At 55.9% G+C, this 130,919-nt stretch overlaps 14 protein-coding genes, 1 long non-coding RNA gene and 1 other non-coding gene across 40 annotated transcripts; 7 read left to right on the top strand and 9 right to left on the bottom strand.

The window, feature by feature from the left end:
* Positions 1–13,865: 13,865 nt before the first annotated feature.
* EFNA1 (ephrin A1) lies at positions 13,866–19,126 on the top strand. 2 transcript variants are annotated; one of them, XM_038543145.1, is made up of 5 exons: positions 13,866–14,062; positions 17,093–17,388; positions 18,476–18,541; positions 18,679–18,729; positions 18,890–19,126. In XM_038543145.1, the coding sequence occupies exons 1-5, from the start codon at positions 13,971–13,973 to the stop codon at positions 19,000–19,002; spliced, it is 618 nt and encodes a 205-aa protein (XP_038399073.1). In that variant the 5' UTR covers positions 13,866–13,970; the 3' UTR covers positions 19,003–19,126. The 2 variants fall into 2 exon arrangements, with proteins under 2 accessions (XP_038399073.1, XP_038399072.1); XM_038543144.1 differs by lacking the exon at positions 13,866–14,062 and adding an exon at positions 15,885–16,147.
* Positions 19,127–20,530: 1,404 nt separating this feature from the next.
* Positions 20,531–22,891, top strand: SLC50A1 (solute carrier family 50 member 1). Of its 6 annotated transcripts, none has more exons than XM_038543142.1 (6): positions 20,533–20,702; positions 20,980–21,057; positions 21,172–21,295; positions 21,907–22,039; positions 22,300–22,419; positions 22,513–22,740. In XM_038543142.1, exons 1-6 carry the CDS (start codon positions 20,623–20,625, stop codon positions 22,596–22,598), a joined length of 621 nt encoding a protein of 206 aa, XP_038399070.1. In that variant the 5' UTR covers positions 20,533–20,622; the 3' UTR covers positions 22,599–22,740. The 6 variants fall into 6 exon arrangements, with proteins under 6 accessions (XP_038399067.1, XP_038399070.1, XP_038399066.1 ...); XM_038543138.1 differs by having other exon boundaries at positions 20,537–20,702; positions 21,907–22,068; positions 22,513–22,891; XM_038543141.1 differs by having other exon boundaries at positions 20,540–20,702; positions 22,497–22,765.
* A 344-nt stretch (positions 22,892–23,235) lies between these two features.
* DPM3 (dolichyl-phosphate mannosyltransferase subunit 3, regulatory) lies at positions 23,236–23,918 on the bottom strand. The gene is made up of 2 exons (XM_038543147.1): positions 23,759–23,918; positions 23,236–23,587 (listed from the first exon to the last, which is right to left on the bottom strand). Exon 2 carries the CDS (start codon positions 23,580–23,582, stop codon positions 23,304–23,306), a length of 279 nt encoding a protein of 92 aa, XP_038399075.1. The 5' UTR covers positions 23,583–23,587; positions 23,759–23,918; the 3' UTR covers positions 23,236–23,303.
* Positions 23,919–35,106: 11,188 nt separating this feature from the next.
* KRTCAP2 (keratinocyte associated protein 2) lies at positions 35,107–37,465 on the bottom strand. The gene is made up of 5 exons (NM_001160122.1): positions 37,414–37,465; positions 37,030–37,184; positions 36,875–36,938; positions 35,475–35,541; positions 35,107–35,258 (listed from the first exon to the last, which is right to left on the bottom strand). Exons 1-5 carry the CDS (start codon positions 37,415–37,417, stop codon positions 35,138–35,140), a joined length of 411 nt encoding a protein of 136 aa, NP_001153594.1. The 5' UTR covers positions 37,418–37,465; the 3' UTR covers positions 35,107–35,137.
* A 583-nt stretch (positions 37,466–38,048) lies between these two features.
* TRIM46 (tripartite motif containing 46) lies at positions 38,049–47,197 on the top strand. Of its 4 annotated transcripts, none has more exons than XM_038543134.1 (10): positions 38,049–38,208; positions 39,604–39,865; positions 40,091–40,434; positions 41,086–41,229; positions 41,350–41,445; positions 42,102–42,355; positions 42,623–42,744; positions 43,751–44,053; positions 44,781–45,078; positions 46,057–47,197. In XM_038543134.1, the coding sequence occupies exons 1-10, from the start codon at positions 38,146–38,148 to the stop codon at positions 46,448–46,450; spliced, it is 2,280 nt and encodes a 759-aa protein (XP_038399062.1). In that variant the 5' UTR covers positions 38,049–38,145; the 3' UTR covers positions 46,451–47,197. The 4 variants fall into 4 exon arrangements, with proteins under 4 accessions (XP_038399062.1, XP_038399064.1, XP_038399061.1 ...); XM_038543133.1 differs by lacking the exon at positions 38,049–38,208 and adding an exon at positions 38,255–38,824; XM_038543136.1 differs by lacking the exon at positions 39,604–39,865 and having other exon boundaries at positions 38,083–38,208.
* An 815-nt stretch (positions 47,198–48,012) lies between these two features.
* On the bottom strand, positions 48,013–52,328 carry MUC1 (mucin 1, cell surface associated). Its single transcript, NM_001194977.1, has 8 exons — positions 52,232–52,328; positions 51,083–51,878; positions 50,227–50,449; positions 50,065–50,120; positions 49,818–49,948; positions 49,538–49,659; positions 49,303–49,452; positions 48,013–48,379 (listed from the first exon to the last, which is right to left on the bottom strand). Exons 1-8 carry the CDS (start codon positions 52,290–52,292, stop codon positions 48,305–48,307), a joined length of 1,614 nt encoding a protein of 537 aa, NP_001181906.1. The 5' UTR covers positions 52,293–52,328; the 3' UTR covers positions 48,013–48,304.
* A 1,832-nt stretch (positions 52,329–54,160) lies between these two features.
* On the top strand, positions 54,161–54,223 carry MIR92B (microRNA mir-92b). The gene has a single exon (NR_049345.1). It is a non-coding gene; the product is annotated as a microRNA mir-92b (primary transcript).
* A 302-nt stretch (positions 54,224–54,525) lies between these two features.
* Positions 54,526–64,162, bottom strand: THBS3 (thrombospondin 3). Of its 4 annotated transcripts, none has more exons than XM_038543125.1 (23): positions 63,995–64,162; positions 62,777–62,983; positions 61,974–62,230; positions 61,767–61,869; positions 61,016–61,042; positions 60,754–60,836; positions 60,615–60,666; positions 60,336–60,484; positions 59,898–60,038; positions 59,656–59,733; positions 59,145–59,297; positions 58,852–58,962; positions 58,655–58,762; positions 58,261–58,420; positions 57,857–57,975; positions 57,690–57,742; positions 57,220–57,413; positions 56,877–57,055; positions 56,718–56,766; positions 56,353–56,549; positions 55,956–56,128; positions 54,929–55,068; positions 54,526–54,839 (listed from the first exon to the last, which is right to left on the bottom strand). In XM_038543125.1, the coding sequence occupies exons 1-23, from the start codon at positions 64,071–64,073 to the stop codon at positions 54,781–54,783; spliced, it is 2,871 nt and encodes a 956-aa protein (XP_038399053.1). In that variant the 5' UTR covers positions 64,074–64,162; the 3' UTR covers positions 54,526–54,780. The 4 variants fall into 4 exon arrangements, with proteins under 4 accessions (XP_038399053.1, XP_038399054.1, XP_038399056.1 ...); XM_038543126.1 differs by lacking the exon at positions 63,995–64,162 and adding an exon at positions 63,104–63,214; XM_038543128.1 differs by lacking the exon at positions 57,857–57,975 and having other exon boundaries at positions 57,690–57,738.
* Positions 64,163–64,967: 805 nt separating this feature from the next.
* MTX1 (metaxin 1) lies at positions 64,968–69,952 on the top strand. Of its 2 annotated transcripts, none has more exons than XM_038543132.1 (8): positions 64,968–65,498; positions 66,494–66,563; positions 66,683–66,762; positions 68,346–68,438; positions 68,575–68,757; positions 68,884–68,960; positions 69,352–69,506; positions 69,608–69,952. In XM_038543132.1, exons 1-8 carry the CDS (start codon positions 64,983–64,985, stop codon positions 69,820–69,822), a joined length of 1,389 nt encoding a protein of 462 aa, XP_038399060.1. In that variant the 5' UTR covers positions 64,968–64,982; the 3' UTR covers positions 69,823–69,952. The 2 variants fall into 2 exon arrangements, with proteins under 2 accessions (XP_038399060.1, XP_038399059.1); XM_038543131.1 differs by having other exon boundaries at positions 68,331–68,438.
* Positions 69,953–70,421: 469 nt separating this feature from the next.
* GBA (glucosylceramidase beta) lies at positions 70,422–75,006 on the bottom strand. Its single transcript, XM_038543130.1, has 11 exons — positions 74,822–75,006; positions 74,437–74,524; positions 74,022–74,213; positions 73,753–73,899; positions 73,310–73,443; positions 72,915–73,087; positions 72,445–72,682; positions 71,897–72,121; positions 71,115–71,278; positions 70,681–70,797; positions 70,422–70,591 (listed from the first exon to the last, which is right to left on the bottom strand). The coding sequence occupies exons 1-11, from the start codon at positions 74,846–74,848 to the stop codon at positions 70,486–70,488; spliced, it is 1,611 nt and encodes a 536-aa protein (XP_038399058.1). The 5' UTR covers positions 74,849–75,006; the 3' UTR covers positions 70,422–70,485.
* A 10,403-nt stretch (positions 75,007–85,409) lies between these two features.
* Positions 85,410–92,669, top strand: LOC119872567. Its single transcript, XR_005362374.1, has 3 exons — positions 85,410–85,539; positions 88,947–89,598; positions 89,738–92,669. It is a non-coding gene; the product is annotated as an uncharacterized LOC119872567 (long non-coding RNA).
* FAM189B (family with sequence similarity 189 member B) lies at positions 87,203–92,821 on the bottom strand. Of its 4 annotated transcripts, none has more exons than XM_038543114.1 (12): positions 92,075–92,821; positions 91,819–91,956; positions 91,577–91,687; positions 91,352–91,471; positions 91,086–91,193; positions 90,390–90,565; positions 90,162–90,261; positions 89,778–89,847; positions 89,042–89,596; positions 88,391–88,459; positions 88,052–88,305; positions 87,203–87,960 (listed from the first exon to the last, which is right to left on the bottom strand). In XM_038543114.1, exons 1-12 carry the CDS (start codon positions 92,297–92,299, stop codon positions 87,787–87,789), a joined length of 2,100 nt encoding a protein of 699 aa, XP_038399042.1. In that variant the 5' UTR covers positions 92,300–92,821; the 3' UTR covers positions 87,203–87,786. The 4 variants fall into 4 exon arrangements, with proteins under 4 accessions (XP_038399042.1, XP_038399043.1, XP_038399044.1 ...); XM_038543115.1 differs by having other exon boundaries at positions 90,390–90,562; XM_038543116.1 differs by having other exon boundaries at positions 91,819–91,875.
* Positions 92,822–93,359: 538 nt separating this feature from the next.
* Positions 93,360–97,703, bottom strand: SCAMP3 (secretory carrier membrane protein 3). Of its 2 annotated transcripts, none has more exons than XM_038543124.1 (9): positions 97,458–97,703; positions 97,051–97,128; positions 96,335–96,391; positions 96,128–96,248; positions 95,570–95,698; positions 94,970–95,129; positions 94,769–94,870; positions 94,083–94,200; positions 93,360–93,821 (listed from the first exon to the last, which is right to left on the bottom strand). In XM_038543124.1, exons 1-9 carry the CDS (start codon positions 97,521–97,523, stop codon positions 93,675–93,677), a joined length of 978 nt encoding a protein of 325 aa, XP_038399052.1. In that variant the 5' UTR covers positions 97,524–97,703; the 3' UTR covers positions 93,360–93,674. The 2 variants fall into 2 exon arrangements, with proteins under 2 accessions (XP_038399052.1, XP_038399051.1); XM_038543123.1 differs by having other exon boundaries at positions 96,335–96,457; positions 97,458–97,701.
* A 312-nt stretch (positions 97,704–98,015) lies between these two features.
* Positions 98,016–107,679, bottom strand: CLK2 (CDC like kinase 2). 4 transcript variants are annotated; one of them, XM_038543119.1, is made up of 13 exons: positions 107,521–107,679; positions 105,800–105,969; positions 104,424–104,652; positions 103,648–103,735; positions 103,230–103,296; positions 102,940–103,056; positions 101,966–102,132; positions 100,642–100,736; positions 99,818–99,947; positions 99,628–99,710; positions 99,389–99,468; positions 99,115–99,205; positions 98,016–98,553 (listed from the first exon to the last, which is right to left on the bottom strand). In XM_038543119.1, exons 2-13 carry the CDS (start codon positions 105,967–105,969, stop codon positions 98,368–98,370), a joined length of 1,503 nt encoding a protein of 500 aa, XP_038399047.1. In that variant the 5' UTR covers positions 107,521–107,679; the 3' UTR covers positions 98,016–98,367. The 4 variants fall into 4 exon arrangements, with proteins under 4 accessions (XP_038399047.1, XP_038399048.1, XP_038399049.1 ...); XM_038543120.1 differs by having other exon boundaries at positions 103,648–103,732; XM_038543121.1 differs by having other exon boundaries at positions 104,424–104,649.
* Positions 107,680–109,761: 2,082 nt separating this feature from the next.
* Positions 109,762–125,476, top strand: HCN3 (hyperpolarization activated cyclic nucleotide gated potassium channel 3). Of its 4 annotated transcripts, none has more exons than XM_038543113.1 (10): positions 109,762–110,159; positions 113,517–113,946; positions 114,825–114,986; positions 115,408–115,545; positions 115,910–116,056; positions 116,488–116,728; positions 117,585–117,749; positions 118,189–119,888; positions 122,595–123,968; positions 124,262–125,476. In XM_038543113.1, the coding sequence occupies exons 1-8, from the start codon at positions 109,876–109,878 to the stop codon at positions 118,887–118,889; spliced, it is 2,268 nt and encodes a 755-aa protein (XP_038399041.1). In that variant the 5' UTR covers positions 109,762–109,875; the 3' UTR covers positions 118,890–119,888; positions 122,595–123,968; positions 124,262–125,476. The 4 variants fall into 4 exon arrangements, with proteins under 4 accessions (XP_038399041.1, XP_038399040.1, XP_038399039.1 ...); XM_038543112.1 differs by having other exon boundaries at positions 115,405–115,545; XM_038543111.1 differs by having other exon boundaries at positions 109,763–110,159; positions 115,327–115,545; positions 122,688–123,968.
* Positions 120,568–128,514, bottom strand: PKLR (pyruvate kinase L/R). Of its 2 annotated transcripts, none has more exon segments than NM_001256018.1 (11): positions 120,568–120,979; positions 121,595–121,776; positions 122,700–122,866; positions 122,961–123,113; positions 123,413–123,563; positions 123,664–123,934; positions 124,243–124,429; positions 124,563–124,694; positions 124,799–124,890; positions 127,369–127,551; positions 128,007–128,062. In NM_001256018.1, coding segments are annotated over 11 exon segments (1,632 nt in total). In that variant the 5' UTR covers positions 128,014–128,062; the 3' UTR covers positions 120,568–120,872.
* Between the last annotated feature and the right edge of the window lie 2,405 nt (positions 128,515–130,919).

Raw genomic sequence — 130,919 nt, 5'->3', positions numbered from 1 at the left:
TGAGGCCCTGCACACACATTCCAATGCTAGGAACACACACCCCGGCCAACAAGGGGCTCCTTCTCTGCCCCTGGTCCCCGCCAGCCCCTCTGCATTGCAGCCTCCAAGCTCCCTCATTAACCCGTACTCCAGGCCACACATGCACATGAGTTACCCACTGCCCGTTCACAGTGCCAGACAGGAAACACATTTGGAGCATTTTAAACAAATTTAAAAGGTGCCTTCAAATTTTACAACTTGCTTTACTTGCCCGAGGGAAGAACCAAGCCCCTTATATAAATATCACCCAAACAGGCCTGCTCTACAATCCCACCCAGCTTGGGGCTCTTGGCTTTTCTGTGTGAGGCTTGGGGTGAGTTTAGGGGGTTTTGTTTATTTTTATTTATTTATTTTTTCATTTCATCTGTGTCTTCCGTGGTCACTGGCCTTCTCAGTCATGTTTATTTTACAGGTGCTCCAGTAGCCAGGGGAGCAGGATTGCCAGCCACACAAGCAGCTCAGGATGGACCCATGTGGCAGGCGGACCCATGTGGGAGCACCTGAAGCCAGGAGCCTCCTGGTCAGAGGTAGGTGGTCTAGAGGCGGGGCAGAGCAAAGGCCCCTCTCCCCCTCCCAGAGACTGGAAGCACCCGGCCGAGGAGGAGCCAGCCTCTCAGGGCCCAGCCTCCTGCCCAGTGCCCTCATCCCCCCACCCCCTCACCTTCTCAACCCCTCATCCCTTCACCTCTCATCTCCTCACCACCCCCCCCAGGGCTCTGTGGCAAAGCCCCCACCCTGAGAGAGGACTGGGAATCCCTGTGGGACAGCCAGGTGGCAAACCTGCAAATCCACCCTGTCCAGCCCTGGCACAGCTATAAAGGACACCTGGAGCGCTGACACACCAAAGCAGAACACGGAGGACCCCCGACAGGGGCGCCATAAGGGTATGATCCCGGGGTCCTGGAATCGAGTCCCGCGTCAGGCTCCCTGCATGGAGCCTGCTTCTCCCTCTGCTTGTGTCTCTACTTCTCTCTCTCTCTCTGTCTCCCATGAATAAATAAATAAAATCAGAAAGAAAGAAAGAAAGAAAGAAAGAAAGAGAAAGAAAGAAAAAGAGAAAGAAGAAAGAAAGAAAGAAAGAAAGAAAGAAAGAAAGAAAGAAAGAAGAAAGAAAGAAAGAAAGAAAGAAAGAAAGAAAGAAAGAAAGAAAGAAAGAAAGGGGGCAGCATGGGTGGCTCAGCGGTTTAGCACCGCCTTCAGCCCAGGGCCTGATCCTGGAGACCCAGGTGTGAGAAGTTCCTGTGACATGCCAGCTGGAACTGTCACGGGGGACTTTGCAGGGAGAATGAGGTCCCAGCTCAGGAGGCAGGAGCCGGAGTCCTGGGACTGGAATCCATGACGGTTACTGTCCAGTAAAAGTCATAATTCCCACCATAATAGCTAATCCCAAGGTCTTTTCATACAGTGGACATGCCCGCTTTCTAAGTACTGAGTCTCCATTATCTCATTCCCTCCTCACCATGATCCTTTTGGTTATTTCCTAAGTGAGGAGACTGAGGCCGGGATGTGCTTTGCCCAGGGTTGCATCCCCATGAGTGACCCAATGAAGCCAGAGAGCTGGCATCTGAAGGCCCGTAGTCTGTCTCCAAAGCCCAAGCTCCAGCCTGGGGGAGGCCTGGGAGCAGGTGACCTGGGAGCAGGTGACCTGGGAGCAGGGCCTTCCTGCCAATCCCTCCTGCTCTCGGCCCACCCCCACCTCCCCTCTGAAGCACAAGGGTGCCCCTCACTCGCATGGACTCCCACTCTCTGCCCTGCAACCCACCCCATCCCCATGTGTCCCTCCTGAGGCCCGCTTCTCAGTCTCCCCATGTATCCCCAGGCTCCCTATACCAACTCTCTCCTCTTTATCTACAAACGGACACACATCTCTCCGTCTGGATTTCTTCCCAATTTCCTCCTGGCTCCTCACAGGCACTAGTTGCAAGCCAGCTCTCCACCTTCTCTTATATGGGTTCCAGGGCCTCAAACCACTTTCCCTGCTCCATCTCCATGTTGCTAGCTCAGAGCTCAGTCCCAGGCCCAGCTCCAAATATGCAACACCCCAACCCATTCACCAAGCACTTCACAGCTAATCTGCTCAAGGGGAGCTCCTGCCCCTCCTCAGGGGCAAGTCTGCAATGGACCCTTCCAGCTTCCCAGGCCCAGACCTTGCCACCATCAGTGACCCCTCTGCCGGCCAGCCTCTGGCTTCCAGTAATGGAAACTGACTCTGGGCCACTTAAAACAAAAAAGGGCTTATTGGAAGGAAATTCAGTACTTTATACAATAGATGGGGGCAGCCCCAGTGGCGCAGCGGTTTAGTGCTGCCTGCAGCCCGGGGTGTGATCCTGGAGATCTGGGATCGAGTCCCACGTCGGGCTTCCTGCTTGGAACCTGCTTCTCCCTCTGCCTGTGTCTCTGCCTCTCTCTCGCTCTCTCTGAATAAATAAATAAATAAATAAATAAATAAATAAATAAATAAATCTTTAAAAAAAAAAAAACAACAATAGATGGAAAAAGGCTGGGAAGCTGTCCTAGGTGACAGGCAGGGACCAGGGTGCATGGGGCAGCCAGAGCTACAGCCAAGACCACAGGAACAGCCTGGTAGGAGATGAACTTTCCAGTCCCCACATCTCCTAGTCCTTCCTCTGCTTTAGGAGCCCAGGTGGAGCCCCTGACTAGTTGAGACTCAGGAGGAAAGGCGTGCGGGGAGGGAGTATTTGATCTGCAGGCTCCTGAGGCTGACTGGACAGCCCTCCCTTCCCGCCACACCAGAACAGCTGCCGTTGTGGAGGCCGAGAAAAATTAAGGCTATCCCACCTAAAGTTTAGCATTAGCACAAGTACAGCCATCTTAGGCCCCTGTGAATAAGAGCTGAACTTTATGGGAAAAACTGCAGAATGTCCTCAATGTCCTCAGCAGGTAATCCCATATCAGAAAGACAACAGAGCTCAGAATTGCCCTCAGCAGGGATCCCTGGGTGGCGCAGCGGTTTGGCGCCAGCCTTTGGCCCAGGACACGATCCTGGAGACCCGGGCTCCCGGTGCATGGAGCCTGCTTCTCCCTCTGCCTGTGTCTCTGCCTCTCTCTCTCTCTCACTGTGTGCCTATCATAAATAAATAAATAAATAAATAAATAAATAAATATTAAAAAAAAAAAAAAAAAGAATTGCCCTCAGCAGAGAATCCCATATCAGAAAGACAACAGAGCCCACACCCATGGTAGAAAGTCTCATATTAGAATGAGAACAGAGCTCAATGCCCTTGAAAGCCCCACATCAGAATGTAAACAGAACTTGGAGAAATTCTTCCACCCCGAAAATCCCCTAGACCAGCCTATAAAAAACCCAGCTGTAACCCACTTCGAGGTCCAAGTCCCTGCTCCACTGTGTCGGGTATACTTGGACCCAAGCTCGAGCTGGCTAATAAACCCTCATGCGCTTGCATCGGTGTCGGCTCCTTGGTGGTTTCCCAGATTCGCAATCTTGGGCACAACACCGTATCATGTAGAGACCATTTCCAGAATGGTCTTACACATCTGCGTCCCCAGTGGCCTGCACCGAGGCCAGCACTCGTTGTCCCTTTCTAGGAACACCGGGCAGAACAGTTGAATGGTGGCGGTACAGCACTCAGGTCAGGACATAGCCACACTGCCTCGTTTCTGACTCTGGCTTCACCACGTACTGGCTGTGTGACCTCAGGGAACTTATTAACGTCTCTGCACTTTCAGTTTGCCCATCTGTAAGGTGAGGGTGCTAAAACCACCTGTCTCGTATGGTGGTTATGAAGACGGAGTGCGCTAATGTATGCAAAGTGCTTCACAGCCAGCGGGGGCCAGGAGTGGAGAGGATTCTATAACGTGAGGTGGTATTATTCCCAGGGCACCTGCCTACTGTCCACATTGGAGTCTCCAAACCTCTCGCTCTCTGCCTTCCTCTGGTCTGTGGTTTCCCTGTGAAATACAAGCCACTTACCTCATCTCAGAGGCCCAATCTGAACGACCTTGGCCCACTTGACACCAGTCTCCCAGTAAGCCACAGGATGTCCATACCTCCTGGCTCGGGGACTCATGCCCAGAGAGAAGCTTCTCCTGCTGGGACCCACAGCACTTAGCACACCTGCCTGGCACCCCAGCTTTCTGTAGGCTGCTGCCCCTCCTGCACCCCAGAGCCACAGCTGCATGCCCTTCCCTACCTCCTCTTCACTATTCCCCTCTTCAGTCAGGACCCTGCTGTGAATGAGATGATGCCAGGACCATGGTTGGGGGAGTGCTGGGGGGTGTTAGGACCCTAGAAGGAAGAATGGGCTCTGAGGGACAGACTCCCCCAGACTCCTTCCTGGCACACCTGTGGGTCCGGGCAGGGTGGCCTGTCCCATCGCTCTGGGTTCGGAAGGCACCTGCTCCCCACTCTTACCCGGGGACCCCCCTATCTCCACCCCACTGAACCTCGGGGCTCTGGGTTGCCATGTTCCCGGTGTTTCCCCAGCATGTTTACTACAGGCTCAGAGAGGTTAAGCAACTTTCTTGAGTTCCCACAGCTGAGACTCAACCCCAGCTACCTTTTTCTCCATCCTTCCTCACAGGTCTTTTTTTTTTTAATTTTAATTTTTATTTATTTATGATAGTCACAGAGAGAGAGAGAGAGAGAGAGGCAGAGACACAGGCAGAGGGAGAAGCAGGCTCCATGCACCGGGAGCCCGACATGGGGTTTGATCCCTCGTCTCCAGGATCGAGCCCTGGGCCAAAGGCAGGCGCCAAACCGCTGCGCCACCCAGGGATCCCCCTCACAGGTCATCTTATCTGGCTTCCCAGGCAGTGTCCAACAGAGTGTGGGATACACATACTCACCTCCAGAAATATCCACGGGACAGGCCAGGGCAGCGGGGTGGGGGGCTGAGGCCGAGGCCCTGGAGGCCTGCACCTCATCAGCCTCCCACACATACCCCCTCGGGCCCCTCCTAGGACTTCCCAGCTCACTGTCCCTCTGGTCCCCTTCCTTCCATGTCCCTACAGACACTCCCTCCCCCTCCTTCGCCCAAAGCACACCAGCACTTTAGGCCCAGACCTCCGCTGTCCACCCTGGACAGAAAGGCAGCAAGGAGGACTCCTGGGTGGCCCCACGGTTGAGCATCTGCCTTTGGCTAAGGGTATGATCCCGGGGTCCTGGACTCGAGTCCCGCGTCAGGCTCCCTGCATGGAGCCTGCTTCTCCCTCTGCTTGTGTCTCTACTTCTCTCTCTCTCTCTGTCTCCCATGAATAAATAAATAAAATCAGAAAGAAAGAAAGAAAGAGAGAGAGAGAGAGAGAGAGAAAGAAAGAAAGAGAAAGAAGAAAAAGAAGAAGAAAGAAAGAAAGAAAGAAAGAAAGAAAGAAAGAAAGAAAGAAAGAAAGAAAGAGGGCAGCATGGGTGGCTCAGCGGTTTAGCATCGCCTTCAGCCCAGGGCCTGATCCTGGAGACCCGGGATTGAGTCCGACGTTGGGCTCCCTGCATGGAGCCTGCTTCTGCCTCTGCCTGTGTCTCTGTCTCTCTCTCTCTCTGTTTCTCTCATGAATAAATAAACTAACAGTCCTGAACGAAAGAAGAAAGGAAAGCAAGACATAAAGAAAGAAAGAAAGGAAGGAAGGAAGGAAGGAAGGAAGGAAGAAGGAAGGAAGAGATAACGACAAACCCTAAAAAAAATCCCCCCGCCTCACTCCACTCACCCCTTCTTCCTGTCCTTCCTTCTTCCTTCCTTCCTTCCGTCTTCTTCCTTCATCCCCTCCCTCCCTCCTCCCTCCCTCCCTCCCTCCCCCCTCCCCCTCCCTCCTCCCTCCCTTCCTTCCTTCCGCCTTCCTTCCTTCCTCTCCTTCCTTCCTCCTTCCTCCCTCCTCTCCCTCCCTCCCTCCCTCCCCTCCCCCCTCCCTCCCTCCTCCCTCCCCCTCCCCCCCCCTTCCTTCCTTCCTTCCTTCCTCCTCCCCCCTCCCTCCCTCCTCCCTCCCTCCCTGCCTTCCTTCCTTCCTTCCTTCCTTCCTTCCTTCCTCCCATCCTCTCCCTCCCTCCCTCCCTCCCTCCTCCCTCCCTCCCCCTTCCTTCCTTCCTTCCTTCCTTCCTTGCCTTCCTTCCTTCCTTCCTTCCTCCCTCCTCCCTCCCTCCCTCCCTCCCTCCCTGCCCTCCCTCCCTCCCTCCCTCCCTCCTCCCTTCCTTCCTTCCTTCCTTCCTTCCTTCCTTCCGTCCTCCCTCCCTCACTCCCCTCCCTCCCTCCCTCCCTCCCTCCCTCCCTCCCTCCCTCCCTCCCCTCCCTCCCTCCCCCTTCCTTCCTTCCTTCCTTCCTCCCTCCCTCCCTCCCTCCCTCCCTCCCTCCTCCCTCCCTCCCTACCTCCCTCCCTCCCTCCCCACTTCCTTCCTTCCTTCCTCCCTCCCTCCCTCCCTCCCTCCCTCCCTCCCTCCCTCCCCTCCCCCTTCCTTCCTTCCTCCCTCCTCCCTCCCTCCCTCCTCCCTCCTCCTCTCCCTCCCCTCCCTCCCTCCCTCCCTCCCTACCCTCCAAAAAGAAGAGAAAAGGCAGCTAGGTATGGAAGCAGGAGCGAGCTTAGCTGTCTGAATTCCCAGTACCACCACCCTCCAGCCTTGATGTCCTGGCCTAGTCAATGGAGGCTCACTATGCCTTTGCCTACCCTGCAATGTGTAGGAGTCTATAAAGATGAAATAGTACATGATAAAATACGCAGCTGAAAACACTGGAAGATCGTAAAATGTTACACAAACGTAAGGAGTTCCGAGCTGGCCGTAACACAGGCATTAAACCACAGCTTCGCCAAGACATTCACCATAAAACTTACAGAGCCCTGGGGAAGGGATGGGGGGCTGCAGGCTCCTGAGATTTCTGCCGCTTCTGTGAGTCACCTTCTCTCCCTCATCTGTGCTTCTCCGGGTTTTCTGCACTGATCATATCTTCCTCTGTAATCAGAAAAAAAAAATGTTTTATGAAAGAAATACTTTGGAAATAAAGTATCTAGACTCCTGCTCTTATACTAACTATGTCATAGTGAAAGATCTTAGCCAGGGCTGGAAAAGAGGCCTCTCAGCAGCGCCGAGCGTGAATGTCCTCCTGCCTACCTTACAGGCTTTTCCACCCTGAGAGACCCAAAGCTGGGAGTTGGTAAGGAATGGGATTGCCCCCTCTCCCTCTCCCATCCAGAGCACAGGGAAGATGATGCAGGCTGACTGGGTCTGAGGACACAAGGGGGAGTCCCACAGGACCTGCCAAGAGGCTCCTTGGCTTCATGCAGGAGAGAAATCAGACTGAAGCCTAGAGGAGTGCGAGCAGAGTCCATCAAAGATGAAGAGAGCATCTGGGAGACAGATATGCAGAAAGGAAAGGAGGGGGCATCTCATCTTTGCCAAGCACACATCTTCTCAGTAATCCAAGAACAAAGACAAGTGTTTAGCTGTCCTCCATAAGTCATTGATACCCTGGAGCCCGGGGTCGTGATGAGTGGGTGGTCTTGAAAAACTTCATGATGATCCCGCCCTGGTGCTCCTTAGTTATCTGTTGTGCTGAAAGATTCCAAAGAGGTCACTAAGTCCTTGACCTTCACAAGGAGAATGACCCTACCAGTCTGTCAGGTATATGTAAGGTGGGGGTGTAGCAGGTTTTCATGGGGTCTCTTTAGTTTCCCCATCTCAAAGGGATCCCCAGCCCTATATCCAGCCCGCTCTTCTTCCCTGCTGCCTAGAGAGCCAAGATTCACCATGACACCCCAAAGTGACAAGTACCCTGAGCTCCAGACTCCCATCTCCAGCTGTCCCCTGAGCCCCTTCCCCTGGACGTCCCACTGGCCCTTTAAATACCACCTGCCTGCAGTGTGGACACTGCTCAGTGCCCACCCCTCTTCCAGGGTAACGGCAGATCTTGGCTGGCGGAGGCAGGCCCCAGGCCCGGTCACAGCAGCCCCTGCTCCTTCGAAGATGCAGCTGTAGCCATGGACACTGACTAGTTCTTTCCCCTGAGAGTAAATTGCCTAGGAAGCTGTTAGAAAAAGATTTCCTTACCAGATGAAAAGAAATCTTTACAAGAAGACCTTCCACTCCACCCCTTCCTCCTGTGGCCCGGCTGGAATGCATCTCCTTGGCTCAGGCCACCATCTTGAGACCACAGTAGTGAGGGCAGCAAGGCAGAGGGAACTGGGGACTGGCTCCTCAAGGATGCTAATGAGTGGCTGTCCTGTTTCAAGAGTGCTTCCTCACGGGGAAACATAAAAGCTCTTGTTTTTGTTTTGTTTTGTTTTAATTTTATTTATTTATTCATGAGAGACGCAGACCTAAACCTCTTGTTTTTAAACCGGTTAGCCTTGGGTTATCCAGCCAGGTCTGTTCTCTCCAGCACTCCCTACCTGGAAGTGGTGCTTCTGCCCCCCCAGGCCATCCAAGACTCCTGTCGGAGGCCTATGGTGGAGCTTCCACTCCACTGTTTAGCCTGTCCTCTGGCCCTCCACACCCCACCAGAACTAACCAGCCCCCTAGCCTCTGGGCTCCCTCCTTCACCCACATTCTGTTACCCTAATGATTTATCTAAAATACAAATCTGGGATCCCTGGGTGGCGCAGCAGTTTGGTGCCTGCCTTTGGCCCAGGGCTCAATCGTGGAGACCCGGGATCGAATCCCACGTCGGACTCCCGGTGCATGGAGCCTGCTTCTCCCTCTGCCTGTGTCTCTGCCTCTCTCTCTCTCTCTCTCTCTCTCTCTGTGTGACTATCATAAATTAAAAAACAAAACAAAACAAAACAAAAACAGGGATCCCTGGGTGGCACAGCGGTTTGGCGCCTGCCTTTGGCCCAGGGCGCGATCCTGGAGACCCGGGATCGAATCCCACGTCGGGCTCCCGGTGCATGGAGCCTGCTTCTCCCTCTGCCTGTGTCTCTGCCTCTCTCTCTCTCACTGTGTGCCTATCATAAATAAATAAAAATTAAAAAAAAAATCTGCTGTTTCCTCCTCAAGTATCTATGAGCTACAGAACAATGTTCGAGATCCTGAGCATGGATTTGAGACCTTCGGTACGTGGCCTGCAAACCACCTTCTGCTCTCCCCACCGGGGCTGCCACTCCCACAGGCCCAGTCTGTACCTGTAGCTACCCCAGAGTGTTCCCTGCACAGACTGCCACCCCTGAGACTTATGTTCTTTGTTCCCCTCATCTCTGAATATGAATGCCTACTTATCCTCCAAAACCCATTCCAAATATCCCCTCCTCTGTGAAGCCCTCCTCACCCAAATAAACATTCCTCCCCCACCCCAGCCCACAGCCTGTTGTATCACTTATGACTCTATTATAATTCTCAACCTATATTCTAATTATATATTTGCCAGCAGGCTAAATTACTTTAGGGTAAACATATACTTCAGAGTCCCCAGTGTTTCCCCATACATTGTTTGACATGAGTGATTAGTTAATTTTTGGTGGAAGAGGCAGTAGTACAAAACACCTTCTGGTGCTTTTTGTGCAGAAACCACAGTCATGTCCATCCTCCTTAGCACTGCCTGTTCCATCTCCCTCCCACTCCCCATCCTGTCCAGCCTCCTCTTCCCAGCAGTGGGCTCCCAGGGGAAGAATGCCACCCTCCCAAATCTGGAGTTGGATATGCAATATGCAGGAAGGACAGATCCATTAGGTTCTGGTCACCTTATCCCTCAGTAAGAGAATTGGACCAGTAGTCAAAAGAATTTGGCTTCGGGATCCCTGGGTGGCACAGCGGTTTAGCGCCTGCCTTTGGCCCAGGGCGCGATCCTGGAGACCCGGGATCGAATCCCACGTTGGACTCCCGGTGCATGGAGCCTGCTTCTCCCTCTGCCTGTGTCTCTGCCTCTCTCTCTCTCTCTCTCACTGTGTGCCTATCATAAATAAATAAAATTCAAAAAAAAAATTAAAAAAAAACAAAAGAATTTGGCTTCCATTTGGCAATATCAAAAGCATTTTCTCACATCTGTAAAATTCTCCAAAATCTAAGAAAGCAGATGTCCAGATTTCATCTAAAATGTAAACTCCACAAGAGCAGGGCCCTCACCTACTGTCCTCTGTTAAGCCCTCAGCCCCAATCCAGAGCCTGATCAGAGTGGGTGCACCATAAATACCCAGTGAATGGAATTCAACCTCAGGATCACCTGTAAGTTCAAAGAAGCAATCAACTCTGCTCAGCTACTGAGGAGTGCTTGAGTGAGTGTGCGGACACTCTAATTTATTTCTATGTGTCCTCATGACACTGGCAGACGGAAAACACTCACTCACCTAATGAAACATTATGCTGCCATGAAAAATGTCTGGGATGCCTGGGTGGCTCAGGGTGTAATCCTGGAGTCCCGGGATAGAGTCCCACATCGGACTTCCTACATGGAGCCTGCTTCTTCCTCTGCCTATATCTCTGCCTCTCTCTCTCTCTCTCTCTGTCTCTTTCTCTGTCTTTCATGAATAAATAAATACAATGGATAAATAAAATCTTTTTTAAAATGTTGTTTACAGGGAGTTTATAACACTGAAAAATGTCTTCTGTTGCAAAGCTAAAAGGGAAAAAAAGATATAACAATAGACATGAGTCATTTATCACACTATCTAAAAGCAAACAAACTCAAGCAAAAGCTGGCAGGGAAGGGACAAAGATGCTAAGAGTGGAGGCTGTGTCCCCCCCCACCCTATTCTACTGTCCTCTATTTTCCAACTTTTGAAAAATATACACACATTACTAGTAAAGTGGGAAAATATCCTTTATTTTTCAAATGACACGGACAGAGCGGAGCAGAGGCCACTCCAGGCTCAGGATCTACCCTGGCAGTCCCCTTCCCGCCTTACCCTATGGCCCAGAGATGCCCTGGAGCTGTGCCAGGTTAGACAGTGCCCAGGGGCACTGTGGCCCTGGCCTTCCCCACCTCAAACCACAGGGCACTCAGCAAGGGAGTGGCAGCCTGTTCCAGCCTGGAAAAAGCGCCTCCAGGAAGGTAGTGCGCCGACCCGCAGGTGGACAGCATCTCTCTCTGGGGGTGGGCCTCCCCTGGGGCCTCAGAGGGCTAATCCTGCACCTCAGGAATTTCCAGAAAGGACTCACTAGGGGAATTTCCCAGACAGGCAGACAGGCAGACAGGCAGCCACCTCAGCTCTCACCACTGAGCACAGATGTTTGCCTGGGGGTGGCAGTAGCAGGAGCCAACAGAAGCACACAACTGGCTGCCAGAGGTAGTCCAAGGCCAGAGCCAGACACCAGCTGCCTGGGCAGGCTGGGTGCGGGGTGGGCAGGGAGGGGGCAGGAGGAGCCGCATCTGGGAGTGGAAGTCCTGGCCCTGTCTCCTCCTGGGTGGCAGAGTACCTGCAGCCCTCCTCTGGGTCTGGCAGGTCATGGTGCAGCTCTAAGGGGCTACCAGGGAGCAGGGTGGCCAGTGGACAGCAGCCTGGGCTGCAGCACCTGGCCAGTATGTTGTATAAAGTGTGACTTGTCTAATAGTTCCCCTACTGGTCTAGGGGCTTCCCAAGGGCAGGGATTTTATCTCAGACCCACCCTTACCCTCGGTAACAACACACCTGAGGTGCCCTCCCAAGTCTGACAAATGACGCCCCACGCACAAATACATGGATGGAAGAGTGAGGGGATCAAAGCCTGAAGTGAGAGTACTGGGAAGAGCTCTAAGTCAGGGAGGGCCCCCACCTCTTCCCCATCCGGCTCGCCCCAGCCCTGCCCCAGACCCAGACACAGGCAGAGTGGAACGGACGTGGCCCCGCCGGGCTGGGCCCAGCGCGCCAGAACCTGCCCGACCAAATGGCGCAGCCCTGGGACTCCACACGTTCCCGCCCCCAGGCCGGGCGCTCGAGAAACGGGGGATGTGCTCCCGATCCGCAACGCAAGGCCACCCTCCCCGGAGAGCTACCAGCACCCTCCCCTACAAAGCCCTCTTCGAGCAGTAAGTCTCCAGAAGCTCGGCCCCTTCACTCGACAGTGACTTCACTCCCTCCACCAGCACGTATTGACCATCTGCCGCGCGCCCTCGGTGCCGGGCTAGTCCAGCGGAGCCGCCGTGGGCTCAGACCCTGTGCCGGCCGAGCCGCGATTCTCCGGGACACACGCGCGCGGATCGGGTGATCTCTCCAGGGGCACGTAGGAGGCCCACACCCAGGTGTCCTCCCAGGTGAGCTAAGCGCGCGTGAGGCGTCGCCCCGGGGCTGGGGGGCCGCTGGACTTCGGACCCGCGGGAGCCGGCGGGCTGCAAGTCTGCAACCGCGGGGCTGGGCGCGCCGCCTGGGGCGGAGGCGCGGGGGAGGGGGAACCCAGACATCGGCTTAGGCTCGGGAGGTGTTTACAGTCCGCGGGGTGGCTCTCTCCTACCGCAGCCCGCGGCCCTCGGAGGCCAGCCCCGGCCTTCCCGCCCCAGGCTCCTCCCCCGCAGGACCTCTGCGCCCGACTGGCAGTGGCGTCGCGGCCGCGTGTAATTACAGGCGCTGTCGTCAGGCCCGGCCGTAAAAGAAGAGGATGAAACGTCCTGGGAAGCAGGGAGCTGGGCCTGAGCCGGCCAGGAGCCCCGGGTCTGCGGCTTCCCGCGATGCGCAGCGGCGGGGAAGAGCCGGCCGGGGAGGCGCACACATTCTCGAGGCCAGCCGGGCGCGCACACAGCCACGCAGTGACACGCAGACACACAGCATCGGGCCTCCCTCCCCAGACGCGCACACTGGCCTCGGCAAACACCTGTCCTCCCTCGCGCCAACCTTTCTCCAGAGGGCTGCAGATCCCGGCGGGGGAGCCCCGGGAGGCCGAGCCCTGGGGGCTCGAGTGCCCGGCGAGGGGGAGGGGCCGCCAGCCCGGAGCCGCCGCCGCCCGGCGGTCCCCGCCATGCACACTCCCGCCCCTCCGCACACGCCCCGCTCGCCTGTGCACCTTTCCCCTCTTTACACGCCGTTCACTAACATTAGCACGCGTACGCCAGAGCTGCACACGCTTCCCCACACGCGGCTGTGAAGCTACACACACATGCCTTCACGCTCGCGTGCCAGCACACGTATTTACACATGCCAGATGCACATGTGTGGTTACAGTTTGTCACCCTGGGTGAATGCCCAGATTCTCACAGTCCAGATTAAAAACCCTTTCGCGCGGTGCACACGTGTGTTGGCACACAAGCGCGCACACAAATACACGCGTCATTAGCATTAGAAACGGGAGAGACTTTTCTCGGACCCGGGAGCCCGAGTGTCCCTCCCTCTCGCAGGCGATAATGGGCAGAGGCGCCCTTCGCCCCAGCCGCACACGTTTCACACCTGATCACACAGGGTCGCACTTTATTCCCGGCATCGAGACGATGACACAATCTTCCGAACAAAGACAACATTGACAATCTCAACGAAAACAAACAGCCGCGTGTGTGGGGAGGGGCAGCCGAGCGCAGAGTCCGGGAAAGGCGGGTGGGAGGAGGGCGGGAAGGCGGGCGCCGGAGCCCGGGTGTGCGGGGCTGGGGAAAGGTGTGGGCCGGGTAGAGGACCTTGCACCCCGCGCAACCCGCGCGCGGAGCGGCACAACAGGATCCCGCACCGAGAGCGTTCGCAGATCTGCACGTGCAGCTGGCTCCCTTGTCCCGCACGCCCCCGAGCCAGGGGCCGCAGAGCCAGCGCCCCGCACCGGCCCACAGGGCCTCGCGCAGACCGACGGGCAAGCCAACTCGCCGCGCAGGGCACCTCTGTCACCGCAGACACTCCCGTCCGGCTCCTCCTCTCCCTCCTCCCCCCTCCTCTCCCTCCCAGCCCCCAAGCGCCGGGGCCGCCGCGCTCCTGGCTGGGCGGTTCTGGGGGCGGGTCCGGGGGCGGGCCGGGCGGCGCTGGCCCCAAAGGCGAAGTCGCCGGGAGGAGGGGCCAGAGCAGTGCGCTGTGCTGCCTGCGCCGCCGAGACAGCCCGCGGGAACCCGACCCCGAGAAGCCCCTCGTCCTCGCCCGGCCCGGCCAGGCTCTGCGCTATGGAGTTCCTCTGGGCCCCGCTCTTGGGTCTGTGCTGCAGTCTGGCCGCTGCTGACCGCCACACCGTCTTCTGGAACAGTTCAAACCCCAAGTAAGCCCCGAGTCTCCTGCGCGCAGCCCGGGCGCCCGGTTGGCACTGCCCACGCTCCGGCCCCCTGCCTCGGTAACTGTGCTGGCCAGCCCCTGACCCGAGTCTTGTGGCAGTGACCAGAGGCGGGAGGGATTCCTAAGGCTTTTTCCTCCTTTTCTCCCCATAACTGGGAGTACTCCGCCCCTGGGTAGGAACCTGCCCGGGACTACTTGCACAGGGTTATTTCTGCCGCTCCTTCCCATCCCTCTGTTACCCTGAAGTGCGGGACTCTTGCTGAACACTTCAGGGCTCTTGTTCTAGGTCCTTCTACCACAAAACCCTCTGTGCCTCTTCTTGTGGGTCACCTGGACTTCTGCCCACACGGACAGGTACCCTAATGTGACATCAGGAGTAAGCAGAATGCTCATATTGTAACCCTGGAAGGACCCCCTCAGGAGGGACCTGGCCTTCCGGCTTTAAGCCTATGCACTCTGTGTTTGAGATGACCCTGGAAAGCTCCTCTCCACACACAAGAGATCTTTTGAGGTGGCAGGAGGGAGGTACCTGCTGTGTATAGGTAGGCTGAGGGAGGCACCCGGTTTTGAGATGGGGGGCGCACCTGGGAAAAGTTCAGAAAGAGTGGAAAGGATTAAAAGGGCCACAGAGGGCTCTGGGCAGGAAGGAGTTAACGTCTCCTGGGCAGGTTTAGGGCTGGGAGGCAAATGGTCCTGGGAGGAAGAAGCCCATCGGACCCTTTGTTCTTGCCCTTGAGTTTTCAGAAGTTAAGGGAACAATATTTGTGGGAAAATGGGAGAAGGGTGTGTAGGGGGTGGTAGGGCGGGGCAGGGAGAGAAGGGCTGGGCAGTGGGGTCAGGAAAAACACTTCACTCCGCTTGGCCACCCTCAGCCCAGAACGCCTGACCCCCCTCCCCTTGAGGAATTCCTTGAACCAGCTTCCTCTGACCCAGTGGCAACACGGCCGGTGAGGGTCTGGGCTGGGGCTGGGAGAGAGGGAGCAGCCAGCTGCTAACCCCGGAGGGCAATGCCCTCTTGCCCCCTGGCCACGGGGGCAGCCCGGGCAGCACCCCCTCCCTCCTTACTTCCCGCTCCAACCTCCTAGTGGGAGAGAGCGAAGTCCTGTTATTGCCCATGCCAGGTGCTGGGGGGGGGGGGGCAGGAAGCCCTGAGGAGGGAGGGGGGGAGCCCTTTCCGTTCCCAAGCTCCCAGATTTCCTCTCTTTCAGGAAGGAGCCTCTTCCTTGCTCCCCCTCCCCGCCTTCCCTGACGCCGCCGCTGCCCCCTTTTCCCAGACGGAGGGCCAGAGTCAAAGGAGCGCTAAGTGGAACAGATTGTCCTGGGGGGGTGGGGCCAGGTCAATGGGTGCCCCCACCCAGCACAAATTCTGCCTTGTCCATCTGGCTGCACGTGCGCACCCCCCTCCCCCCACCCAGAACGGGAGAGAAGCCGGCCAGAGGGCAGTGTACAGGCGGCCAGGCCGGGCCAGCTTGCAGGCTCCGAAGAGGCGGTGATGAGCTGGGTAGGGGTGAGGCCGGCCAGGGTGACTCAGGCCGTGGGCCCCGGCGCGGATCTCCAGCCCGGGGCGGGGGGCTGCCGGGAGGTGGGCGCTGGCCTCCACGCCCCGCCCCATCCCCGCCGCCCGCGCTGACCTGCGGGAGCCCCAGGCCTGAGGACAGTGCCCGGGGCAAGTCCTGGCCCCGGGGGCCCCGGGACCCCTCCACAGTGGACCGAGCTCTCCGGAGCGCCGGGGCGGGCGGCAGAGGTGGGTGAGGAATGAGTCAGTGCCCGTCACGGGAACCGGGGAAAGACGCCAGGCCCAGAGCTGAAATACCTGTTCTGAAATGGCTTCTATGTTTATCTCTCCAGAGAGGAATTTTAAAAGCCTCTCCCTCGGTCGCGCGCTCCTCCCCCCACTCCTCCTCCCCCGCCCGGTGGGGGAGGGGGAGGGGGAGGGGTGGCTTGCCGCGCGCTGGCACGCGGCCCCGGAGCCTGGCCGCTGGGGGCCGGAGGTGCCCACCCTGGAGGCCTCCCGTCCGAACTCCTGCCCTCCCCCCGCCCGTGCCCTTGCTCGTGCTCCGGTTGGCAGCAGGTTGGCAGCCGACCCTGCAGAGTCTCGCGGGCGGAGCTGGGAGAATTCAGAGAAGCAGGGCAGCCGAGCAGCGGGGAGGGAGGCACCTCCCCTGCCAGGACCCCGCCGCGCCCGGCTGGAGCCAGGTGTCGGGGCCGCCGGGCTGGAGCCCTAGGGGCCCCGGGGGCAGGGCTGAGGGAGAGAGCCGGCTGCCCGGGGCGGCGGGGCTGAGAGGCAGCCTCCCAGAGAAGCCGGGCGGTGCTGGAGCTCCGCGCTTGGAGGGGAAAGTGTGGCTTGGGAAGCGAAGGGGCTGGGAGTTTTGGGGTGCTTTGAGAGGCGGACACAGGTGTGAGCTACAACTGCAGAAGCTTGGCGGGGGGGGGGGGGGGGGTAGATTTGCTGTAAGTGGGCCGAAAGTGTCTGTAGGCCTGGTGTGCTGGGGGCGGGAGTGAAGCTGACTGGTGGACTGCGCTCGGGTCTCCCCGGGCGAGGCCAAGAGGAGTGAGGGACGGGGAGCCGCAGGTGTGCTGGGCGCTGAGCGCAGAGAGAAGGGTTTCCTCAGCCCTGATGGGAGGGTCTCAGCCCCAGGGCTAACAGCATTTAAGGGAGCACCTGTGAGAACAGATTTGGGGAGATACTTCCTGTAGAAGAGCAGGATGAGTGAGCTACGACAGTCATTTGCCCTTCCTTGGGTAAATATCTGGGAAGTGCTTTGGTACCTGAAGGATCCTAAAGTGGATGCTATGTAGAGGATGAACAAGAGGTAGTGATGGTAGGAAGTGTGTTTGATGATGGTGTAAAGATATCGAAGAGGTCAAGAGCAGTAAACATTGGGAGTTGGGCTTCTTGAAAAATCTTTGTAGGGTTCCCATGTGAAATGTGAGGGGCCAGCTAAACATTTGGAGGCTTACAGCCCTGGCCTGGCTTCCAAATGACCACTTGCTTTCTCCTGCTCTTCGTGCACAGGTTCCGGAATGAGGACTACACGGTACACGTGCGGCTGAATGACTACCTGGACATCATCTGTCCACATTACGAGGATGATGCTGTGGCGGATACTGCCATGGAGCGGTACACCCTATACCTGGTGGAGCATGAGCAGTACCAGCTGTGCCAACCCCAATCCAAGGACCAAGTCCGCTGGCAATGCAACCAGCCCAGTGCCAGGCATGGCCCGGAGAAGCTATCTGAGAAATTCCAGCGCTTCACCCCCTTCACCCTGGGCAAGGAGTTCAAAGAGGGACACAGCTACTACTATATCTGTGAGTCCTCAGGGCACGCACACAGGCCATAGAGGGACACGGCCAGTATGATGCCTGCGCTCAGAGCTGCACACAGCCCCTTCCAATCCTGAATTGTTTTCATTCATTCACAGTACAGGCATGGAGTCAGCTGCTGCTGCGTACTGGGGACTCTGCTTGGCAGAACAGGCACAGAGATAAACAAACATGATAGCGTTCCTATCCCCCAGGAAGCTGCAAAGTGACATACAGAGGAGACTGACCATTAGAACAGTTGTGATATGAAGATGTGGACCGAGGGGCCTTGGGAAAATGACTTGGGTACCTGCCAGGCTCCAGAGGCTCAGAGAAGCATTCCTGGGGAATATGGCCCAAGAGCTTAGGACAAGCAGAAGGGTTGGCCAGGCAGAAGGAGACATATGCAAAGGGGAGCATGATATCTTCAGGGAACTCCATATGGATTCAAACTATGGCAGGAGTGACGCTGGAAGTGGGGAGAGGTAGACTTTCATGGGGGCCTAGAAAGTGCTAAGGAGTTAGGACTTTGTCCCGAGGGCACTGCGGAGGCACTGGTGGCTTCATGGGTTGGAAAATCAGCTTGTCAGTGGAGCCTAGGCAGGGGGAGCAGAGTAGGAAGGCCCCAGCCTACTTCAGGCTGTGAGGAGGAAAGGACGGACTGTAGCAAGAGGACATGGTCTGTGTGTTTCTTAGTGCTATCTCCAAAGCCAAGGGTCATGGCAAAGAATGAAAGGTTGAGCATGAGGCAGAGAGCCGGCCAACAGGGACACCTGGGTGGCTCAGTAGAGCGTCTGTCTGCCTTTGGCTCAGGGTTGTGATCCCAGAGTCCCAGGATCGAGTCCTGTGTCAGGCTTCCTGCATGGAGCCTGCTTCTCCCTCTGCCTGTGTCTCTGCCTCTCTGTATCTCTGAGTAAATAAGTAAAATATTTTAAAAAATAAAAAGAAAGCAGGCCATCAACAAGGAAGGTGAGAATCACAGATGAGTGGGAAGAGAGTGCCTCAAATGAACAAGGCCTGAAAAAGGAGAGCAGGAGGTGTTTGCCACCTGTATTTTCTTCCTCCCTTGACACTCTGCGGGTTTATCTTACAGCCAAACCCATCCACCATCAGGAAGACCGATGCTTGAAGTTGAAGGTGACAGTCAGTGGCAAAATCAGTGAGTGTCAGAGTCTTGTGGGCCTCCCTCCTCCATCTCGCTGCTGGGCCTGTGCAAGTGATTTTGGGTGGCAGGGAGGTCCTGCCCATCTGCCTCCCCAGTACTGTACCTGATCTGCTACCACTCTTGCCTTTCAGCTCACAGTCCTCAGGCCCATGCCAATCCACAAGAGAAGAGACTTCTGGCAGGTAGGTAGCCTGAGCAAATTGGGCCTGAAGTCTGCTTAAAGAGGTTGGGTACAGAAGGTGGCTTCTGCACAGGCAGGGGCTGGGGAGACCTCATAGAGCTGAGGGCCAGTGCCAGCAGTAGGGCCACTCACCTTGGGGGCTTTGCCCTCTCATCTTGCAGATGACCCAGAGATACAGGTTCTACATAGCATCGGTCACAGTGCTGCCCCCCGCCTCTTCCCCCTCGCCTGGGTGGTGCTGCTCCTGCCATTCCTGCTGCTGCAGACTCCATGAAGGCAGAGGCCACATCTAGCCTATGGATTGGAATGGGGCTGAGGAGCCCTGGCAGAGGCATCCTCACCTGTCCTGGGAATCATTCCCACCACATGCACAAGCTGCCATTCAGCAGCCTCAAAATGGGTCAGTATTAAGGGTTTCAACCCAAAGGAGGTCAACGAGCCTGGCAGTGCCAACCCTGCCTCCACCCTGAGGGACGGACAAAGAAGTGGAGACCGTCCTTTCCCTACCATTCCTGCCCTTAAGCCAAAGAAACAAGCTGTGCAGACGTGGCCTCTTAAGACCAGCACTGTGGGAATCAAGCTAGAAGGGGCCTGGGGTCATGCAGATGGACACTGAGTTTGGCAAAGATGCCCCTCCAAAGAGAGGCAGGATGCCCAGATGAACTGACCGAAAGAAAAGCATGAGACGGTTTCATGCTTGGGAGGCAGAGACAGGAGAGGCAGCATGCTTGGGCTGATCCAGCATCTCTCCCAAGGCTTCTAGAAGTCTTTGGAGCTGCCATGGAGAGGTTTGTAACCAGGCACTGCATCCTGTCCCATCTGGGGACTGCACTACCCAGAGCTGTGCCAGCAGGGGGGCTGTGCCACCCTGTGCCTAGAGTGTAGCTGTCAGGGCAGGGCCCACGTGTACAGGATCTGTATATAAACTTGATGTGTGTCTGTGCTGATTTCTACAACTGGAGTTTTTTTATACAAAATAAATAAATAAATAAATAAAGCCATGTGTTTCTTTATTTGGACCTGCTTGTCTGCCCTCACCCCACCTCCACCCTCACTTATGACCACTGAGTCCTTGCCATGTGCTAGGCTCTGGAGGACACCAGGTAACAACTGGGTTTAAATTTTGTTCCTTCCCTCTGAAAAGAATACATGCCCCTCCCCAGCGCCAAAGGGCAGGGTGTTTCCTCCTCTGGCGCCAGGCAGCAGTCTTGGGGGCTCTAGGCTGCAGCCCACCCTGGAAGCCCTTCCTGTGAAACCTCTACCCCCACACCCCTCCCGCACTGGGCTCCTGCTGTTGGAGGGGTCCGGGGAACAGCAGCTGAGGCGCGGCCTGCTCCCACAGCCCCAGCCACCGGGGCAGTGGGCTGCCGCAGGGGAAGTTCCCAGCAGCCTAGTCGGGCAGACTAGGGGTCAGAGGCTGGCGCTCCAGCAGACTGGCCAAGGCACACAGCAGCATGGCTGAAAGCCCGGCAAGAGGCTTCAGACCGGGGAGCCTCAAAGCCTGGGCCGGGGAGCCGTGGTCCGGGGCTCCTGGCCGCAAAGGTTCAGCAAGCTTTGCTTTGTGGGCGGCCACGTCGGTCACGGGCAAGACTGGAGGCTGGGGTCCGAGTGAGCCAAGGGGTAAGCAGAGCGTTGAGGGGCGGCGGGGACCAGGCAGGTCCGCGGAGCCGGGACGAGGTAGCAGCTGGGACCCGGAAGGAAACATCCGACCCGGGCTTCAGCGCGCGTGAGCACCTGCAGGGGCGGGGCATGGTTCCGGCTGGACGTCCGTGTGGGCGGGGCTGCGGGCCCATTTCCGGCGGACGGCGGCGCGCGGGGGCGGAGCTCCGTCGGGGCGGGCTCCGGGCCAGCTAGTTGACGCCGGCGGGCAGCTCGGGATCCGACCCCGGGGGAGATGGAGCCGGGCGGCGTGGCTGACTCACTCCTTTCCGGGGCTTGCGTGCTCTTCACCCTCGCCATGTACTCCACCGGCCTGTGAGAATGCGGCTGGGCTAGGCGGGGGCAGGCGCTGGAAGTCAGGAAGGGAGAGGGGACATGGACGTGGGCGCAGCCCCAGGCTGCGTCCGAAACCTGGGTCAAAGTGGATTCGGGTCGAGGGAGCCGGGGCACCTGAAGGAGAGGCCAGAGAGACGGGGCGGGGCCGAGACCTGCAGTTGTCCGGGGACGACCACAGGTGTCGGGGATTTCGACTCCCCAGCAGCCCGCTTCTCTCTTCCCATCTCTCACCTCTACTTTCGGGGCTCCATTACAGCTCGGACCTCAGGCACATGCGGATGACCCGTAGCGTGGACAATGTCCAGTTCCTGCCCTTTCTCACTACGGACATCAAGTGAGACGGGCGTCTGCGGCGGGAGAAGTTGAGGGAGGTGGGGATTGGGGGGAGGAGGAACGCCGGGTCCCCCTCCCATCCCCTTCCCGAATGACCGTCTTGTCCACTCTGCAGCAACCTGAGTTGGCTGAGTTACGGGGCCTTGAAGGGTGACGGGATCCTGATCTTCGTGAACGCCACGGGTGCTGTGCTTCAGACCCTGTATATCTTGGTGTATGTGCACTACTGCCCTCGGAAGGTAGCGGCCCTCCCTGGGACCCACCTCTGTGCTGCACACCCTCCCTGCCTTGCTGGCAGAGTAAACACTGCTTCCTAGAAGATGACAGGCTGGCACTGCCACCCTTTCCTGGAAGGGCCCTCCAGTCTGCGGTCTTGCAGTCGTCCTTCCTCCATGAAGCCAGCCTCTGGGACTCACACACTGAGCAATCCCCCACCCTCGCTATCTCTGGCAAGCTGGTAGTTCTGCTCAGCCCCATGGTGCCTTGTTGCCCAACAAACTGAGGGGAGCGGGCTTTTGTCTCTGAGAGTTCCTTCAGAGTCAGGACTGGGAAAAAAGTTGATTAGCTCTGCTTCCCCAATCACACCAGCATTTATTAGGTTCCTACTGTGTATACCAAGTTCACACCAATACAAGCCTTCTCTTCTAGAAACCTCCAGTGCTGTGGGGGGGGATCAGACATGGGTTTGTTACTGGTGGGGAGGAGGCTGCAGCAAGAGCTATACTGGAGGCTTAGCGAAGGTTACCTCCCCCACTGGAGCAGGAGAGAGGGCAGGATGAACTAATTCCAGCCGGGCCATCAGAGAGGACTCCTGGGACACCTAAAAGAAAGGTTCCTCTCTCCCCTGCAGCGGCCGGTGCTCCTTCAGACTGCAACCCTGGTGGGGGTCCTTCTCCTAGGCTTTGGCTACTTTTGGCTCCTGGTGCCCAACCTGGAGACCCAGCTTCAGCAGCTGGGCCTCTTCTGCAGTGGCTTCACCATCAGTATGTACCTCTCACCACTGGCTGACTTGGTGAGTGGGGGCTGTGCAGGGAAGTGGGGGAGATAAGAAGGGTCAGGATCCCATAGCCTGAGACTGTAGCCTACATTCCAAAGGAAGGAAGATCCTGGAAGACAGGCAGTAGAAGTAGGTGACTGGGAGACAAGAGGGAGAGGATGTTTGATCTTTTTTCTGAGGAAATTCTCAGACAAATGGGAGCTTTATGATGTGTCTGGGATAGCGGTCTTTCATCCTTTTCCCTAGGCCAAGATCATTCAGATGAAATCAACCCAGCGTCTCTCATTCCCACTCACCATTGCCACCCTCCTCACCTCTGCCTCCTGGACCCTCTATGGGTTTCAGCTGGGCGATCCCTACATCATGGTAAGCTGAGCAGAAGGATGGGCAATAGGTATAAAAGGTGGAAAATCCTCTCCTCATAGCAGCCCTTGTGACTTCAGGTGCCCAACCTACCAGGGATCCTCACCAGCCTTGTTCGCCTCTGGCTTTTCTGGAAGTACTCGCAGGGGCCAGACAGGAACTATCAGCTCCTGCAAACCTGAGACAGTTCACCTGACCACTGCTCATCTTCATGCCAACCTGCTACCAAAGAGAGCTCTGTGTCTCAGCAGTCTGCTGACCAGCTCCATGAGTGCAGTGGGTTGTGGGAAAGAAAAACTAACAACTAACACTGAGACTCGAGGGACCAAAGAAAGTGTTTTGCTTGGAAGATTGGCTGAGACTTGGGAAATGAATCACTTATTTTTTATAGATTATATTTTTTAATTGTGGAGGTTGGGGTGAAATCTTCAGAGTGTGCCTTAAAATAAATTGTTGCCTACCCCTGCCCATCAAAGCTCAATCTCTTTTTGGTGATTCTCAACCTGCCTGGTTTGGTGAAGGGCAGAGGCCCACGGTCCCACCCACAGCTGGTCTTGGCCTGCTAGGTTGGCTCCTAAGAGGTATCTGAAGGAACCACGAACTCGGTGGAGGCCTTAGAACAGAGCCTGGGTGTTGGGAAGAAGAGAAGCTGAGAAGTACTTCCAGACACGGTTAACAGGACCAAGAAAGGGAAATGACACTTCTATCAGAGATCTTAAGAAGGGGTCTTTGCCTCCTTTGGAGCAAAGAGGAGGAGGGACCCACAGCTGGTACACGGAACCCCCAAGTCCCCGTTGTCTATGCTCCAACTAAACAATGTTAGAAAATAAACTTCTCTTTAATGGGCCGCGGGAGGAAGGGCTGTCGGGTAGGAATGGGCTGGGGTGTCAGAAGCGCATCCCCCTGCGGGCTAAGTCGGCGCGGGCCTCCTGGATCTGGCTCTGCAGCTCGCGGGCGGCGTCCTCACAGTCGTGAAAAGTGGCCACGCGGTACCCCACCGTGCCCAGGGCATAGCAGCCGGCGGACACTAGCAAGTAGGCCGGGAGTGGCCACAGTACCTCCCGGCATGGCGAGGGCAGCTCCAGGCCCAGGGCCCCCGTGGTCAGGGCCGCCCAGGTGGAGCCCAGGAGCGCCAGTCCCCAAAGCCACTGCGCTAACTTCGTCATGAGCACTGCGGGGAGAGGAAGCAGAGCTCGCGGTCCCGTCCGTCCCGCGGCCCCCCCACCTGTCCCCGTCACCCACCCTCCGAATCACCTGCCCGCGGGGCCGCTCCGCCGCGGTTCTCGCCCAGGTCGCCCCCACCCCACCCTACCCCCGCTATGGACCCTCAAGCCGCACTCACCTTCGCCCGCGTCTCCCTAGCCCGGCGCGGCTCCTACGTCAGCGTCCGGAAGGCCTCTCGGCTCGCGCAGCCTTCTGTGAGTTGTAGTTCTCGCGGCGTCGCCTCTCGCTAGGCCTCTGCGCGGCATTCTGGGAGTTGTAGTCCTTTCGGCGCTCTGCCTCTGCCTGGCCTTTTGGAAGTTGTAGTCCTCGCGGTGGTCCTCTGGGAATTGGGGGCCTCTGACGGCCGCCTGAGTCCCCAGGGGCTTCGGTGCCGCTTCTGTCCCTCAGGACCCCACTCCACGGTGGCTGACGTCCTTCTGAGAACACTGTCAAACTTTGCAAGAAGATGGGAATGTCACTAGTTCTCCCTAAACTTGACTCACGTATTCCTCGGGAGCTGTTCCATCCGAGGTAGTAGGTTGTCTTTAATACTTAGACGCAGGAGTTCACTGCCCTGGCGCCCTGAGGAACAGGGGCTCTAGCAGGAGGTCTTGGAGGAAAGAAAAGTGTGGAGCCCGAGAATTACCTGATGGGTTCGAGCTATTGAGAGGTTTAGGGACGAATTCATGTCAGGTACATAGGAAAGAAACTACGTGAAAGAGAAGGCCAGGGCACAGGTGCAGGCAGGTGAGGCTTACAGGCCTCAGGGGACAGGTGCAGGTGGGGCGTACACGCCGCGGAGTCTTGACAGGTTCAAGCCAAGCACAGGTGTAAGGGCAGACATCAGCAAGCCTGGGCTGAGAAGGGGACTGGGGTCCACTTTGTAACCACAACATTAGGATAATTAATTTTAGGGAATTATGTAATAGATAACTACATAATTAAGATACAGGTAGAGTGCTGTGTCCAGATGCCCCCTTTTGAAGCTTTGCAGGGAGGTTGGAATTTGAGGCTGCCTCTCTGTGTGGACATAATGCACCTGGTTCAGATCTCTAGGCCACAGTGGGACGTCCCATTCTCACCCATTAGTTTCAAATCGCAAAGTCAGTACCTACAGGATATTAGAGAGTGAAGTTTCTCAGTCTCATGTCCTTGATGTTAATTAACAAAAGCAATTTTTATAGATTCACAGAGTCTTAGTAGGGACATGACATAACTCAGCTCTGAAGATTATTTTCACAGCCTTAGTAATGTAGGCACTGAGTATGGAGTTAAGTAAACATTATGATGTACTTGAATGCATGGCGGGGGGGAGGACACGAGGAGGGTCATGAATTGAAAGAACCATATCCTCATCTTCTAAAATGGAAGAAAAGAAAAAAAATAAAAATAAAATGGAAGAAAAGAAACAATAGGACTATGTTACTAAGAAATACGAGGTGTCCCAAAGAAAGCCAAGAAGCCCAGGAGTGCCATCTAGAGCAGCACGTATGGAGGTAGGAGAACTAGAACAGGGGACTGGTATTTTTCATAAAGTGCCTTATAAAACTAATTGGCTTTTTAAACTATGCAAATTCCTTTGTTAAGGTAAAAATTAAGACAAAATAAAAACATTTTTATTTTTTTAAGATTTTATTTATTTATTCATGAGAGACACAGAGAGAGAGAGGCAGAGGGAGAAGCAGGCTCCATGTAGGGAGCCCAATGTGGTGGGACTCCATCCCAGGACTCCAGGACCACACCCTGGGCTGAAGGCAGGCGCTAATCCCCTGAGCCACCCAGGCATCCCTAAAGACATGTTTAGAAATTTGCTCTATGAGGGGCACCTGGGTGGCTCACTTGGTTGAGCATCCAACTTTTTTTTTTTTTAAGATTTTATTTATTTATTCACAAGAGACACGGAGACATAGGCAGAGGGAGGAGAAGCAGGCTCCATGCAGAGAGCCCAATGTGGGACTCAATCCCAAGATTCTAGGATCACACCCCGAGACAAAGGCAGACGCTCAACCACTGAGCCACCCAGCCGTCCTGAGCATCCAGCTCCATCTTAGCTCAGGTCTTGATTTCAGGATCATGAGTTGAAGCCCCACATTGGCATGGAGACTAGTTTTTTTAAATTTGCTATGTGAACTTCAAAGCCCCACTCCACTCACTTCCCCATTCTGTCTAAAACCCTATTGGTTGCTCATGCAAGACCTCACTGGTCACAGTGACTTCCAGCACAGTTCAGGGGTTCAGTATCAGCTTTGTAGATCCAGAAATTCTATTTGTTCACCCAAAGAAGACCAGGCCCTGAAAGATTGCCACTCCCCAGAACAGTTTTGGGGGAAGAAGATGAGAAGGGGCTTGCCCTACAACACATAATATAATAAATTATATATTTATTTTTACTTTCCCTACAGCTCATAATATAATAAATTATGTATTTATTATATCTTATGTGCCCCATAATACATAATATAATAAATTATGTATTTATTGTTATTATTATATATCTTATGTGTCCTACAACACATAAGATAATAAATTATAACATAATAATAATCAGCCCTTCATTGAAGGGCTGTGATGTGTCGTGCCCTATGGGACATTGTCATGTTTAATTTTCACAGCATGCTGCAGTAGGTACTTTTATATTGCCATGTATAAATGAGGAAGCTACAACAGATGGTAAATGGTAAGTAACTTGCCCAAGGTCCTGCAGATAGTGAGCAGCAGAGCTGTGCCATCCAACTTGAAGCTCAGTGCTTAATGATTTCACCCTCCCCATCCTGGTACTTGGTCCTGAACGGGGCAGGGAGGGATCATCATGGCAGCTGACATTCACTGATTCAATGAGCACTTTCTGTGCATTATCTCATTCAATCTTCCACAGCCACCATACGATGCGGGTACTATTATCTCCACTTCACGAATGAGAGCACTGAGGCAAACCTCACAAACTGTGACTTCTGAGCTTGCAAACGCTGCCACTCCAGTATAGCACTTCTCTCCCTAGATCAATGAAACAGAATAAAAACTAAGGAAATAGATTAAAAATATATCAATTTTGGGATGCCTGGGTGGCTCAGCAGTTGAGCGTCTGCCTTTGGCCTGGGGCATGATCCTGGAGACCCAGGATAGAGTCCCACATCAGGCTCCCTGCATGAAGCCTGCTTCTCCCTCTGCATGTCTCTGCCTGCCTCTCTCTCTGTGTCTCTCATAAATAAATAAATAAAATCTTTAGAAAAAAAAAAAATACCGGGACACCTGACTGGCTCAACAGTTAAAGTGCCTGCCTTCAGCCCAGGGTGTGATCCTGGAGTCCCAGGATCAAGTCCAGCATCAGGCTTGCTGCACGGAGCCTGCTTCTTCCTCTGCCTGTTTCTCTGCCTCCCTCTCTCTCTGTCTGTGTGTGTCTCTCATGAATGAATAAATAAAATATTTTTTTAAAAAATAAAACAAAAATAAAAAAATACCAATTTAGCATATGATAGAGATGGCAACTCAAGCAAATAAGAGAAGATGGATGATTTAAAAACCATTTGCAGGGACTCCTGGGTGGCTCAGTGGTTGAGCATCTGCCTTCAGCTCAGGGCATGATCCTGGAGTCTGGGGATGAAGTCCCACCTTGGGCTTCCTGCATGGAGCTTGCTTCTCCCTCTGCCTGTGTCTCTGCCTTTCTCTTCTGTGTCTCTCATGAATAAATAAATAAAATCTTTTAAAAATAAAAAATAAAAATCATTTGCAACTAGCTTACCATTTGAAAAAGTAAATTAAGTTAGATTCCAACCTCACGCCTTATCCGAAAATAAATCCCCAGTGCATTTAGGAAAAAAAGGGAGGTGGGAAGCCCGGGTGGGTGGCTCAGGGGTTTAGCGCTGCCTTCGGCCCAGGGTGTGATCCTGGAGACCCAGAATGGAGTCCCATGTCAGGTTCCCTGCATGGAGCCTGCTTCTCCCTCTGCCTGTGTCTCTGCCTCTCTCTCCTGTGTCTCTCATGAATAAACAAATAAAATCTTAAAAAAAAAAGCAAAAACAAAAAAAACACAACCCCCCCAAAACCCCAGAAAACTTAATGTGAAAAGTGAGACCATAAATATGCCATAAGAAAATGTGGGTACATATTTCTCTATGTTCCACTCAAACTTCATGTTCTCCAAAGTTGCAGGGATGGCCACCATCTTGCTCCTCTGAGCTCCCAGACTATCTTAATAGGTAGCACTAACCATGATGATCTGCAGTGTTTTTATTTCCCTGCGTGGCCTGCCCAGGGACATTGTAGCTCCAGGACCAAGGACAGTGTGGCAAATCAGCAGGGCTTCCCTAAATGTAAAATGAGGGATAGAGGGAAGGACAAGTTAATCTCTGATGTTCTTCAGGGAGACCGACCCAGCTCTCCTGGTCCCATGAAATAGAACTACTCCAGAGACTCTCATCTGCTGGACACAGCATCCCCAACCTTGGATGGGGCTGGGCAAAAGCCAGTAGGTTCTTATGATCCAACCCCTTTCTCTTCCGTCTTTGTGCAGGCCATCACTCCCCTGCTGCCACAGGACACGCTACACGTGATTACAGCAGAGCATGAGAGGCAGTACAGCTTGGGGGTTAAAAGTTTGGGGTTTTAGGGACGGCTGGGTGGCTCAGCAGTTGAGCGTCTGCCTTCAGCTCAGGGCGTGATCCTGGTCCAGGGATCGAGTCCCACATTGGGCTCTCTGTGTAGAGCCTGATTCTCCCTATGTCTTTGTCTCTGCCTCTCTCTGTGTCTCTCATGAATAAATCAATAAAATCTTTTTTTTAAAAAGTTTGGGATTTTAGGGGCGCCTGGGTGGCTCAGTCGGTTAAGCATCTGACTCTTGATCTCAGTTCAGATCCTGATCTCAGGGTCATGAATTCAAGCCCCAAGCTGGGCTCCATGCTGGGTGTGGAGACTATTAAAAAAAAAAGTTTGGGGGGTCCCTGGGTGGCTCAGCAGTTTAGCACCTGCCTTCAGCCCAGGATGTGATCCTGGAGACTTGGGATCGAGTCCCACGTCGGGCTCCCTGCATGGAGCCTGCTTCTCCCTCTGCCTGTGTCTCTGCCTCTCTCTCTCTCTCTCTCTCTCTGTCTCTCATGAATAAATAAATAAAATATATTTTTTTTAAAAATTGGGGTATTTTAGAGCCTTGTTATCCCGAGGTTCGGTCCCTGCTCTTACTATACCTTAGTTGTATGACCTTGGGCAAATAACATAACCTTCCTGAGCCTCAATTTCCCCATCTAAATACTGGAGCCAGTCATTGGTCCTCCCCCCAGGTTGCCATAGAGATGGAAGGAGAGAATGTAGGTACGATGCTTACAACAATGTGCAGCCCGTGGTAAGCATGCAGCGGGCATTGGTCCCTCTAGTAACGAATAGTTATCATCACTCACCTTCCCAGCCTACCTAGCATCTTCTGGGATAAATTACTTCTATGGATGGCTTTGCTCCTGCTTGGGGTGGGGGGGTGGGGGGGCGGATATCAGCTTTTGCAAGCTTTGGTGTCAGAGAAAGAAAATCCAGACCTGGGTGGCCTCATTCAACAGGGCATTGAAGACAGGGGGAATGGGTGAAACCAGACATGGCATGGATGAGGGCTTGGCTTCTGGGGCCAGGCTCCACAGATGCCCTGAAGCCTCCCAGATACTGGAACGAGGCATGAGAGCTGTTCAGGTAGAAGAGGCAGGGGGTTGGGATGCAGGGCCCTGGGACCCTCCACAAAGGTGCATATGCAAGAGAGTTCTCGGGAGTAATTAACATCCATGGCTGACTCTGGGACAGATGGGCCGATGGCTTCGGGGATGGGGAGAGTAGCTAGAGAGGAGGCTGGAAAAAGCAGGCCAGGGCCAGGCGACTAGAGGGCCCTTAAGAGTACCTGTGTGTGGGGGGGGTGGCACCTGGGTGGCTCAGTGGTTGAGCATCTGCCTTTGGCTCAGGTCATGATCCTGGGGTCCTGGGATCGAGTCCTGCTTTGGGCTCCCTGCAGGGGAACCTGCTTCTCCCTCTGCCTGTCTCTGCTTCTCTGTGTCTCTCATGAATAAAAATAAAATCTTAAAAAAAAAAAAAAAGAGTATCTGTGTGTGTTGTAGGTTGTTGGCTCCTGAGGTCAGTGGTGACCCTGGACACACCCTGGGTGTGCCTGTGTCTGCTGTCAGGCACCCACCCAAGCTTTCCGGGTGCCCACAGGTGCCAAGGTGATTACTGGGTCCTTGGGGAAAGTCTAGTTAGTCAGGTTGTGTTGCCTTCATCCCTGTCCTAAGGGGCCCCCACCGTCCACAGAGGCAACAGGACAGACACACATATAATTAACAACAACACACCCAATATCACCTGCAGGGTGAGGGGACAGGGTAGATCGGAGATGGCGCTTCTGCTCTGAGGAGGGGCTCTGGGTGCAGCAGGATTTCCCAGAGAAGGTGGTCAGCTGGAGAAGGTGCTAGCCTGAGGGAGGAGGCCCCAGGCCACGGGGCTGGCAGCAGACGGAAGTCCTTGGTTGATTCTGGGGATTCAGCAATTTAGAACTGAAGCAGAGAGGATGGTGAAGAGTTCAAAACGTGACAATGGAAAACAAAAAACAAAAAACAAAAAAACCCGTGACAATGGTGTGTCACTGCAAGAAGTTTGAGCATATTTAACAAATGTGTATCAAGTACCTCTCAAGTCGTATTCCGGTGAACAAACCAGACAAATTCCCTGCTTTCAATGAAGCATTCAGTGAAAACAGATAAATTTCCTGCTTCAGTGAAGTAAGTGGTGGGAGACAGACAAGAAACAAATAAACATTTAATGAATCAAGTAATGAGCATCCCTGGGAAGAGAATGAGAGCCAGGGAAGGGGCAGGAGGGTGACAGAGGGCACTGTGTCACACAGCGTGGTCAGGAAGGTCACTCTTAGAGAGGTGGCTGCATGGAAACCTGAATGCCAGTGGAGGCCAGTGTCCAGACCTCAAGGAGCTGTGGAGGCTGCAGAGGCTGCAGAGGCCAGGCTGGGAGGTGGGAAGGAGGTGGGGCCAGAGCCTGTGTGGGAACCGCATCAGCTCAGCAATGTTATGGCACCAGTGGGTCTGAAGTTCAGCTGCAGCCCTGCCTTCGCTTATCAAATTGGTTTTGTTTTTGTGTTGTTTTTTTTTTTATTTTTTATTTTTAAATAATCTCTACACCCAGGAACGCCTAGGTGGCTCGGTGGTTAAGTGTCTAGTTCTTTTTCTATTTTATTTTATTTATTTATTTATTTTAGTGTCTAGTTCTCAGAGAAGAGCTACTCACAGGCCTGGGGTCTGAGCAGCCAGGGCCTCAAACACACCCCAAGCGCAGCCATCCCCCCACTGCCTCTGACAGAACCAAGAGAGGGAACACATCACACAAGTGACCCCATCTGCTATCACAGAATTTCCAAATTATACAGAAGTAGAGAGACTCGTACAATGAAGCTGGGATGCCCATTATCACAGGACTTTGTATTATGAAATAGGGCCTACTGTTCTGCCGTGAAGGAAAATTTTCTAAAAATCTTGTTAATGATCTTGTTACTAGCATGATTATAATATATTGCAATTTTGTGTTAAAAAATGTTCATGTGGGCAGCCCGGGTGGCTCAGTGGTTTATGCCACCTTCAGCCCAGAGTGTGATCCTGGGGACCCGGGATCGAGTCCCATGTCGGGCTCCCTGCATGAAGCCTGCTTCTCCCTCTGCCTGTATCTCTGCCTCTGTGTGTGTGTGTCTCTCATGCATAAATAAATAAAATCTTTAAAAAAAAAAAAAGCATTCATTTGTTAAATGTAGAACTAAAAACAAGTTTCCATTTTCCTTTTTTTTTTTTTTTAAATATCTTATTTACTTCTTCATGAGAGACACAGAGAGAGGCAGAGACAGGAGAAGTAGGCTCTATGCAGGGAGCCTGATACAGGACTCGATTCTGGGACTCTGGGATCTTGCCCTGAGCGGAAGGCAGACACTCAACCGCTGAGCCACCCAGGTATCCCGTCCATTTTTCTTTATCTCGAGGTACATCTGGGGCACAGACAGACACAAGGGATCTGAGTCCCAGGCATGGTGGCCGAGCACTGAGGGCCCAGCTCCAGGAGAGTGAGTTGGAGAGGAGGACGCCCGCCCAAGCCTTCCCAAGCCCTCCCAAGCCCTTGGTGGCAAGGCCAGGAGAGGGACAGCTGGCTCTGGGGCCTCCCCACCAGGCTTTTGCCCATCACTCCAGGTGAGGCACTCCACATCACTCCAGGTGAGGCACTCTCCATCACTCTGGGGCCTGCAGCGGCTTCCCTGTCTGTCTCCCTAGGAAGCCGAGCAAACAGTATTTCTAGCACAACCTCTGAGGGGCCAGTTCACTCTCAGCCCAAGCCTGGGGGCAGGAGGTAGGGTGTGGGGAGCTTCCCCTCTGCTGGGAGAGAGGCAAATAAAGCTACCTGAAGCAGAGCAATCAGGTGCCATCAACTGTGCCTGCACAGGGGTTCCGGCCATTGTTTGCTTAGGAGGCGGCTCTGTGACTGACCCTAAGTCCAGAAGGAGTCCAGCTCGAGGCCTCTGAGGGGCAGGGCCTTGGGCTTCCTATTCTTTTAAAGTTCCCACAGCGCCCACGGCCTTTTCTGCTCACAAAGAACTTCAATGCTGGCTTTTGACTGAACCTTTCCCCTTTGTGTCTCTCGGCATCTCTGTCTCTACCAGTCTCTGGCTCTCTCATTTCCCAACATCCTTCCTGAGCCCCTGGGGAGCAGTGCTGGGGGGCCAGGGCAGTGGGAACCTAACCATGTCCTGTTCTCACCGAGGACAATAAGGACCGGAAAAGGCTGGAGCCAAGGCCTGGCGCAGACTCGCTCACTCCCTGCCTCCCTGCCCGTCCTGGGCGCCCCCCCCCCCCCCTTGTTACACCCTGTGGTGTCCCTTCCTTTTGGTGCCAGCCAGGGAGTCTAGCCTGGAGTTAGGGAGCTCTCTCACCTCACCTTCCCACTGCCCTCCTCTCCAATGGCCTCACCTCCAGCCCCACAACCTGTGCTTCCGAGCCAGGAGCTGCTGGAGCGCCCTCCCCTGCCTCCCACACATCCAAGGCCCCCTCCCCCTGTATTATTGACTCCTGTTTCCGGAGCTGGTGGCGGTGCTGACGGGTGGGAGGGTGTCAGGGCCACGTGTGAAAGAGCAGGAGGAAACATCTGGCTTCCCTCTGTCCCCCAGGGGCTCACTGCCTCTCTCCCCAAGGCCTCCAGCCGCTGGCGTGGAGTGGAGTCCAGGAGTACAGGGGCCAAGAGGTTAGCACCTTTGCCCTCCCCATCTTCAGGCCCTCAGAAGCCATGACGGCCTCACGCCCCCTCACTTAATGATGGTTATTAGTGGGTAGGATACCCCTGCCAGGGTTAATTGGTAGGTTAAGTCAGGCAGCCTGCAACTAGGTACCCCAGAGATAGGCTGGGTGGAGAGCTGAGGTTGGCACCAATCTGTCTTGTAAATGCACTTGTTCCCTGAAGAAGGGGTCATTATCCCTGAGCCACTGTCCCTGGTGCCTACACAGTGGGTGACAGCAGGTGCTCAGATCATTGGGTATGGCCCTGGCACCTGCTCTCCGACTCCTCCCCACCCTTCCTAGCCTGGACCCACCCAAACTCTCCTCTTGGAAGCCAGGGTGTCCTCAGGTGGCCTGAACCCCAGGTGCCTGTGCTCCCTTAGGCTGGGACCCGGCCCTCTGCCCACAGCTCTCACCTCAGTTGGGAAGTTAGGGTTTTACCGAGGGAGCCCTAAAGCCAAATAGCCTCCCCTTAGATCCAGCGCCCATTTTGGACAACCTGTTATCCTCCTCCAGAAGGTCCCCCATCTCACAACACCCTATCACTAGGTAGAGCTTAGACCTCCATCCCCAGGGGATGAGGGGGGGCAGGGGGCCCGGACAGACCTCTGGTGTCCCTTTAACTCTGTCTCCACTCCCAGGAACATTTGATTCAGACTTCAGCCCCCAGAGGCAAGTCCTTCAGGGCTTAGCCAGGTTGAGCCCCAGTCTCCACTCTCCCTAGCCCTCAGAGCCAGCTTGACTGCAGTGGTGCAGGTATGCAGGAGATGCGAGCTCGTGGCGCCCTCTGCAGGCATCCTGGGCACACTGCACAGTACTCAACCAACCTAGGGCCTCTACTCAAAGGGACTCAAATTCTTGACCAGAACTCTTTCAACTCACTTATCTCCATTGGGACGTCATCTCTACTTAGACACATCCTGTGTACATTATTTTGTGACTAGAAAGGCAGGTTCTTTCAACCAACCCACCTGTCTTTACTGCCCGTTACAAAGCACTGTGCAGAATACAATGCTCACCAAGGCACTGTGCACACCCTAAATCTCACACAATCCAGCCGGAGGGAAGGTGCCTAGATGCCCTCAAGGGACAGGTACTCTGGACAGAGAGGATCTTCTCAGGGCAGAGCAGAGTAGGACCTGAGAAACCATATCCTTCATTCCTATCAAGGGTGCCTCCAAGGTTGATGGCCTTGTCCTTACCGTTTTATCTCATTTTAATATTTTATTTGAGGCAGAGACATAGGCAGAGGGAGAAGTAGGCTCCCTATGGGGAGCCCGATGCAGGACTTGATTCTAGGACCCCAGGATCATGGCCTGAGCCAAAGGCAGATGCTCAACCACTGAGCCACCCAGTTGCCTGTTCCTATCATTTTATATACTCTGCTAAAACACAGCAAGTTCCGGGATGCCTGGGTGGCTCAGCGGTTGAGTATCTGCCTTCATCTCAGGACATGATCCTGGAGTTCCAGGATCAAGTCCCACGTCAGGCTCATGCATGGAGCCTGCTTCTCCTCCCTCTGCCTATGTCTCAGCCTCTCTCTGTGTCTCTCATGAATCAACAAAATCTTTAAAAAAATTTTTAAAAATGTAAAAAAAAATAAAACATAACAAGTTCCTAATCTCTTGTCTGTAAAACAGAGAAGAGAAATGAAGACTCCAGAACAAAGAGGATGGGGCAGTGACCAACCTTGGAGTCTTTCTGAACACAGGCATGTGTCCAAGTTGGAGTTGAACAAATGGGTCCAGAAAGGAACATCAGTGGGGAATTCCCTCCCAAGGACTTGGAAAAGGGGCAGGAGGCTTGTTTGCTCAGAGTAACAAAGTCCCCAGGGGTGTAAATGAACTCCATGGGGAGCTGGAGGGGTGAGGGTGCCTTTTCTTCCTTATTCTTCTGTTCCAAGATCTACTCTGGTTCTGATGGGCATAGAAGGCTTCCTGCATTACAGCCTCAACCCCTTGCCCAAAAGGTCAAGACGGCAGATCACTCACGCACTTCTTCTCTTCCATGAAACTTTCACACAAGTACTCACAGCACTGACGACAGTCAATAAATATTTGTTAAGAGATGAACCCTGGAGGAAGGTAAGCCCCACATCCCCAAGGTCTGCAAACAGCAGGTATCCATCTGCCATAAGTAACATTCTGCATACCCATGCAGGCCTTGGCAGAAGAAGCCACAGAATATCACAACTCACAGAACTACAAAGAATCAACTTTATTGGACAGTCAGGGTCAGTTTCTCTTTTTGCCCTTCCCCGTGACCTTGGCTGGTGTGAGAACTGGAGTTGCTGCCTGGTACAGAGTAGAGGAGATCTTGTTGATGTAATACAGGCCAACCATGGAGAAGATAAAGCTACAGGGCAAAGATAAAAAGACTGTGGCATCAGTGTGTATGCTCCCAGCCTGGTGCCTCCTAGGGTCAACAGCAGCAGCAGCCTTAGGAAAATGGGGAAGGGGAAAGGAGGGAGGGCAAAGGGGGAGGGAGGGACAGGGAAGGTCTGAAATTACTAGAGGATCCAGCACCAAAGGACAGGATGCTGCACCCCTTATGCAGCTGTGAGGCACTTACCAAGTGGTGACGCACACTCGATGGATGAGGCCAGATGCAAAGAGAGCCAAAAGGAGGCAAAGAAGAACTGAGAAGGCAAGAGGGGACAAGGAGGGTGGTGGTCGGAATTGGAAACACCAAGCATTCATATGTGGAGTCTAGGAGAAATCTGGGGCCCTCTGAATCTTGGGGGATCTGCTTGGAGGAGTATGGCACAACATCAGCAGGACGATTTCAGACACGTTTAATGATGCCCAGGACACAAAGAGACATGTGCTCGTTACCAGCTCTGTCCCATCACTTCCCTATCCTGGCCTTCTTCTAATGTAAAGGAAAAGGAAAAGTGATACAGAATGTGAAGGGCAAGTTTTGCTCCCATTGGAAGTAGGCCTTTCCAACAAAAGCCAGCCACTAAGGATCAATTCATTACACTGGCTGGCCAGTGGTAGAAGTTGAGGGCCTCACTCCCTGGACACCATCGGAGGGCCGGGTATCTGGATGCATGTGTCCATGGAGGCAGGAAAGGGTCTTGGGCTATCTAGCATAAGACTGGAGAGAAAGTGGCAAGCTAGCCAGCAGGGCAGACACCACCTGCCCAGCTGGGGAGGCCAGGGTGGGAGAAGGGGGTCAAGAACCTTGCCCCACAACAAAGGTTTCTTTAAGAAACCCAGGAAGACGATACACATGGAAACAACATCTCAGAAGTCTAGAGGCTGCTGGACCAAAGGAGCTCTGGAAGGCTGCAACAGGGCTAGGTGGAGAGCCACCACCCAGAGGAGCACAATGACACGAGAGCTATGTGGCAGGTTTGCGTTCTAGCAGATGAAGGCTCCTCAGAGGCGGCATTGGCTGCCACTTTCAAATTCATGACATTCCTTAGGTGATCCTAAGGTGATACTCCAATTGCTTTATGAACTTAATTCTGTATAAATAACTAAATTATCAATTCTCCATTACATGAGCAATAACAAGTATCCTTTCAAAGAAATAATCTAACAATAATTCTAACTTGGTCAGGATTCCTGCTGACCAGAAATCTGGTGTATCTACTAGGGAAGCTCCTCACCATTATCTCAAATAAACAGAACCCACTGCCGCTGATTCAACTTCCCATCAGAACCCCTCAGTAAACTTGGTCCTGTTTCCACCCCCCACCTCCACCTCCCCCCAAGACTATGCAAAGCAAGCATGCAGGTGCCCAGTGTCCTCAGAACCCCCTGAGAACTGGGCTTCCTGCTTTCAGGCCCGAGTCCAAGCGCTCAGAGAGGCGCTGGATTCAAGGGTGGCCTTCTTCTTCTTCTTTTTTTTTTTTTTTTTTTTTTTTTTTGGTATTTCCTTCTTCTGAACAAACTTTACCACCCAAGCACCTGGGAAGTCAGCATTGTGTTGGGGGAGGTTACTCGACTCTCGTTTGCACTTACTCTCAGGGAAGATCTTTGCTTGGAATCCTTTGCCAAAAACCAGATTCTCCAGATTATTGAAGGCCTGGTGGAGGGAGTTAAGGGCAGGTGGAGCGAAGCGACGAGGCGGAACAGCGCCCCCCACCCTCCCACCTCCAGCAGCCCTGGAAGGATACGGTGAGCGAGAAGACGAACAGGCCGGAGCCCAGCAGGCCGCCCTGGATGGTAAGCCACTCGGTGGAGGCCAGCTGGCGGCTGTACATCTGCATCCCGGCGAAGAGCAGCAGGGACAGCAGGGACGAGAGCGCCAGCGAGGTGCCCGTGCCCACGGCTGGAGGGGAGGCGAGCATCAGAGGCGCAGGGTCGGGTCGGGCCCTCCCTGCCGCCCCTCGGGGTTGCGCACCCCCGCTGCGACCCTCCCCCCACGGCGTTCCCGGCCCCCGCGCCCTCCCGCCCCCGCGGCCCGGGACACGTCAGCTCTGCGGGCAGAGGACCGGGGCAGCCGGTGCGCCCCCGCCCCGTCCCGCCGGTCCGTAGGGGGACCCCGCCAGTCCTGTTACCCATCGCACGCTGCCCCCAGGCCCAGAAGGCACTTCAGGAAAGAAAGAGAGGCACCGAACCGCGGCGGCCGTCCGTGCGCATGCGCCAGCCCCGCTCGCGGACTCGCGGACTCGCGGGCCCCCAGGTCCTGCCCGCACTCCCTCTAGGCGCCTGGCCGCAGCGCCCCTGCCGGCACGGAGGAGGTATCGCGTCCAGGAGCGGCCTTGGCCACCGCCCTGGTCCCCTGCCCTTCCCCGCACTCCGAGAGTCGGCTGCCTTCCGCGCAAGACGCTGGGCTCATGGCCCATGGCCTCTAGCCCACTCCTGTCTTTCTTGCATTTATGTCATCTCTAGTGCCCGTTCCTCACACCTCCCTCCCCCGCGTTCGTTGCCTTGGCATCTCCCGTGGGCTCTTGCCCAAGTCCTCCGGTCCTCTTGCTCCGAAACTATCCTCCCGCTGTATGTAAGTAAGATTAGGGAGCCAATGAAGAGTGCGAACATAGGAAATGGCTCCCTCCCTCAAATACCATTCCATGTCACCCCCCCCCCCCCCGCGTCTCCAAAAGACCACGTGGGGAGAACTACTGCCCACCTCCTACCTCGACGGGCGCTGTTCGAAGCTGTCCCTGGAGCATGCGCAGTGACATCTCACCCCCCCCTCCCCACACCCCCACCAGGCTCCTGCATCAAGCCCAGGGTTCGCAGCCGCAGCCGGGATCGGGCACCCGGGGGCGGGTGGGCATGGTAGGGCCATGGCTGAGGGTGAGGATATGCAGACCTTCACTTCCATCATGGATGCACTGGTCCGCATCAGTGTGAGTTAAGGTGGGGTCGAGGGGAAGGGGAGGGGGAGCATAGGGGTCCGGGACAGGCCGGGACCTCGGCAGGTGGAGATGAGGCAGGTCGCTGGGATGTAGCCAGGGGGCTGGAGATGGCAGAAAGCACCGGGAGGGTCGGGGTGCAGACTGGAGAGGGTAATCCCGGGGGCAGCCCAGGGGTGAGTGCCGTGTAAGCGTCCATCTGCTGGGGTTTAAGGAACCCGGAGCTACCCGGATGCGGCGGGTGGGCCGGGGTAGCCGCCAGCAGTGCACCAAGCCTGGGGCTGCAGGGCCAACCGGCTATGCTATGAGGAGGGGGCGTGCGTGAGCTTGGACTGTTTCCAAGAAAACTGAGGCTAGGTGAGGGGCGCTGAAGGAGCCGCCCCAGGGTGCAGTTCCAAATTTGGACCCTTCCGTGAGACCCCACCCCACCGCGCCCCCACTCGGGGCTGCCTCTGAGCCCGCGGTTGTCATGGCAACCCGTGCCCGGCTCTCCCAGGGGCGGTGCCAACCCTGCTCCCCCCCACCACTTCCTTCCCCCTCCCTGCCTGTGCCTCCCTCCTTTGTGTCAGCTGCGCCCCTGACCGGGATGGCTGCGAAGAGAGGGACCAAGGTGAGGTGTGGGGGTGGGGCATAGCTTGAGGACCCCCTCCACCAAAAAAGGGAGGGGTACTTCCGGTGGGGAGGGGGCAAGTAGGCGGGCGCTTGTCTCCCTCAAGATTGGGAAGGGGCTTGTGACGAGTCCGGTTGCGCCGGGGAAAGGAGCGGGAGGGCCGGATGGTGCGGGTGGAGGGCAAAGGGAATGGGTTAGTGTCGGGGACCCGAGAAGACGGTTGGGGAGGTGAAGGATGGGGAATGGAGGCTGGGGCGGCTGCAGGCAGAGCCGCGGCAGGATGATGGACGCGGTGAGCAGGAGGATGGAGAGCGTGCGGCGCCTGGCTCTAGGGAGGAGTCACGCTGGGGAGAGGGGTTGCCAGAGAAGGGGGCGGGGGTCTGCATCAAGCTGCAGAATGGGCGGTGTCCTTGAGAGAAGCCGGCGGCCCAGAGGTGGGGGGATGGGGGCCGTGGCCAGGTGAGAGGGGCTGCAGGCCCAGCCCCCGCCGGGGGAGTGAAAGGGGTGGGGCTTGATGCTGGGGGAGGCAGGTGCTCCCACCCGGACCTCCAACCGCCCCTCCGTAGGCTTTAGCTGTCTGCTGTCTGCCGGAGGAAGACGGGCAGGAGCCGGTGCTGGGAAGGTCTGTGAGCCCGGCCCAGGCTCGTGGCTGGGGAAAAGCCCCAGATGGCTTGTTCTGCCCCTTCCTGACAACCTTTGGGCTTCTAAGGGCAGCTGAAAGGCTTGCTGAGATATGCCCAGGTGTCCATGCTCTGACCCAACTCCTGCTCCCTCCACAGACAAGCATGAAGAACATGGAAAAGGAGCTTCTGTGCCCAGTGTGTCAAGAGATGTACAAGCAGCCACTGGTGCTGCCCTGTACTCACAACGTGTGCCAGGCCTGTGCCCGGGAGGTGCTGGGCCAGCAAGGCTATATAGGCCATTGTGGGGACCCCAGCTCTGAGCCCACCTCTCCTGCCTCCACCCCTTCCACCCGAAGTCCCCGCCTCTCCCGCAGAACTCTCCCCAAGCCTGACCGCTTGGATCGGCTGCTTAAGTCAGGTGGGGCTGGGTCCTGTGGGGTGGGGGTGGGGATGGGGATGCTGGGATGTACATCAGGAAGCTGGAAGGGTCTGGCACTGTGCAGAGGGTGAAGACACCGCTCATGCAGGCTCTAATGGGAGCTGAGCTCTGGCACAATAAAAATTATTTTTTTAATTGAACAGACTTTCCCCATCCTCAGCCAGCTGTAACTCCTCCCTCCCTACCTCTCTGGCTCTTCCACAGGCTTTGGGACGTATCCCGGGCGCAAGCGAGGTGCTCTGCACCCCCAGGTGATCATGTTCCCGTGCCCAGCCTGCCAGGGTGATGTGGAACTGGGGGAGCGGGGCCTGGCAGGGCTGTTCCGGAACCTGACCCTTGAGCGTGTGGTGGAGCGGTACCGCCAGAGTGTGAGTGTGGGTGGTGCCATCCTGTGCCAGCTGTGCAAGCCCCCACCGCTAGAGGCCACCAAGGGCTGCACCGAGTGCCGGGCCACCTTCTGCAACGAGTGTTTCAAGCTCTTCCACCCCTGGGGCACCCAGAAGGCCCAGCACGAGCCCACCCTGCCCACCCTCTCCTTCCGCCCCAAGGTGAGCCCGCTAGGAGAGGGACCTGGCAGTGTTGGGTGGGTGGGCGCCCGGCGCTGTGGGCTTCTGAGGGGAGGTGGGCAGAGGTTTGCCTTGGCCAGGCTCCTTCTTCTGTGACAAAAGAAAGGGACTGGATAAATCTTTAAACATCTTGGAGCCCCAATCTTCTGTGTGTGGAATGAGAATGATAAAATCTGCCCTGCAATACCCATACCTTGGGGTTTGTGGACAGGATCACATGAGGTAGTTGGTGAAAGCTCCCCGTCAACAAAGATCTGGCTGCATTCATTCATTCAGCGACCAAATATTTATCAAGCACCCTGTGCCTGGCGCTATTCTAAGCAATGGGGATGGGCAGGGAGCAAGATGGACAAGGTTAATTATTAGCCATGAGGCAGAGATTAATTATCATTATTATTGCCCTTAGGACACATGTCCGTGTAGACGAAGGGAGGGTGGCGGCTGGGCTCCCTTCCGAGCCTTTGCCACCAGTAGGTGGCGCTGCAGGGCACCCCCGGCCCCTCTCCCCATTCCCCTCTCTCCTCTCCTGGCTCCAGCAGCTGGTAGAGGCAGGGCTCCGCACTGCTTCTGCGTTAGGTCAGCGGCCTTAAACTCACCCTTGGCTGATCATGTCGTTGGTCTCTCTGTCCCTAGGGCCTGATGTGCCCAGACCACAAGGAAGAGGTGACCCATTACTGCAAGACATGCCAGCGGCTGGTGTGCCAGCTCTGCCGGGTGAGGCGCACCCACGGCGGACACAAGATCACGCCAGTGCTGAGTGCCTACCAGGCCCTCAAGGTGAGGACCCTGCCTTACTCAACCTTGGTGCTAAGCCACACGCATACCCTCTCACACCGCCTCCTGACTGCTGGCTTCTGCCGAGTGAGGCATGATGCCCACCTCTTTCTTCCCCCTCAGGACAAGCTGACAAAGAGCCTGACATACATCCTGGGAAACCAGGACACAGTACAGACCCAGATCTGTGAGCTGGAGGAGACCGTGAGGCACACTGAGGTGAGGGAGGGCACGGAGGTGGGCCTGCAGATAGGCACGGCCCAATCCCCTGGTCGAAAGCTCAGGGAGCCCACGTGTGGTCCACGGATGTGTCTGGTTCAACCAGGCTAGCAGGAACAACAGTGCCCCAGGCCAGGCTGTACCTGGGGCTACAGTGGGGACGGGGTGGCTATCACCCAGGGCAAGGATAGTTTAGGGAGCCCTGGGGACATAGCTCAGATGCCCTCAGGCTCTGCTGCCTGCTGAGGATGGCACATGTCCCTGGAGCTAGGGTAAGGCTATGGTCTCTGATACCTGCTGCCAGGTCACTTGAGTAAACTGACCTGGGGACAGACAATAAGGGTGGCCCGGAGGCCAGTAAACATTAGTGCAGTCCAAGTGGACATTAGTGCAGTCATAGTCTCTTTTATTTGGGGGACTCCTTATAGGGTCAGGATTATGGTGTGGGCATCCAGGAAGGTTGGCACAAAGTCTCAGGAGCTGAGCCCATCTGGGTGTGCAGGTGCTGTTGCAATAGGGCCGTGAGCCTGGAATGGGTGGGTAGGATTTGCTTGGGGCCTTCGTCATCCTAGCTGTGCTGTGGTGCCCCAGGAGGCTGGCATAGGCTGGCACAGGTGCTGCCTTCAAGAAGGTAGTGAGTGTTGCTCTTTGGGCAGGTGAGTGGTCAGCAGGCCAAGGAGGAGGTGTCCCAGCTGGTTCGGGGACTGGGGGCTGTGCTGGAGGAGAAGCGGGCATCACTACTCCAGGCCATTGAGGAATGCCAGCAGGAGCGGCTGGCCCGTCTGAGCGCCCAGATCCAGGAGCACCGGAGCCTACTGGATGGCTCAGGTCTGGTGGGCTATGCCCAGGAGGTTCTTAAGGAGACAGACCAACCCTGCTTTGTGCAAGCAGCCAAGCAGCTGCACAACAGGTACACGGGCACAGCACAAGGGCACAGGCTCCTAGGGGCAGGGGCATCATGGGTGCAGCCACTGTGGAAGACAGCCTCCAGAGTGCTGCCCAATGGAGAGATGAGCCCTGAGGGGGTTTGTCCAGCCAAGCTGATATCCAGCTGGCCTGAAGGGACAAGGAAGTGACCTAAGCAAGTGCCAAAGCTCTAGGGATGGGCGAGGCAGAATCAAGGGGCAGGGCAGCTGCCCACACAGCAGTGCCTGACCCTTGCCTGCCCGCATCCCAGGATTGCCCGGGCCACGGAGGCCCTCCAGACGTTCCGGCCAGCTGCCAGCTCCTCCTTCCGCCATTGTCAGTTGGACGTAGGGCGTGAGATGAAGCTGCTGACAGAGCTTAACTTCCTACAAGGTGAGGAGGTGGCCGGGGTGGCCCCGCGCCCAATTAGAGCCTTCCTCCCTTCTTTCCCAGCAGCGGGCCCGGGGGGCAGTGCCCACCGGGGACCTCCCTGGCCTCCTGCCCAGCCTGGCCAGCTGCCCCTCCCACCTCACCCACCCGGCCACACTGTCCCACCGCGCTCAGCGCTGCTTCTCCCTCTCTTTGTTTGTAGGCTGTGGCCACCGCGGACTCTGCTCCGGAGCACCCCAGGCAAGTCAGCGGCCCTGCCCCGGGGGCCCTGCCCTGCCGCCCCCACTCAGCTCGGCCACCCACTCATTGCTTCCTTCTCTGTCTTGCCCTCACCAAACTCTTGGTCCTCCTCCCACCCCCCTGCCCTAGTCCCCTTTGTCTCTCTCTGCCTGCCGTAGGCTCCTGCCTCATCCCTGCCCTTCTGACCTTTTGTCCTTGGGATCCTTGCCCTCTGGACTTTACTTCTCTTTCCCTTGGCCTTTGTCTCCTGCCATTGTCAAGCTGATGCTTGCCCTTTGCTGTCCCCTTCTCTGCCTTGCTGACTCTCACATCTGTCTCCCTCCAACTCCACCCCTCCTTCCTGTCCAGTGCCCTTTTTCCTGGGTCCAAGTGGCCTCTGCCTGCCTTTCTCCACGGCTTCTCTTTATTCATAGAATTTAAAAGGTCGTAGAAAGAAGGGTCCCCATCTGGTCTAAGACCATTTTTGACAGAGGAGGAAACTGAGACCCAGAAATGGGAAGCAACTGCCCCAAGGCTGGAGCTGGGCAAAGGGCAGTCCAGGACCCGCACGAGGCCTCCTGCCCTCTGCGAGTGCACGCCAACACACCTCTCCCCTGCTCCTTTGGGCTCTGCCCTACCCCTCCCTGCCAGGCACCCAGGTGGCCTCATCTCCAGCCCCCTCTCACCCACACTCACCCCCCCGGCCCCCGCTGCTTTCCCCTTTCCTGCCTGCCCTCCATGCCAGGCCCATGACCAGGCCCCGACTGACCCCAGCTGTCTCTCCCAACAGTGCCCGAGGCTCCCGTCATTGACACCCAGCGCACCTTTGCCTACGACCAGATATTCCTGTGCTGGCGGCTGCCCCCCCACTCGCCACCTGCCTGGCACTACACCATCGAGTTCCGGCGTACCGATGTGCCTGCCCAGCCAGGCCCCGCCCGCTGGCAGCGGCGGGAAGAGGTGAGGGGCACCAGTGCCCTGCTCGAGAACCCTGACACAGGCTCTGTGTACGTGCTGCGTGTCCGCGGCTGCAACAAAGCTGGCTACGGCGAGTACAGTGAAGATGTGCACCTACACACACCCCCGGCACCTGGTGAGTGGGCAGATGGGGGGCACTGTATGGCACCTCCAGGGCGCAGGGTGTGTGGGGACCCACGAGCCCTACTGACAGCTGGTGCTGGGCAGGCACTGGACAGACAACAGTGGGCTGTGCTCCCGGACCCTGGGGCTAGGCTGCCTGGGTTCACATCCCCACTCTGCCTCTTGCCAGAGGTGGCCCTGGGCGAGTCGTGTGCCCCCACTGAACTCCCAGTCCCTCTTCTGTAGGGACAGTGACAGTGTCTGTGAGAATGAAGCCAGGTGAGTTCCCAGCTCCCACTAAGAACTCCATGATGGCAGCTCTCCAGGGGGGCCCAGCTGGGGGGTGCGCTGCAAGGTGTAGGTTGGAGGTAGGGGGCATAGCACCAGCTGGAACAGAGCAGCAGTGGGGACTCTCTGGGGGGCTAGCCATCAGAGAGGGGTGGGAGGAAGCCCTGCAAGTCCTCTAGGTCTGGGGAACCAGTGTCTGGGCCCACCACTAAAACTCTTCCTGGGATCTCGGGCCCATTTGGGATGCTCTTCTTTTCTCCCTGTGTTCTCCATTGCGATTCTGTAGGCCCTGGTCCCTGGAGCCCCCACCCATCCCTGGCAGCATGTTTCACGTTCCACAATCTTCCAGTGTCCTTTGCTGACACCTCACGGCCTCCACGGCCTCCCTGGCCGGTGTTGAGGCCAGTGTTCATCACCTGACGTCTCTCCTTTGTTACCCTCCCCGACTGCAGTCCTGCACTTTTTCCTCGACGGCCGCTGGGGGACAAGCCGGGAGCGTCTGGCCATCAGCAAGGACCAGCGAGCAGTACGGAGTGTGCCGGGGCTGCCACTGCTGCTGGCTGCGGAGCGGCTGCTCACCGGCTGCCACCTGAGCGTGGACGTGGTCCTGGGCGATGTGGCTGTGACCCAAGGACGCAGCTACTGGGCCTGTGCCGTGGACCCGGCCTCCTACTTGGTCAAGGTGGGCGTCGGCCTGGAGAGCAAGCTTCAGGAAAGCTTCCAGGGTGCCCCCGATGTGATCAGCCCCAGGTCAGGCCTCTTGGGGGGTGGCATGGGGGCCCAGGTGGGGGAGCTGAGGATGGGATGGGGGTGGTGAGGGGAGCTCCCACGGGCTTGGGGGGCAGTGGGGGACTCTAGGAGCATGGATGCCAGGCTGAGGCCTGTGGCTGGGGCAGGCGGGGGCTTAGGGGAAGGGCTTGGAGAATTGGTTTTCCAAGGAGGAGCATATGGCTGGGAGAGGGGGCCATCCACTTGCTCCATCTGTCCTCAGGACCACCACACCATCTCTCCGAGCCTCTGCGCCTCCCAACACCCTGTTCCAATGCATTTTCTCCACGAAACCCTCTCTCCTCCTTCACCATGTCTGTTCTCAACATCCTGAGATCCTTCCCTGAAAATGTCCACCTCCATCTCCTCTCTTGCCAACGCCTGTTTAACACCCCCTAATACATGCACTTCTCCAAACCCTTCCTCCCAGCACTCCCTTAGCAATCTCTAAATACCCCATTTCTCTGCAGTACTCTCCTGCCAACATCAATCCCCCCAACCCTGTGGCGCCCCCAGCCCCCTCCATCCCACCTCCCTCCCAACACCCACCTCCCCGACCACCTTCTCTCTCCAGCCCCTCAGTGACGAAACCCTCATCCTTGAATGCTCCTTGAGGGCCTCACCAGCATGATGTCCCCATGTCCCCACATGGTTCTCCTTGCTACTTGCTCATCTCCTGTCTTCCTGGGACACTTGATCCCCAGCTAGTCCCTCCTTCTCCGCCACCTCCCTGCCAGTGTGCCTGCTTTCAATATCCCTCTCCCGCTAGACTCACACCCGCAGCCCCACATTTTCATCGCTGTGTCTGCACACATCCTCTCAGTACCCCAAATGGATCCTTTCAACCACTTGCTCCCTGACATTCCATCCTCATGGGCTCAGGCCTCTGCCCCCACCCACCCACCCGGAGTGCCACACCCCTCCCCCCCAACACTCTCCTACCCAACTCCACTTCTGCAGGTACGATCCGGACAGTGGGCATGACAGTGGTGCCGAGGATGCCACAGTGGAGGCGTCCCCGCCCTTCGCTTTCCTGACCATCGGCATGGGCAAGATCCTGCTGGGGTCTGGGGCCAGCTCAAATGCAGGGCTGACAGGGCGGGATGGCCCTGCTGCCAGCTGCACTGTGCCCCTGCCACCCCGCCTGGGCATCTGCCTGGACTATGAACGGGGCCGCGTCTCCTTCCTGGATGCTGTGTCCTTCCGTGGGCTCTTGGAGTGCCCTCTGGACTGCTCAGGGCCTGTGTGCCCTGCCTTCTGCTTCATTGGGGGTGGTGCAGTGCAGCTTCAGGAGCCCGTGGGCACTAAGCCTGAGAGGAAGGTCACCATTGGGGGCTTTGCCAAGCTGGACTGACCCTTTCTGGCCCCTCCTGGGCCCTGGTCCCCAGGCCTGCTGGAGCTGGGTTATTCCTCCGGCAGCTTCTCCCCAAACTCTTCCTGCCATGTCGTCCTGTCCCTTTCCCTATGTCTGTGTATTCCTGGGGCCTTCTCTTGACCAAGGGACTCTCCCCTGCTCACCCTTCTAGATGTCCCCCATTCTCTCCATTGCCTGTTAAGCCAGGCTCCAGCCCCCACCAAGTCTCTGCCCCACACCCTGCCCATGGCATCTTACCCAATTCACGGAGAGAGCCCCTGCCCCATCCTTGTCCTGTACCCCTCCCCAGGCTGACTGGGAGGGAAGGCATCTGGAACACTGGGCATGGCCCCCAGCTCTGCGCTCTGCCCTTGGCCCTGCCCAGCTCCCTGCCCCATGGATGCTGAGCTCCAGCCTCGGGGCAGGCAGGCACTCCCTGGTGAGAGGATGGGGGCCCCTGTCATCCTGCTTGAGTTGTCCAGGTCCCATGTCCCTCAGCCGCATGCCTGTATCTCTCCTCCCTCTTGCATGCTTCACCCTGTCCCACACCCATGCCAACGTGCCAAGTCTCCCTTGGGGCCCCAGCTGAAGTTGGGTGTCCCCAGTGGGTTCGGCTAGGCAAGGCCTTTGGGGCTCCCTGCTGCCCCTGCAGTGGGCACTGCCAGGCCTGTGCCAAGCAACAGCTGTTATTTTCATGGTTTATAAACAATAAATGACGTTGCCAGGCACATCTCTGCCTTCCCTGAACCTGACCATCCCTTTTCATTTCTGCGCTGGGTGTGACAGGTGGGAAGGATCCAGGGAGCTCCGCTACTGCTCAGAACAGGGGTGCTCAGGGGATCTGCTGCCCAAGGGAAGGAGATCCCAAGCCAGGTGCTCCCAACCCTCCTCCAGCCACACGTTCTGGCTCAGGCTCCAGGTGACAGTGGCCTTCAGGGGGTATATTGTGCTGGTGGCTGAAGGCCATGCCAGGGCCAAGGCCCCCAGGGCATGTGGTGAGGGGGGCAGGCACCGTGCCTGGGCCCAAAGGGTCAGGGAACCAGAACCACTTCCCCATTCCCAAGGTGCCTAGAGCAGACCCTGCTGGCCAGGGAGGGGGCCAGGCCTGGCGTCAGCGTCCGGATCTAATGCTGTGCTTATCGTGGCCTGTTGACTCTATGTTGACTCTGCCTGTGTTATCACTGCCCACGGACTTACTTCACACCCTGGCAGCTAAGAATAGAGCCGCCTATGGGCACTGGGCCAAGGGGAGGCAAGGGCGTGGCTGCCACCAGCCCCCAGCCTGAGGAGAGGGGAGAGCCAGGGGTGCAGGTAGAGCTGGGTCACACTGACTTCGGGTCATGCTGGCCTCCAAGCCAACTCAGTTTCGTTTCCTCCTTCCTTGTGTGCCACCAGGGATGCCAGAGGTGACCTGTGCCCCAATGTCATCTCTCCACGTCTCCTGCTTTCCAGACAAAGCCTATTCCTTGCCTTCTTTCCCTGCCCCCAACTCCTGCAAAGATCCCTTCCAACGCCCCCCCAGCCTGCCCCCCACCTATGGGTCACAGATGACAGATCCAAAATTGGCAGTCAGCACAGATGAGGTCCCCATTTTATTCAGCCATGGTCTGGTTTGTACTTCCAACCCGGGGCTTTCTGGGTCAGTCCTCCTGGGAGCCCCTGTCCCCAAGGGGCTCGGATGGGCTTCATCAGCAGGGCTGACATGGGGTAGGGGACATGGTGGGGTCTGTGAACAGCCCACCTGAACCCCCTAGTTCACCAGCCCAGAACACAGTTGAGAGGAGAGGACTCTGGTGGGGGTCTGGGGGAGGCAAGTGGCATTGTCATCTGGACCGCTGGGCAGGCAATGTGCTCCTACAAGTTGGCAGAAGTGGCTGCTGGGTTCGGGTTCATGTAAGAGAGGCTGCTGCCCCCATTGCCTGCAGAAACCTGGGTGGAGGGAGGAGACATGGGCTGAGAAGCTGTGGGTTTCCTGGGAGGAAGTGGCTCCTGGATCACACCACAGGGTGGGGTAATAGGTCCGAGAGTCTAACTCTCAAAGGGTTAATTAGGAGAGCACCTGCTGGGCACTAGCAGCAGCCAGGTGACTGTAAACAGGGCGCAGGGCCACTCCTCCTCCCTCTGGTCCCCTTCACTGCCCCCCTCGGCTCTCAGCAGCCCCCTCGCCCTCCCCTACTGCCCCTTTCTCCTTCCATCGCGCTCCTCCAGCCCAAGCAGGAGTATCTGCCTCTGTAAGACTGGGAGAAGGAAGTCTCTGAGCAAAGAAAACAGGCTCAAGGGAAGGAAATTCCCCTCCCCCGACCTGGAGTGTCGCTCAGGTGGCCCAAGTAATTATTGACTAGGTCCTGGAGAGAAAGGCCAGGTGAGAAACAAGGAGGAGGGGTCCTCATTTCCTCCAGACTCCTGAGAACCCCTTGGCACCCAGGCTCACCTGGATGGGTTATACTTCTCCCCCACATCAGAGACCCCCTCTATTCCTGCCAGACTTTCTAAATCCACTCTCTGCTCCTAGGAGCTAAATGAATAGGGGCACAGGTGCTCATCCTGCATTGATGGCGTCACATCCCTTTCATCCTGGGTCCCAGGGAGCAGCTTGTGCTGCCAGTTCAGCGGAGCGGGGAATGCTGCTTTGGAAATGCTGGTCGTGGGGACACTCTCTTTTGAGATCCCCTTCCTCTCAAGGTCTCCTCCCCTCCCCCCGCTGTTCCACCCCACCCCTCCTGCCTCCGTGGGCCGCCACCACCACCACCACTTACTTGGTGCCCCTCTCCTATTCTACCTTCTCTGAGCATTTTCAGAAGCCCCGCACAGCCCAAACCTCTGCCTCCCTCCACCTGCGGGGCCCTCCTCACCTCCTCATAGGGGCTGCGTCTATTACCGCCAGGGGGCACATAGCGCCCATGGGTGTGGTAGGTGGGGTACTCGCTCATAGGATGGTAGGCGTCTCGGGTTGGAAAGATGTCCAGCTGCCCACAGTTCTTTCGGCGGCACTGGCACACAGTCTGGGAGAAACAGGGTGTTATGGGAGGCCATGGAGTTTCTTCTAGCAGGGGGGCTTCTGGCCAGGGCTGGAGACCTAACACTTACCAGGGCAACAACATAGATGATGGCGAGTGCAACCAGAACACAGACCAGCACCAGCAGGGCAATGCCCCAGCCAGGAACCCCAGACTTGAACGGGGCAGAGGAAGGGAAGGACACATCTCGCACTAAAAGGAAAAGTAGGGGTCAGAATATTCTTCCAAAGGAATGACCTTCCGTATTAACACCCTGGGGGACAGTAGGAACCCAGGTGCTGGAGAGAGGGGCCCCCGGAGACAGAAACAGAGACATGGTGCTGGGCCACAGCTGGGAAAGGTGGCCTCACCACTAATACTCGAGATGTTCAGGTTATATCTGGCTCCTTCTTTGCTGTCTTCAAACTGTGTCTTCACCTTGTTGGCATCAGTGGCACCATTTCGGAAGGCCAGAGTTGATTCTACCACCACAGATCCGGGTCTGCTCACAGGGAAAGCGGTGACTCAACCATAAGTCCCACCTTCAGGCGCAGAGACTCCCCCAACCAAGGCAACCTGCCCCTCCCCCACACAGGTTCCACACCCAGAACCCCCTACCTGAATCTGATGTTATAAAGGCCCAGGAAATATTCCTGTCCATAAATCTGCAAAAACTGGGGTGAGAATGGAAGGACTAAGGCTTGAGGCAAACAGTCCAGGCAGTTTGGAGGCTGCTGTGGGGGGAGCATGGAGCACAGAAGAATAAAGACACCTACTCACCAATTCAGAAATGTTCCTCTGCAGCTCCTGGTAGTAGTTGCTGCTGGGATTTTCCAGAGAAGAATTAAACTGGAGGTTCAAAATGGAAAAGGACAGGAAGAAGAAGGAGATCCTAATAGACTGGGGAGAAGTGCTATGATTGGAGGAGATGGGAGGTTCCATGTTATGGTTAGTGGTACTGGCGGTAGTCCTGGTGGTGTGGCTGCTGGCCCAGGATGAGGAGCTGAGTTTTCCCAAGGTGGAGGTGGAGCTTGAGGCTAGGCTGGTGGTGGAGGATGAGGTGCCATGCTGTGCTGGGGTGGTGGTGGAGCCTGAGACAGGGCTGCCGGTAGGGGATGAGGAGGTGGAGCTTGAGGCTGGGCTGCTGGTCAAGGATGAAGAGCTATGCTTTCTCAAGGTGGAGGTCAAGCTTGGGGCTGGGCTGCTGGTCAAGGATGAAGAGCTATGCTTTCTCAAGGTGGAGGTCAAGCTTGGGGCTGGGCTGCTGGTCGGGGATGAGGTGCCATGCTGTGCTGGGGTGATTATCGAGCCTGAGACAGGGCTGCTGGTCAAGGATGAGGAGCTGTGTTTTCCCAGGCTGGTGGTCGAGCTTGAGGCTGGGCTGCTGGTCAAGGACGAGGAGCTATGCTTTCTCAAGGTGGAGGACGAGCTTGAGGCTGGGCCGCTGGTCGGGGATGAGGTGCCATGCTGTGCTGGGGTGATTATCGAGCCTGAGACAGGGCTGCTGGTCAAGGATGAGGAGCTGTGTTTTCCCAGGCTGGTGGTCGAGCTTGGGGCTGGGCGGCTGGTTGGGGATGAGGAGCTGAGTTTTCCCAGGCTGGTGTTTGAGCTTGAGGCTGGGCTGCTGGTCAAGGACGAGGAGCTATGCTTTCTCAAGGTGGAGGTTGAGCTTGAGGCTGGGCTGCTGGTCAAGGATGAGGAGCTATGCTTTCTCAAGGTGGAGGACGAGCTTGAGGCTGGGCCGCTGGTCGGGGATGAGGTGCCATGCTGTGCTGGGGTGATTATCGAGCCTGAGACAGGGCTGCTGGTCAAGGATGAGGAGCTGTGTTTTCCCAGGCTGGTGGTCGAGCTTGGGGCTGGGCGGCTGGTTGGGGATGAGGAGCTGAGTTTTCCCAGGCTGGTGTTTGAGCTTGAGGCTGGGCTGCTGGTCAAGGACGAGGAGCTATGCTTTCTCAAGGTGGAGGTTGAGCTTGAGGCTGGGCTGCTGGTCAAGGATGAGGAGCTATGCTTTCTCAAGGTGGAGGACGAGCTTGAGGCTGGGCCGCTGGTCGGGGATGAGGTGCCATGCTGTGCTGGGGTGATTATCGAGCCTGAGACAGGGCTGCTGGTCAAGGATGAGGAGCTGTGTTTTCCCAGGCTGGTGGTCGAGCTTGGGGCTGGGCTGCTGGTCAAGGACGAGGAGCTATGCTTTCTCAAGGTGGAGGACGAGCTTGAGGCTGGGCTGCTGGTCGGGGATGAGGTGCCATGCTGTGCTGGGGTGATTATCGAGCCTGAGACAGGGCTGCTGGTCAAGGATGAGGAGCTGAGTTTTCCCAGGCTGGTGGTCGAGCTTGAGGCTGGGCTGCTGGTCAAGGACGAGGAGCTATGCTTTCTCAAGGTGGAGGACGAGCTTGAGGCTGGGCTGCTGGTCAGGGATGAGTTGCCTCCCTGTGCTGGGGTGATTATGGAGCCTGAGACAGGGCCCTCTTCCTCCTTCCTGTTAGTCTCCCTCTCTCTTCCCACACCCTCTGATCTTAGCTGTCCATTTCTCCAATCCTAATATTTACCTCTCCCGACTCCCACCACCTCCCCAGACTTCTCTCCAGGTCACTGTAAGGTCCTGGTGCCAGCTCTCCTGAGGGGCTGACTCTCCCATCTGTCCTTAGCCTCTCTCCATTCCGGCACAGACTGGGTCACCCCTGTCTGCAAATTCTGCCCCTGGGGGTGCGATCCGCTAGGAAAGAAAACCCACAGAATGGCTGGGAAGACCCCATGAGCAAGGCAGCCCCCATCTTGTGCCCCTCACCTGTAAGCTCTCGGGTTACCAGGAGCAGGAAGAAGAAAGGGGCCTGGAAGCTTGGAATCATGGTGGTGGTGAACTGGGTGGGAGGAGGTGGAACAGTTTCAGGAAGGCGCTGCGTGTGAGGTGGAGCGATCACAGGCGCCTGCTGCTTTATACCGGTCCCCAGCCCGCCCTAGACTCCCTGCGAGCAGGTGACAGGTAACAAAACTCCACCCCTTCCCCCTTTCCTTACCTCCGACTTCTTCCTCCTCCTCCCCAACCATTCCTGGGCCCTCCTGGAGGGTACCTGGGCTCCCATCACTCAACCCTCTGACAACCTGTTTGTTCTCCAAATGGTCTACTCCTTCTACCAACCACTCCCTGGCTCCAGAAGGCAGTGGAGGAGTGGGGGGAGTCCAGGACCTGGGTCTCCCGGGCTCCCCGTTTAGCCTCAGGGCGACAATCAGGGTGAGAAAAGGAACAGAGGAATGGGCTACGTCAGACCCGGACAGCAGGCCGAGGAAGCCCACCCTTAGGTCCCTCACCCCACTGCCTCATTTTCACCGGGTCCCTGGAAGCCGCCCTGCGGGGGCTGGGGAGGAGCGAGACGGCTCGAAAAAGGGTGGACCGGGTGCCACTCGTGAACCCCCTCCCCCCGCCACTTTCCGGAATCTCTGCTCCTCGGCCAGTCCCAGCCGCTCCCTGTCCCGTTCCTCACGCAGGTCCCCCGAAACCCACAGTCCCCGCCCCTGCAGCAGCCCGCGTGCCCTCCTCAGCTTCTCTGGAGGCGGGGGCGGGGGTTAGAACCCCTTCAAGCTCCGCGGGACCCCGGGGTCTTTCCTGTCGGATCCTCGGTCAGCGGCGGGCCGGGCTCTCCTGCCCCCTGGCGGCCCCCGGGAGCCTGGCAGCCGTGCGCGCGGGAACCGGGGGCGCCGGGGTCTCGGGAGAAAGCAGCGTGCTAGAGCGCGGCCGGAGGGGCCGAGGCGGGAGGTCGGGGAGACGCGGGCCCCGGCGCGCAGGTCAGGGGCTCGCCCGCAGAACGCAGGGACGCGCGGCTCAGTCCACGGAGGGGCTGTCGGCGATAGGGGACCCCGGGGCGCGTGGGGCGGGGTCCCAGGGAGCCGGCGCTCGGTGGGTGGGGCCCTGAGGTACGCGGTAGGGGCGCCCAGGTATGTGGGAGAGGACAGCGGAATGTGGGAAGGGAAATGGGTCAGGTTAATGACTCACTTAGCAGGCAGGGACTAGGTGGGGCAACAGAATGGTATTTGGGGGCCCCCGAGCGACGCTGGGGGGCGGCAGGCTCTGCTGCGACCACGGGCCGTCTGTGTGGGGGCGTGATGGGGGTGCAAGGAGGACGAGGGCAGGAATGTCTGGCGCGGGGAGGTATTTGGGGCACAGAGCACATGGAGCGCGGGGGTCGGGCCCCCTCCGGAGGCTACATCCCCCCAGTTCTCGGTGGCCGCGAGTACAGGCTGGACAAGGAACTTTCAGGGCACTCGGGTGCGGTGGGGCTGGAAGAAGCCGGGCGGCCAGGCGGGGCGCGCGGCCCGGGGGTGGGGAGGGGGTTGGCGCGGAGGCCCCCCCACCCGCCCGCGGGAGAAAGCGCTAGCATCTAAGTGGGCGGGCCCAAAACTTCGGCCCCGTCGTTGCCTGGCAACAGCCATTCAGTCCGGTTGCTGGGACACGCGTCACCATGGCGACAGCTCCGCGCCGCCCGCTCCGAGTATTTAAAGAGCAAGCGCGCGCAACGGCTGGGTGTCGGAAAGCAGTTTTCCGGGCCACCGCGGTCTCCCCTCCGGCCTCCGCGTCCCCCCACGACCGTCCCCTCCCCCTCGTTCAGGCGCCAAGTCTCTGGCCTCCAGGGTGGACCCGACTCCCCAGCGCGACACCGTTCCTGGGGCTGGTCCGGCTGCAGGCGGTGCGGAGCGGGATCCCGGGCCCCGGGTGGGCGGGAGGGACGGGACGCGGTGCAGTGTTGTTCTCTCCCCCGCCAATATTGCACTCGTCCCGGCCTCCGGCCCCCCCGGCCCCCCGGCCTCCCCCTCGCCCCGAGCGGCCCAGCTCCAGCCCTCCTGGCTCTCGATCCGAACGACCTGATAGACTGGATTGTCGCCGCTGCCACACCGTGAGTAAGGGGGGGCCGGGAGGGCTTTAGCCATCTTCTGGTCAGCCCCTTATCCTTCACCTGCCCCAATCCAGTGCCCTTCTTCCGCCACGCCACGGGGCCCCACACTCAGGAACTTCCAACCTCCCAGCCCTCAGGCTCCTTCCTGCTCCCTGCACCATCCCTGGAAGTCCCTCATATAAGCAACACGTGCTCCCTTAGAAAACCACTGTAACTTTATGGCAACTGGAGGTTATCTTTCCTGGGGTTAGCTCCTGAGAAAAATACCCCTTGAAAAGCTCCGTCTCCTGGACAGTGGGGGTCACCACCCCTCTGGGGCTGAACACCTGTGGGTGCCACAGGACAGTCTGTTTGGCTGGGTGGCTGTAGATTAGACCCCAGGGGCTCCAGGATGGACCCCAAGGCCGGAGGATCTAAAATCAGGATTCTGAGTCCAGTGGGCACCTCTTCACACTCTTTCCTGGAGCAGCTGCCTCCGGAATGGCTCAAAATCCTCAGGCACTGTGTCTAATGAAGGAGAAAGGATTAAGGTCAGAAGATAGAACTCTCCAAGAGGGGATACAGAAGGTCAGGGTGATCTCAGACTGGAGCCTCACCATTGCATCGATACTGGAGATTGGACCAAATGATGTTTTCTTGGGAGAAGCAGAATACACCAAGACGCCCTCCTCGCATGGCTGTGTCAATGATCACCCCAGAATCCGCCACTAGCTGAGGACCCTCATAGAGCTTCACCCTGTCCAGGATAGGGGTGTCCATTGGTGCTAGGGTGCCAGCAGGCACTGGGCCATCGAACCCAGGCCCTGCTCATCCCCAACCCCCCTTGAGCTCACCAGGCCAGAGAGAGAACGGAAGGAGGGAGTGGGAGGAAGGAAAGGGGAGGGACGGGGTGCTTTTCTCAGGACTGGGGCCCCTGCCTCTTTGTCCACCCCCTTTGCATCTCAAAGCACCAGCCGCATTCCAAGCGAGGATTGGGTTGCCATGACAATGAGCACAATGGGCTGGGGGGTGAAGTCACCCGCTTCCCAGGCTCTAGTCCACCCTCCCTCATCCTCTGCCCTGGCACCCTGCAGCCCCAGGCACCTTAAAGGGAAACCAACCCAAGTCCCTGGACCCTAGGCTCTTGCGTTTCCCCTCCCTTCCCTGTCACCCCCACCAACTAGGAAATGCACAGTGCTGCACACAGCACAGAACTGAGAAGCCTTAGCTCTGCTACTAAGAACCATGTGGTCTGGGCCTCAGTTTACTCTTCTGCAAATGACCCCTTCAGAGTCAGCTTCTGGGAGGTGCCACAGAAGGCACCGAATGTCACGGGCCTCTTCACAGACTGGCCTGCACTTTAGAGGCTCCCAAGGTATGCCCTCATTTTACAGAGGGGAAATTGGATCATGGACCAGGAAGGACTTGCCCAACATCGCCTATAGGTCCTGGGCAGCACCAGCTCCAAGGCCCAGGCTGCCTGACAGGTAGGAGAGTGGGGCTGAGAGGGCAGAGAGAAGCGGCTTCAGTCCCAGCCCATGGCACCAAGGAATGGAGTAGCAGGGCAGTCACTGGTGAGTCTCAGCTACAGATGAAGAAAGAGTGGGCTGGGGTCCCTCAGGATGGTGCAGCCCCTCCCCTCACCGAATGTAGCCAACTTGGGGCCGGTGCAGCAGCTGCCAGCGATAGGAGGTCTTGTCACGCCAGCCCACATTTCGTGGGTCAGTCCACAGCAGTCGGACCTGATCAGGAGTGTGGCCAGTATGCCACAGGGCATTCCGGAGGTGTTCACCGGGGCCGGACACTGATGTCACTGCCTGGAGGGTATTGGCAAAGACAGCAGCTCAGCCACAGGTTGATAACGGGTTGATAAGTGCAGGTGGAAAAGGAAGTCAAGGAGATCGGAGAACATTCTAGAGTCCTGGGGAGCTAGCTTCCAGGCCATATGTCTAAGAAAGAGGGTTCCCCCTCAGGCAGTGGGGGAAGCCCTAGGGTCAGCCCAAGGAGGCTTTGGGACTGGAGGAAGTGGGCAGACTCAGACCTTGAGCTGCAGCCCGGGCTGAGCGACAGCCCGGAAGGGTGTGGCTTGCCAGTAGGTCTGCTCTGTTTGCTTCCACATGACCACATAGAAGCGGCCGCTATCCTGATAGCTGAAGAGAAAGCCTGCGTAGTCATCATCAGTCACTGTGTTCACATGGAAGGTGCCTTCAAAGTCCACACCATTGAAGGCTGTATACCCTGGGGGTGGGTGGGATCAAGGTCAAGGGCAGCAAAGCCACTACAGGCCTGCTGTGGGCCAGGGGTGGGAAGGAATGCTTGCAGTATGGGTGGCCAGTGTGGCCCCCTCCCTCTGCCCCTGTAGGATTCCTCCATTTGGAAACGATTGACTGGGTGTCCCGCACATACCAACTGCCAGGCCGGGGTCACTGTTCATGGTCTGAACGATTTCCATACCCTGGTGGTGTGTAGTAAAGAAGAAAGCCCTGTTCCGGGTACGCTACCTCATCTAGGCCCCACCTGGTAGTCTGCTCTGTCCAGCACTTGCCCAGCCCACTGCCCTCGTACCTGATTGAGCACGACCCAGTTTGGATCAATCTGAGCATCACCCTCAGGATCCAGGACAACAGTCTGATAGGCTCGAAAATCTGTGAGGGTCACCTCTGCACTTTCAGGGCACACATCCAGGGGATCTACCACCGCATCATTGTCAAAATCATCCTCACACACATCACCAACGCCATTGCCTGGGCAGAGTGAAGCCAGGCATTCAGGAAGGCCTGGTCGTGGCCTCTAGACAACACTACCAACTGTTGGGCCTTGTCTTCCTGACTTCCCCCTGGCAGCACCTACCACCTCCCCCTGGGTAGGACTCCCACCAGTGCCATCCTCTGTGGGACCCCAGCCTTACCATCTGAGTCCTTCTGATTGGGATTGGGTACCAGGCGACAGTTATCAGGACCAGGAGGCACATAGTCTGGGACCCCATCATTGTCATCATCCCCATCACACTCATCTCCAAGTCCATCATTGTCTGAGTCCAGCTGGGAGCTGTTTGGCAGCTGTGGGCAGTTGTCTTTGGTGTCCTGATGTCCATCCCCATCACTGCCCAGAAGAGGCATCAAGTAAAAGCTCTAAAAGTACCAAGTCCATCCCCTCTCTTCTGCTCAGGAGTCTGGGGTGTGCCCTCCATTCAGCCACATTCCCTGCAGTCAGCCAGGTGAGGCGAAGCTCCAACAGCAAAAGTGGGGGGTAGCCTAGGGGAGTGACTTCCCACCCAATAGTAGTGGAGAATCAATTAAGCTGTACAGGAAGTAGAAAACAGACTGGAGGAAAGTAAAGGAGCCCGGATGAGACCAGCTATTTCCTGGCGCCCCCTACCTGTCCTCATTGGTGTCACAGACATCCCCCACCAGGTCACTGTCTGCATCTGTCTGAGAGAGAGGGGCCTGTTCTCACCATCTCTTGATAACTCTGAAGACAATGGCCACACTGCTTCCCATGTGAAGGGCTGGGGCTTTACTTCCTGTCCTCCCCATCCCCTGTACCTGGGTAGGATTGCTCATTTCAGGGCAGCTGTCACAGGCGTCTCCTACCCCATCCTCGTCCCTGTCTGTCTGCAGGGGGTTGGGGACTTTAGGACAATTGTCTAATCCATTGGGGATGCCTACGAGACACGCAGGTTGCACAAGGTTGTCACTACAACATGTCACACTCTTTTGGGGTCAGCGAAAGCCCAGAGCTTGTCTCCCACTCAGAGGACAGCAGGTTAGAGAATCCACCAGGACCCCCTTGCCCACTCCTGCCTCCCCCTGCCTCCTTCTTCACGTCTCCAGGGACTTCTGCCAGCCCACCTACCCCCACCACAGGTCTCACACTGCCCAACTGCCCTTCATTCCCACCAGCATCCGAATCCTCACAGGCCTCCCAGTCCCCCCGGCCCCAGCTGCACCGTCCCCATCCACATCGTTGTCACATGCGTCCCCTTCCCCGTTGCCGTCTGTGTCCTTCTGGTCATTGTTGGGAACGTTGGGGCAGTTGTCACAGGCATCCCCGAATGAATCTGTATCAGAGTTTTGCTGGTCCTTGTTGGGGAACAGCCGGCAGTTGTCCTGGGGCGGGACAAAGAGTCAGGCTTCCCTTGCCCCACTGGCCACCCAGCCCTCACCTTATCCCTGAGCCCTTGTCTGCCATCACTTCTCAGGATGGCCTGCCTGCCCACCCTCCATGTGATCCATCTTGTCCTCCCAAACTGAGTACTGGGGCCCGTCCTGCAGAGCTGCCAGGGACTGAGGGGGTTGTGGCAGGGTTATGGGACAAGGTGTGGAGGGGAGCAGAGGAGCCACCTCGACATTCTTGATCCCATCCCCGTCAGCATCATCGTCACACTGGTCCCCCACGCCATCATTATCAGCATCTTCCTGCCCAGAGTTGGGTGTCAAAAGGCAATTGTCCTAAATGTCAGGGGAGAAGCTCAGATGAGTCGTGGCCTGCCCCAGCCTGGATGCCCACCACAGCCCGCCCGCCTGCCTGCCCCCCCCACCTGCTTGCAGTGCTTATTGTTGTCCATGCATGGCAGGGCCTGGTCCGGGTAGCCATCAATGTCCGTGTCGGTCCCACACACGTTCCCATTCCCGGCCCAGCCCACATTACACTGAGTAAAAAAAGGGGAGCAGTGAGGGCCAGTAGGGCTCTTCACACCCCAGTTCCATTCTCCCCAGCCAGTTCCCGGGGCCCTTTCCCATGTGGGGCCCCATCCCAGGCCCTAAGTAGGTTCATGGCCCTCCCCCTTTCTCCAGATTCTCCTGTTCCTCTCAGGCCCCAGGCCTAGCTCACCGAGCAGGATACTGCCCCATTGCGTTCAAAGAGACAGTGCGCGTGGACATGGCAGGGGCTGTGGGCTGGGCTGTGGCAGGTGCGGGCTGGGAAGCAGCCCTGGCTCTGGTTGCCCAGGAAGCCCAGGCGACAGGGACCACACTTGAAAGAGCCCTAAGGACAGGGAAGCAACGTCTCAGGAAGGAGGGTCAGCCTGCCCAGCACCTTGGACCAACACTGACCCACTTGAGGGGTGTCCACAGGCACACCCAGCTTGATGCCAGCTAAACCCAGCAGTACCTTTGGGCTCTCCTGGCAGCCTGTCCATGTGTATCCCAGCCCTAGTTTTCAGGGGAGGATGCTGAGGCTCTGGAAGGCTGCTAAAGGTCACAGCGGAAATGGACCCAGAATTCCCAACCTGTGTGTGCAACATCTATGTGGACTGCCCAAGAGGAGGAGGTGGCCACGCAACAGGTTTGAAGTGGCCGCACACCCCAGCACCACAGACACATACTCGGGGCACTTGGCTCACCACAGTGTTGGTGCAGATGGAGTTTGGGTCACAGCCACCATTGTTCCCATCGTTGCACTCGTCCACATCATTGCAGACCTGAAGGGGCAGACTCTGGGTAGAACCAGACTGACGGCAGGTCTCCTCCAGCAAAGCCAGTGCACACACCCAATCCCACTCATCACAACGACCCCAGATCCAGCCTAGATACCCTTGGTCCCCATGAGATCAACACCTCATCTTCACACTCTGCCCAAGCTAACCTGTTTGCTGGCACGGGCATAGTCGATGCCCACACCGGACACACGAGTGCCTTTGTAGCCTCGAGGACAGGCTTCACAGTGGAAGCCAGGCATGGTGTTGATGCAGCTGACCCCAGGGAAGCAAGGGTCAGCGTGAGCACACTGGGGGCAGAGGACAAAACAATCAGTAGTCAGGCCCGCCTGTGCTTTTCTCTCCACCCGGCTTCACTGCACTCTGATGCCTGCCCCTGGGCCCCTAAGCTCCCTCCCAGCAAGGTTTAGCTGGCCCCGTGCTCCCCATGTGGTCCTCTGGTCTTCCCCATGGGCTTTGTGTCCCCCCTCCTCACTCCTTTTCCAGCACCCCAATGTCTTAAAGCCCAGGCTCTTCTGCTTCTGACGGACATCCACCCCTCCTCCTTGGGCCAGATCTCTCTGCCCTCCCGGGCCACCATCCCCCACCTCATTGATGTCAGTGCAGTGGGTGCCATTGCCCTGCAGGCCAGGGGGGCAGGGCCCGCAGCGGTAGCCGGGGTACTCATACACTTCCATGCAGTCCACGCCTCGGAAGCAGGGGTTGGGGCTGCAGTGGGAACGCTGCTCATGGAAGCCTGACAGAGGGGTGGGGGGCACCATCAGAGCCACCTCAAGGTGGCCATTCACATCACCAGAAGTGGAGGCTGAAGCCTTGGGGTGGGGAGCACAGGGACGCCATCCAGAGCCTGCCCCACTCCCACTCACCGCACACCTGACACTCCATGATGGTGTTTCGGATCAGAGACATTTCCTTCACCTGGTAGATAGAATGGTGGGGGCTGTAGGCTCTTTGCCTCCACCAGCTCCCCAGGATCAGGGCCACCCTCCACTGGTGCACTCAAACCTGGTCTCGGATATCATCCCGCAGCTCCACCAGGATCTGGTTGAAGAGGGTGAGCTGGGTGACCAGCGCCTTGGTCTGCTCTCCTGTCAGAGCCCCAGGAGCAGAGAAGCTCAGACCTGGGTGACAGCCCTGGACCCCCTCTGGGGCAAGAAATCAATTCCTGCCCCTGCTGCCCACCCCACTTTTAAACCCACCCAGCTCTTGGGCTAAGGATTTTGCTTCAGGCAGCCTTTCCTCCCTCCCACTTCCTCGACCTGCTCACCTAGGATGGACTGGAGCGCATTGGTCACTGTAGAGGAGAAAAGAGCATCAGAAGGCAGACATGGGAAGAGGGGGAGGGAACAGAGGCTGAGAGGTGTCTTGGAACAAGGCAGCACCAGCTCTCCCCCAAGGGTACAGACCCTCCAAGGGGTTGCCTGGGTCACAGCCCAGGTCCTCCTGGCTCCCAGGCCTGGGAGTGGCAGAAGGGATCCCAGGGAGAGGTGACCCAGGGCAGGGCCAGGGCCCCAGTCCACTCCATTTTCAACCCCCTCCCCTGCGCCAAGCTTCTGGGAGAAGTCGGCATTTTATTTAACTAAGAACCTCTGATCATCCTTATCAGAGAGACTAGGTGGATGGACAATGCTCAGAGGAACTGCTGGTAGGTGACAGCCACCGGCAAAGGCCGACCCAAGTTGCCCTCTGGGTCACCACAACCAAGCTAACTCCCTCACCCCCACACAGGTTGCTTCAGGGTCCATTCTTCTCAGATGGGCCTGTTTTCTGAGCCACCCTAGTAGGTGTGCTGACCTGAACAGATGCCTGTTCTGACCCACACCTCCCTGGATGGCTGTGTCACTTGGAGATCATAGAGCCAGAGGTGAAGGAGATTGGGGGCCACAGGGTCAGAAGCCCCAGAAACCAGTGAGCCAAAGGAATGCGTTAAGGGGGATGTCAGGGAGATGAGAATTGACAAAGGTCAGAGGATGTGATCTGGGGTCCAGAAGGTTAGCTAACAGAAGTCTCCATGTTACCTGCACTGTGGATGGACTCGTCCCCCTGGAAGGGACACTCACTCAGGGCTCCCACCCGGGCCATGGACCCGCCCAGAATCATTTTCATAGATTCCACGAAGCCCTGGGGGGAGGACAGCAGCAGGGTAGGGTGGTAGACCCGCCAACACCTCCTTCCCACTGCTGCAAAATGTTTCCATTGAAGCTTGGGGCCCTCTCCCCGCTCACCTGCATCCTCAGATAAGCCTTCTGCCCAGTCCGAATCTCCAGCCCATCCACCTCTGCTGGGGGAATGGGGGCCATTCCAGGGAGGCCAGCATGCTGGTCTCCCAGCTTGCAGTCCACATAGAGCTGCAGGGCAGGGTTGGGTTGGGCCGGGCCTCGGAGACGCAGGAGAGCTGTGTGTGTCCGCCCGTCGGCCAGGCCTGCTTGCTGCAGGTTCACTGCGTGGACTTTGCCATCCTCCCGCTGGTACCGTACCAGCACTGCCCAGAAGGGGAGGTTAGTACAGATACTGTCTCCCAGCTAAGCCTTGGATCACCTCTTCCGGATAGCACACCCATCATCCCCTAGTCAGCTAGGTATCTCTCATCACCTTGTATGTGATAGGTGAGGAACAATAAATGTTCCTCAAATTGGTTCGAAGACTAGAACTTCCTTAGTCTTCAGTGACATCAGATCACTCTGTCCCTTGCTAGAGTGGCAGCTAGTTCTGTACCCACTGGACTGTGCCACAGATCTGAGAGATTATTGGGACACAGCAATGTGCCTCTCCCTCCCCAAGGCAGCCCCAAGTACAACATGCCTTCCCTACGAGTATCAGGCCTTGCTTTATTGCTGTGTACCTGGCCTTCTGAGGCACTTCCTAGGCACCCCATTCCAAGTGCCCCGTGGTGCCCAAGCACAGCCAGATGGGTCCATGCCCCACCCCTCAAGACCCCGAGGAGAATTAAGAGGGATATGGGAATGGAGGATGAGGGAAAGTGCTTGAGGGGATCACTGTGGCAGGAAAGGAGATGCGCACTAGTCACCTTTGTTAATTTTGCCCACAACAGAGGCCTCCAGCCATCTTGTGTTGTCTTGGCGAGAGTAGAGGCCAAAGAGGACACCACCCTGCTTGGGGGGCAGGCGGAAGGTGGACAGGAGGTAGATGTCCCCAGCAGTGAGCAGGGCTGCCCGGATCTTCTCCGCTACAGCTGTCATCTGCCGAGACTCGCCCACAGTCAGCAGGTCAATTACTAGCCAGGTCAGAGAGAGGGGTCAAATGCTAAATAAGGCCTGCCCTTTCTCCTGAACCCTGGGGGGTGGAGCATCCTTCATCATTACCCCCGCCCCCACCACTAGGCAGCGTTAGTCACCTTCCTGAAATTCAACCCTTGCTGGCATCTAACTCAACTCGAGGAGCCTGCCTTCCCTTCCTGGAGGTTGCCTACTGCCACCCTCTGGGAACCCGCAGGCCTGAGGCTCTCCTGGAAATACAGAAACAGCGCCCGGCACACTGGAGATGCCCCCAGCAGGTGGCGCAAGGGAGCTACTGTGCTGATCCCACGCAGAAGTAGCACCTGGTGCCCACAGGGCAGAAATGGAAAAGCACTTTCTAGGCTGCTGGGTTTGGCTCATTCCACACCCAAATGCCCCTCCTCCCATCCCGGGGGCTCAGCACATCCACTTTGGATAAGCAGAGCTGCCCACGGAGGACTCCAACTCTCCTCCTGTCTGCCTCTGTCCCACGGGAATGGAGGACCCAGCTCTTCTGCCTCCTGTGTCCTGGCCAATCTGTGGTTTCCCTTCCAGCCAGTAATGAATCTGTGCCTGTGTCATCTGTTTCAGCTACCTCTCCCACACCCACAGGCCCATCCCACAGCCAGACCTCCGGGAGAGCCCAGACCTCTCGGTCCCCACCCCCACCTTGTCCCAGGGCAGCCAGGAGCCCCCGGGATGAAGAATCCCACCTTTGCACTGACCTCCCAGACCCTGGGGTGCCTGGGGATGCTCAGCCACCAACCCGGCAGAGCAGCCCTTGCACCCAGCTCCTGAGTCCTCTGCGCTGGCCTCGTGCTGACCCTGGCCAGCTCCTAATCACCCACTACCCTCTGGTGTTCACTCCTCCCCCTATGGCCAAAATTTCACCACCTCTTCCCCCTGTTCAATTTCAGGACTCTCTCCTTGCCCACATGTTTCCTGCTCCTAGGCTGAAGGCAAATGGAGCAGAGGCCAAGAGGGGTCTAAGATGATGGACGCTGGCTTACCCTGCAGGTCCTGACTGGCAGATGCGAAAGTGCAGAGGAGGAGAAGAGCCAGGGCCCCCCGAAGTTCCTGCGTCTCCATGCTGCTCAGCTGGCTCACTACCCCTGGCAGGCAGGCGGCTGGGAGGGGAAAAGGCTAGGCGGAGAGAGCAGGAGCGGGGGGCGGAGGGACTGGAAGGGGGAGCCGAAGGGGGGGCCAGCAGGCGGTGGGGGGGGGTGGGGGCGAAACAAAGAGCTGCCAATCAGCCTGGAGGCATCCCCAGCTCTGGGACTCAGGGGCACTGGGGAAGAGTCTGAAGGCCTTCCTGCCTCCTGCCTTTCCCTAACGGTCCTCTCTCCCAGGTGCCTACCTCTCTCTCACCCTCCCGGCATGTCGCTGCTGGGGGCCACTACCGAACGCTACTGTTTTCTGTAAGTTACAGTTGGGGAAGACAAGAACCCCAGGCCGGGGCAGCGTCAGACAGTGGGCCTTATTCCACAGCTGGCAGGAAAGGATGCCAAGGGAGTGGTGGAAACCAGCTTGCTATCGTGCTCAGGGGATGCCCACATGGCTTGAAATTTGCTGCTCTGACGAAGCAAGTACTTTTTATTAAGGTGGGGGTCCTCCGACACATGCCTCTTTCCTAGGGAAACGTGGAGGCCTCCGCTAGGAACCGCAGGGCCAGTTGAACACAGTGGCCAGTGAAGAGGTTGGAAGGAAGGCCTCTGGAACGAGCAAAGGGCCAGCAGGGCCAAGAGGGAACCAGGGCGCAGGCCGGGGGCCGGGGCCGGGGCCGGGCCGGGAACACAGGGGGCACTGGCGGGCAGGCCATGACCCGGATGAAGCGTAGGGGCGCCTCGGTTCCCGTCACCACGGCAACGGCCGCGAGCCCCACCCCCTCCCCCACCCAGGCCCCAGCCCGACCCGGCTCCGGCCGCCGCCGCCCCTGTTTTGTTTCCATGGCGACAGGCGGCGCGGGGCCGGCTCCAAACATAACGCGCTGTGGAAAACATGCGGCTCGGGGGACCCCCCCGCGGCCCCTGCTCCGGGCCGAGCCCCGCGGGGCCTTGGCGCGGCCCAGGCCGCGTGCAGATCTGCGAGAGCCCCCAGAGCCGGCCCGGGCGCACAAGACCCGCCTCGCCGGGACCCGCCGCGCCCTCGGGGCTCCCGGCCTCGCCGCAGTCACGGCGCTCAGCCTCCGCGAGGAGGGCCCGGCCGACAACCCTTCCCCCCTTCGGGAGCCGCCTCTGGTGCCGGCGGCGGCCGCCCTCCCCCGAAGCCCTCGGCTCCGCCCCGTGCAGCCCCGCCCCGCGCAGCCCCGCCCCGCCTCGGGGCTCCCTCCTGCCCCCGCCCCCGGCGACCCTCTGGGCGCGGCGGGGGGGCGGGGCCGCGCGGGGGCGGGCGGAAGCGCCGGGGGAGGTGCTTCCGGGCCAGAGGGCGGGCAAGATGGCGGCGCCCATGGAGCTGTACTGCTGGTCGGGGGGCTGGGGGCTACCGTCAGTGGACCTGGACAGCCTGGCCGTGCTGGTGAGGGGTGGCGCCGTTGTCCTGTGCTGCGCCCTGGAGGACTGGGGAGGGACTCGAACTGACCGGTCGTCCGAATTTTGCCAGGGCGCCTCAGCACGGGCGCACTGGGGGAAACTGAGGCAATCAAAGGCTGTGCCCGGCCGATAGGGGCTCAACGCCCTATGGCTTAACAGCCCGGGTTTTGTGCAGCCAGAGCAAGAGGTCTGGTCGGGGGTTCAGGAAATAGGTCTTAGTCCTTGCTCGTCCATTGTTCATTTACTGGCTGTGTGACCTTGGAGCGATCCCTTGTGGTCTCTGAGCCGTTTCTCCATCGAGAGCTTTACTGAGTCCGGACGATCTCAGGGTTCTCAGGCTTGGCATTCCTGTCTTCTCAGGCTCCCTTTTCTCCTTCTCCCCCCGCCTCACTAAACAGCATTTGCTGAGATTTATTGAACCAAGAAGCTCACCAGCACATTCTGTGGAAAGAGCTTTGGAGTCAGACTAGTTCACTTCATTCGTTTACTCACTCCTTCATTTAATAAGCACTTGTTGGGCCTCTTCCAAATACCACACTTGGGCACGCAAAGATGAATAAGACTTAGCTCCTACCCTGTAGTTATTTGCAGAGAGGCAGACACGTTAGCAAACGCGCCTACTGTGTAATGTGTTCTGATGCTAAGCTTTAAGTAGGAACAGGCCACAGAGACTCCCAAAGAAGGACACAGTCAGTGCTCCTGAGAAAAGGGATGTACGAGAGTTAGGAAGAAGTTGGGAGGCTCTGCGTACATCAGGGAGATGGCAGCAGAGGAGATGGGGGAAGGCTCTTTCTGGCAGACCTGACATTAGAGACAGGTCCATGGTTTCTCTGAGCCTGTGTTGCCCATGGTGAAACAGCTGATGTCCACCTCTTTTGTGAGGCAAGTACTAAGCGTAGCACAGAAGGAATTCAGTGAGTGTTATTTCTCTTGTTGATTCCCCTGTGGGGGCCTGTCTGCCTTCTGCTTCCTTCCCTGCAGACCTATGCCAGGTTTACTGGCGCCCCTCTCAAGGTGCACAAGATTACCAACCCCTGGCAAAGCCCTTCAGGTACCCTATGCTCCCGGGGGGGTGAGGGGAGCTGAGCAGGAGACGGGCAGGAATATGCTGCACGTTCATATGGACAGGCAGCTGAGGGTCTGGTGGGCCTCCTGTCTTCTCAATGTCAGGAACTCTGCCTGCCCTTCGGACCAGTCATGGAGAGGTCATCTCGGTACCACACAAGATCATCACCCACCTTCGAAAAGAGGTAGGTGGCTCAGTGGGTAGGAGGGCTGCCAGTGAGAGGAGTTCAGTCATTTCAGCACAACACACGTTTATTGATAAAGCTGAGCTGGATGCAGGTGACCCAGAACTTCAAGGAGAACCTAGTCCGATGGGAGAGGCACACACAGTGCTGCTGGCCAGGTGTTCAGCTGGGGCACTGGGGAGGCCTCTGGAAGCTCAGTGCCTTTTGCCTGCTGGGCAGGGAGGGGTGAGTGGGCAGATGACATAGGGAAGGGGAAGGAGGGCAGAGGACAACATCAGCTCAAATGAGGCCCCCAGAGGTGGCTCCTGTCCTCTCAGGGACCGAGTTAGGCTGAGTTATGGGGCTCAGGATGGGCAAGACATAGAGCCAGCATGGGGACATTGAGAAAGTTATTACAGGACGAACAGGGGCACCTTGCCTGTATGATCTTGGGCAAGTCCCTTCACCTCTCAGGGATGTAAGTTCCTTGTTTGTAGAGCGAGGGGGCTTAGTTAGGGCTCCTCTTTCACCAGAATACTAGTCAGATAGGGCCTCTTCTTCATTTCTGCTTTCCCAAACGTGAAGGACTCGAGGATTCAGTATAGGCTTGGGAGGCATGGAGGGAAAGGACCCAGGTAGAAGGCAGAGCTCCTGGCAGGGACAGGACCTCTGCCTTGACTCTTTATGTCTGGGCACAGCCTTTCTGGTTTCCAGTTTTCTCCTAACACAGCCACAGTGAGAGAAGATTCCACAGGGAAGAAACAGGCTCAGAGAGATGGTTTTCTTTTTCTTTTTTCTTTTTTTAATATTTATTTATTTGTGAGAGACACACACACAGAGAGAGAGAGAGAGAGGCAGAAACATAGGCAGAGGGAGAAGCAGGCTTCATGCAGGGAGCCCAATGTGGGACTCCATCCCAGATCCCGGGATCACGCCCTGAGCCAGAGGCAGATGCTCAACCATTGAGCTACTCAGGCGTCCCGAGAGATGGTTTTCTAAGGATCATGTTCCAGAGGTTATGTGGGGACAGACCTTCCTCAGGATGTGGAGAAGGTTGCTGGAGACCAGACGCTGGAGCCTACCAAGGCGTGGCAGACTGAGACTTGGGGTACGGTCAGACCGTGTGTGGTGGCGGCACAGAAGAAATAGCCAAGTCCTGGGCTTTGAGAGAACCCGCAGGGGGGCCCGGGCATGGGGATGGCGTCCCCTAGTTCTGAGGGCCACACTGCATCTGAGCTCGACTCTGCCAGCCGTGTGATATACAGACAGGGGAAGTCCCTGTTAGAAAGTGGCTGTCAGCAGGCGTGCTGCCAGCTTTCCGTGGAGGCTCCGGGAGCTGCTCCTGGTTTGTGGCTGGGCCTTCCTCCCTCCCGGCAGTGGGCACCCGACCTTGATGGCCAGCAGGCTCCAAGGCCCAGGCTTTCCGCCAACAGCAACAGGCTGCAGTATGGGCCCAGGCAGGGGGGCCTCAGTGGGAGAAGTGCTTGTTCTGCCTCTGCTATATTCAGAGGCCAAGAGGGTGGTGCTGGACAGGATGCCTCTCTCCTTGGGGAAGTGCCCCCTGGAGCCTCCTCGTGTCCACCTCATAGACGTCTCCTCCACAGAAGTACAATGCAGATTATGATCTGTCGGCCCGGCAAGGGGCAGACACATTGGCCTTCATGTCTCTGCTGGAGGAGAAGCTGCTCCCGGTGCTGGTGAGTGAGTGCGCCTGGACCTCCAGTGGCTGTGGCTGGTGGGGGGCGGTGGGGGAGTCAGCGACACCCACGAAGGCCTCCCTAAGGCAGGTGCACTGGCTCAGACCTGCTTCATCCTTCCTACTGCCCGATCCAGATACATACTTTTTGGGTAGACACCAAGAACTATGTGGAAGTGACCCGGAAGTGGTACGCGGAGGCTATACCCTTTCCCCTGAACTTCTTCCTTCCCGGCCGCATGCAGCGGCAGTTCATGGAGCGGCTGCAGCTGCTGTGCGGGGAGCACAGCCCAGAGAATGAGGAAGAGCTGGAGAAGGAGGTACCTCTGGGGCAGGGGGCTCCGTAGGAGAGGAGCCCCAAAGATGATGGTCAAGAGTGGGGATGCCTGGGATGGGAGGTAGCTCTGTTCCCACAGCCACAAGCCTGCCTCATGTCCTCCCTACAGCTATACCAAGAGGCCCGGGAATGCCTGACCCTGCTCTCTCAGCGCCTGGGCTCTCAGAAGTTCTTCTTTGGAGATGCGTGAGTCTGTCTTCAGGGCAAATATACGTGGTTTGGGAGAAGATACGGGTTCATATGTTGCCACAGGGACTGGGGTGGCTCAGGCGCTGGACGAGAGGTCCTCGGTACAGACCCTGGGCCTGATGACAGTGGGGCTGTGTGTGTGTGGGGTGGGAGGGCCGCCAGGCACAGGAGGGGCTTGCAGGGCGGTGGGGCACTCAATGGGCCCTTTATGCAGCCTCAGGATAGAGTCCCATTCAGGGCCAAGCTGGCGCCACCTGGGGAGCTCTCACCACACCAGGCCCAGAACTGGGTGTCTTCTCCTCCCCCGGGGGCCCTCTGCTGCCAGAGCCCACCTCCTGGGCTTGCTTTTCCTCTAATGCTCTCCTCGCCCCTTCTCTCTCTGCTCCAGCCCTGCCTCCCTGGATGCCTTTGTCTTTGGCTATCTGGCCCTGCTGCTGCAGGCCAAGCTGCCCAGTGGAAAGCTGCAAGCCCACCTGCGGGGGCTGCAGAACCTCTGTGCGTACTGCACACACATCCTCAGCCTCTACTTCCCCTGGGATGGAGGTAAGGGGCAGACAGGTGAAAGGGTAGGCACGAGCCCTGGGGAGGGTGGGCGGGGGTCTAGGATGTAGCCTTCCTGCCCACCTTCCTTCCTTGTTCCTCAGCTGACGTGCCACTCGCACGCCAGACACCAGTGGGCCCAGAGACGGAGGAGGAACCATACCGGCGCCGGAACCAGATCCTGTCTGTGCTGGCAGGACTGGCAGCCATGGTGGGCTACGCCTTGCTCAGTGGCATTGTCTCCATCCAGCGGGCCACACCTGCTCGGGCCCCTAGCACACAGTCCTTGAGCATAGCTGAGGAGGATGAAGACGAATGACTTGTCCTCATGCTCTCAGGACTGAGTTTTCTACTCTCGTACATTCCAGAGGCCCCTGTGTTTCCCTGTTGTTGGTACGGCTGGAAGTGAGCTGCTGCTCCCATAATAAACCTGTCCACGCTGACTGGAATCAAACATTCTCTTCTTTAAGGGGCCACCATGTCTCCTAGGTGGGGTGCAGGGGGTCATCAGGGGACCTGAGCAGGCCTGCTGGCACCCAGCTTCCCTAGCTGCCTGTGCCCTTGTACCATCCCTGCTGCTGCTCAGCCCAGGAGAGGCACCCAGCTCCCCATTGGGGCCTGGTCTTCCTAATCTGCGTTCCTTAGCCACCCCCACCCCTAGCTTGTGTTTGTACAGACGGTGAGCTCACCCTGGGCCTGGGCCCAGTTTCCATGGGAGCGAGCACATAGCACACACTCACACAGCTTGGGGGTAGGGCTACTGGGGCTTCCCTGCCCTCTCCCAAGGAGCCTCTAGCCCTCCGGCCTGCCCCCCCAGCATGAGCTGGGGGAGAGTGAGTCACCCAAACCACTGCTCCCGGGCTTACATCACCTATGTTCACCCCAGCCCTCCTAGGTCCTCTTTAGCCACAGACAGCATGGGAGCCAACTGTCCTTTTAATGCCCCAGCTGAGCCCCAGCCCTGCTTGGGCATCTGCCCCAGTCACTGGCGACGCCACAGATACGTATGAATGGAGTAGGCTGGAGAGAGCGTCTCCACGAAGCCCACGGCAGGGTCCTTGATGGTGAGAGGCACATCCTTCGAGGACCTGGGGAAGGAAAGAAAGAGGCTGAGCGCTTGGGCCACCAAAGCTGCCGTCCCAGCCCCAGCCCAATTCCCAGGCCCTGCCATTCTCACCGGTTTAACACAACCACAACTGCAGAGCCGTCAGGACGTGTCAGTGCCACAGTGTCCAAGCCATTCTTCTTGCTGGCTGCCAGCCCCACTCTCTGGGAGCCCTCTGGGATGAACTTGCTGAAGTGGGAACAAGCATGGTCAGGGACTCCAGCCTCACCCCTCCGGGCTGGAGCCCACTCCCTTGAGAGCAGCCCCTGTCAGCCCCTCACCTGAGAAGTCTCTACCCACTGCCCACCCCAGAGCCCTTCCCATCCCCTGCATCGGGTATTCAGGGCTTGTCGGCTGCCACCTGCTCACTTCCCGCCTGGATGGGGCAGGAGGGACAGCGGTGCCTCTCCCCAGCTCCCACCCTAAATGTCTGCATGGGGCCACATAAGCCCAGTGCAGGAGATCCCAGGCCTGGTGTGGAGTCGGGGCACCTGCCCTCCACTCACCTGAAGTGGCCAAGGTGGTAGAACATGGGCTGTTTATAGAACACATCTTTGGTGATGTCGACGATGATGGGGCTGTCGACAAAGTTGCGCACCCAGTTGGGCCCTCCTTCCAGGTTCAGGGCAAGGTTCCAGTCGGTCCAGCCAACCACATGGTAGAGGAGGTTCTGGGGTGGGAGCAGGGCAGAAAGAAACGCTCCACATGGGGTCCCCGGAGGATATAGTTAAGGGGTGCACAAGCGAAACAAGCTACAATGGTGCCCTGGCCCTGGGAGGGGCACCCTACATCCTCAATACCTAAGGAGAGGGATGGTGAGGACAGAGGCATCAAAAGAGAAGCTGAGGGATCATGGCAAATGTGACTGCCCTAGATGCAGGCATTAAGGGAGGGTAACAGGGTATGCATAACTGTGAGGCGAAGGCACCATAGGGAATCATGACATCCCAGCATGTGCCCTAAAGAGCAAATCAGGGGATCCCTGGGTGGCGCAGCGGTTTGGCGCCTGGCTTTGGCCCAGGGCGCGATCCTGGAGACCCGGGATTGAGTCCCACGTCGGGCTCCCGGTGCATGGAGCCTGCTTCTCCCTCTGCCTGTGTCTCTGCCTCTCTCTCTCTCTCTCTGTGTGTGACTATCATAAATAAAGAAAAAATTAAAAAAAAAAAAAAAAAAAAAAAACCTTTAAAGAGAAAATCAGCTGGACCAGCTGGGGAAGGGGCCTTCTGTTGGTGAGAGAGAGAAAGAGGGTCTGTGGTGGTCTGCTCGGCAGGAGGGGCTGGGGGCTCACCGTGATGATGCTGTGGCTGTACTGCACCCCTCGGTCCCAAGAGCCCAGCCGCACACTCTGCTCCCAGAACTTGGAGCCCACACAGGCCTCTGAGGCAAAGAGCATTGTGTTGGGGAACAGGCGGTGTGTCTCCCCCAGTGTGGCTTTCGCTGGAGCCAGAAAGTCCAGGTACCAATGTACAGCAATGCCATGGACGTACTTGGCTGCCTCTGGGTCTGCCAGTACCTGTACAGGGAAGGTCAGAGATGCCTGGGGAAGGGGCCACCAAAGCTGAGCCTGGCATGGAGGGTTCTGGAAACAGCACTGGGGACCAGAGGAAGGGGCAGAGGGATGCAGGCAACTAGAGGGACCCCTGGGGCCCTGGAGACGCAGAGAAGGTCAGCACCTGTCAGCCCTTATCAGCACCCCAGGGAGCCACCAGGGTGCCTGGCTCCAGCCCAGGAAATTCTAGAAGTCAGGAGTTGGGGCAGGGAAGACACTACAGGAGCCAGCCACCTGGATGCCAGATTCGGGATCACTGGGATAGCCCTGGAGATCCTGGGCCTTACCACCTGGGCCCAGTGGGGCAGCAGCAAGCGCTGGTCATCTAGTATGAGCAGACGGATGTCATGGTGTGTACTGTTGGCCAGGGCAGGACCCAGGTCCCGGGCAATGAAGTCTCGCTGGTGTTCAGGGGTGAAGCCCAAGCACTGGAAGGGGTATCCACTGAAAAGCCCTGCGGAAGGCTCATTCTCTGCCGTCACTGCCCAGAACTGCAACTTGTGCTCTGCATAGGCGTCCAGGAACCTAGCAGGGGAGAGGGTGTGAGTGTGCCTAGCCAAGGAAGGCAAGCGAGACTCGAGAATAGGAAGCCCATCGAGGTGGGGGGAACCGGCAGGCCAAATCCAAAAGACCCAGGAGGTAGAAAGGTGACCTGAGGACTCAGATATGGGGGTGACCCAGGCCCAGGGGTGGGGCGGAGATGAGGGTGTCCAAGAGGGGATCTGGTCCAGACCCCATGGCCTTGCAGTTCCCTTACTTAACAAAGTATCTGGCCCACGTCTGGTGGTAGAGATCCCCAGGCTGACCCTTGAGTGACCCCTTCCCATTCACTGCCCCGTTGGTCTTCAGCCAAGTGGGTGATGTCCAGGGACTGGCGAAGAGTGACACAGGGTGCTGGGCCAGTTCTAGGGCTTGGTGAATCAGGGGTATCTAGAGAATGGAGGTGAGGGCAGAGATACCCAGAACTGTAACATGGACAGACTGGCCCAACCAGTGCATCAGGCCTAACCATCGGCCCCCGCCCTGCCCACCCCCTCCCCTTGAACACAACAGAGAGCAGGGGGCAGGCAGGTTCCAGCTCTCTCTGCAGACTGCTGTAGCCTTAGGCTTCTCTCCCAGCAGCCATCAACTCCCCAAGGGCCAAGTACCCACCTTGAGCTTGATGTCTTCCTCAGGGAGGCTGAAGTTATGCAACTGGAAGTCATCATGGGTGTCATCATAGGTGTAGGTGCGGATGGAGAAGTCACAGCTGGCCATGGGTACCCGGATGATGTTGTATTCGATTCCTGTAGAAAAGGCAGGCCAAGCTATGAGGGTCTGGGTCACTGGAAGCACGTGAGACCTAGCCTGCCACTTACCAGTCCTAAATTATGACTGAGGTAGGGCAAAGGGAGCCTGGGCTCCCGAGCTGAGCCTGTAGGGCCAGGCCTTCTGAGCCTCAGCAACTCTAAGCACTCAGTGAGAGTCAGGCAGGACAATCTTACTTCACTGGGCATTAAGAGAGGACCCAAATGTTGGGGATGGGTGGAAGTCACGGTCAATGGAAAGGTCAAAGTGTCAATCGCACTATGTCATCATGTTCCCCTTCTCCTCACCTTCTGCAGAGAAATAGGATTTGAGTAGCAAATTCCGGGCAGGGGGTGACAAGGCGAGGATGTTGAGGGCAGCTGCATCTGTCATGGCCCCTCCAAATCCCTTGACCTTCTGGAACTTCTGATCTGGCTGCAGGGTCAGTAGTAGCCCTGAGAACACGCAAGGCGGTGGAAGGGTCTCAGTGCCCCAGGGAGGAAAGTGTGGTGGTCACCGGTGTGATTCTGCTCCAGGGAGATCCCAACCTGCATTTGGGGGTGAGGGGTGGAGTCACCTGTGCCCGTGTGGTTGGCCCGGATGGTCCCCAGACTCAGCTCCATTCGGCGCCCGCTGCGTGTGCTCTCATACCGGCTGAAGGTGCCAGGGGCAGGCAGGGCCAGGGGGTCAAGAGAGTCACAGTATGTGGCATTGCAGACACAGACTACTGAGCTGTAGCCAAAGCTTTTAGGGATGCAGGGGCGGGCACCTGGGAAGGAAGGAGCACAAGTCGAGGCTATAGAATGAAGATCGAGAAGGGACATGCTGGTTGGGATCCTGATCTCAAAAACCCTCTCGCTGTGCCCCCACCCCAAGGTGGGTCCCCATCACTCAAAAGGGTTTATGGAACACCTACTGGAGCTCCAGTATACCGGAAGATGACCAAGGACCCTCAGGCAGAAGAAGCCCGGGGCTCTACATGACTCACTCACCTGATACACATGATACTGCCTGAAGTAGAAGCAATCCCATGAGGCTGGCAGCCATGATGCTTACCCTGCCCAGGGGCTGGAGACGGTCCTGAGAACAGAATGACGAGTGGCTGGAAGGCAGGCCCCTCTCTGTCCCCCAGCGGCTCCCCTTTGGGCCGCGTGCCCACAGCCCAGTCTCCCACCTTCCTTTAACTGGGACAGCACAAGGCCCACAGACACTGGGTGCTGCCCACCCCAACCAGGCTCTTCTCCCCTCTTCCCACCTACCCCTCCATCAAAGGGCCACGATCGCCTGGGTTGGAAGAGACTGTCACTCATTGAATTCCAGAGTCTGGAAGGCCAGGATTCCAGAAGCAGCGTGACAAGACCAATTGGGAGCACTTACCTCTCTGGGAGGACTGGAAAGCTCCATCACCAGGTGAGGGGACAGCAGCGTTCCCAAGCCTCGGAAGGATAGAGGATCCACTAAATAAAAACAGGGATGCAGGTGCCAGCGGTAACTATAGACACCGGATTAACCCTGCAGGTTTAATTCCGGCAGAAAGGAGTGAATGGGTCATGTGATAACTCTGGGCGAGTCACATGATACAGGAAGTGAAGCAACTGCAACCATACTTGTAGAGGGCGGCTTGCTTCCTGCTGGCTGTTGACTACCGGTCTTATGAACTTCTGGAACGCACATTTGGATGACAACCTCAGGAAGAATCTAAATCAAAGATCCGAGTGCAAAGTGAAGTAGAGGCTCCCAAGTCCCTGATGCTGGGAGCCACAGCAGGCACTCTGCTTTCTTGAGAAAAAAATTTTAAGTAATACCTAATAAAGATGGGATGCCTGGCTGGCTCAGTTGATAGAGCACGACTCTTAGTCTCAGGGTCATGAGTTCAAGCCCCATGTTGGGCACAGAGCTTACTTAAAAAATAAATTAAGGGGTTCCTGGGTGCATCAAGTCAGGGAAGTGTCTGCCTTGGGCTCAGGTCGTGATCTCAGGGTCCTGGGATCAAGTCCCACATGGGGCACCCTGCTCAGTGGGGAGTCTGTTTCTCCTTCTTCCCCTCCTCCCTGCTTGTGCTCCCTTTCTCTTTCTCTCAAATAAATTAATAAAATCTTTTTAAAAAATAAAAATAGGGATCCTTGGGTGGCTCAGCGGTTTGGCGCCTGCCTTCGGTCCAGGGCGTGATCCTGGAGTCCCGGGATTGAGTCCCACATTGGGGTCCCTGTGTGGAGCCTGCTTCTCCCTCCGCCTGTGTCTCTGCCTCTCTCTCTTTCTCTGTGTCTCTCATGAATAAATAAAATCTTTTTTAAAAAAAATTAAAAAAATAGGGATCCCTGGGTGGCGCAGCGGTTTGGCGCCTGCCTTTGGCCCAGGGCACCATCCTGGAGACCCGGGATCGAATCCCAGGTCGGGCTCCCGGTGCATTGAGCCTGCTTCTCCCTCTGCCTGTGTCTCTGCCTCTCTCTCTCTCTGTGTGTGTGATTATCATAAATAAAAAATAAATAAATAAATAAAGAATAAAATAAAAAAAATAAATTTAAACATTAAAGAGAAAAATAAGGCAATACTAGGTGGGTGGGGGGATGGGGTAACTGGAGGATGGACATAAAGGAGGGCTTCTGAGGTGATGAGCACTGGGTGTTATATGCAACTGAAAAATTATTGAATACTACATCTGAAACTAAGTATGAACTATATGTTGGCTAATTAAATTTATTTTTTTTTTTTGGCTAATTAAATTTAAATAAAAAATAAAGTAATACTAAGAAAGGTGATACTAAGAAAACATGTTCACCCCCAGTATACTGGGAGATGATTAATGACGTGGGAAACAAAGGCAGAAGAAAATATTAAATTTCCTTTCTACCTGCAGCCCATTGACAGGTCCTTGAAACAGGCAGAGTGACATTCCTCTAGGGACTCAGCTGCCTAGATGTTAATATTTTGCTGAGGGACACCTGGATGGCTCAGCAGTTGCAGGCTTCCTGCACGGAGCCTACTTCTCCCTCTGCCTGTGTCTCTGCCTCTCTCTCTCTCTCTTTGTCTCTAATGAATAAATAAATAAAATCATTAAAAAATATTTTGCTGAGGACAACAGGCAGTCTCAACTCAAGTCTACCTTAACATATAAAAATTCCTTTGGAGGGACGCCTGGGTGGCTCAGCGGTTTAGCATCTGTCTTTGGCCCAGGGCGTGATCCTGGAGTCCCAGGATCGAGTCCCATATCAGGCTCCCTGCATGGAGCCGCTTCTCCTTCTACCTATGTCTCTGCTTCTCTCTGTGTGTCTCTCATGAATAAATAAAATCTTTAAAAAAGAATTCCTTTGGAAACCTGCTTTATCTCTACCCACCCCCGAGATACATGTTGGTGACCATTACCCAAGCATATGACCCACCAATGAACGTCCAAAGGGTTTCATGACTCAGGCTTTATTAGACAGTAATAAATGACCTTTCCCAACAACAGCTAGCCCCTTCAAGATCCTGGAAACCTCGCTTCAAAATCCCTTAGAGACATACACTATACCTACCCTCTGCCAACTTGAAAGTTTACAATGGAAAAAAAAAAAGAAAGAAAAAAAAGAAAGTTTACAATGGGCCACTCTTCAGGACCCCAGGGTGGCTCTTCCTGCCCATGGGTCCCATCTCTGGGTTTTTTGTTGTTGTTGTTGTTTAAAGATTTTATTTATTTATTCATGAGAGACGCAGAGAGACAGAGGCAGAGATATAGGCAGATGGAGAAGCAGGCTCCATGCAGGGAGCCCGATATGGGACTCGATTCCAGCATCCTGGGATCACACCCCGGGCCAAAGGCAGATGCTCAACCACTGAGCCACCCAGGTGTCCCATCTGGGAGTTTAATAAGACCATCTTTTCACACCAAACACATTTCAAAAATTCTTTCTTGGCCATCGGCTTCAAACCTTAACACTTATGGTACATCAGTTAAGGTATAGTTTGCCCTACAGAGGGTTGAGAGGCAGGGGAGTCAGGCAGGTACACGAGTAGTCATAGATAAAGACAAGCCAGGGGCACCTGGGTGGCTCAGTCAGTGAAGCATCTGCCTTTGGCTCAGGTCATGATCTCAGGGACCTGGGATCAAGCCCATGTTGGGCTCCCTGCTCAGCGCAGTCTGCTTGTCCTTCTCCCTCTGCTCCTCCCCCTGCTCATGCTCTCTGTCTCTCAAATAAATAAATAAATAAAATCTAAAAAAATTCCAAACAGATAAAGACAAGTTACCAGGTGTTCATGGAGTGACCCTTCATGCTGGGAGTGACCCAGGAAGGCTTCACAGAGAAGAAGGGGTGGAAGAGCAGGGAGTACAGGCTCTGGGCATAGGGCCAGCATCACTGGAGGGAGGGAGTCACCAACATCGCGGGACAACATGTTTTGTCATCAGATGAGGACTGTCACAACTGGTTTTCATTTCTCACAGAACAGGGAGGTTGTATGAGGCAGTTCAGAAGCTGGAAAGTATACACGGCTGTATCTTCAGTGGTTGTGAGATGGAGGCTGTCCACAATGCCATGTGGACCACAGCACCTGTGGCTTAGTGGGAGTGACACACACAGCTGTGACCAACCAGCTCTAGCTCTTGGAGCCGATTTGCTCACCTATAGAATGGAGGCAATACCACCACCTCTCAGGGTAGCTCCTGGAGTCGGTAGCCCTAGTGGGTGCCCAGGAACTGCTTCTTTGTTGTGCCTTTTTGGCTTTTTTTTTTAAGATTTTATTTATTTATGTATTCATGAGAGAGAGAGGAGAGAGACAGAGAGAGAGAGAGAGAGAGGCAGAGACACAGGAAGAGGGAGAAGCAGGCTCCATGCAGGGAGCCCAATGCAGGACTCAATCCCCGTTCTCCAGGATCAGGCCCTGGGCCGAAGACGGCGCTAAACCGCTGAGCCACCCGGGTTGCCCACTTTTTGGCTTTTTTAATTATTTCAGTGAAAACTTCCAGACACACTCTGGGCAAAATTGATTCTCTCTTCTAGGTTCCTATAGCACTGATGCCGATTATCAGCGAGGCTAGCCAGGCTTGGATCCTGGCTCTACAGCTTACTAGCTGACTGACCTTCAGGCAATTTCTTAACCATACTGAGCCATATCCAGTGCACTCCAAATGAGCTGACACCTGCGATGTCCTCAAGTGTGGGAGACTCGGCTGCATCATTTGTGGTAGTTGGGAGCTGCATTCTCTCTTCCCTCTGACTGTAAAGTGGCTCGATATGGAGTCACGATCTTATTGCAGCACAGAGCTTGCAGTCCTGAGTCTCCATGCAAGTTCAGTCTTCTTTGGGAACAGTTTCGCCCCCAGAAGAAGCAGTGAGTCTTTGTGTGTGACTAACCCGGTTCATAGCCCTTCTCTGTCCTACCTTCCTGGCCGAGAGGAGAGTGACCCAGTTCCCACTCTCAGGGCAGAAAGGGCATTTGATATGGCCCAAAGGAGGATGAGTAGAGCCTGTGAGGGTTTCTGAAGTCTGTTTCGAAGCAGCAGGGGCAGGTGCCCAGGAGGGTACTTGACTGTGACAGTGTCTGGAAATCTGTGCCCCTTCCCCCAAGGAATCCTGCTCAGCCATTTGAGGGTAGTGGCAACTCGATCTCACATATTTGTTGAGAGCTTTAAGTATGATATTGTGTGTGTCTAGTACGCTGCCTGGCACCAAATATTGGAATAGATGAGGTCTGTGTTTCATTTTGTGAAGGCACGTCTTACTCCACGCAGATGGTCAAGCCCAGAGTGGGCAGGTGCCAAAGCGTTGAACTGAAGTGAATCATCACCACGCCAGCACTTGCCCCATCCTGACTTCCTGTTTCCCCAGAAAGCACTGCTCCTGCAAGGGCCTTGCTCTCTGGAGGTGAGCAGTTGACACCCAACACCTTACTGCCGTCCAATTCATTCATTCCACAGCATATATTAAGCACATACTACATCCGGCCCTGCCCGATCGCTCCTAGGCTGTAAAGCCCCCATCCCCGCCCTGTTTCACTCTGCAGGCACAGAGTTTGTCTCTTGTTTCTTCTCCTTACCCTTCAGTTTGTAAAAATTCTCCAGCACCAGGGCACCTGGTGGGCTCTGTCAGTGCAACATGTGAGTTTTGATCTTGGGGTTGTGGGTTCAAGTGCCACACTAGGTGTCGGGATTGCTTTAAAAATAGCCTTAAAAATTACATTTTGGGGTGTCTGGGTGGCTCAGTCAGTGAAGCATCTGCCTTCAGCTCAGGTCATGATTCCGGGGTCCTGGTATCAAGCCCCGCATCGAGGCTCCTCTCCTTCTGTCCCTCCCTCTGCTCACTCATGCTCCCTGTCTCTGTCTCAAATGAATAAATAAAATCTTTAAAAAGAAGAAACCAGATTCATATTCAGAATCCCATGACACACACCACATATTTCAGGAAAACCTCTGGTGTCCCAGACACTATGCTAGACACTGGCTATTTTGAAAACCTGCAAAAAAAAAAAAATAGAAAACCTGCAGTGTTCATATTGTTTTAAATCATTCCTTGTCTTCATGGAGTGTTCTACTCGACCAAGCTGAAGCCTGCTTTGGCTTCTAAAGGACGTGCTGACTGCATGGCAGCATTTCTGGATCCTTTTCTCCAAAGGTATCAGTCAGGGGATGCAGCTCAGTAGTGAGCTGGCCTGGAGAATTTCCTGGGCAGCTCTTGCTCTGTGGGCAAGCTTCACACTCTCCAGCCTGGGAGGTCTCAGCCCAAAAGCTCTCAAGCACCTCCTCTCCCTAGCAAGTATTTCCTAGCATACTCTCTCCTCCGCTGAAATGAATGTAAAGAGGATTTACTTATACACCTAATTTAAAAGAATAAACAGTTACCTTAATTGGAATATAAAGAAAGAGTAATGGGACAAATTTTATTAAAAAATATGTTTTCAGTAAGTAAATGCTTAGGTCCCATCATCTAAAAGACATAATGTAGTCAGATCTTGTGCTAACCTAAAGGGAATAAATGGGATTTAATAGAAGCAAAAACGGGCCACGAATTAATAATTTATATGCAATATATGTCATTTTCACAATATGTGATTATCACTGTGCTACAAATACATAAAATATATGACAAATCAAAATATTTAAGGGGGCGCCTGGCTGGCTCAGTTTGTGGAGCATGTGACGTAAGTTCGATCCCCACGTTGGGTACAGAGATTACTTAAAAATAGAATCTTAAAAAAAAAAGGAGAAACTTTTATAGTATGCAAATTACACCTCAATGAAGTTAGCATAAAGTGTATTGCGTATTTGTGGTTGGTTGGTTGCTTTTGCAAGGATCTGCACTAGTACACGGAAACTCTTTTCAATAACATATTTTACACAGCTGGAGGCGTGTAAAATACTGAGAAGACATTATGATAAATACTGAGAAGACAGATACGATAATTTCAGGATGAAGGACTGTCTTTACGCTTTCTTCTTCATGATGATCTGCTAAATTATTGGGCTTTCCCCTCTCCTCCCAAAAAGCTTCATGTAAAACTTCCCTTTATGGGATGCCTGGGTGGCTCAAATGGTTGAGCGTCTGCCTTTGGCTCAGGGTGTGTTCCCAGGGTCCTGGGATTGAGTCCCACAGCGGGTTCCTGCATGGATCCTGCTTCTCCTTCTGCCTTCTGTGTCTCTGCCTCTCTCTCTCTGCGTGTGTGTGTGTGTGTGTGTGTGTGTGTGTCTCATGAATAAATAGATATAAATCTTAAAAAAAAATCTTCCCTTTATTATTATATGATAAAGTCCTACTCAAATTTAAAGGCTTAAATTCGATTTTTACTTTGACCATGTTGTTGAGCAGAACACTCCAAAGTCAAGTAGAATGAGAGATGGTTTTTCCTCGTGTGGGACAGTAATGCGCTTTCTGGAATGTCTGCCTTTCCTGTCCTGGTGCCCCAAAGTTCTCAGACTACCTTCTTCCTGATAGCTGTCCCCGCTAAAGACGCAAGTTTTCAGGACGCCCCCTAGGGGGCGACTGAAGACCATTGCCCTGGGGCACCCTCCAATACCTAGATCTGCTGGCGGTGGCCACCAGGGGCGCACGAGGTGGCCTAGACACCCTCCTCAGTCCCCTTTGCACAGCACCTTTAAAAGACTTAGTTGAACTCCAGAGAGGGCACCTGGGAACGAAACATAAGCGACAAGAAGTACAAAAATAGTTTGGCTGAGCCAGCACCACAGCTCTGAGCCCACTTTGCCCTCCCTGTACTGGGCTGTAGGCTTTGCTCAGATGCAAGCTCCAGTGAGGGAGATGGCTACCTGTTCTTTAGGCCTCAGACCAGCTCTCAAGGGAGGGGATGCCTTCTCAGGCCCAGGTCACCCCCACAGTCAAGTCAAAGAGAGGTATTTTCTCATTCCACCCACTGCAGAGCAGGAGATCAAAAAGTTTTTACTAGATGAATGAATCCATCAACCTTATCAGTCCAGCTAGAACACATCCCTTACTCACTAGGGTGTGGTTTCGTCCCTGGATTCATCTGATTAACCAACCCTCTCCCCACAGCCTTACTGAGATATAACTGACATATCACAATTGGTAAGTTTAGGGTGTACAATGTGATGATTTGATACATATGCATACTGCAAAATAAAGTTAGTTTGATTCACCAACTCTTCACCAATACACCTAGCATTGAGGGAAGGCCTGGGGCAAACTGAAAGTACTTGTTTGTACCCTGCATGCTATCCTGTAAGTTTCTCAAGAGAACAGCTGCCAATCTTTCATGAAGGCTTCTGGCAACCATTAGCCTGACCACTTCACATCACCAATGAAATGCACGAGGCACAGAGAAACCATAGAGCAGTAAGTGGCAGAGAGTCGAACCTCATTTCAGATATGTTCTGAAGCCCAGGAAGCTCTCAGCTGCCACGTCACATGGTCTCCCAGGCACCTGAGCAGTGTGTCAGTCTTCCTCAAAGGTGATAACTGGTTGCAGAGCAAATTTCCTGGTTCCTTTTTCTTTGAAACCTCAAAGCTCCTCCCTCAGAGGCAAGCACAGGATGGGGCCTCACTGTACACAATGAGCAGACAATGAGATCTAACAGAGATACAGCTGAGGCCGCAGGAAGGATAGGCTCCCACGCTGAACACCAGGGAACTGCCCTCGTGTTCCGTCCTGCTCTGAGCCTCCCATGCAAGGTGGTGATGAGGCTCATAGAAGATAAGAATGTCTGTGAACTGGAAAGTTCCATGGAAAATTCAGAAAGGAATCAGGAGTTTGTTACTCAGCCTCCGGGTACAGTTCCAGGATCTTCTACACAAAACCCCTACCTCCAACCTCGCCCGATCCGGTCGCCACCATTTCTCTCTTGTTCCCTTGAAGAGAGGCAGGATGGAAGGTTGTTTCAGTGTGGACCGTGGAGGACTGCTCGGGCCTTAAATCCTTGCTCCGTCACTCACTAGACCTGAGATACTGGGAAGTGACTTGACTTCTCTGGGCTTTGTTCCCTCATCTCCAGAAGCATTGCCTCAAGGGTTTTTGTGAGGGTTTAATGCAACAATGTACATGATATGATTTGTAGCCAAACTCCTTCAGCACTTCCTGCACTCATAGGCCATCTCTGGCCTTCTCTGCTCAGGAGCATCGCTTGCCAAGGTCACTAATGATCTCTGTTGCTGAGTCCAACGGGTGATGTTCAGCTCTTATTTGACTTGACTCTACCTCAGGGGACACATGACTTTCCTCTTCTTGAAGCATGCTCTTGTTTTCGCGACTCCATACTCTACTGGTTGAGATTTTACCCCACTTCTTTGGCTGTTCCTTCTCTTTGCCGGCACCCCCTCCTCTTTCCTTCTATGGGTGTCCCTTTGAGGGTCTGTCCTAGGCTGCTCTCCCCATGCATCATGCTCCCTCCAGGACACAATCCCATGCTTTTATTGCTTCCTAGTCGCTTTTGGTTCCAAAATCTCCACCTCCAATCCCAATCTTTCTCCTGGGATTGACTCTATGATGGGACTCTGCTCCCCAGATCTTTCCTCTGGGTGTCTCAGACACGTCAGCAGGACCATCATGAGATCATCCTCTGCTCCAGCCAAGCCACTCTTCCTCCTGTGTTCTCTTCCCATGAATGCAACTGCTTCTTCCCAGAATCTGGAGCTCATCCTTGACTCTGTCTTCTCTGTATCCTTATCCCCATTATTTCTCTTCTAAACTACTGAAACATCTCTCTCTTGGTCTCTTAACCTCTACTTTCTCTTCCAATCCATTCCCCAAGAACTGGATTTTCTAACTAAAATACAAATTCTGAAGTCTCCTCTCTCTCTCTCTCCTAAATTCCTTTGGTGGCCCCATACTGCCCTTAAGAGAGGTTATGGGACCTGGCCTCTTGTCCCACCCTCATTTCTCACCTGTCTACTTCCACTTTATGCTCCAACAACATTTCCTCTTATAAGCCATATTTCATCTCACCTCTGCTCTCCCTTTCACCATGAGTACTTCCTTTTTCTCCTCTCTCTCTCGAAAAAAAATGAAGTACTCCTTTTCATCATTGAGGCCTGAGATTTAACGTCACTGCCATCAGAACCATCTTCCTGACACCTCTGCTAGGGCTAGGCATCCTTGCTATGTGCTCCCCAATTCACACATTCAACAAATAATCATTGAACATTTATATATGCCAGACACTCTTCTAGGTCTTGGGGATACAGCAACAAATAGAGTGCTAACGTCCTTGGCCCTATGGCGCTTATATTTGAGTGGAGATGGAGACAAAACACAGATAATTCCAGGTGGCTGGTGGCCATGAGAATTACAAAGCAAAATAAAGGGTAGAGCATGCTGGACAGAGCCAGTGAGGGGGCTAGTGAGGAGTTTGGAGGAAAAGCTTGGTTGCCAAATTGGTGACCACATAATGAGTCTAAATTTTGTTCTAAGATGGAAATTCACCGGAGAGTTTGTTGCAGGAAAATGCCAAGATTAGATTTATATTTTCAAAATATCACTTTGGTTGCTGTGTAGAAATCTGACTGAAAGGAGCAGCTGCAAGGCAGGAAGACCAGCCTCTTCCCCCTTGTTCTGTATCCCTTCCCCAGACTCTTCCTTCAGCAGTGCACTTCACCTCCAGTCGGACTCCTTAATGCTTAATGCTTGTGATACAAGCTCACAGCCCTACCTGTCATGGGCAGTTTAACACGGTTGTAATGAATCCTACCAGTGGGGAAGCCCGTTGTTAGTGTAGTGACAAGTGTGTCCTGGCACCCCCGCCCACCGCGGCCCCGCCGCATCCCCAGCGGCTCCCTAGTCCCTCTCCTGGCCCCGCCCCATTCCCCCTCCCAGGCCCGCCCTATTCTTTCTGCAGACCCGCCCCACCCCCCAGCCCTGGCACGCCCGTCAGGGCCCCATCCCCGCCGCCAGCAGAGCCTGGCGCTGGTCCCGTGCTCGGTGTACGTTTGTCGAATGACTAAAGAATCTATTTTGTTTTTTAAGATTTTATTTATTTATTCATGTGAGACACATACACAGAGGCAGAGACACAGGCAGAGGGAGAAGCAGGCTCCATGCAGGGAGTCTGATGTGGGACTCGATCCCGGGACTCCAGGATCACGCCCTGGGCTGAAGGCAGGCGCTAAACCGCTGAGCCACCCAGGGATCCCCAAGAATGGATAAATTATGAGCTTCCCACTGCACCTCTCAAAAAAACAGGCGGATGGAGAGCATTTAAAGATTGCATCCACTCTCCACTAGTGTAAGAGGGCCATTCCTACAATTAATAACAACGATGATGAAAAGGGGAACTCCAAACTCAGGGAGGGGAAAATGAATCCAACACGCCTGCCGCCGCAGAGGGGACACAAAGCGTCAGCCGGAGGCGAAGGGAAACCCCTGCGCCGCCCACGCTGTGGGGAGACTGCCGGGAGCTCAGCACAACGAAGCCCGCAACCAGCCCAGCCGCAGCCCCTCGATGCGCAGCCGCGGGACGCGCGGGGCGGTGGGGCGGGGCCTCGAGTCGCTGGGAGGCGGGAAGCGGGCCCTTTCCGCACGTCCATTGGTCTTCGTTGGGATGGACTGCTCTCGCTGACCAATCATATCTCAGATCGGGCGCAAGCGTATTCGGGAGTTCACGCGAACGAGGGCGCGGAAGGCAAGAAGCGCGCATGCGCCTGGGCGGCTAGCTGGCGGTAAGGGGCGGGGTAGGTGGATTCTCTCAGCGAGTCCCGCCCTGCGAGGCTCCGCTGCATCCCGGAGGTTCTCAGGGAGCCTCGGGACCGGGAATGTTCAGTGCCCAGAAACTGCCCCTCTGGGAACCCCCGTCTCCGCCTCCTCCTACCCCGAGTTGTTGTCCGGCCGCGCCCTGACCCGCTCGAGGTTGTGAATTATTGAAGAAGCTGTGCAGCCTGACGCCTCCCCGCGGTGGCCGCCCCGCCCCGCCCCGCCTCGCCTCGCCCTTCTAGTCACTGTTACCCCAGCGCAGCGAGCTACGCCAGCAAGAGGTTGCCCTAGGTAGTGGTAATCCTAGATAGTGCTGAGCGCTCAGAAAAACGTGGCACTGACAGAATGACTGGTGCCCGGCGCTCAGGTGACGAGGGCACAGCTGCGGGGCGCAGCGGTTCGCGTAGGGGACGAGCAGGTGCACAAGCCTCTGTGTGAGGCCATTTGGCTGGAGCAGAGAGGCTATAGCTGACCATAGCCTGCTCAGGAGTTTGGAGAGTATCCAGATACACCTTGATGTGACATGATTTCTTACCACTCTGCCAAGGGGAGAGATTTTTAGGAAGAGTGGAAATAGTTAAGAGGCTGGGATCAAGGAGAGGGGCTTGAACCTCCCTAGGTAGCTGGTGAAACAGCTGAATTCATGAATTCAGGAGAGGAGTGGGGGTGTTGGATGAGGGAAAAGATGAAATCAGGACGATTCCCAAGCTTCTGAAATGTGCAGCTGGGTGAATGGTGGTGCTGTTTATTGAGATGAGAACAGGTGCTGAGGATGGGACTCAGGGTTCATCTGTGGCCATGGTGAGTCTGAGGTGACCATTGGAGACCCAGGCAGACCTGTCAAGTTGGATGTTGGAGCTCTTGGAGAGGGATCAAGGAGGGAGTTATGCATGGACATGTAGATGGGTACTTAAAGCCATGGATTTTGATAGGGACACTTGCAGAGGGCAGACAGAAAACAGAAGAGGGCCAAGGGGAAAGCCCTGGGGTTCTCCAGCATCACAACAGCCCAGCAGAGGTGTAGGAGCTGCCAAAGGAAATCCAATAAGTGTGGAGAGGGAAAGTAGGAGTGTATGATTACTTCAAAGACAAGAAAGGGCAAAATTCAAGAGAAACAATGTGGATTACCTGGGCTAAATGTTTCTCAGGAGTCAAGTGACATGCAGGCAGAAATGGCCTTTGAGTCTGAAACCTTTTTTGGTTACTGAACACTTTTTCAAGAGCAGTGCCTAGGGAGAGATGGGATGGAGCCTGACTGTGGAGTGTTCCAAGAAGAGGAGGGAAGGGAGAAAACATTTCACTATGAAAAGGAGCACAGATACAGATAGCTGGAAATAAATGTCTTGAGAGTTTTCCTTTTTTAAGATTTTATTTATTCATGAGAGACAGAGAGAGAGAGAGAGAGATGCAGAGACACAGGCAGAGGAAGAAGCAGGCTCCATGCAAGGAGCCCGATATGGGACTCAATTCTGGGACTGCGGGATCACACCCTGAGCCAAAGGCAGATGCCCAATTACTGAACCACCCAGGCAACCCTTGAGAAGGTTTTTTTTTTTTTTTCCTTGAGAAGGTTTTAACTATGACTATGAGTCATAACTATAACTATGAACAAATTTCAGTGGTGACAAAGAATGATCCAGAAGAGAAGGGGAAAACTGAAATTTATTGAGGACTTATTTAGTATATTAAGAGCTTTACAAACAAACATTCATCTTCACAATGTTTTACAGAGCAGGCAATTGAGGTTAAATACTTTGCCCAAGGTCATGCAGCTAGACGAGGCAGAGCTGAGAGCCACCCAGATTTCTCTGACTCTTCATGTCTTACCACCCCATCGCACAGGCACACGGCCCTGTATGCTGAAGCACTGGGATATGCCTCTGCCCTGGCTATAGAGTCCCTGTCGAATCGGAGAGCTTTCATGCTAGGGGATGGGACTTTTATTTTCCTCTTCCAATGCTGTAAGCAGGGGTCTCTCCCCCTCAACAGCCTGAATACCCATGCAGCACAGGACAGAAGCTCTCCCAGTCCAGAGGGGCCCAGGCAAGCAGCAGGAGCCCCCAGAGGTAGGAGGCAAAGGTATACTTCGGGGGGTGTTCAGCGGGTTTCTTTGTGTCAGCCAGTGCATGGGGTGCTAGAGGTTGTTGGTCCCAACCATCTGGTGCCTGTGGCCCCAGCATTCATCTGGATATGTTCAGAGTAGCAAGAAGCCCAGGTCAGAGTCCAGTCTCCCGGCTGCCCCCACTGAGGCTGAGGCTGTGGGGGCGGGTACCCCGTTCTAGCCGGCGGCCAGACAGGAGGCGCCGCAGGGAAGAGCCGGAGCTCAGGTCACCACAGCTGCGAAGGTGGAGGCTCTCTCGGCCTGGCCGGCCCCATGGGCTCCGGGGCACCTAGAGGGGGGCACAGGACAGGGCATCAGTGTGGTTCAGCCTGAAGCTCCAGGCTTTCCTAGGTATCTTCCCAGATTCCCATAATTCCTACCTGCTTAAGCCCATGGGCCCCATTCCCACTGGGGTCTGGGGCCTTCTTGGACATCTGAAAGAAACGAGTGACCAAGCCCCGGCCTGGCCAGCTGCTCTTTAGGTCTCCCAGGGAGTGGGCGGGTGCAGGGCCGGAGGGCAGGGGGACTTTCTGAAAGGTGGGCATGGGGCGCCGTTTCTCAGCTGAGCGGGCACGAAGCAACTTGGGCGAAGGGCAACGGGCTAGACGGAAGAGGCAGGCTTCAGAGCAGAGCCCTGGAGAGAGAAAGAGGGAAGATGGGAAGGAGGTGCACAAAGGGCCAGGCAGCACTCCCTGCCCACCCCCAACCACAGGCCTGACCTGTATCTGCAGAGGAAACGGAAGCAGCTTCTTCCTCAAGCACTTTGGTATAAAGGTCCCTGAAGTCAGCTGGGGAGTAGAGGGAGGGAGTGGAGGTGCCCTGTGGATACGCCCACCGACCCACAGCCCTGCTTGGAGAGACTCAAGCCCAGCCCCCACACTCCATCCTCAACCAAGGAGGCACCACCTCTGCCCACGTCTGCCAGAAACCTGATGGTAGAGCCCAGCGACACAGGGGCCAAAGCACTCGTTGGCGGCTGTGTGCTCCACCTGCCTGATACCTGATGCCTTAGGGCAGGGATGAGCACCTTCTGTGCCAGTGCTCAGATCCTCCTGGTATCACCTCATTCCTCAGTAACTATAGCACCTGGGCTGCAGGCTGCTGCTACACCCCATTAACAGTCAGGAAGCCGAGGCTTGAGGGTTAACTAGTTCCAGCTGTGAGCTGTGGAATGTGTTTTCAGAAAACTGTCCTCCTCTCTTGGCTACTCGGCTACTGATGGTGCTTTAGGAGGTGTCTACTGCAGGAGTGACCTGGCCCTTTCTTCCTCCCCAGGCACCTCACAGCATCCCTGAGGCCTGGGGGTACCACGGGCCCTCTCACTGCCCTGCCTGCCCCCTCCTGAACCTTGAGGGGTGTGGGGTGCTCACCGGTGTCGCTGGAGGTGGTGATACCTGGGTCACTGTGGGACCGAGGCAGCAGCAGCGGTGGCGGCGCAGGAGCCGGGTGAGGAGGCCGCTGCCCCGGGGGGGTGAGGGAACCTGAGCTGTCGCTGAAGCGGCGAGTGGGACCGCGGGCTGGAGGGGCTGTGGGGGCTGGGGGCCGGCTGCCTCCGCGGGGGACCCGCCGCCTCAGCTCGGGGAAGCAGGGTCCCACCCAGGGCGGCCAGCCCTCCAGCCGGTGGCAGCTGCGGGCGGTCGTGGGGGCACCCAGAGGCGGTGGGGCCTCAGGGGCAGAGCAGGAGTAGGAGCGGGCAGCCCGCGGGGGCCGCCGAGGCAGGGGGCTGTCCTCGAAGGGGCCCCGCAGGCCGCAGTCCAGGCTGAGGCAGTAGCCAGCTCGGCTGCGCTGGATGGAGCGGAAGAGCACGTAATCGACGGATCGCACGGAGCCCTGCAGCTCCAGCAGGCAGGAGTCTTCTGATGGGCTGGAGCCCCCGGGGAAGTCACCAATGGCTGACAGCACCAAAGACCCGCTGTCCATGGACACTGTGAGTGGCGGCGGTGGGCACGGGGTGGCATCAGAAACCCAGTAGGGGCCACTCCACCTCCAGTTCTTCCCCACCCTGAGGGGGTGCTGGTCAAGTCCAGAAACCCCCAACCCGGCCCCACCCACCTCTGTTCTCCCAGGCAGCCCAGCCGGAGTCCACCCTCCCGGCCTTCTGCTCACCATCTACGATGGAGGCCACGCGGTCGCAGATGCAGGAGCTATCGTGAAGCTGAGGATCAAACAGAGTGGCCTGCAGAAAATACAAGTGTCAAGGGGCCAGCTGGTGTGATGGACAGAACTCTGAAGACCGAGATTTCAGGCCCGCTTGGCCACTCTGTACAGGTCAGTTATGTGGGCCTCAGTTTCCACATCTGTAAAATAGAAGTAATAGTTCCTACCCCTGCCCCCACCAAATCAGGCTCCAGGGAAGACCAAAGATGACCATGGATGTGCTGGTGCTATCAAGATGTGACAACTGCTGTTTCCCTGTCTGGCGACAGCAGCTCCCTCAGCTTTTCAGGCTCTCTCCCCAGCTCCCCAGCCCACCCTAAGCCCTGCTCTCACCTGGCTGTCTCCTCGTAGCCCCATGACAGCCTCATAAGAAGGGGGGCAGTCGGTAGGGTACAAGGGCACTGGGCTGTCCATGGAGCCATTGTAGGTGATGCTGGCAAAATGAGGGAGAGTAAGAAGCTTGGAGAAGCATTCCTAATCCACAGTGCTCCCTCCCCACCAGTCCAGGCTGCAGCCCCAGCCCCCTTCCTCAGTTCCCAGTAGGAACCCACCAGGTCTCACCTCTGCGCATCTGTTTCAGAGCTACAGGTGTACTCTGGGGGATAGTAGGGCGGAGGGGGTACTGGTGGTACAAATTCTTCCAAATCCAGCATGGTGTGCAGGAGAGGGGCTGGGGGCGACGATGCACAGCCCAGGGACCCCAAAGGGCCAGAGACTGAGCGCTCAGGGGCCAGCTGCTGGGGAGCAAGCAGGTCAGCAAGCCTGGTTTCTGGGAGTCCAGCTCCTAGGCTCCCAAAATCTTCCATGTTTTCCTGGCCCTGCCCTCTTCCTCAGCCAAAACTGGCTCCTCTCTGCCCCAGCCATCTAGAAAGTCCTCCACTTTATGGGCTTACCTCCACTCAGAACTGCCACCTGCCTTCTGCCCCCACTACAACATCAACTCTTTATCCTTGTCCCCATCTAGGATCTTCTGGACTCCACCCAAGGGCAGTCCCATTGTCTAAGGTTCCCTCTCTGCGCCGACTAGCATCACATAATTCTCTCACTCCCCGTCCTTCTCCTCCTCATCATTCCTTGGACCACCTAAATATCCCTACAGTAGACACATATATACACTAGAGATCCCTACGCTATACTGCCTAATAAGTGGTGCTCAGAAGCCCAGCACTGTAGCCACCATCCCCTCAAGCCCAATCCCAGCACACACACATCCCTACCCCCATCACACCTGCTCGGCTTTGACCCTGGCCCCCTCACCGTGTGCACGAGGTCCAGGGAGAAGATTTGGATGCAGCAGATGATAGCTGAGAGGGTACAGATGATGGCGGCACAAATGGTCAGCCCACAGACACTAAAGAGCAGGTTCTGAAAGCAAGAGTGGAAGAGGGATGTGAGCGGGGCCTAGGGAGGGGTGACTCTCACCAGTTCTGGGTCCCTGAGGACCCCAGAAGGGGAGGCAAAAGTGAAAGCCAGGAGAATGATAGGAGAGAAAAGAATGAATGAGGCAGGGAGAGCACGCTCACCTTGAGGGCTCCTCGGGCTTCGTCACAGGTGGAGTTAGGGGCAACTTTCAGTTCCTGGCCTGACTCTGGGCAGGGCCGGAGGAGGGGAACGGAGGGGCAGCACACACAGACCTTTCCTTCCTGGGTGGCAGTGAGGAGGGTGAAGCAGCCCGAGTCAGGACAAACCCAGGTGTCCTGCACAGCTCCCCCCACCAGTTCTTTCAGGCTTTCCCTCCTCAGTCTCACCATGGAGCAGTCTTGGAAGTCTCGGGCCAGCTGAGCATTCTTACAGGAGAGAACAGAGCCAGCCATGCTGAGCATGACACAGAGCACGGAAAGCAGGGAGAAGAAGGAGATCTGGGGGAAACAGGTGCACACTCAGGGCTGGAGCCCTCATTCAGGCCAGTTCTCTTCTCGGGGGCATAAGTGGGCATCCCCTCCGGTCCTGGGCACCTGACTCCCAGTGGGCACCAGATCCCAACACCTACCACTAAAGTGAATGGCCGCTTCCAAGACACAACGCCAACTACCCCGGAGAACGCCAGCTGGGGACAGAGTGGGTACAGGCTCAGCCTGGCAAGGGGGAGGCACATGAGTGAGCCCCTCACCACAGGGCGTGCCCAGCCCTGTAAGAAGACAGAAGCCCAGAAGAAGAAGGAGAGGCCAGCATTTGGACTGGCAGCTAATATGGAGGGGTGGGGCCCCAGGAGCCTACCCCACCCAAGGACTGTGCACCCAACTCACCGAGAACCCAGCCCAAGATGGGCAGGACCTCTTGATGCTCTCAGTGGTGGTGACGGAGGAGGCCACCATGCTGAAGGTGACCACCAGGACGCCCAGGAGCACCTGGGCCAGCCCTAGCGTGAGCAGGGCCTGCAGCCAGGGTCGGTGGAGGCGGAGGTGGGTAAGGCCCCGGGTGCTGGGTCGGCTGGTCAGCGAGCGGCTGGAGTCACTGGGCGAGGGCATCATGCCTGCTGCCCGGTTGCCTGCGCCTCGCTCGGCCTCCACTGTCGCTTGGGAACATCTCAGAGGCGCCCAAGGCCCCGTCCTCCCTCCTCTCCACCCTCTTTGCTCTAGAACCCACCTCCCGGATGGGGCCCCTGGGGCATGGCCTAGAGCATCCAGCTGGGCGGGGGCCCAAGGGAGGGGCGTCGCGGAGGGATCGCGGAGCGCTCCCTCCCCACCGCGGGCACCGGACGGGCACCGTGCCCGGGACGGCGATGAGGTCGCTGGGGCGCCGGCTCATCGCATCTCCCTGGAGAACAGGGGCGCCGAGAAGGGCAGGTCCAGGAGCAGCTGCGGTCCGGAACCCGGGGAAAGGCGGGGAGGGTAGAGGCGAGGAGGGTGGAAGGAAGAGGGGAGGGGTCCTGGGGTCCGAGACCGTCTGTCGGGGAGAGGCCGGGGCGCCACCGGCTGCGGGGCACCCCGCCCCGCTCCCCGCGACACGCTGCGCTCCCCAGCCCGGGCGGCAGCAGGTCCTGCCCGGCGGCGGGGGCGGGGCGGGGGCGGGGCTGCGCGGTGCACCCCGGGAGTCCGCGTCGGCCTGCAGGCCGGGTGCAGGGGGGCGGGGCGGGGCTACGCGGGGCACCCGGGGTGTCGGCGTCGGCCCGCAGGCCGGGCGCAGGGGGGCGGGGCGGGCCAGGGCACCCCGGGAACCAGTATCTGCCCGCGATCCTGGTACAGGGGGGCGGACGGCAGGGGTGGGGCGCCCCAGGAGCCCACGTACGCCCGCAGGCCTGGTGCAGGGGGGGCTCTGCTCGCCTCCCCGGGCCTGGGGCCCGATCCCAGCCCCGCCCAGCCTCTGGGGCCCTGGGCCTGCAGCGTCCCGAGCAGAGGCGGCAGCACCTTCCGGGTGTGGAGCGGAATCGCCCAGCCCCGCCGCCCCGCCCTCCGCAGCGTCTGCTGGCTCCCAAGCCCTACCCGACCTTCCCCTGGAGTTCATTCTGCTTCCGCTCCGGTCCCTGCCCCTGCCGCACTCCCTTTTGTCTTCCAAATGCCTGGTTCTCAATAAAAATTCCGGAAAGGGGGCTGGAGTTCCAGTTCCACTTTCTTTTTATTTAAATAACCGAAGCAACAGCCTTGGCACAGCAGAGGGAAGCTGGGTTGGGGTGTGTGAGAGGTGGCAGTAGTGTGGCCTATTCGATGGGGTGGCAGGGGTAGCGGGACTGGGTCACAGTGGGCTCCCCACACCCTTAAGTCAGGGTCAGCAGTTATGGCTGCGGACCTGGGGGCATGAGAGGAGACCCCAAGTAGTGACGGATGTCTCACCAAGCCCCAGAGCCCTCAGGGATGGGGGCTAAGTGCGCTCCCTCCAGTGGCAGGGCCAGGGCATCCCTGCCAGGGCTCATGGGGCTCGGAAGGCATTTTCGGCAGCGCCAGCGGCTGCGTTGGCGGCGGCAGTTCGCACCGCGGGGTTGGAGAAGACACCAGCAGCAAATTCTTGCTGGGCTTTCTGAAAGCTGGCACCTGTGCGGCGGTACAAGGAGTGGATCTGCAAGTAGACGGCAGAGATGATTGCTGTGCCCGCCTCCACCCCAACCTAACGCCTACAATACCACCACTCACTCACCGCTGCTTTCACTTTTCCTTCTTGGCTCCCTCCCTCCCAACACACACTCCCTGAGAGGTCCATTAGCTGAGAACCTGCACATCTTCGGCCAGGCCCTCCCAAGTTCTTCCAGAGTGACCCAGCCAGGCCCCTAGGGGCACATGATCTCACTCTTCAGGCCCCACCTTCTACACAGCCCCTCACCCGCTTTAGCATCACAATTCCCAGCACAGCTATGCCAGTGAAGAGCAGGGCAACCAGGAGCATGAGCACAGCTACAGCCGTGTTGGTCTTCAGCACCACCAGAGCAGAGATCCAGCCACTGCCAGGAGGGGAAAGCAGGGGGCAGTGAAGAGGGTGGCTCCCAGCAGGGCCTCTGTCCTCCCAGCTTCTGTACCCCCTGCCAAACGGCCCTACCCTATTCCCCACCCCCCCACCCCGTCCCTCACCCCCGCCCCCCGTTGGTCCATCTCACCAGGAGTCACTCCCCCCACCTCCCACCGCTGGGCAGCTTTCCAAGTACCACAATCCCAGACCACATCTACTGTTCAAAGTTTAATTCCAGCTTGTGAACAATCAGCTCCCAGCTATCCTCAGTCCAAAGAGACCTTTTGTTGAGCAGTCTCTGCGCCCTCTTAAAGAGCACTTACTCCTACTTCCTCTAGGAAGCCTTCTCTGATTGACCGCATGTGCTTTTCCCCGTCCCCAAAGCTAGGCCTGTCTAGAGTTCTGACTGGGCCCTTTCTATCCTGCTTCTTTCATTCAACTGGCACCTCCTGAGAATAAAAACCACACCTTCTTCTGAACAACTCCTACCCCAGTACTCAGTGCTGACTTGGTCTAGAGGAATGAGGGGAAGGGCTGGGGGGGTGGACAGCAGCCTCACGGACCTGAACCCCCAACCTGGAATGCCAATGGCCTGGAGGACAAAAAGCACATCCTGGACGAAGAAAATGAAGAAGAAAACGAAGAAATTGAATGAACTGTCACTCCTGCGGGCAGAAAAAATGGGGAGAGTGGGAAAAGAATGAGAGCAGGAGCAACAGACGGGCTCATCTTGGGCTCTCCACCACCCCCACGTCTGAACTTACCGGAAGGCCTTATACATGGGGCGGTACCAGCACACAAAGGAGCAGGGAGTGAAAAGGAGGACCCAGAGGATAGAGAGCCCAAAGCCTGAGCCATTGCTGGTCTCCACACAGAAACTGGCCAGGCAGGCAAGAAAATTCAGGAGAAGGGCCAGCGTGCTGCCTAAGGGACAGAGGTACAAGACACTGAGCGTAGGCTGCAAAGGCAGCTCCTTCCTGTATGAGTCCATCACACGACAGTCACCAAACTATGGCAGAGTAACAAAAGGAAGCTTCTGCTTTCACAAAATCCTCAACAGTGGAGACAGATTCCTATCACACATGATCACCTTTGCAAAAACATTTAAAGGACTCAGAAAACACTTACGTAGGAGGACAAAGAAAGGGGAAGGAGATAAGAACATGTGCTTTCTAGAAGATGGGAGAACAGGTTTTATGTACTATGAAAGGAGTAACCCAGGAAAATTCCTGGAGAAACTAGCCTTAAACTCAAAAGCTGAGCAGAGATGAAATGCTGAGTTCTAGGTGGGTGGGCTCCAGGGCAGAAAAGATGTAAAGTCATTACTTTTACTCTTCCTCCAAAAAAGGCTTCTGGCTACTCACACATCCAGAGGTAGTACATGGTAGATACAGTCTTCTGAAATTCTTGGGGGATCTCCATGGAGATGTCCTGGAAAAAGCAGGGCTGGACTGGGCAAAAAGAAGGTAGGGGGGGCCAATTGTTCTGTCGAGCTGTAAGGCAGAAAAAGAGAGCAGGAAGACCCAGATGTGAGGCAGAGACCAAGAAAGCAACCACCCCTTCCCTTCTGCCCAAGTCCTCTCTTCTGTCTCCAATTGGGGTCTGAGGAGATGAGGGAGAGCACGACTACTGTTGATGGTATATACTACATTTACAACTTTTAGGCATGATGCCGAGCACTCTGTACGGATGATCTTATTTAATTGCCACAAAAATCCTGTTAAACAGGTACAAATGTTATCTTTGTTTTACAAGTAAAAAAACTGAGACTCTCAAGATGAAGTAACTTACCTAAGAGTTCCTAAGGAATAAATAATAGCACCCAAATTCAAACTCAGCAACGTGGCTCCAGAGTCCATGCTCTTAGGCTGTTTTTGCTTCTTCCAAAGTGCCAAATGCATCCCCACAAAGAGCCCCCTTACCAGCTGTGCCCCCCAAGGCAGCATGCTGCAGTTCCCGCTCCCTCCGGTCCAACTCCTCGGCCTTCCGGTTGAGCTCCTCCTGCTTCTTCAGCAGCTCAGCAGTGGCTGCAGCAGCTGAAGCCTGCCCAGCAAGTGCAGAGGGAGACATGAGTCCTCTGCCCAGGTCTAGCCCCCACGCCCCCACCCCTACTCGCACACCCTGTTTACCTGGGTGCTGTAGGAGCCATAGTTCTTGGGTTCTGTGGGGCTGAGCTTTCTTGACGACTGCAAGGAGGGCGCCGAAGGTGAAGGCAACGGGGCAGGGGCAGGAGGCTCATAGGCCAGTGGGGGCTGTTGGTTTTGTTAGACTTTAGGATCATCCAATCCCTCTCAACGCAGGTATCTAGAGTCTGCTTGAGTAACTTCAGCTCCAGAACCCATTCCCCAACCTCTCCCCCAGAGTCAAACCTCTGTCAGAGAATTGTTCCCCAAGTTAGGGCAGCCAGCGTCACCCTGCACATCCTATCCCTAAGTCAGGACTCATCTACCCAACCCAACCCCTTCACTTTTTAAAGCTCTTAGCATTTTCTGTTCTGTAGGACCAACAGGTCCGGTCCTTCTCATCCCTCGCCCTCTGAATGCACACCTAAGCATAATTGGTTTTCTCAACTCCTACCAGCCTCACTATTTTCTTCAAGGAAGCCTCCCCAGACACAGCCTTGGTTCAGGCGTTGCCAGTCTCTAGATCCTCCCAGGACTGATGCTCAGAGCTCAAATGGAATGGTTGGCCCTCCATCTCCAGGAAGGTTAGGTAAACCAAAGCTGACAGGCCTCCACAGGGAGCTAAGGTCCTTTGCATGCAGGAAAGTCCTGTGTTTCCCAAGAGAGTGGGCTCACTGGCATATCCTCCCCTCGCCGCCATCCTGTGTTCCCCCGAATCTCACCTCCCGGGTCTCAAAAGGGTTGTAGACGTCAAGAGTGGCATACTGCGGGCTGGGTCGGTGCTGGATCACAGCTGGGTCCTGCGGGCAGAGGGCCGGGGCTCAGCTGGCACCTAGTGCCTCTGGGGGGAACTCCCCGGGCCTCTTCTGATGCCGGTGGCTCCAAGCACTGCATCTTGGAGGCCACGCTGTTGTCCCAACATTTGCTCCTCCATCCTTCACCCCACACTGCTAGCACCAGCTCCTTATAGGGGCACGGCCCGCCCCCAGGGTGCTCACTGGTCTGGAGTCACCGTCACCCCCACGTGGCGGCCCTTCCCCGGAACAAATGTCAGGAATGGGAATACAAGTTAGCCCGTCCAGAACCAAGAAGAGTCAACCGAACTAGCCAAGGAAGGCCTGCGCATCACCTGAAAGGGGTTGTCAAGCTCGCTGGGCCCGGCGAAGGGGTTTTCGCCGTCTCTGCTCTGAGCCATGTTTGCAACTGCGGCCTGAGCCGCCCCTGCCCTCCACGCCCCTGCACGGCGGCGGCGGCAGCTCCCTCCGCTCCTCCCGGTCCGCCCGCTCGGATTGCACGGATTGGCCGCGAAGGCCGGAAGGACCCCGAGGATCCCCGCAGCGGCGGCGGGTTGCGCCTGCGCCCCGGTACAGGGGAAGACGGAAGCACCCCCACGTGACGCCAAGCCCCGCCCACGCCCGAACTACAGCTCCCGGCGGCCCCCGCGGCTGGGATTCAGCCCGCCCAGACGTCCGGCGGGAGTCCTGCCTTGGCCTCTGGCTAGCCCGGGTTCGCACCGGACCGCGGCGGCGAAGCACCCCGCCCACGAGCACAACCCTCCCAAGACAAACGGGACCCGCGGGCCGTGGGCTCGGGAGGGTAAGATGGACTCCCTTCACGCATAAACTCCGAAGGGCTGCCAATCTTCCCAGCCCTCTGGCCCAGCCTCCAGCACCTCAAACTCCAGGGGTGGGGGGTCCGATGAAGCACGTCATTTTTATTTCACAAAGACTGTACAAAATTCCTTATAAAACACGGGATAGGTGTCACCTGGTTCTCTTCTCCTGCCCCTGTCCAACTCCACTGTGAAGGGGCAGGGGAGGGTGGGAAATGTGCAGGACGGAACAGCTCTGTACAAAGCCGGGGAGGGCGCAACAGGTACAAGCTCTTCTGTATGTACACTATTTCACATATTCACAGGTATACAAGGAGCCGGGGGAAGGGGCAGGCTCCGGCTCTGTTCTCTTGTATAAAAAAGCACCAGTGTCCTGGACTGGACACCCACTGCTGGAGGAGATGCAGGGGGGCCCAGGGTCTGATCGTCACCGACTGATATCCCGACTGGAGTCCCACAACTTGGTGTTGGGTGGCTCAGCCCGAAGGCGGGCGAAGAAAGGATGCTGAAGGGCTTCACCCAAGGTCAACCGCTTAGCAGGTTCATATTCTAGCATGCTTTCAATCAGATCGAAGAGCTGGTGGTGTTCCTCTGCCTCTGAGGTCAGATACCGCTGGTGGTGGAGGGCAGGAAAAAGGTGAGGCACAATGCCTTAAGTCCCGTTTTTATCTTCAAGGCCCTAGCTTTCAATCTCGAAGGACCAAGGCTCTGCCATTATGAATACTATCATGAATACTACCTTACCACGGGCACAACGTGACCAGCATTTCTGGTATTACTGCTCAACCTACCTTCCTACTAGCACAATTACTCCTTCATACTCTGAAATTTCTGTTTAATCCTTGTCAACTTCATGAATCTTCTTTAGCTCATTAAAATATAACCTCTTCAAAGGTAGTTTATTCTTTTCTAACCTCAAGAATCCAGGACATTGCTTTCATCTCTGGTTGACTCAAGAAAGACATGTCCGTCTGACTCAAGAAAGACGTGTCCGTCTAACTTCCTTCCCTCCACAAAACCACTCCCTCTTATCTCTCTTCTATTGACCAAAGCGGTATTCTTTCAGTTTCCCCCCTTCCTAACTCTGCTTGTGAGGTGCATTCCAGGGGCAAAGCACCTTAGGAAGAAAATAACCTCTCGGCGGTAGGCACTATCTCAACCCTGCCTGGCTCACCCGCAGTGGTTTGCAGTTTTCTCGTACGTAGCGCCCAGCCGATGTGTTCTCATCCCAATCCAGGCGACCCCGATAAAAATATTTCTGCTTCCTAGAGGGGAAGGGGAGGTTGAGGGATCAGGAGGTTCCTTTTGTTGTGGGATACTTCCCTTATTCCCCCATTTGAGAGTAGCTGGGGGGAGGGAAGGCGTCAAAGAAACAAGAAAATGATGTGAAATAGACGAATATTGTGGAGAGAAAAGGAAGACTTAAGTACCCCCTGCCCAAAGTTCACCTTGTCTTTCGGATCATCCGGGAAGGGATAGGACCCAAAATCCTTTCCATCATGGCTAGGTGCTCTCTGTTGTCATGGGTCTGGGAAACAAAGACAGAACCAAGCATGGGAGTGGGAACAGGTTGCTGAGGACTGGCTTTTAGGAAGGTAACATGGAATAAGCAGGCATGTCCTCAGCAGACGACAGGAAGCCAGGTAGGAGAACATCACGTGGCTATATAAGACACCCCACCACTTACCTGGAATAGTGTGAAGCCCACGTAGTACTCGAAGATGATGCAGCCTATGCTCCACACATCACAAGGCTGTGACCAGCCCAACTCTAGGTGGGAATGGGAGGCAGAAGGTGTTATGGATGATGAGGGGCCTTCCCCAACAACCAATCACACATACTTGGACAGCCTTGTTTCCCCACTCAACCCCGCGTACCGAGAATGACCTCTGGTGCTCGATAATGGCGAGTGGAGACAATGGTACTGTGATGTTCGTGGTCAAAGGTGGCACTGCCGAAGTCCACCACCCGCACAGCTGTGCTCTTCACACTGCGTTCATCTCGTTTCTAGGAGCACAGCAGAAAGAGGATGGACCCAGCCACCTTAGACCAAGACTCTACCATTATTCTCCAAAGTGCTTTCAGGCCTTAAAGAAAGCAACTTGAGGGCAGCCTAGGTGGCTCAGCGGTTTAGCACCGCCTTCAGTCCAGGGCATGATCCTGGAGACCTGGGATCTAGTCCCAGGTCGGGCTCCCTGCTTCTCCCTCTGCCTGTGTCTCTGCCCACCCCCACCCCCACCCCGTCTCTCTCATGAATAAATAAATAAAATCTTAAAAAAAAAAAAAGCAACTTGACCTGTTTCCAGACACACCGGGGAATCTGCTTGAGAGCTTCCCCCATATCCCACAGATAATTTAGAAGTGGGAAAGGATTAAGTAATGATCATGGCATAACATGCAAGTCCCTGTGTATCTGGACTTTTCCTAAGTGACTGGTATACAGTGTTTCCAAAAACAGGTCAAGAGAACTGAGCTTTCCTTACAGAGAAAAAAAGCATTTGCACTCTGTTGGAAAGTTATCTGAGGTCCTCCTTCCCAGTTCTCTTCCAGTTTAAGTCTTCGTCAATCTCTCCCTTTCAATCTACACTAGTACTCTGGTTTACTATATTGGACCAGACCAGGAGAGAATATGGGAGAAAGTAAAAGGGAAGAAGGAAAAGAGCTACAATAAAGGGATGGCATAGCTGCCTGTCCCTCTTACCTTCTCTAAATTGTAGGTGAGCTCATAGTCCGAATTCACAAACAGAATATTTTCAGGCTTGAGGTCCGTATGTGTCAGCTTGTTATCATGGAGAACTGCAAGGCAGAAGGCCAAGTCAGGGTGGGTCCAGGTGGCCAGGGTTAACTGGCACCAGTGACCCCAAGCTTGGTCACCTTGAGTCAAAGCTGGTGAGGAGGCAGGTCCAGAATCACTAGGCTGTTCTCTACTCTATATTCAGATGAAATGCCTGGTTTAAGATGCCCCACACTTATCAACGTAAGACACAAATGTAATTGTCAACTGATGTATAAGAAGTTGGCCAGGGGATCCCTGGGTGGCGCGGTGGTTTGGCGCCTGCCTTTGGCCCAGGGCGCGATCCTGGAGACCCGGGATCGAGTCCCACGTCGGGCTCCCGGTGTATGGGGCCTGCTTCTCCCTCTGCCTATGTCTCTGCCTCTCTCTCTCTCTGTGACTATCATAAATAAATAAATAAATAAATAAGTAAGTAAGTAAGTAAGTAAGTAAGTAAGTAAGTAAATAAATAAATAAATAAATAAATAAATAAATAAATAAATAAAAAAGAAGTTGGCCAGGATCCCTGGGTGGCGCAGCGGTTTGGCACCTGCCTTTGGCCCAGGGCGTGATCCTGGAGACCCGGGATCGAATCCCACATCAGGCTCCAGGTGCATGGAGCCTGCTTCTCCCTCTGCCTATGTCTCTGCCTCTCTCTCTCTCTCTCTCTGTGACTATCATAAATAAATAAAAATTAAAAAAAAAAAAAAAGAAGTTGGCCATTCATTATATTTTTGTCTTTTGACATATGTGCCATCTGACATTCTGTGAATTTAACTCTGTAAAACTTCAGTTATGAAAACCCAAGAGGAACCATGTACTTGTCTGGATCCCCCACCTGGACCCTTGGTTGTCCCTTGGAAGTCCCTGCTTCCACTTGCTCTGCTGGAAACGAAGAGCACTTCAGCTCAGACAAATGTAAACATCTAGCTTGGGAAATCATTTTGTCTCTTTGTGCTTGCAGCCTAACTTAACACTTTTGTGAAGAATGGAAATGAAGGGAAAAAGAGGTAAATGCTTTGATTTCAAAGGCTTTCTCTTCCAGCTCCTGTTAGATTGCATATGGAAAAAAACTAATCAGTGATGGTGAGGACCTTGGTCAAGCAGTCAAGTGCAGGAGCTGTCCACTTGACAGCGAAGAACTACAGATAATCCAGTTGATAGTTTAGGGGCTCCACCAGTTTAAACGGACACAAAAGAGGCCCAATGAGGTAGGGGCTGCCCAGAGTCTACCTCGACCCACCCTACTCACACTTGACAGCCTGGCACAGCTGGAAGGCCATGTGGCGCACTTGATGGATGGGGTAGGGCAGGTAGTTGTTGTCTTTGAGGAAATCGAAGGTGCTAAGGCCCAGAAGCTCAAAAGAGATGCACATGTGGCCATGGTAGTCAAACCAGTCAAACATCTGCACACAGAGGCTGAGAAGAGAAGTGAGGGAAGAGGGATGTTTGATGAGCTCCCATCTGCCCACCACCCCTCCAACAAGGAGGGACCGCAGAGCTGTTGATTCCACATGCTTGTGTAAGAACATGCCAGTTAATATTACCAACAAAATTCACTTGAACTACAGAATAGCCTTTTTGGCAGACCCAAGAAGAAAGATACTATCCACCAAGCTTTAAGCCACTTTCCTACGTCATTTTAAATAGTTAAAACAATTCCATTGGCCAAAGAGCTGGCTGCCAGGCTCCAGTGTGGATGCTAAATTGGCAAACTGTCATTCCTAAACACTGACCCCAGCTCCCACTCCTGAAATTTATTCACCACCAGCCACCAGCGGGCCCACGTTTATACTATCGTCTCATGTCTTTGCTTAATGGCCTTATTCTACATTTAACTTGCAGAAAGTACAAGGACACAAATACTACATATATATGTCTGGGGTCTCATCAGCACAGTTCTAGGCATTAAAAGCTCAGATGACTTTTTGATGAAAATGCTAATTCTCAGTGTCAGGGCCATTTCCAGGGCACAGCTCTACAGAAGCCATCCCGGACTAGGGACAGACTGCAGAGCAATCTAATTGTCCTGAGAACAAAGGAAACGGATTACAGAATGTCAGACCCTCCCTTTCTGCCCTACCATTCTACTAGTCTAAGATGATGAACAAAAGAATGAATGGACGAGGTCTAGAACTCCCCTGCCTGCTTCAGCCAGGCCAGGAAGGTTTTCCTGTACAGGAGTGGAGCCTCTCAGACTTCCCACATACTCCTTTGCTTGCTTACTTCTTATTGTCAGGGTCCTTCTCGTTGATTTTCTCTAAAACATTGATTTCAAGTCGAGCTGCTTCCTTGTACTTTTCCACGTTCTTAATGATCTTCAGGGCAACTCGGGCCCCACCCCTGCAGGGTGCCAGAAGGTTTTTGCTCAGTCGTCAAAAACATTTCAGACTCAATGGGGGCTGTCCAGGGATTAAGAAACCCTACCTTTGGCTCATCAGCAAAAAAGCCCCAGATAACCCACACTGGCTCTTTATGCCTAGCAGGTAGGGAACCAGGAGGGAGGCGCTAGTTACCTGCGATGGTCGACACACTGTACAACTCGGCCGAAGGTCCCCTCTCCCAAAGTGCTTACAATTTCATCTGAAATGAAAAACAGCAGGGTCGGGGAGAGGGAGGGAGAGAAGGTGGGGAATGAGCTGAGTTGGAAGAAAAAGGGGTACAGCAACCTGGGGTGAGGAGATGAAGGAAGGGGGAACAGATACAGATGGTCACAGGGGAAGAACACCCCTGCATGATTCCCACCACCTTTAACCCAGGGGCCGTGAGAGCTGGGAGTGGACAGCAGAGATCAATTCTCAACAGCAACTCAAACCACCCAGATAAACAACACCACTGAGGAAAGGCAAGAGGCTGTGACTTGGGTTGGCTTAGGACGTTAGGATGGCTATGGGACCATTACAGGCTATAGGATTGTTACGATTTGGCTTGTACATCGCTCTTGTAGCCAGTCCCCGACGTGGTAGATGAGGTGGCCCTCAGCGTCGTCCTCTACACTCTTGGCTCTCCGGCTGCTGTGCTGCTGTCGGGGGGCGGGGGGGGTCGGAGCAAGCCAGGTGTCGGAGCGGGGGCCGGAGGGAGGCGGGGTGGGTGGTGGAGGGGTCACCGGTCACAGGCGCCCAGCCAGGGGGGACAGACGATGATGGGGGACAGTGGAAGGGAACACGTCAGATGCAGTAAGGCGGATCGGGGTGAGAAGAGAGAGCGGCGCATAATCCCAAGTCCCCAAACCCAAAACGGGAACCGGGAGAGGAACGGGCAGAGCAGAGAAGTGGTGTCGTTGCCAATGTCACCCCAACCCCATGCTCTACACAGTGCCCTACCAGGCAGGCACAGATCTCCCTTTGCCCCCACCCAAGCCCACCTACTGAGGGGGCTGTGGAGCCCAGAGCCTGTGGGAAAGAGGCTATTCACAAGCAAGGTCCCCACTAAAGAGTGGAAGCCTCTGGGACACAGGAGCTGCTCCCAATACAGGAAGCCCAGCATGCCAAGGAGGGCACTGGGGTTCACAGATGCTCTGCGCCCATTAATCTCCAGAGCAGATTCCAGGACTCTTTAGGAGCTGGAGAGCTTCTGAGAGAGCAGACAGACTCAGTGCCCACGTCAGCGTTTATGCCCCAATACTCAGCTGAGAACAAGGATACGTCTGACTTACCAGAGTCCTAGAGGGCTGAAGAGTGGGGAGAGGAAGGGCCCAGACTGGCACTCACCGAAGATGAGCGGCTGAATGTCCGGCTGCGCCGCCTCCGCCGCCTGTGCTTCCTCCGGCTGCTGCGCTGGCTGCGGTAACTGCTATTCTCCCGGTGGTACTCGTAGGAGTGCCGGTAGTCTGGGTCACAGTAGGCTTCTCCCCGGTCTCGGCTACAGCCATTGCGCCTGTAGCTGCCATAGTACCGCCGGTCATACACCCTCCGGTCTGACGAGCGATCATCGTAACTGCTATCGGACAACAAACAGCCGTCACCTGCCTCTGTTCCAGCCATATTCCTTGCCACATGATATGACCGGTCATCCTTCCATCAGGAAAAAGGGTAATGTTGGAAAACCTGTTCTCAGACCCTCATGAAGTCACTCTGAGGCCCAAGGAGGATCCTCACATCCCCAGGTCACCGAGACCTCTAAAAAGACATCGGCAGAACAACTGCCTCTGGGGGCCTCCTCTCCCCTCCACTGATGTACTGAGTGGAGCAAAGAGCCATTTCTTTCCCGAGCCTTGCTTGACTAACATCCAATTTTGCGGCAAACTAACCCGCCCCTGCCACACAACATGCTGTTAAGTTATTAAAACCATGCAGATCTAACTCTGTCTCGTCTATTAGGTCATTACCTACCTCTAGACCATATATAGCCTTCTGCACCTCCTGTCCCTTTGCCTGATCCTCTTGATTCCTTCAGACAAACTTTGATGGCATGTCCTTTATTAGTTTTCCCTGAATTGCACATCCTGTCCCACTCCAATCAAACCCGCTGGATGCTTCCTCAGCCCCTCACTATACACTTCTACAATAACAATCTTTTTTTTTTTTTAAGATTTTTTTTCTTGCGATGCCTGGTAAATAAGTAAAAAAAAATTTTTTTGGGATCCCTGGGTGGCGCCACGGTTTAGCGCCTGCCTTTGGCCCAGGGCGCGATCCTGGAGACCCAGGATCGAATCCCACGTCGGGCTCCCGGTGCATGGAGCCTGCTTCTCCCTCTGCCTATGTCTCTGCCTCTCTCTCTCTCTCTCTGTGTGACTATCATAAATAAATAAAAATTAAAAAAAAAAAAATTTTTTTTAAAGATTTTATTTATTCATGAGAGACAGAGGTAGAGGGAGAAGCAGGCTCCCATGGGGAGCCCGATGTGGGACTCGATCCCAGTACCCCAGGATCATGACCTGAGCTGAAGGCAGACTGATGCTCAACCACTGAGCCACCTAGGTGCCCCTACGATAACAATCTTAACACTACAGTGCAAATGACTTATTCGGTTACCAACCCTGAATGTCACCTTACCCCACCTGCTCAGCATATAACCAAAAAATCTTTGTTTAATAAATAAACAAGTGAGTGCCCCTGAATGTGAGGGTCTCCTCTTGATGCCTCACCTCCGGGAACGGACATGGTAGCTGTCTTCCCGCCGGCGCCGCCGAGTCCGGTCACTGCTACTTGACCAGGAGCGGCTTCTTCGTCTCTTATGCTTTCGGCTCCGATAGTGTTCATGGTAACTGCCCCGGCTTCCTCGCTCTGAGGAATGGTACCTTCGGGGATGAGGCATCTGAACAGAAGGAAAAACAGACATAGTGGGGGAAAAGCTCCGAGTTTTCAGAATTCACCTCCAAGGCCTGGTTGCTCTGGAGAGGCTAAGCTTCTTCCTGCTCTTCTAGTTCTCATTTTATGACCTACAACTTCCTTGGCCTTCCCTGTGCTCACAACTCCTCCTTAGTGGAGTATATATTACCCACTAACTGCTGGAATAATAATTCCCCACCCCCAGCTCCCCACCAGCGTTGCTCCACTGACTCTCCTCAAACTTGCCTCCCTGAAGACCTTTGGGTCTGGGCTACGGCTCATTTCAGGTGGGCCTGTGTAACAGATAGACACTGCCACAGTCCTCCCCTGCATGGCATCTAAACTATGTCTGTAACCAGGGTGAATTCCTCAAAACTGACAGAATAACACTTTGGTACACACTATCATGATCGATGTTTTACAATTATTAAAAGTGTATCTTTGTCTTCACAACCAGACCATTCTGTGTCCTGTGGGCAGGAATCCAGTTTACCAGGCTTGTACACATAGCAGCATATGCCACATATAAGCAAGTTCCAGGGATTTGAGTCCCACCTCTTGAACAGTCTTAATCATCTCTCACATCACTGGCCAAAACCACCTTAAAAGTTTTTAGTATAGGAGGCCCCAAGCTGTACTCAGCTTCCTATTTGGCTGCTCCCCTCTTGTGCTTAGGAAGTACACGATAACTGGTTTTTAATTAATATCAGCACTACTTGGCTAAAAGCTGGCCCCCTTCCAGTTAGTTACTGGGATTGGAATTGCATGGTGCACAAATGACTGTTTTCCTTAAAGGAAAAAAATGGGAGACAAATCACTATCACAATACAGAAAGATAAGGATATGAGAACATAATAAAATTAAAAAGGCCCAGGGACAGAAGTCGGGGCGGGGGGCGGGGTGGTTAGGTGTGGAAAGGCCTAATGACTCTAACATCTGGGTTTCATTCTGAGCTTCTGCTTCCCGACCTCCTCAAGCAGAGGAGGGGGCGATACTTGATTTGGTCCTGGTTTAGCAAGGCCTGTAAGCAAAAATGCAAGCAGGGGGCTCTCCCATGTCATCAACCTTGTGTGTAGCACAGCCATAGAAATCTCCTCTTGCCACACGACACACCGCCACCAAAGTTGCTCACCGCCCCTCCTCAACCGGAAGCATCTCCAGCTCACCTTTCTCAACTTAGAAACCTCCCCCGGCCCTCCGTCCTCACTCGGAGAATCGAACCAACTCTGCGACGCAAACTCTTGGCAGAGGCTCCCGGGAACCCGGCGGCCCCCCACCCCCCACCCCATCCCCGCTCCATCACCCCTTCCCCAACTCCGGCCCCTCCCAAACCTCCCAGAGGTCCTCCCGGGTCCGAGGGCGGCAGGCCGGTCTTCCGCCTCACCTCCCCGCTCTTCACCTCCGCCGCTCAGCGGGGCCCTGCCTTCTTCCCTGCCCCGCGCCCCGCCGCCGGGCCCCCAACCCAACTCTGCCCCCGCCCGCCCCGCCGTCGCCATCTTTCCGCGCGGCCCCGCGGCCCGCCGGCCCGCGCGCTCACCGTTCTGGCGGCGAGGCCCGTGCGCTTGTCCCACAGGAAGTCCGTGATGGCGGCGGCACTGCGGCCGGAGTCCCGGCACCCCCGCGGCGACGAAGTGCGGCTCCACCCCCCCCCCGACCCGAACCCTGGGACCTCCCGCCTCGTTCCCGGGCTCCGCTCCAGTCCCGCCCGCCCCGGCTCCGTCCCCGCCCCCAGGGTCCGCTCGGCGCCGCTCGCACCGCCCCCGCCCGGGGCCCGATCCCAGCTCGGTCTCCGGCTCTGGCCTCTCCGATCCACCGCCGACACCGCGAGCGCGCACGCACGCACGCACGCACGCACGTCCGCGCCACTTCCCAGCACCCCCCCCCGGGGCGCGCACGCCGCCGCGTCCTCGCGTAGCTCGCGGGCGCGGCCATGGGAGCGCCGGGGGGGGCTCGGGGGCGCGGGGGCGGGAGTTCCTGCCGACCGGAGGCTGGGAGGGCGGGATCCCCGGCGCTGGGTGCTGGGGAACTGGCAGGGCGCGTCCCGCCCCGCCCCGCCGCCTTCGCTCCGCGTGCTCCGTCTGGGCCCTGTTCCGGCGCCGGTGTGGCTGACACTGCGAGCTGGGTCGAGGAGCTGGAGGTGGGGAGCACCTGGAAGTTGTCGTTTACGGAGCCTCGGCGCTTGGCGGGGGTCTGATCCTCCAGCAAGGCCTGCCAATATCCAGTTCCTAAAGCAGTTGGGCTTCCCAACCACAGCAAAGGAGGGCCCCCGCTTTGTCCTGCAAACACCGTATGCACGTGAGGTCAGGGGTGCAGCCGTTGGAGGACAGATTTGAGAGGTGCAGAGACAGAGAACCCAGTGCTGGAAGAGGGGCGCTCGCTGTCGAGCGAGAAGTGCAGATCAACCGAGTGGAAAATAAAGACAAACTGGATGAGAAATAGTCACGAAGGGAAAAGGAGGAACAACTTGAGGATGACTGTGCACGTCAGGACGCTTCAGAGGGGAGCTGGGATCGAGGTCAATTAGCCGGAAATGGTTGAGGAAAGTTTCCTAAAATAGGGGAGGAAGGGAAATGAAGGGTTGATAGGAGAGAGTGCAGAGTTCCCTTCCTCTTACACGCACAGGCCGTTCATGCATGGCCAGCGTGCGTTTACGCTGTGCCAGGCGCAGGTCTCCTGTCCCTCAGAGCCTCGCGGTCTATGCGATAGAGAGCCTGTCCGTGAACCACAGCAGCCTCGTGGCCGGAGCTGCCATGAAGGCCGTGAGAGAGCCCTGGACTAGACCCCAGCCGGGGAGGGAGCTTGGAGATGTCCTCGACAGGCTGCGTGAACGCGCTGCCTAAGAGGGTATATTTGCAGAGAGCTGGGGACAAGACAGAACACGGCATTCGGACACGGAGGCCTGGCTTTCCAGGGGGCACAGTCAGGACAGAGACTGTTGAAATCAGGTCCAAATTCTGCAGGGCCTTGCACGTCGTTTCACAGAGCTGAAATGGGGTCCTGCAGAGGGTGGAGAGGTGTGAAGGACAAAATATCTTTGAGTCTATGGCAGCGGTGGGAGGACGTGCCCAAGAGGATGTAGGGCCCTCGTGGAGACCCCTGAAACAATCGGGGTGAAAACTGGAAGGCTGGAACTGAGGCGCTGGCAACGGGAGACGGATATGAGTGGAAGAACTGGAGCTTTTAGGAACTTTTGGCACCGTGTGTGTCTGCGGGGCAGACGCAGACGAGAGTGGCTTTGTGGCTGGGACTGGGGTATTCATCTTGTGTCCTCAGCGTCCACGTCGTGACCTTCAGGGTCAGTCTTGGTGAAGATGGCAGAATGTATTCGGAAATGAAATAGTTGAGGGAGGGGTCTGGAGAAGATGAGAAGAAAGGAATATGCCCTGGAGGGTAATGAGAGGAAGAAAGGGAAACGCAGAAAGTCCCCGGGTGAGAGTGGCCACCCCTTCCACGCGCCCCGAAACCTCGCCCTCGGGAGACTGGGACCTACCACCAGCGTCCGGTTTTCCCGCCACTCGCAGGCGGCCCCGCTTCCCTAGCGTTCATTGGCCAAAAGCCCACGACGCTAGGCCACGCCCCCGCGACTCCGGCGGCGTTTCCCCGCCTCCTCCTGCTCCTGGAGCCGCCCCCCTCTAGGTCACGCCCACGCCGGGGTCCTCCAGGAGGCGGGCTCCGTCGGCCTCGCCTTCTGACAGGGCGGCTCCCACCAGGGGGCGCCGCGCACCCCGCCCGCCGCCCGCCCGCCCGCGAGTCTGGCGCACACACCCCCTCCGCCCCGAGCGCCCGCAGCTCGGCGCCCGGCGGGCTGTGCCGGCTCCCACTCCGGGAGGGGCCGGGGTCCCAGATGGCCGCGGCAGGGTCTGCGAGGCCAAGCGTGTAACCAACGGGCGTCATGGACGCAGAGCAGCGGCAGACGACGGGGGCCGACGAACGGGCGACCCCGGGGCTGGAGGCGGCGCCTCCTGCTGCCCCGGCGCCTGCGACCGCGGCCTCGGGACCACCCCCCGGGCCTGGCTCCGGGCCCGAGCCCAAGCGGAGGCAGCTCGGGACGCTGCTCCAGCCCACGGTCAACAAGTTCTCCCTTCGCGTGTTCGGCAGCCACAAAGCTGTGGAAATCGAGCAGGAGCGGGTCAAGTCAGCGGGGGCCTGGATCATCCACCCCTACAGCGACTTCCGGTACTGGGGACCCAGCAAGGAGGGCGGGGGACACAGATCGCACCCCACGGGCCGCGACGCGGGCGCAGGGCCCGCCCCACCCTCCATGGACACTTCATTTCCGGCCCAGGGGTCGTGGGGGGGAGACAGTCACTTCCCCCAATGTAACCTGGGAATTCTTGGGCAAGAGACCCCCAGCTGGAGGTCCTCGGTGACCTGACACGGGAGCAGACACCAGAGACCTGGATTTCCTGTTTCGGGAACCAGGCACTCCACCTGGACCACAGGGACTGCTGGAGTTAGGGACGACTGCCGCCGGCAGTCCTGTCTGCTGGGGACCTGGGAAATTATGTCATGTTGCAAGGCTCGGGGTCAACCTGGGGAAGAAACCGAGTTCCAGTATCTCTCACCCTTGCGCTTACACCCCCAGCACCCGTATAGCTCAGCAGGGCGGGCTAGCAGGATAAACTAGGGGTGCTGGGGGGCGGGCGCCGGGGGTGTCTCCGCGGCGGTTCTGGTCGCTGTCCCTGGTGCTGAAAGCGGGATGCAGCGGGACTGGGCCAGGACTCTGAGCGGCTGAGGCAGCGACTTGGGGCCACCGCCACCCTCCCAGGTGACCATTAGAGAGACGGAGGAACGGAGGGTGGAGGTGGGGCTATTGCATAGTCCCCATCAGCCTGTACCTCTACATCAAGGTCGCTAGGGGAGGAGAGCAGCCCTGTCCTTGGGGGGAAATGAAGGACAGCTTTTGGATGAGGCAATGGTGTGTCCAAAGCACCTAAGATGGGGTGCAAAACGAGCAGAAAGGGTGAGGTGTGAATCAGGAGCCTTTGGAGACCTGGACATCATTTTGAATCCACAGCCATACACACTCCCTAAATATTCCTCTTTCTCTCATTGCTCCTTTCTCTTCCCTCTTCTCTGCCCTATTCCCACCCCACCAATAACACCTGTTCTAGTTTCCTGTGATCTTTCTCTCCTCCCCCATTTACCCTCAGATGTAACCCCAGAAGCCATGTATCCCCCTTATTATCATGCTGCTTCTCCCTCCTCTCTTCTGCATCACCCGCTAGGCTTGTGACTGCCTGTGAGTCAGGCTGTGAAGATACTCCATGGCTGGGCAAGCCCTCTGCTTCTCTCCTCTCCCAGCTCACACTACAGGATTTCTCCAGGGGTCTAGAAGGTGGAGGAGGAAGGGGTTCAAGGATCTGTTGTTGATTGAAAGTCTGAGGGGCTTCCTGGAGGCCTGGATTTGGGAACCCCCATATTTCTTTTAGAAGCTGAAAAGATTGATTTGTAGTCAAAGTCAGAAGGGATTGGGTCCTGGTTTGGTGCTATGATTAGGTGTGTTCTGGAGTTAAAACCACCATAGCTGGGGCACCTTGGTGGTTCAGTCAGTTAAGTGTCCAACTCTTGGTTTCGGTTCAGGTCGTGATCTCAGGGTGGTGAGATTGAGCCCCAAGTTGAGCTCCATGCTCAGTATGCTTAAGACTCTCTCTTTCTCTCCCTTTGCCCCTCCGCCTGCTGTGCTCTTTCTCTAAAATATATAAGTAGATCTGAAAGAAAGAAAGAAAGAAAGAAAGAAAGAAAGAAAGAAAGAAAGAAAGAAATAGGGATGTCTGGGTGGCTCAGTGGTTGAGTGTCTGCCTTTGGCTTGGGGTGTGATCCTGGGGTTCTGGGATCGAGTTCCACATTGGGCTTCCTGCATGGAGCCTGCTTCTCCCTCTACCTATGTCTCTGCCTCTCTCTTTCTCTCTGTGTCTCTCATGAATAAATAAATAAAATCTTAAAAAAAAATAGAAATAAAACTGCCATAGCTAATGGGGGCCCTCAGGTGGTCCAGTGGTCTTCTCTGAATAGAGGCTTCGCTTAGCATCCTCTTGACCTCTTCTTTCCACATGTCTACCACAGCAGTGTGGCTCTCCCCTGTCAATGCCCTTGCTTGAGCTCAGCCAGAGTGCCAGCAGACACAGGGAGATGAGTGAAGGAAAGGAATGCAGAGCTTTAAGCCTGTTGCCTTGGGATCTCCTGTGGAGCTGCTCTGTGTGCAGCCCTGTCTGAGTGCTGTGGAGGGTGTGGGGCATCCCTAAAAAGCTCAGCTCAGATGGGAGGCAGAACAGACCACCGCACCCTGGGACATAGATGAGTAGATCCCAGCAGAGAACCAGGAACCATGGGTCCAACTGGGTTGGGAAGGAGGGCTGGGGAGGGCATGAAATCCTAGACCAGGAAGGGGCAGAGAGCTGGAGATGGAAGAAGCAGCAACCTCTTCAGAAATCTGGGAACCAAAGGTGGGTGAGTCATAAAACCAACTAGTGCTTGTACAGCACTGTCATATCCATTGTCTCAGAGTGTGTCTTTCCAACAACCCTGTGGGATTAGCACAGGGTACTAGATCTCTTTTAACTTTAAAAATATTTAGTGACTGACATAAATCATGTACATGATAAGAAATTACATACATATTATACATGTTAAAGAAAAATATGTGTGTGTATATAGTAAGGATGTATATAGTAGATATATCTATATAGTATGCATGTCTATATGGCAGGTCTCTACATAGCAGTTTCGTGTATAATGGTATATTTTACATATAGTTAAAATACATGTGTGTATGCATATAAACATACATGCATGTGCCTATATACATACATATACATGTAATCACAAAGCACATCCTCATGTAACAACCACCCAGGTGAAAAGAGACTGTATTGCCAGTGCCCAGAAGCACCCTACAACCCTTTCCCTAACCTACTATTCTGACTTTTGTGGCTCACATCCTTACTTTTTTCTTTTAATAGTTTTACCACTTTTCTGTGAATCTCTAAATAATGCAGCTTAGTCTTGCCTGTTTTTGAACTTTGCACAAATGGAATCACCCAGTATGTATCCTTTCATTTTTTTCTTTTGCTCAACACTAGATGTGTGAGATTCATCCATGCTGCAGAATGGTAGCTGTTGTTGGGTGATTTCAGGGTTGTAGATTATTCCAGGGCACGAGTATATCACAGTCTATCTATAGTACTTATCTTATTTATCTACATTTTCCTACTGATGAACATTTGGATTATTTCCAGATTTCATGCTGCTATAAACATTCCTATATGTAACTCCTGGAGCACATACTTCCCTTGAGTGTGAATATACTTAGGATGGAATTGCTGGGTTGCAGGGAATGCAAATGTTTAACTTTACTAGATAATACCAAACTATTTTTCCCAGTGGTGGTCCCAACTTACACTCCCACCAGTTGTAAATGGTCATTCTGTTATTTTGTATTCTTGCCCACTCTTGCTGTGTCAGGCTATCTGCTGTTTGTCTGGTGGATGGTGAAATCTCGTGGTCTCACTCCCAGTCCCACCCCCACCTCAGGTTTTACTGGGACCTGATCATGCTCCTGTTGATGGTGGGGAACCTCATTGTGCTGCCTGTCGGCATCACCTTCTTCAAGGAAGAGAACTCCCCGCCTTGGATCGTCTTCAACGTCCTCTCTGACACTTTCTTCCTGCTGGATCTGGTGCTCAACTTCCGCACAGGCATCGTGGTTGAGGAGGGTGCCGAAATCCTGCTGGCGCCAAGAGCCATTCGGTCGCGCTACCTGCGTACCTGGTTCCTGGTCGACCTCATCTCCTCCATCCCGGTGGACTACATCTTTCTGGTGGTGGAGCTGGAGCCACGACTGGATGCCGAGGTCTACAAAACAGCGCGGGCGCTGCGCATTGTGCGCTTCACCAAGATCCTCAGCCTGCTGCGGCTGCTCCGCCTCTCCCGCCTCATCCGCTACATACACCAGTGGGAGGAGGTGGGGCGGGGAGGTGGGCAGGGGGGCTCGCAGACTCCTCCGGGACAGCGCTATGGGTGGGGCTCCTGGTGACTTTATGGGGTGAGGCAGCTGGGTGGGCTCTCTCCAGGGTTGGTGGGGCAGAAGCAGGGACACAATGAGGGTTTGGAGGGTGCCCCCCACCGAAGTGAGGAGAATGGAGCACAGGGCAGAGGAATGCTTGTAGGTTAGTTGGCCTCTGGAAGGAGGAAGTGGGAGGGGAGCAAGCTGTGGAAGGGAGTTTCAGCTTCCAGGGGAGAAGAGTTTAGTGGTTCAGAGTGTGGGCTCTGCAATCTCATTGCCTGTGATCACATCCTCATTTTACTATTTACTATATGAGACTTGGTTTCCTTTACTATAAAATGAAGACATTAAATATACTGACGTATGATAAGGCTATGAGGATTAAAGGAATTAATACCCACAAAGCTCCTAGAACAGTGCCTGGAAAATAGTAAGTCATCTCTTAGTGTTATGGGAGAGGAAGGGGCTGTTGGCATGAATCCTTGCACGCATGCCTTGGGGACATTACACTGTAAGATGTCCTCTTTCCTCTTCTCTACCGGGCACAGCCTAGGCAGCTTGTGCAGTAAGTTTCTTCGAGTTTCTGCTGTGACACTGATTCTGGGCACATGACTGGCATTGACTTCCTATTGATGAGAGTAGTAATGCAGCCGACTTTGTATTAGCTGTATATGTATGCCATAAGGCTCTATGCACATGAACAATGGCCGCATTTTAAAAATTCATGGGGGCTGGGGCTAGAGAGAAGTGCAAGGAAAGAATTTGCAAGGCCAGGAATAGAGGAGGACCAGCGGGAGGGAGTCCTGTCCACAGCAGCCGCTCCTCGGACTCCTCAGATCTTTCACATGACCTATGACCTGGCCAGTGCTGTGGTGCGCATCTTCAACCTCATCGGGATGATGCTGCTGCTGTGTCACTGGGATGGCTGTCTGCAGTTCCTGGTCCCCATGCTGCAGGACTTCCCTCCTGACTGCTGGGTCTCCATCAACCACATGGTGGTGAGAAATCCCCACAGCTCTGTCACTTCTGGGCCTTCCGAGGGCTCTTCTATCAGGAGGCGGGAGATGATGGAGTGAGGAGGTGGGGAGGAAATAGGGGGAAGCTACCTAGAGGAAGTGCTTCTATGTGGGGAGCAGGCAGGGAAGGACACCTAGGGCCCCTAAGATGCAGAGATGCCCCTTCTGACCCCCAGACCCCAGAGCCAAACCGAAGTGCCTCCTGGGAGGCAAGTCTAAGAAGCAGGGGTCAGAAAGGACAGAAGGAGGGGGGATTGCAGGAGGAGAATGAGACCTATCTGAGGAGGCTGTGCCCAGCTCGGCAACACACTCTGCCCTCCAGAACCACTCATGGGGGCGCCAGTATTCCCATGCCCTGTTCAAGGCCATGAGCCACATGCTGTGCATTGGCTACGGGCAGCAGGCACCTGTAGGCATGCCCGACGTCTGGCTCACCATGCTCAGCATGATTGTGGGTGCCACGTGCTACGCCATGTTCATCGGCCATGCCACTGCGCTCATCCAGTCCCTGGACTCCTCCCGACGGCAATACCAGGAGAAGGTGAGCAGGGCCCCAGGAGGAAGGTGCAGGCCTGGAAGGGGGTTAGAGGCTGGGTAGCCCAACTTGAGACCTGTTCTGATGAATGCCCCTGTTGGGTCTCTGTGTCTTGCCCTGTGTCCATTTGTCCCTGTGAACCTGTCCTCGGACCCTTCCTCTGCCCGTGTGTGGGTTTCCCTGTGACTGTGCTGTGTGCCTGCCCTGTGTCTGCACGTCCTTCTGTCGCCTGGCACAACCCCATCTGGCTCCATGTTTCACCCCTCCGGCTCTGGCCTACAACCATGATCTTTCTCCCATACCCACCCCTGCGGCCGGTCCTGCCCCACGGTCTCGTCCTCTCACCTACTGGCCATTGGTGGGTCTCTAGTACAAGCAGGTGGAGCAGTACATGTCTTTCCACAAACTGCCGGCCGACACCCGGCAGCGCATCCATGAGTATTATGAGCATCGCTACCAGGGCAAGATGTTCGATGAAGAGAGCATTCTGGGCGAGCTGAGCGAGCCGCTTCGGGAGGTGGGGCTGGGCAGGGCCCCAGAGGGGGGATTTTCTAGGACCTGGGCTTGTGGGGTGCCATCTGGGATAAGGGCGCTGGTCAGGTGCATCTGTAGGGAGTAAGGCCTGTGGAGGACCTCATCACAGGCCATGCCTCTGGGAGGCTTTTAGGGACTAGGGTCTTTCTTGAAGATATTATGGGGGTGAAGTATGTATGGGTGAAGTACCCATACAAACCCTGGGAAGGGGCAGCAAGGACCTCTGTTTTGGGGGAACAGTCCTGTGGGAGAGCTCTGAAGGCAGGAACTTAGGGTGGTCCTAGAGCCACTGAAGCATCCCCATCCTTTAGCAGATATTGACCCTAGGAGTGGGGCCTCTGAGACAGATGAGCTCGAAGGGGGCACCTAGGGGCAGGGGGCACAGCCTACCTGACAGGCCCCTCCCCTGCCCAGGAGATCATTAACTTCACCTGCCGTGGCCTGGTGGCCCACATGCCGCTGTTTGCCCATGCTGACCCCAGCTTCGTCACGGCGGTGCTCACCAAGCTGCGCTTTGAGGTCTTCCAGCCGGGAGATCTCGTGGTGCGTGAGGGCTCCGTGGGCAGGAAGATGTACTTCATCCAGCATGGGCTGCTCAGTGTGCTGGCCCGCGGCGCCCGGGACACCCGCCTCACGGATGGATCCTACTTTGGGGGTCAGCAGGCCTCGGGGGGGGTGGGGGAGGGACTGGAATTGAGGACAGAGGGTGATCACTCCCCCGGATCAGTGTCCCTGCCTGGTACCTGGCTGTGTGTAGAATCAGAGTTCCAGCCCTTCCCTAGGCCTGCTTAACCAGGGTCTTGGGGCCTGAGGCCTGGAGCTCTGTGTTTTTAAGTAGCTTCCAAAAGAGTCCAGTCACAGCCAACTTGAAGATTTCTGGGCCAGTGGGCCTTTTAGAACACTTAAGCTGTAAAATCCATGGATTCTGAGATGAAGGAAAGATAGGAATAAAGCTGTGCTGTTCCAGGGGCTTGAGTTTGACGGTTCCCTGGTGGGATAGATACCCTGGCAGGATGGTTCAGGGCTCCGGGCTGTGGCAGTGGGGGCCATCCCACCAGATGCTGCCCAAAGCCACTTGAAGCTCTGTACTCTCTCAGGCCCCAAACCACCCTCCACTCCCTAGCATCCCCATTGCTCTTTGCCCTTTGGCACTGCTTTTCTCCTTCTCTGGTTGCCCTGACTCCATTTCAAGGGGCAGGAGGGCAGGTACACCGAGGAGCTGTCCTAGGCCTGCCCCTTGGGCCAGGGCAGGGGAGGTGGGTGGGAATTAAAGCAGAGTGGAATAACTTTGTGCGTGTGGCCCAGCAAGATCCACCTGTTTGTCAGTTTTAATTCAGAGAGAATGAGAGGGATTATAATTATGTATGTCTGGAGAAGGACAACCCTTGGGGTGTTTAGAGACCTTGGTGTGGGTGGGGAGGAACCTGAGGAAACTGGATCAGAGGCTGCAGGCCCAGTGAGAGGGAAGTTTGGGGACAGTGGTTCTGAGGGCCTCCTCCCAACCTGGACAGAGATTTGTCTGCTGACGCGGGGCCGGCGCACAGCCAGCGTGCGGGCTGACACCTACTGCCGCCTCTACTCACTCAGCGTGGACCATTTCAACGCTGTGCTGGAGGAGTTCCCCATGATGCGCCGGGCCTTCGAGACTGTAGCCATGGATCGGCTGCGCCGCATCGGTGAGGCCTATCTACCCTGTCTGCTCCCGTGCCCTACCTCCAAAGCCAGGACCCCCTGGACTCCCAGGGCCCAGGATCTAGTCACAACCCGTTATCAGCAAATGCCCCAGTAGACCTTCAACACTGTCTCCCTATCCTTGTCGCTCAGTGTCTCTTACCCCTGGAGGTAACGTCCCAAGTCTCTTTGCCCAGAGTCTTCCTTCCCTGAGGACCAGTCAGTCCCTGACCCTCACCGTTTCTGATCTGTACTCCCCTCCCTGACCCTTGCCATCTCTGATCCATACTCTTGTCCATGACCCTCTTTCCCCAACCCCCATCCCCATCCCTCACCCCACTGCCATCCTTTGCCTCTGTCTTGCTCTCCTCCTGCTCTGATATCCAACCTTCACCTTGGACTCTGTTCCTGTCCTCATTCTCTCCCTCTTGGAATGATTTCTAGGCAAGAAGAACTCTGTCCTGCAGCGGAAACGCTCTGAGCCCAGTCCAGGCAGCAGCGGGGGCACCATGGAGCAGCACTTGGTCCAGCATGACAGGGACATGGCCCGGGGTGTCCGGGGTCTAGCCCCAGACACAGGAGCTCGGCTCAGTGGAAAGCCGGTGCTATGGGAGCCCCTGGTGCACGCGCCCCTGCAGGCAGCTGCTGTGACCTCTAGCGTGGCCATTGCCCTGACTCACCAGCGGGGTCCTCTGCCCCTGTCTCCTGACTCTCCAGTCACCCTCCTTGCTCGCTCAGCTCGACGCTCAGCAGGCTCCCCAGCCTCCCCGCTAGTGCCCGTCCGAGCTGGCCCTCTGCTGGCCCGGGGTCCCTGGGCATCTACCTCCCGCCTACCTGTCCCACCTGCTCGAACCCTCCATGCCAGCCTGTCCCGGGCTGGGCGCTCCCAGGTATCCTTGCTGGGTCCCCCCCCAGGAGGAGGTGGACGGCGACTAGGACTTCGGGGCCGCCCTCTCTCAGCCTCCCAACCCTCTCTGCCTCAACGGGCAGCTGGGGATGGTTCTCCTGGGTGCAAGGGCTTGGGAAGTGAACGCCTGTCCTCCTCAGGGCTCCTGGCCAAGCTTCCAGGGACAGCCCAGCCCCCCAGGCCATCAGTGCCTGAGCCAGCTGCCCCTCGGGGCCCCCAGCTCTCTGCCAATATGTGAAACCCTTGGGGAAGCAGTGGGGTGCAGCCGTGTGTGCCCGAGGGCAGATGCCTCCTGGGGAAGGCCAAGAAGACCTGAGACACAGCCCTGTGGGAATATCTCCCTTTATTCCTGAGGAGATGTTCTCTGTCCTCAGCTCAGGCGCCCCACAACCTGTCTAGCATTCTCCTCATCTGTTCACCCCTTCATCAAACGTACTGAGCGCCTACCATGTTCAACACACTGTGCCAGGAGCTAGATGTCTTCACTGCCAAGTAGAAGTGACTCCGAGGCCTCTGAGGAGGGTGTGCCCCAGGCGTGGTCCCACCAGGTTCAGGCCCAGGCCCAGGCCCCTGCCTCACCAAGCACAACTCCTTGCCTCTGCCATCACTGCCAAGCAGCCAGAGGTCTCAGTTTCCCTGCCCGCGCCCCCGCAGGCTCCTTCCCAAGCCTATTGTACTTGTCCTGTCTCCTTAGCACAGCCGCCCACTGCCAGTCCCCGAGCCTCCACTGCTGGCAACAGATGTCTGAGCTCCACCCTCTCTGCCATGTGTGGACCATCCCCACCCTGTGGCCCCCACTCCAGAACAGGAACACATGTCTTCTGTTGAGTCCCCACACTCTCTGTCCCCGTGGTAGAACTGGCTTCTTGTAGATGGGGAGCCACCTCCTCCCTGTGCCTGGCCCTGGTGGCGTCCCCCCAGAGGGTGAGGGATGGTGGGCACTAGATCCCGCAGGAGAGGGGCAAGAGCCGGAATCCTTAGGTGGCACTTTGCTTCCCATCCTTTCTTGTTTATTCTTATTATTCAACCATGTAATAATTGTATTTAATCATTTGCTAGTTTTATTTACTATGAATTCATTTTATTCAGCCATTCCTTTGTCCATCTGTCTCCACATCTCCTCATAGGGAGAGAGGAAGGAGCAAGGCCTCCCTGCTGGCGCCTGTGCTCCTTGCTCAGCTCCACTGGCAGGCAGCAGTGCTGCGGAGCCCTCAGCCTACCTGGGGAGGTCTACCTGGTGAGTCGCAGGAAGGGCTACCCACGTGGGGAGGAGGACTCTTGCTACTTGTCAGGGTTTTTTTCCTACGGAGTTTACTCTTGGTGCAAGAGTAAGGGGAGGACCCGAGGTATCCAGACCTGGGGAAGGGCAGGCTAGCCAGTACCTCTGCCTTCTCACCCCGTTCTCCTCCTGCACCTGCTCTACAGTATCAGAGAATGTTGCCAGGACCCTAAACCTTTCCTCTTGACTGAAAAGTCCTGGGCTTTAGAATTGCTTCCAAACAGCCAGGTTTAAAAGGAAACTAGAGCTACCCATTTTGCCTCCTGGTTTGGGTGGGGGCACAGAGGGCATGAAAGAGTTCCTGGGTGCAGGAGGAGGCAGCTGGCATCTGACCCAACAGTGTGAGGGACACATAAGAGCAGCCAGGTAGAGGCCTGCAAGCCCCACAGAGCTTGTGAAGATAGTGACAAGATGAGCCCACCCAGCTCTCAATGCTCCCCACACCTGTCTACCCTCACTTCCCCGAAAGGATGGTACTTTGAGGTCACTGGCAATCACAGTGAAGGAAGCCATGGCACTGTCCTCAGGAGATGCCTGACCATCACGAGGGCTGCATTGGAAGGACCAGACTGCATGGACAGGAAACGTAATCTACATAGTGACTTTGTGGAGATGCCCTGTCCCTCTGTCCCCCACCCCCATCCTGGGTATATTGAAGCCTAGGGGGATAGAATTAACCAGTTAAGCTAGGATTAAGGGCTCAGAGCATCTTAGGGCCCAGCTGAGAGCATTGAGTGCAGGGAATGTAGGATTGGTACTTGCCAGATGGTCAGTGCTTAACTGGACACAGACTTTGGGGTCCTGCGTGAAATGGAGAGGGGAAGGGGCACCCTAGAATGGGACTAGATGGCAGATGTGGCCTCAGCAGGGAGGACTGCAAGGGGGACCTTGGGGTCTGGGGCATGGGATCCAGGTTGGGCTGGGTCAGTGGGGCGTGGCATCTCAGGATATGCTGAGCACTCGCATGATGTTGGTATAGCCAGAGCCAGGTCGCCAGCCTGTCACCACAATCACCAGGTCCCCCACACGGAGGAAGCCACGGAGCTTTCCTGGGGGGGAGGGTGGGGGAAAGAAAATGACAATCAACCACAGGGCTGCAGGCCAGCCCTATAAGGAGAACTAGCCACAACCCTCCATCTGTTCCAGTCTGGCCTGAAGGTGTCTTGGGCAAACTGTACAGTGTGTGCCATAGATGGCCACATAGGGAATGTGACTGCTGCAGTCTGTTAGAGCTGCAGGGGTGTCCATGGGGTGGCAGGGGCCTTGCGACTACGTAGCAAGGCTGTCCACCTGTATTGCTATGCTGAAGGGAAGGAGGGGTGGGGTATGATCACAGTCAGTTGTAAATTAGATTTTAGTTCCAGCTGGTGGGGGTGGGGGGACTGGGTCCCCCTTGTCCTCTCACCTCTTACTCCTTATGTCCCATCCAGCTCTGGCCACCTGGTGCAGGCAGCAGCTAGGCTGACCTCTCTCCCACTGCCCTCCTCCTCAGTATGTCCCCCTGCCCCTGGAGGCCACAATATCTCCATGTCTTAGTGAACATCACAGAGAAAATGTGGGATCAGAGGAAAAAGGCAAGGCCCTTGGAATGGGTATGAAAGTGAGGTCAGGGGGCTGATGATACAGATCCAGGGCTGTGTGGGGAGGAAATGTAGGTGGCTCACCACTTTCAATGCCAAATTGGACCCGGCGATCCACATCGTCTGCCCAGATGGCCTCTGGAGGTTCACTGTAGAGCAAGGGGAAGACCCCTCGGCACAGGTGGGCCTGCCGGGCAGCCTGGGCAGAGCGGGTGACAGCAATGACCGCTGCCCGAGGCCGGTACCGAGATAGCAGCTGTGCTGAACTGAAGGAGGCAGAGAAGGTTCAGAACAGTGAAAGAGTGCTGAACCAGGAAACAAAGGTTTGGGTTCTGGTCCCAGGTGTCACAAACAAGCTGTGTGGCCCTGGGTGAATCATCATATTTCTCTGGGCCTTGTTTTTCTCACCTTGTAAAATGGGCATAAGAATGCCTGCCCTTCTTACTACACAAGGTAGATAGGAGATAATGAAGGATAGATCAGAGCAGATAATAAAAAAACTTGGGACACCTGGGTAGCTCAGTGGTTGAGCATCTGCCTTCAGTTCAGGGCATGATCCCAGGTCTGGGGATCAAGTCCCACAACGGGTTCCCTGCAGGGAGCCTGCTTCTCCCTCTGCCTATGTCTCTATTTCTCTCTGTCTCTCATGAATAAATAAATTAAAACAAAACAAAACAAAAAAACCTTGAGAAGTATAAAACCCTTCTGAGAATGTCCCTACATGTAGTAGTTAACTCACAAATGTCTTTTGTTAATTGTCACAACCCCACAAGGAAACAGAGGTCTCTACAGCCTGGGTGACTTACTCAAGAATCATAGCTGATTTCAGAGCAAAGACCTGAACTAAGTAAGGCCTTCTGGGCCCTTCTGCAATGCCTCAGCATTACAAGGCTTTGTGGGCTCAGGGCAGGGGACTTGCCGAGGGCCCCTAGAAACCCGTGTCCTGGAAGCCAGTGTGCCCCGTGATGTCACCTTCCCCTGCCAACCTCCTGGAGCTCACTGGGATGATTCCCAGTGTGCTCCAAGATCTGCCTCTCCTGCCCTCTAGCTCTTGGGTAACTAGCTACCTCTCCTCTTGCCCCAGAATGACAGTCTTCATGCCTGATAACAAGACAAAACCCAAGCCTGCAGTTCATCCCAGCCTGCCCCTGACCCAAAGCTCTGTTGGTGTTGCCAGTGTCCCCCTCACCGGCCGGTCTTGGTCAGCACGATGATGGCAGCAGCACAGCACTTGAAGGCGGCCTCCACCGCGCCTATGGCAGTGACCTCCGTGGGATCGCGGCTCAGTGGCGCTGCCCGGCGCAGTTCCTCAAACAGCTGCCGGTGGTACACAGCAGCCTCTGCCTCCCTGGCAATCTGCAAGGAGCAGGAGGTCAGGAGATGCGGGGGCACCAGAGCCTGGAAGGGGCTTGGTCTTCTGGCCCATTTGCCTAGCATTCTAAGCTCCTACCGCATGCTGCATCTTTACAGCCTCCACAGGAAATTTGCCCTTGGCGGTCTCCCCTGATAGCATGATGCAATCTGCTCCATCCAGCACAGCATTGGCTACATCACTCGTCTCTGCCCGGGTTGGCCGGGGCTTAGTGATCATGCTCTCCAGCATCTGGGGGACATCTGGGCGTCAGAGCTGTAGGGCTCACACTCTGACTGAGGACTTGCCCAAGCTACTTCTCTGCCACTCTCAGAGTGCCCAGAAAGCCAGGATCACAGTCAAACTATGTGATTCTGGTGATTCAGTTTCCTCATCCGAAAATAGGGCTCACAGAATCTCTTTCCAACTTTGTTGTTTGAGGATCAAACCCTGGACAGCAAAATGTGCTATAGACCTAAGGTGTGGGTATTGACCCTCAGGTGTCCCCAACACCCAGAGAACACCCAGGGCCCTGAGGGCTCACTCCAGACCTGTGTGGCACAGACGACAGGCTTGCCCGCCAAGTTGCACCGACCAATCATCATCTTCTGGGCCAGGAAAACCTTCTCAGCAGGGATCTCGATGCCTAGGTCGCCCCGTGCCACCATGATGCCGTCACTCACCTCCAGGATTTCATCAAACCTGGGCGGTTGGGGGAGTCAGGGCTGGGAAGAGCCAGGAGATGCCAGGGAGAGGTAGGCTGGAGAAGAGGAGGGCAATGGGGACAAAGACCAAGCCTCACTTCTTCACGCCTTCGTGGTTCTCAATTTTGCTAATGATCTTGATGGTCCGTCCTTCCGGCCCCAGAGCAGCCCGGATGGCAGCCACATCACTGGCTTTCCTCACAAAGGAGGCAAAGACGATGTCCACATTATGCTCCACCCCGAAGCGTAGGTCCTGGGCGTCTTGCTCAGACAGCCCCGGCAAGTCCACCTCGGCGCCTGGCAGGTTTACGCCTTTCCGGCTGCCCAGGAGACCTCCATTCTCCACTTGGGTCTCCAGCCCCTTCCGGTCTGCGGGCATGGGAAGAGCCAGTGCAGGTGACCGGTGAGCAGGGTCAGAGTCAGGGTCTTGGGCCCCCAGAGGTCAGGAACCCAAGTCCTCCTGTCTGTCCATCCTGGGCCTGGCCTGTGCATCTGACAGGCGTAGGAGAGTGTGTGGAAAAAGCAGATAACCCGCCAGCCCCCCCACCCCGGGTTGATCCCCCGAGTCTGCACACGGGAGTCCCGGGGGCGGGGGCCGCAGGTCTACCCCGCAAGGGGGCTGGGGTAGGGAGTGCGCCCCACGTCCCCGCCCGCCTGGGGCCCAGGCTCCTGCGCACCTATTTTCTTGACCTGCAGGGAGATGAGCCCGTCGTCTATGAAGATGCGGCCTCCCACCGGCACGACCTTGACGATATTGGGATAGTCCACCCACACGGTGTGTGCGTCCCCCAGCGTCCGGAACGCCGGGTCCACGGTCACCAGGACCCAGGAGCCCTTCACTAGCTCCACTTCGGTCTCAGGGCCCTAGGGACCAGCCAGAGGGGCCTTGAGACCCGCCTCTTGCCCTGCCCTCCCAGGCCCCGCCCCCACCCGCGACTCAGTCCCTGACAGGGTGGTGGGGGCCTAGGGAAGCCCCCGGGCGTAGTTGGCCTCTCACCCCCTTCAGGACCCCGGTCCGTATCTCCGGTCCCTTGGTGTCCAGGGCAATGGCCACGGGGCGATAGCCGAGCGGAGAAGTTGCAAAGCTCTCCACGGCCTCCCGGATGTTGGCGATGGACTGAGCATGGTACTGGGGACCAGCGAGAGGGGATTTCAGGAGCAGGTTGCCCGGCCCCCCACCTCTCAACCCGGCAAGCTTTAGCTCGCCAGCCTCCCCTTGGCCCCGCCCCAAACCTCATGGGAGCCGTGGGAGAAGTTGAGGCGCGCAATGTTCATCCCGGCCTTGATCATCTCCTTGAGGCGCTCCACCGAATGAGAGGCTGGCCCTGAAAGCAGAGATCCCGCTCAGATCCCACCACCTGCAGAGTCCCCTCCACCCCCACGCCACAATAGTCCAGCCACCTGACCTTTATTCTCTGATGCAACCTCTGCTCCCAGGTCAGCCAGCACCTGCTTCCCTGGGATTGGGGGGGGGGGCCCACTGGGCAGTCTTGGAGAGGAGCGTCCTTAGCCCAGCTTGAGGCAACTGTGTTAACAGTGATGTAGAGTGAGGGTCCCCTGGTGCATGAGGGTTTACGGCAGGGGATAATGTGCCAGGTGAGGGCCTGTGGGGTGTCTGGGCCTTTGGAGTTGGGAGGCCTCATATTGACCACCCAGGACAGGTGCTCTCTCCCCACCCCTGCTTTGCTGGCAGGGCAGCTGGGTGACGGAGAGCCCACCGGCCAACCTCTCTGGTCCCTCCCCAAAGCCAGCTTGCACAGGGGTACTAGGCCCCTTCCTCAATGGCTGGAAGACAGATGCAGCCTCCCTGCAGCCCCCTGTGCTGTCAGTGTGTTCCTTTCTATTGGATCATTCCCATCAGCATGTAACCCTGCTGCACTTTCTTCCATAATAAAAGATCTCTGGTCCCCAGCCCCCTCCAACTACAGTCCTATTCCTTTGCTGTCTTTTGCTGCAAAACTCATTGCACGAATTTTCTGTGCTTGCTGCCTGCAGGTCCGTTCCCCCCTCCTGGTGCTCTCAGTCCAGCGGGACACTGGCCCACCTCTCACCAAGACCCTCTGGGTGGTAGCTCCTTGTGATGGTCAGTTCTCAGGCTCATCCTGGCTGGCGGGTCGCTGGCATTTGACCCTCGTCCTTGACGCACCTTCCTCATGTGGCCTCTCCTGTTTCCTCCCACCCCACTGGCTGCTCATCTCAGCTCTGGCTTCCTTCCCTTGACACTAGACACCTCATCCTCTTCTCTGTCATCATTCCTTCTCTCCTCTGGAGGTGTCACCTAGTCTCCTGGCTTTAGATACCGTCTATACGCTGCCAACAGCTCCCATATTTCTGTCTCCAGTTCAGCCCTCTGCTCCAAACCCAGACTTGTGTATCTGATTGCCTCTGTGCATCTCAAACTCAACACAAGGCCGAACTCCAGACCTCCCCACAAAACCTGCTCACCACAGTCTTTCCTGCTCACTTGATAAGGCATCCATCTAGTGCCTCATGCCAAAAGCCTTGGAGTCCTCTGATTCCTTTGTCAACCGCACCCCCAGCCCATATCCAACCCATCTGGAGATCATGTCAACTCCATCTTCCAAATGCACTCACGGTCTGATCAAGTCTCACCACCTCCACTGCCCCCACCTGGTCTGAGCCAGAAATGTCGCAGGAGCCACTTCTGCACTTGCCCCCACCCCCAACCCCTGCAGCAGCACAGCCAGGGCCGCTCTATTACAGCATAAGTAAGAAAGAGTTCTTCTCCCCCCAGCATTCTGCAGCCCTCTTCCACTTCTCTTGGAGGAAAAGTCAACTCAAACCCAAAGAATGGCTCCCAAGCCCTACATGACCCTCTTCTCCCCTACAGTGTCTTCATTTTGCTACTCTTCCCCCAGATGGTTTCTAACCATTCCAGCCTCTTTGACTCTGAGCCTTTGCACTGGCTGCTCCCCTGTCCAGAACTCCTGCCCCTCCCCCCTCACAAGGGCATGGCCTCCTCTCATCTCCCTCACACCCTTGTTCAGGTCTAATTTTCTTTCCTTGTTGTTTGTTTGTTTTTTGGGATTTTATTTGTTTATTTGAGAGAGAGAGAGAGAGAGCATGAGCAGGGAGAGAGGGAGAAACAGGCTTCATCCCAGGACCCAGGGATCCAGACCTGAGCCAAAGGCAGTCGCTTAACTGATGGAGCCTCCCAGGCATCCTGGATTTAATTTTCAGAACAATAGGTCCCCACCTGGGGCTACAGCCTGCCTCCTGACCTCAAGCCCCTAATGTCCCTTATATGCTCCGTTTCTTGTTTCCATAGTTTCTACTACTTCCTCACATACGAAATAATCTATTTCTTTTTTTTTTTTTATAAGCAACAGGGTGATTACCACTGCTGTTTTCTTTTCTTAAGATTTTATTTATTCATGAGAGACACACACAGAGAGAGGCAAAGACACAGGCAGAGGGAGAAGCAGGCTCCATGCAGGGAGCCCGACATGGGACTTGATCCCAGGTCTCCAGGATCACGCCCTGGGCTGAAGGTGGCGCTAAACCATTGAGCCACCCGGGCTGCCCGAAATAATCTATTTCTTTTTAAGTTAGTATGTTTAGTATTTATTGTCTCGCCCAGCTAAATAGTAGGCTCCCTAAGGGCAGCGATCTTTGTTTACCTCACCCATCTACTCCCGGGCCCAAAACCTTACCTGCTGGACACTCAACAAGTATTTGTTAAATGAATGACTGTCAGACATGGAGAGGTCTCAGAGGAGATAGAAGGGGGAAAACATCTTGGGAAACTCTCAGGAGGTCCTGTGATGCTGGGGGCTGCTCACCGATGGTGGCAATGATGCTGGTACTGCGGGCGGCCACAGGCTCCGAGTCGATGTCCAGCAGGCACAGGTGCTCCAGGAAGGTGTCTGCCATAGCAGCTGACAGCTGCTGCTGCTGGAAGAAGGCGGTGCCCAGCTCTAGGGTCAGCTGGGCCACACTGGCCCGCCTCAGGTAGCCCGCCGGTCCTGCAGGGGAAGAGGGCTGAGTGGGCCCTTGTTGCACCTGCGACCCTTCACCTCAGCACACTCTGTCCGCTTCAGGTTTCACTGAGTCCTTCTGATAAGCTGGGCGCTACACTGACCTTTCCTAGAGATGGGGTTCGCATCCAGGCCTGGCCGACTGTGGCCCAGTTCTCAACCGTCCAGCTCCCTGAACCCTTATGCCCCTGACTTTCTGCCCTTGAGCTGAAAGGGCAGCTTTGCTGGAGGGAGGGTGCTCCCTCCACCTCAGCCCTTCACCGGGTCTAGTGCAGCGGCTGCTCATTGTCCAGAATTAACCTGTCCCCTCTCCTAAGCTCCTTCCAATTGGCTGGCTCCCCAACCCCTCCTCTGAGTTTCCAGAGCCTTTAATGCTTCCCTGGTCCTGGGGTCCTTGGAGCTTGACCCGGCCCAGCTCAGAGGAGCCCCACTTCCAGCCGTACCCTCCATGCCCCTGAACGCCTGTCTGTCCCTGGGGTCGGCTCCTCACTTGTCAGCCTGTCAGAGGCACAAGGCCCAGTTGGGCCGGGCGAGGGAGGACTTCTGCATGTTGGTTAAAGTGTCACCACCAGGGGCCAAAGTCCAGGCAACAAGGGAGCGCCCCGTGGTTCCCAGGCTGCAGGACGCCCCTCCCCCCCCGCCCCCCGCCTTGCCTACAGAGGCTGGGAGGGAGGTTTGGACAAGGACCCAGAACTGAACACAGGTTGTTCACAATAAACAGAGATCCTCCACCACTGCCAAGGCCCTCTCAGCCAGCAGCAGATGTTGGGCATTTATATTGCCACTGCCCCTTCCCGATTTCCACCCCCATTCCCCCACTCCATTCAGTGGCTTTTGCTGTCTTTCCTTACCTCCTGGAGCCCCAATCAAGATGGACTTTGCTAAGTCCCTTTGGGACTTAGAGATCCTTGACCAAAGCTCCTGGGGTTGTATGTTCTCCTGACTGGACATGCTTACAAAGTGAGAGGCTGTGGGGAGAGAGAAAGAGAGGAGGACAGAATTGCTGGTCTTATCTAATGGAGCCAGAGAAAAGAACAGGGGCACACCCAGCTGACTGCCCCTGGCCCCATGCAGAGTCCCTCCCTGAGACTTGCTGGCACTCTGCCTCATCTTCTGGTGTTCCCCCTCTCTCATCCATTTTTCCCCAAGGAGTTTCCAATTTGTTCATGCTGTCATGGACCTGAATAGAGATTTTGGTGATATGGTGCCCTTTGTACTTTACTGAAGTTGGCCCTGGACAAGTCTAGGAAGGAGGGGATTGAGCCTGAAGAAGGGGACGGGAGCATGTTGACAGTATCATGGGATTCTCTGGAGGGGCTCTCACAGCATCACTGTTACCATAACACTGGCTACGATTTGCTCATTGGCCAATATTTATTGAACATCTACTCTGTGCCAGGTCCTATGGATATAATGGTGAGCAAAACAGACAAGGCCTTTGCCCTTCTATGGAATTTATGGCACCAAGAGGGGCACCCAGCTGGCTCAGTTGGAAGAGTGTGTGATTCTTGATCTCAGAGTTGTGAGTTCAAGCCCAATGTTAGGAATAGATTGCTTAAATAAAAATTAAAAAAAAAAATGGGGTCCCTGGATAGCTCCATAGGTTAAGTGTCTGCCTTTGGCTCAGGTCATGATCCCGGGATCGAATCCCACGTTGGGGTCCTGGTGCATGAAGCCTGCTTCTCCCTCTGCCTGTGTCTCTGCCTCTCTCTCTCTCTCTCTCTCTCTCTCTGTGTGTGTGACTATCATAAATAAATAAAAAATTTTAAAAAAAAGGAAATGAATATACAACCACAAACTTTCTTGTTTGGGTTTTTTTGTTTGTTTGTCTGTTTTGTTTTGTTTTGTTTTGTTTTGTTTTGTTTTGTTTTGTTTTGTTTGAAAGAGAGAGATAGCTCATGCTCACAACCCTGAGATAATGACCTGAGCTGAAATCAAGAGTCAGGTGCTTAAACAGCTAAGCCAGCCAGGTGCCCCTACAACCACAAACTTTGTAAGTGCTATTACGGAATTGATCAGGGTGCCAGAAATGCAAAGTTAACGGGGAGAAGAGGGAGACATGTTATTTTAGATGAGATGGCTTGGTAAGGCCTCTTTGAATTGTGCTCATATCCAAGCTGACATTTGAAGGATAAGAAGGGACTATAGGGGACAATTCAAAGCAAGGAGTTTTCTGTGGGGTTAGAAAGAATATGTGTGGAGGCCTTGAGGAAGGAGAAGACCCTAGCACTATAGAGAGAGAACGCTGCCCTGAGAAAGGGTGCCTAGGAGGGACCTGGAGGGGCCTGGCACACAGGACATGGTCCCCTTGAGACTGGAGATGAGACATAAGCAGGCACTCTGAGGGCACTGGGTTTACCCAGCAGAGGGACAGGACTCAGCAGATGCTCTAGGTCCCTCTGACTGGCGGGTAGAGATCACAGAGCAGCAGGGAGACCAGATAGTTTTTGTTTTTTGTTTTTTTTTTGTTTAAAAGATTTTATTTATTTGAGAGAGAGAGACAGAGATAGCGCGAGAGAGAGCACGAGCAGTGGGGAGAGGGAGAAGCAGGCTCCCCGCTGAGCAGGGAGCCCGATGTGGGATTCCATCCCAGGACCCCGGGATGATGACCTGAGCTGAAGGCAGATACTCAATGAACTGAGCCACCCAGGCACCCCGAGGCCAGAGGTTTTAGGAGCAACTCAGGTGGGAGGTGACAGACTAGGGGCAGCAGTAAGGATGGTGAGAGGGACATAGACCTGAGGTGTCTCCGGAGGAGGACACTTGGGTGGAGGGACAGATGTGGGGAGCAGGAGAGGGAGGCTTCCAGCCCCTGAAGGAGAACATTGACAGGTCTGGCTTGATGGCAGTGCTATTTACTGAGCCTAGAGGACTAACAGGTTTGTAGGGGAAACGTGCAAAGTTTCGGTTTTAGGCAGGTTACGTTCAAGATGCCAATGAATCATTAAAATCAACAGGCAGGCAGTAGGATCTGTTCACTGAGCACTTAGGGGGTGCTGGAACAGTGTTCAGCATCTCATGTGCAGCTTTTTTGTCACCATGGCAACTGGGAAAGAAGATAGAATTGATAGCCCGGTTGACAGTGAGGGGGCTGAGGCTAGCAGGGCGGGCTGGGCATTTTCTGCCTCTCCAGATCCTTTCTTTACTCTTGTCCACTCTGTCTGGGGCTGGCACATTGAAGGCCTGGCCAATGGCTTCTGTAGGGCTTGGCAGCTGGAAGGGGGCACCCATAGGAGACCAGGCAGAGGAGAGGAAGGCTGGGCATCTTCCCTCCCCTCCTTCCTGCAAGGTTGCTGGAGGTCACAGCTCCTGTCAGAGGCCTTCTGGAGATTTTCTCCCCATCCGCTGGGCCCTAA

This window comes from Canis lupus, chromosome 7 (assembly GCF_011100685.1).
Source record: "Canis lupus familiaris isolate Mischka breed German Shepherd chromosome 7, alternate assembly UU_Cfam_GSD_1.0, whole genome shotgun sequence".
Taxonomy (NCBI): Eukaryota; Metazoa; Chordata; class Mammalia; order Carnivora; family Canidae; genus Canis; species Canis lupus.
The sequence above is the reverse complement of the archived record's forward strand: the minus strand, read 5'-3'. Positions and strand labels throughout refer to the sequence as shown.

Excerpts from the sequence above, each read along its gene's own strand:
- EFNA1 (XM_038543144.1), top strand. The coding sequence starts at position 15,900 with ATGGCTTCTATGTTTATCTCTCCAGAGAGGAATTTTAAAAGCCTCTCC. Across the intron at positions 18,542-18,678 it reads GACAGTCAGTGGCAAAATCA|CTCACAGTCCTCAGGCCCAT; the intron begins GTGAGTGTCAGA and ends CTTGCCTTTCAG. Across the intron at positions 18,730-18,889 it reads AGAGAAGAGACTTCTGGCAG|ATGACCCAGAGATACAGGTT; the intron begins GTAGGTAGCCTG and ends CTCATCTTGCAG.
- FAM189B (XM_038543114.1), bottom strand. The coding sequence starts at position 92,299 with ATGATGCCCTCGCCCAGTGACTCCAGCCGCTCGCTGACCAGCCGACCC. Across the intron at positions 91,194-91,351 it reads AAGCCCGAGGAGCCCTCAAG|AACCTGCTCTTTAGTGTCTG; the intron begins GTGAGCGTGCTC and ends TCTTGCTTTCAG. Across the intron at positions 88,306-88,390 it reads CGTTTCCTCTGCAGATACAG|GGCTCTGCTCTGAAGCCTGC; the intron begins GTCAGGCCTGTG and ends TTCTCTCTCCAG.
- SCAMP3 (XM_038543123.1), bottom strand. The coding sequence starts at position 97,523 with ATGGCTCAGAGCAGAGACGGCGAAAACCCCTTCGCCGGGCCCAGCGAG. Across the intron at positions 96,458-97,050 it reads ACCCTTTTGAGACCCGGGAG|CCCCCACTGGCCTATGAGCC; the intron begins GTGAGATTCGGG and ends CAAAACCAACAG. Across the intron at positions 96,249-96,334 it reads ATGGCTCCTACAGCACCCAG|GCTTCAGCTGCTGCAGCCAC; the intron begins GTAAACAGGGTG and ends CTTGCTGGGCAG.
- TRIM46 (XM_038543133.1), top strand. The coding sequence starts at position 38,684 with ATGGCAACCCGTGCCCGGCTCTCCCAGGGGCGGTGCCAACCCTGCTCC. Across the intron at positions 40,435-41,085 it reads CCCTCTCCTTCCGCCCCAAG|GGCCTGATGTGCCCAGACCA; the intron begins GTGAGCCCGCTA and ends CTCTGTCCCTAG. Across the intron at positions 42,745-43,750 it reads AGAGCTTAACTTCCTACAAG|TGCCCGAGGCTCCCGTCATT; the intron begins GTGAGGAGGTGG and ends CTCTCCCAACAG.
- SLC50A1 (XM_038543138.1), top strand. The coding sequence starts at position 20,623 with ATGGAGCCGGGCGGCGTGGCTGACTCACTCCTTTCCGGGGCTTGCGTG. Across the intron at positions 21,058-21,171 it reads TTTCTCACTACGGACATCAA|CAACCTGAGTTGGCTGAGTT; the intron begins GTGAGACGGGCG and ends TCCACTCTGCAG. Across the intron at positions 21,296-21,906 it reads TGCACTACTGCCCTCGGAAG|CGGCCGGTGCTCCTTCAGAC; the intron begins GTAGCGGCCCTC and ends TCTCCCCTGCAG.
- THBS3 (XM_038543125.1), bottom strand. The coding sequence starts at position 64,073 with ATGGAGACGCAGGAACTTCGGGGGGCCCTGGCTCTTCTCCTCCTCTGC. Across the intron at positions 62,984-63,994 it reads TGCCAGTCAGGACCTGCAGG|TAATTGACCTGCTGACTGTG; the intron begins GTAAGCCAGCGT and ends TGACCTGGCTAG. Across the intron at positions 58,963-59,144 it reads ATGGGGCAGTATCCTGCTCG|TGTAATGTGGGCTGGGCCGG; the intron begins GTGAGCTAGGCC and ends TTTTTTACTCAG.
- PKLR (NM_001256262.1), bottom strand. The coding sequence starts at position 128,514 with ATGTCCAGTCAGGAGAACATACAACCCCAGGAGCTTTGGTCAAGGATC. Across the intron at positions 124,695-124,798 it reads TCTCCCACGGCTCCCATGAG|TACCATGCTCAGTCCATCGC; the intron begins GTTTGGGGCGGG and ends GCTGGTCCCCAG. Across the intron at positions 123,935-124,242 it reads CCTGCAGGTCAAGAAAATAG|ACCGGAAGGGGCTGGAGACC; the intron begins GTGCGCAGGAGC and ends CCATGCCCGCAG.
- HCN3 (XM_038543111.1), top strand. The coding sequence starts at position 109,876 with ATGGACGCAGAGCAGCGGCAGACGACGGGGGCCGACGAACGGGCGACC. Across the intron at positions 113,947-114,824 it reads ACATACACCAGTGGGAGGAG|ATCTTTCACATGACCTATGA; the intron begins GTGGGGCGGGGA and ends CGGACTCCTCAG. Across the intron at positions 116,057-116,487 it reads TGAGCGAGCCGCTTCGGGAG|GAGATCATTAACTTCACCTG; the intron begins GTGGGGCTGGGC and ends TCCCCTGCCCAG.
- DPM3 (XM_038543147.1), bottom strand. The coding sequence starts at position 23,582 with ATGACGAAGTTAGCGCAGTGGCTTTGGGGACTGGCGCTCCTGGGCTCC.
- MTX1 (XM_038543131.1), top strand. The coding sequence starts at position 64,983 with ATGCGGCTCGGGGGACCCCCCCGCGGCCCCTGCTCCGGGCCGAGCCCC. Across the intron at positions 66,564-66,682 it reads CCCCTGGCAAAGCCCTTCAG|GAACTCTGCCTGCCCTTCGG; the intron begins GTACCCTATGCT and ends TCTCAATGTCAG. Across the intron at positions 69,507-69,607 it reads CTACTTCCCCTGGGATGGAG|CTGACGTGCCACTCGCACGC; the intron begins GTAAGGGGCAGA and ends CTTGTTCCTCAG.
- MUC1 (NM_001194977.1), bottom strand. The coding sequence starts at position 52,292 with ATGATTCCAAGCTTCCAGGCCCCTTTCTTCTTCCTGCTCCTGGTAACC. Across the intron at positions 51,879-52,231 it reads GGTAACCCGAGAGCTTACAG|CACAGGGAGGCAACTCATCC; the intron begins GTGAGGGGCACA and ends TAATCACCCCAG. Across the intron at positions 49,660-49,817 it reads GAACATCTCGAGTATTAGTG|TGCGAGATGTGTCCTTCCCT; the intron begins GTGAGGCCACCT and ends TTTTCCTTTTAG.
- CLK2 (XM_038543119.1), bottom strand. The coding sequence starts at position 105,969 with ATGCCTCATCCCCGAAGGTACCATTCCTCAGAGCGAGGAAGCCGGGGC. Across the intron at positions 102,133-102,939 it reads AAGGACCCTGACAATAAGAA|CCTCTGTGTGCAGATGTTTG; the intron begins GTAAGCAAGCAA and ends TTCTCTTCTCAG. Across the intron at positions 99,711-99,817 it reads AGCACCAGAGGTCATTCTCG|AGTTGGGCTGGTCACAGCCT; the intron begins GTACGCGGGGTT and ends ATTCCCACCTAG.
- GBA (XM_038543130.1), bottom strand. The coding sequence starts at position 74,848 with ATGGAGCTTTCCAGTCCTCCCAGAGAG. Across the intron at positions 72,122-72,444 it reads TGCCCCACTGGGCCCAGGTG|GTACTGGCAGACCCAGAGGC; the intron begins GTAAGGCCCAGG and ends TTCCCTGTACAG. Across the intron at positions 70,592-70,680 it reads GTTGTGGTTGTGTTAAACCG|GTCCTCGAAGGATGTGCCTC; the intron begins GTGAGAATGGCA and ends TTCCTTCCCCAG.
- KRTCAP2 (NM_001160122.1), bottom strand. Across the intron at positions 36,939-37,029 it reads TGTTCGTCTTCTCGCTCACC|GCCTTCAATAATCTGGAGAA; the intron begins GTATCCTTCCAG and ends TCCCTCCACCAG. Across the intron at positions 35,542-36,874 it reads AGCAAAGATCTTCCCTGAGA|TTCTTCTTTGCCTCCTTTTG; the intron begins GTAAGTGCAAAC and ends TTGCCTTCTCAG.